Below are 144,179 nucleotides of genomic sequence, written 5' to 3'. Positions count from 1 at the left end.
TCCCTATTAAACACAGTAAACCCCTGAGCACATCACTATGGGCCCAACATTTATACTTAAATGATCATTGAATTCAGCCATCCTATGAAGATCTAAGATAATGGACTTAAGTAAGATAAAACCTATTAGGTAATCATCCCTATAATGGTCTCTTACACTTAACCTCTCGACTCATAATGATCATAACATTGCCTGATAGGGAAAGATCCCTCCCATGGCTGCAAGGTACAATGTCACACTCTCTACTCGGATGGATCCTGATAATTAAAACATTTTGCAAACTTTTAGGTTTCCATCAAAGAGTGTAAACCCTATCATTCACTTTGTTTGACAAATGGGCCGATCTTATTACTATGATCACCCACTTAGGTGAATTCTCAGACTGCCCCAACATACCTAGGTTTTGACTCTTGATGAATCTCACTAATCGACATATAAAAAACAATCCAATCAAACACATAGTGTAGTACCATAATTAAGTTCGGATTATGTGTAACATTTCAGTTTTGCCCATCAATCTCTAAGGTGCAGGGCATAACTAGAAAATGCTCCGGGTTTAGTGTTTCAACCAAACACACACTGCATAAGTGTCTAGATTAAGAGGCGAATACATAGAAACATATCAATATCAACATTAAACAATAATGTGCTTTTTATTTATTTACAATAAATGTATGTATACATTAATCTGATTGAAGATAAGGGCATACACTATCTAACAAAGTGTTATTAATAGGTAAACATGTAGATCGAGATACAAGTTTGTGTCTGAAATAAACTAATATTGACAATACCTAAACATGTAGATCTCACAAGTCGCATAACAAAAGAAGCAAATCACATGTAGAAAACAATGGAAAAAACATAAAACAAAACACATACAATCACTATAGAAGAAACATGAAACATTGGTTTCTCCAATTCGATTAATAGGAGATCAAACATGTTCAAATAAACATAAAACAAAGTAGAAAAAAATAATATTGTAGCAAACAAATGTAGAAACTCTTACCCGATGACGATAGCCAGTGTAGTGGCGCAATGGTGAGTTTCCTATCAACAACAAAGTAGCAGTGGCAAGCCTTGAAAACCAAAGAGTTATGTGGTATTAGTAAAACAATATGATAAAAAGTCTTAAAATAAAACAAAGAAAGAAAACTTACCATTGACGGTCCAGTGCAGTGGTGAGTGGTGTGAGATCAATTAACAACAGCGAATAGATTAACAGTAGTAGCATCGAGCCCTAAGAGAAAACATATACATTGCAATGGTTGAAATATGGGATAGATTTTTAGGTAAAACACACCATGCAAAGCTCATGCCAATAAATACCACAATAGCATGGATTAATCCAAGATAAAAAAAACTCATGGATGAAAAATTGGCTTGTGGTGTGGACCGATCTACAATTAGGAGCTAACCTAACACCCTAACATGTCGCGGTGCGTTTGTAAATGAAATATAACATGATTAGACGACAATATGAAACTTTAGAAAAAAAAATCTTTGGTCATTTTATACTCACACAGTTCATACAACACTTTTCAATTGTGCTGAAAAGTAGGGGTATCCACGATTCGGTTAACCAAACCATGGGAAATTTTTACAAACCAAACCGATACCACCAGTTAATCGGCCCATCGGTTTCAGTTTTTCGGTTTTTATATTTATAATATATATTATATAAATATATGTATAATATTATATTATAAATAATAAATGATATATAATATATTATAAATGTTACAAAAAAAATATATAATATATATAATATATAAAAAATATGTGACATATATTAAAAAAAATATATAAAAAGTACATATAAATATATATACCAATCGATTTGATTAACTGCATTTTTCAGTTCGGTCTAATTTTTCGGTTTTTTTCGGTTCGGTCTAGTTTTTCGATTGTTCGTGGACACCCGAAAAGGGCTATGAGAATGGTGTAAGCGCAAATTTTGTTCCTCACTTTGGCATAGTGTTTGGGTTTCGCGCCGAAGTGGTGGAGCATCCGAATACCCGGTGATTCTCAACCATTTAAAATGACGAAGCATCAAAGCGTGAAAATTATAAACAAAAACGAAAATCAGCAAATATCTACGTCCTCTGCCTCCTCCTCTGATTCTCTCAGTCCGTGTGGGGAGATGAAGTCGGTGTCCGCCCTTTCCTTTCCCTTTTCTGCTCCAATAAAGATTCCTCTTCGTCGGCACTTCCTGTCATCTGCTGCTCTGCCTCGCCCTCGCTGCTTCCCTTCGGTATGTAACGTATTCTTATTATCGATTTCGTTACTTTTGTTTGTTACATTTCTTGAACACTGTACTGGAAGTGGCGTCTCTTCAGCCACTTCAAAGAATACACAAGAAAGCCTTTTGGTAGATTGCATTTGCTGGGATAGATATTGTGGTTATGTGTCTGAGGCTTTTATTCATACACAAGTTTTGCTTTAAGTCAAGTTTGTTTGATGCCCAAACATCTCAACAGTAGTTTTTTAGGTCGTATCTTTGGTTTTGTTGTAAAAGTTGCAGCTTTTGACTGTAACGCTTCAGTTCTTGTCCAGAGAAAATGCAAAAACAGACACCGGAGATGCTCTTATTATATAAAGGGTTTGACCTACAGAGTGTACTGCAGTAGTCAAGTGAAACTAGAAAACGGGATAGATGATGAATCCTGTGAATTGGTTAATGGGGTGGAGCTTATCTTAGGTGAGGGTGCAGACAGCATCCGTGCTTATCTGCTCAAGGCAGTGAAGAATAATAATGGAAACGGCATACTTCTCTTGTCCGATGTTTATGGTTTCGAAGACTCATCTACAAGGGATTTTGCATACCGTGTTGCCTGCAACGGTTACAAGTATGTACTTGTACTCTTACCTTTGAGCAGTGATGTTACATTTCTTCTTTATGATGACCTGTTGTTTCTGATTGAATGCCAAAGATGCAATTGCTTAGGAAGAGTTCAAGATATTCACAATGCATGGAAGATAAAGAAATGGCTAAAGGTGATCTGTTGTAGTGTGCCATCACTCAGAACTGAATGTTTGGAATGTTATTAATCTAGGAACTTATTCTGACCAAGGACCATTTGAGCTATCAATATATTTAGAGGATTTTGGGGTAAAAACACTTGGAAGGGCCATTTTCAATTTCATGATCAACCCGTGTTGGTTCTCAATACAAAAAACCAAATGTTTCACTATCTATACAGAAAATAATTCCCTTACAAAGAAGGGAAGGCATAGGAAAACACCTGATAATCCAATTAGCAATCATATCATTGGTAGCAATATGCCACTATTTTTTCTACACCTTCCTCCTTCCTTTCATGTTTCTACCTTTTACTTTGCAACCTGAGAATCACCTGATCAACAGAAACATTTTGACACAAATTTTCTGCAAACGGAACTACAGTCAATTCTGTTTACTTATCCTATTAATAATACAATATGTCCTTGCAATCGCAGAAACTATTGTCAATTCAGTTTACTTACCCTACTAATAATAGGCTAAGCTCTTGCAATCACACAACCCCAGCCAAAGGCTAGTACACCCTTATTAATTTAAAATCCTTTTCAACTTATACCAAAAGAAATCCATTTAACCTCCTCATCTAGAAAGATTCTAGACCAAGCAGTTTCAATAAGATCCTTAAAAAGTAGATCCTACAAAGAATTTAACCAGAGTTAGAGTCCTCATTTCAGAGTCCATATGGGATACTGATGGGTTTGTCTTAGTTTTAAAGCAATTAGAAGTTGATTTGGGTCAGTTTCCTAATCCAAATTGGAGTTTGTAATGGGGCATCCAAGTTGATAAGTTGAATCTATAAATAGAGTCGTTATAATTACAATTACAAAAGGATTGATTAGATGAAATAAAGTATGGTTTGGTAAATTCTGGTTATTGCTATGAAAATTTCTCTTTTTTCTCCATTCTCCCACTTCTTTTAAGCAATCTATCTGCTTGCTGATTACTGTAACAACAAGAGTTCTTTCCCCTTCTATTTTCTCACTTATTCTTTGATGGAAAGAAAGCTGTTTACTTGCTTCACCACACAAAGCCCTCACCAGATCTGAAATTTGTATGACCCCTATCCTGCCCTACATTACCATCTAGACTTCAATGGTATACCAATTCTCATTAGGATGATACATTGAAAAGTGGATGCCCTAAAAGCATGGTTTCAAATGTCGTGACATTTCGCTAATGTCACCCGACATATGTCGATGTCGAGGCTCACCGACATGGAAATGGATGGTAATATAAAAATTACATTATTTCGGTCGACATTTCCTATATTTCATAAATGTTGACCAAATCGGTCCAAATAATCAAAAAAAAAAGACAGTTTTTCCTATTATGTCGACTGGATGTTGACTAATGTACATTAATAATATAATATATTAGTATATTATATTAATATAATACAATATATTAATATAAATTATTCCATTAATGATTTCCATTTAATATTTCAAATAAAATATTTATTAAAAATAATTAACAAAAAATAAAAACAGAAGAATAAATTAATTACTTCATAATATAAAACATAAAATATTTTTCAAGTAATAAAATATTAACTAGTTAGTATTTTTAAAATATTTATTAAAATCAGAAAATGCTTATTAAATTTTATAATAAATCATATTCTAAATTTAATATATAAAATCAGAATAAATTTATTAAATTTTATTCTAAATCATAATTTATTATAAATTTAGTATTAAAAATAAAAATAAATTCGTTAAGTTTCATAAGAAATCAGAATTTATCATAATCTTAATACTACAAAAAGGAGAATCAGTTTATTAAATTTATAATAAAACATAATGTATTATAACTAATATTTAAAAAATCAGAATAAATGTATTTCTACTTACTAGTGTGAAATAAATATATTAGAATTTATAATAAATAAAAATTAAAAATAAGAAAAGAAAATATCGGATATCCTTGTAAAAACATCAAAATGCATAATAAATCAGTAAATCGTCATTTACTAGTTTGTTATTGATCTTAGTTTCTTAGCTTTATATAATAGTTGGGAATAAGATAATAGTCTAGAAATATGTATTAATGCTTCTTTTATAATTTTACAAAATATCATTGCATATTTCCGCATATTTCATAATATTTCCACAATGTCTCTAGTTTTTACAATATTTCCCCTCGACATTTCCGATATATGTCCTATATTTTGGTAAGCGGCATTTTCATCGACATTGACATTTTAAACCTTGCCTAAAAGTTAGAAATGTAGGAAATAATAGTGGGTAGACCAGCATACTAGAGACATGAATAGAGGATTTCTTTTTTTAATAATCACTACCTTGAACATCATCTCCATATCCCCTTAATGGGATTGACAATTTCAATAGCTCTTGAAAAATAACCTTGATGAATGGTATGGTGTGTGGAAGTTGTGTTTGCTATGTCCTAGTTTATATTTGCTTAGCAACAAGAACATTAGTTAAGGAATGCTTTGAAGTAAGAAATGAACAGATTGTTAGGAATCTTATCTTTAGGCACTGACCATCAGAAAGAGAGATGGAAGAATGCATCCTTTTAAAAGATTGGAGAAGAAAATTTCACTAGTATTACCAGATGTGAAATGGTGGAAAGAGCTAGTGGACTATTAAGATCAATTTTCTGATTCACTGATTAGAAATCAGATTGAATGGTCTGAGATAAAGAGGTTTGGAAAAATTCAATACCTCCAAGAGTTGAAGCATTTGCTTGGCTCCTTTCTCTTGAGAGTATTCTGACATTAGTCATTGGAGAGCATCTGAAAAGAAGGGGTGTGTAATGAAGAGGCTGTTTATCTTTTCTGTGATTGTAGTGTAGCAGATTCTGTTTGGAAATTCTTTGAAGGATTGTGGAAAGATGTTTTTTTCCTTTTTCCCCTTGAAACTGACCAGCGTTTTCAGGCAGTAAAAAGGCAAAATTTCTGTGGGTGTGGATCCATTTGCAATCAGCTGGGGCATTTGGAGGGAGAGGAACAGAAGAACTTTTGAAGGGAAATTTGAAGATGCTAGAAGAGTTGTGGCTTATATCGGGTCTTTCATTATGGTTTGGCTGTTCACTCATCATGAACAATTTTCCTACTATTTATAAATGCATAAAATTCAGAAAATCTCTTGCTTGTTTCATTGATAAATTACCACTTTGATTGATAGTCTGGTTTCTATAACAACTTATTCCTGGATAGGGACTTGGGATGATCTCCTTCCCTATTAGTATACTTCTGCAGTTATTAGGATGAATTGAACTTATTTTATATAATAAGACTTCCCCCTTTGGGTTCTGATGAGAGGGTGTAGACCTCCAGTTCCAATGGTGTGTTTTATTCTTTCCTCAAACAGCTAGAACCAACCAATCAAAGTAAAATGATACAAAACTTCAAGCATGTAAATATGTAATCAATGTAAAGCAAAAAAGGGGGTTCAAGTTCTAAACAAGAAAGGGCATTTAACTTTTTACAAGAGGCATTTTATTGACAAAAACTTGGACAGGATGGCGTGATGTAGTCTTTTGTTTGAAGGTTAATAGAAGCTTTAAAGATGGGAATCCAATAACATCATGGAGCAAACAGAGAATAGAAAATGACCCAATATAAGTCTCATGAAATGCCTAATTATCAGTTCAGCACTTAAACCAATTTTTCATAAAAAAAAAAAGAAATCATATTACCCAGGTTCAACCATTTGGTAGATACTAGTAGTGATAAATTTTTTAAGTAGCCCTCACATTCATCGACTATGATTATTCAAAATCAAATATATTTCATGCTAAATAAATCCCAAAGAACACATAAGCCAGGGAAGAATTTCACATGGCTGGATGCAGTAACTCAGTAGGTAAAAAGGTGAGAATGAAAAAATAAGCAAAATAGTAATAAATTTAACACTAAATGCAAAGGGAACTACATTAATCATCCAAGAGTGGACGATTACTTAAACTAATCTACTTCTGATAAAAACAAGCAGTTTAACCAAGAATTGAGAAATGATTAAACAGATAACACCACTCAAATTGACTAATGCATTACCTATTCTTTAACACAAAGTGATTAGTTGGGGGGTTTTGAAACATTGACCCCTGGATTGTGAACATGACACCGATGCTGTGAATTTTGATTCATCAATGAGAGAAATAGTTGCAGTCTCGGTTCAACTGTGGGTGGAGCCAACCTTTTGCTCGTAAACCGTGGGTGCCGTGATCTGTTATCGAGTACGACAGGGCAATGTTGAGGGCTGCTTTAAACTTACGTCCCTGTCCAGCTACACAAGGGAGAGTGCTTGAAACAGAGTATTATGATTTGATGGAGAAGGAAAATAATAGGGGCAGAAACATAGTCGTCAAAGTGGCAAGGTGCCCTTGGAGGCTCTCGTCACCTAATCGCCAAGTAGTTTTCTATAGCGTGTTATAAAAAACTTTTATATTCTTAATTTTTTGAGGTTATAATGATAAAATATACATTTTTAAACTAAAATATTCATTTTGTGTGTTTATATACTAATTTCATTTTATTATTTTCTTAATCAACACAAACATTTTATTATAAAATAGACATTTTGTGTGTTTATATATTAATCAACACAAACATTGCTAAATACTGTATTGAACCCTCAGAGACTTCGAAACCTGAACCAATAAGCAAGGAAGAACATAAAATGTTGTCCAATCAACACATTTTCTTATTTTTCTTTACTAATTTTGTGTGTTTATATATTAATTTCTTCTTCTTCTTCTTCTTCTACCTTTTCTTTTCTTCTTTTCCTATATCAGAAATAGTGGTTCAGCCCCTATATATATATTTTTTTAATTTTTTCCTTTCTTCTTTTTCTTCTCATGAATATGTAGGAATATGTTGATTTTCTATACTTAAACATGAAGTTTATACTTTTCTTATGAAAATTATGGATATTTATTAAGGAAATATGATTATGGAACCTAGGGAACTACCATATGATACATGTTTTTACTTAAAAAAATCCATCGCCTAGGCGACTAGGTGCCCCCTTGTCACTTAGCCTTGCCTTGGTGCCTTGAAAACTATCGGCAGAAAGGATACCAGGGATGACGATGTGGGGAGGAGAGAAGAACAATTTGGAGAAGAGGAAGATTGGTATAAATAAGAAACAAAGAAAAAAAGTCACAATATAATCAAAAGTTGCTGTGAAACGACCCAAAAGTGCTGAAATAAAGGGGGTGGTCGGCCTCTCCTACCGCCGTTTTGTGAGTTTTTGTAGCCATCTTCGAGGGATTAGGGATGATGAACAACATTTGAGGGATCTGAGTTCAACTTTCTACGCTTGAAGGCGCTGGTTGGATCTTGGAGCCATTGTTATGGTTATTGCCCTTCGATCTACTTTTGAAATCCTTCTCCAATGTATACTTCCGCTGAAAACCTGGATGCTATGCAAATTCCGTCTTAACCTTCATTGATCAGCCATGCATTGACCTCGTACACGAATAAGGAAAATAGCATGTTGGGAATCTGATACTTGGCAATCACAATATTGGAATGGGGCATGAAAAGAGGTCACCAACAAGAAAGAGAATTTTGGTGATGGCAGCGATGTTTGGAGCTTCAAGATGGCAGTGATGGCAGCGATGTTTCACCAACAATATCATGTTTGGAGCTTCGAGATGGCAGCGATGAGATCAAATCTCGTGATTCTGCAATGAAGTAGGTCGTCCATAACCAAGAGGATTTCGGTGATGCCGTTTTAGCTATTGGGAGTTAAAGGACCCAATCGAGAGACTGGAACAGGGTCCCATGAAACTCCACCAAAATTTTCCTTCAATCATGTAGAGAGATTGGGATGAATGGGTCCTAGCCCATTAGTGTCTTTCTTATTAGTTCTTTCATGTTATGTTTTCTTATTGGGCCTTTTCTTTATGGGCCTTTAGTTCTTTTTATGTTTTTGTAAGTTTAGTGCTGATGTGGACGCCTACTTAAGGGCCTCCTTGTAATTTATGTAACTTAAGTATGTTTTATAAAAGATAAGAGTAGGGGAAAGAGGAGACATTCGAACTCCTCCTTTCTTTCTCCTTTCTTCTCCAATCTTCCTCCTTCTTGCTGTTTCCTTCTTCTCTGATTTCTTTATTCTGAAATATTCTACTGATTTTATTAGTTTTGAATCATATCTTGGTATCAGAGCAGGTCTCTCTTCCCTTTCCTTTTTTTTTCTTTTTTTTCCCATACATCTTTTTTCTAATCGAAAGGTGTATGGAGAGATAAATTGCTGATTATCTAGAGATCTTGTTTGCCTAGTTGGTAGAGGGTTTGGAGAGTCAGAATCTGGTTGAAGATTGCCAAGAAAGTGGGACTGCAATTTTTTTTCCCAAAACCCTAGCCGACTAGAGAATTTCCAGTTACGGGTTGAAGAAGCTGTTTGGGTGTGGCGCTCAAGGCTTGGAGGGTTCCTTTTTATCTCCAAAAGTGGGCGGCTACAGTTGGAAGTCGTTTGGATAGCTCTGGTTTGAGTGGCTACATCTTATCTCTTTCTCCCTGGAGGCCAGGTACGGTGAAACCCTAGTTTTGGGGCTTTTGAGTGCTTGGCTAACCTTAGTTAGGTCTATAAAGGTTAAAAACATTGTTTTTTTTTTTTTTATTTTCCTTTGATTGATGGAGCGATCTGGAAGTGAGGTGAAGAAGATCCTGGTGTCGGGGGTTGGTCCTGTAGATTCCTTTTTTATAGGAGTGACTACAATTAAATTTGATGGAACAAATTACCTTGCGTGGGCACAATCATTAAGATCCATGTTTGTAGTAGAGGTAAACCAGGGTTTCTAACGGGTAGTAAGGCGATGCTGGATGAGTTTGACCCTACATATGAAAAATGGATGTAGGATAGCTGCACAGTTATTGGGTGGTTGGTAAATTCTATGCAGCCCCATATAAGTCAACACTATCTGTGGATGACTTCTTTCAAGGAGATTTGGGATAGTGTGACAGAGACATATTCTCAGAAATTAAATGTTGCAAGGGCCTACAAACTAAAGAGTGATGTGAAGAATTTAAGACAGGGGGAGAAGAGTGTGGCTGTCTATTATTCGATGTTGAAGTCACTATGGGCAGGAGTTCGATATTATGGAAACATTTGCATGGGAAAGCACCAAAGATGTCGAAATTTTTAGGAAATTTGTGGAAAGAAACAGGGTGTTTGAGTTCCTTATAGGACTCAATCTTGAATTTGATATTACAAGGCAGAATATCTTGGCCAAGGATGATGTGTCACTTGCATAGGCATACTCTATGGTGAGCAGTGAAGAGTGCAAGCGACAGGTATAGCCACAGACCCCACCTCCTCCAGAACATTTTGCACATGATGGAATAAAACCAACGGGGCTGAATGAGAAAAAGGAATTGATATGTGAATACTACAAGAAGTCGAAACATACTGAGGATTCTTGTTGGAAGCTTCATCCAGATCTTCTTCCTGAGAGGGTCCAGAACAACAACAACTCTAAGAAGGGTGGTCAGTTTGGAAAACCCAAGAATGCAAATGTTGCCACAGTGTCTGAATGTAAAGAAAAATCTATTGTGGAACAGTTGGCAGCAGTGGAGGTAGAATTTGAGGGATATGGGAAATTGATAAATCACTTGGAGTCTACTGTTGCATCTTCATCCTCAGGCACCCCCTCTACATCCTCTTTTGCCCATTCAAGTATTTGTGCTTTTGCAAATCATGCTACAATCTCAGGTAATCGTAGAATTCCTTGGATTATAGATTCGGGTGCATCAGACCATATGACTTGCCTACCCAACCTCTTTTGCTCATACCAGCTCCTCTCGGGTAGAGAGTAAGATTTCTCTTGCTGATGGGTCTCTTGCTCCCATATTTGGCAAGGGGAATATTAAAGCCTCTGATTCACTGGTTTTATCCTCTGTCCTTCATGTTCCCAAACTTAGCACTAACATTTTATTTGTTAGTAGTTTAATCAAATCATTGAACTGTATCATAACTTTCTTTCTTACTTATTGTGTTTTTCAGGACCTGAAGTCTCAGAGGACGATTGGGAGTGGCCGTGAGGTGAATGGGATATACTTGTTGGATGTCTCTGATCAAAGTCTTGGATTACCTAGTGGAGTTGCTTTGGAGTCTATTTTATCAGAGTCAATTAATAGTCATGATATGTCATTTCAGATTTGGTCATTTGTCTTTTTCAGCTTTGAGTCATTTGTTTCTAGAAATGTTTAAGGGAATATCCCTATCAAGTCTTCATTGTGAGTCATGTGAATTTGCTAAACATTGTAAACAATCTTTTTTAGTGAATAATAAAAGATTTGTTTCTCCTTTTCATATTGTGCACTCTAATGTGTGGGGGCCATATCATTTACCTGCTATGGGGGGCTACAAATATTTCATTCTTTTCATTGATGATTTCTCTCTACACATGGATTTACCTTTTGAAATCCCGGGATGAAGTACCAAATATTGTGCAAAAGTTTCATGAACTTATTCTTACCTACTTTGATACCTTTGGAGTTATTCATCAGAGATCCTGTTTCTACACTCCTCAACAAAATGGAGTGGCGGAAAGGAAAAACAAACATGTGGTTGAAGTTGCGAGGAGCCTTCTTTTTGCTTCCCATGTTCCTGTTAAATTTTGGGGTGATGTTGTTCTTACAGCTACATACTTGATAAACCGAATGCCTTCTCAAATTTTAGGGTTTAAAACTCCCTTTAGCTTGCTTTTTCCAAATGAAGATCTTTTTTCTCTTCCTCTTCAGGTGTTTGGGTGCACTTGCTATGTCCTTGTTCACAGTCATCAAAGACATAAGTTTGACTCTAAAGCACACAAGTGTGTCTTTTTGGGATATGCCTCTATATAGAAGGGGTGCTATTGTTTTGATCCAGTTCGTGGCACTCGCTTTGTTTTTAGAGATGTCACATTTGTAGAGTTAGTCCCTTTCTTTGGTACTTCTCTTGAGGGGGAGCATTCAGACGAGTTGTTTGCATTTTCACCATCTATTCCTCTTCCAATTCCCATTGAATCTTTCATAGAGTCTACTCTAGTTGAGTCATCTATCCCTGCACCCCCTCCTCCTACTCATCCCCCTTCTTTTCTTTCCCATCGTATTATCCAGAGGTGGTGCCAGAGACAGACTCAAAGACATGCAAGTTGTTTCCACGCCTTCAAATGTGCCTCTTGCTCCTCCCATCACTACTGAGATAACAGGTCAGCCCTCTTCTACCACTTTGGATACCTTCCCTGACCTTGATCTCCCTATTGCCCTTCGCAAAGGCAAACGGAAATGCACAACTCATTGTATTTCCAAACACCTGTCCTACAACTTTCTTTTCCCTTCCTATTATTCCTTCCTTGCCTCAGTTTTCACACATGTAACTCCCCGGTCTGTCCCAGATGCCTTGTCCAAACCAGAATGGAGAGATGCTATGTTGACTGAACTAGATGCTCTGCATAAGAACAATACCTGGGAAATTGTGGATTTGCCTGAGGGAAAAGAACCGGTTGGCTGTAAGTGGGTGTTCACTATTAAGTATCATTCTGATGGTACTGTTGAGAGATATAATGCCCGTTTTATTGCTAAAGGATATACTCAGATGTATGGTATTGACTACTTAGAAACTTTTGCCCTAGTAGCCAAGATGACTTTAGTTCGGGTTTTGCTATCTTTAGCTATTGCTTTTGACTGACATCTTTATCAGTTTGATGTAAAGAATGCCTTTTTGATTGGGGACCTAAATGAAGAAGTCTATGTCTTTACCTCTAGGGGTGTATGGGAAGGAGATGCAAGGAAAGGTTTGTAAACTGAAGAAGTCTCTTTATGGCCTTAAGCAATCTCCTAGAGCCTGGTTTGACAGATTTCAAGCTGCTCTTGTTGCTTTTGGATACACACAGACTTAGTCGGATCATACTTTGTTTGTTAAGAGGAGAGATTCCTTAGTGACCTTCCTGATTGTCTATGTTGATGATATTGTGGTTACAAGAAATGATATTCAAGAAGTTGTTCATCTCAAGAGTTTTCTTAACATTGAGTTTGAAACTAAAGACTTGGGAGAACTCAGATATTTCTTGGGAATTGAAGTTGTCAGATGTAAGGATGGTATCTTCATTTCTCAACGGAAGAATGTTCTTGATCTCCTTGCAAAGACTGGGAAACTAGGGGCTCAACCTGCTTCTACTCCTATTGATCTAAATCATAGGTTGTCAGCGACTGAAGGTGAACTATTGCCTGATAAGGGGGTGTTTTAGAGACTGGTTGGGAAGTTACTTTACCTTTGCATGACTCGGCCAGATATCTCCCATGCAGTTAGTGTAATCAGCTAGTTTATGCATTCTCCTAGAGATACACATTTAGTAGCTGCTGAGAGAGTTCTGTGCTATCTAAAAGGGACTCCAGGGAAAGGTATCTTGTTTGCTAAGCATGGGGACATGAAGCTGGAAACATACACTGATGCTGATTGGGCCGGATGTATTGATGATAGGAGGTCTACTTCAGGTTACTGTGCTATGGTAGCAGGGAACATTGTATCGTGGAGGAGTAAGAAGCAGTCTGTAGTGGCAAGATCTTCAACTAAAGCGGAATACAGGGCAATGGCACATGGAGTTTCTGAACTTCTATGGTTGAGATCACTTTTACATGAATTGGGTATAGACTGTGATAACCAGGCTGCTATCAACATTGCACACAATCCTGTTCAACGTGACAGAACTAAACACATCGAGGTTGACAGGCATTTTATAGGAGAGAGAGTTGCCTCATGACGAAGTTGATACTTAAGCATGGACCTTATGCTATATTATCTAGAGATCGGAGTCGTCAACCAAAGACTCTAATGCGAGTGCCGTAGAATCTGATCAATTAGTCAAGTCTCCAAAGGTCTAGAGAGAACAGTGAGAGAGAGAGGTGTCTTATGTGGGGATTAGGAGGGTTCTTTTTTCTTATATAGATAAAAGGCTAGGGTTTTTAGAGGAACACTAGGGAGAGACCCAGGAAACTTTCCCATCTTGGGAAGGTATTTAAAATTCGTTAAGTGCTAAATAAGTAAGAGACTCGAGGTTTCACCACGTGTCCATGAGAATTTCTTAGGATTGGGAACTCTTGTCCTTAGAGTCTGCATGTGAGCACATCTGAAGCTACAACCTCTTCTAGAAACTTGCTTGTTGCAATGTGGTCCCTCTTATGGGAATCGTTTTAGTATTTTGAGAGTGGCATCGCAAGGGTGTCTTCCGTAAGTGTGCATTTGGAGTAATATTGTTGCTACTGCAAAGGCAATGTGATGCCGTAAGAGTCACCACAAACTTTGGTGTTACTGCACATTGTGTATTCGTGATTCTGGATCATAGACATACAGTTGTGTTTATGTTATGGCGATGGATGTCTTTCATCACGATGGTTAACTCCATGTACTTACACCTACTTATGCAATGACTCTGAAATTTAACACATAAACAAACTATAAATGTCTATCAAGCCCTATTATTAGACCCTACAGAAAATTTATAAAATGACAAAAATACCCTTGGTGTTTAATTCAGTCCAAATCCCAAGTACCATCACTATGCCATATTAGGACCTGTTGTAAGGCTTCTTTCTAGAATAAGTCTTCAAGGGTGCTGATTGATTCATATCTCTCTCTGGCTTGAAAGAACTCGACCTTGGCAAATTAAAAGCATGGTATCATTCATAAAGATCTGGATTGAGACAAGAAAGTCTTCAGTAGTGATCCAAGAACTCTCAGACATAGGCTTGCCTTTGCACTTGACAAGGAATTTTGATACCCTCCTGTAGCAGTAGATATTATTTTCTCATCTAAAACATCCTCTGGAATGTCATTTGGAGCTGCAATAGTTGGAAACTTAGATATATGAGTCTTAAAAGAATCCACATGTTTTTGATAAGGAGTTAAGTCCTCATCGTTGAAGATATGACTAATTCCCATGTCATCTATCAATTGTAGAACATAGGCATTAGAACTTATCTTCTTGATGATTTTGTAAGGACCTGCACTCTTTGAGTAAAGCTTCTTGTACACACCTTTAGGAAGATGCTCTAGTTGTATACGTGCCATAACCATGTCTCCTTCATAATTTGCCAACCATCGATGAATATCAACTCTAGCCTTGTATAAATCATTGCTTAATGCAATTTTTCTCTTAACATCATCATGCATTAGAACTTCTCTTCTTGATGATTTTATAAGGACCTGCACTCTTTGAGTGAAGCTTCTTGTACACACCTTTAGGAAGATGCTCTAGTTGTATACGTGCCATAACCATGTCTCCATAATTTGCCAACTGTCGATGAATATCAACTCTAGCCTTGTATAAATCATTGCTTAATGCAATTTTTCTCCTAACATCATCATGCATCTCTCTTATGTGCCTAGCAAAAGCTTCTGCTTCAATGCTAGTACATGTATTTGGTGGTAAGGTAACTAAGCCAATTGGCTGCTTAGGCTAAATACCAGTCGCCACTTCAAACGGACTTCTTCCTGTGGATCTATTTACTGAGCTGTTATAAGCAAAATCAGCTATTGGAAGCACTAGATCCCATCTAGAAGTATGATCACCAACTAGACATTGTAAAAGATCTCTCAAGCTTCTATTTACTACTTCAGTCTGCCATATGTTTGGGGGTGAAACGATGTAGAGAATTTCAGCTTAGTATTGAGTAGTTTCCAAAGTGTTCCAAAAATAACTCATAAACTTGGTCTCTTGTTCTGATACGATAGTAGAAGGCACTCCATGAAGTCGAACCACTTCTTTGAAAAATACAGTAGCAATATGTGAAGCATTGTGTGTTTTGTTGCAAGGTAATATATGAGCCATCTTGGAGAAATGGTCCACCACAACTTAGATTGTATTGTGACCCCTAGTAGTCTTGGGCAATCCAAAGACAAAATCCATGGGTAAATCTTGCCATGGTTCATGAGGAATAGGTAGTGGTGTACATAGCCCAGTGTTTTGCTTTTGTCCTTTGGCAAGATGGCATGTCCTGCATGCTTTATTATACGAACAACATCATTCTTCAAACTAGGCCAATAAAACCTATCTTCCACCATAGCAATGATCTTATCTCTACCAAAATGACTTGCTACACCTCCAACATGTAACTGCCCAATAACAAAGTCCCGTAAAGAGGTATTTAGTAGATGTAAGCAAGTATCATAAAACAGATAACCATTATGTTGTGAAAAGGAAGGATACTCATCTTGTTTCCTAGCTGATAAGTCGGTATAGATGATGCTGAAATCCTTACAACCGTCATGGTCTTGCTTTAGTTGATCAAAACCAATGACTTGGATGTTGGTTTTGCTCATCTTGCTTCCAAGCCTAGTGGTAGTTTAGTTGAGTTCGATGTGACCCTCGAGCATAACCCTAGGCGGCACAACTAGGTTGCAAATGCTCTAAGTGGGAAGGCAATAGGTGAGATGGTGGCAGCAATCAGCTGTGGAGAAATTTTTTTTTTTTTGAAGATAACTAAAAAAAATTATTAAAACAAAAAGAAGATACAAGGAAAGGTGATAAGCAATCACTCAAAGAGAAAGAAATAAAACAAGAAAAACACCCAAGAAGATCAAAACAACAGCCATCCATCCCAACCTACCCACACAAAACCAACCCCTTTACACCTAAACTCTTATAACCTACACAAAAATGATACAAAATAGATCGAAAAAACCCCAATCTTCATATCCCAGAAACCAATGTCCTTAACAGTTTCCAATCACCCATACCCAACACCCAGCTAGAAACCAAAACAACAACCCAACCCCTAATTGACTCCAACTCAATCAGTCTTCTTGTTTGAATCTTGGATGCAAGCTTCTTGTTGTCTTCTGACTGCATATGTTTTCTTACTGCCTTGTTAGGCCCAATGCCAAACGGAGCACCTTTTAGCCTTGCAAAAGCCTTTGACATTGCTACCTGCTGATGACTTTTCCTAACCTTCTTCTTAGATCTGTATCTTCTAGCTGTGTTTAAGGTTCCTGTAGCTTCTTTCAACCTTGCGGCAAGTTCCTGGCCTCTATCCGGCCCTTCCTCCTCCTCCAAATCTTCTTCCTTTTCCTTGGTTCCATTCTTGCATCCTCCAATCAGCTCTTTTATCCCTTGAAGGACTAAATTACTTGAGTTACATTCAACCACTGGCTCCTTTCTTCCACTGACTTAAAAGCTTCCCTTGCAAACTCCTCCCGACCTAAAAAACCTTCTTAGATCTGTATCTTCTAGCTGTGTTTAAGGTTCCTGTAGCTTCTTTCAACCTTGCGGCAAGTTCCTGGCCTCTATCCGGCCCTTCCACCTCCTCCAAATCTTCTTCCTTTTCCTTGGTTCCATTCTTGCATCCTCCAATCAGCTCTTTTATCCCTTGAAGGACTAAATTACTTGAGTTACATTCAACCACTGGCTCCTTTCTTCCACTGACTTAAAAGCTTCCCTTGCAAACTCCTCCCGACCTAAAAAACCTTCTTAGATCTGTATCTTCTAGCTGTGTTTAAGGTTCCTGTAGCTTCTTTCAGCTTTGCAGCAAGTTCCTGGCATCTATCCGACCCCTCCTCCAAATCTTCTTCCTTTTCCTTGGCTCCATTCTTGCATCCTCCAATCGTCTCTTTTATCCCTTGAAGGACTAAATTACTTGAGTTACAGTCAACCACTCGCTCCTCTTTATTGTCATTCTCCCCATTTATTTCTTCCACTGACTTAAAAGCTTCCTTTGCAAACTCCTCCCCACCTAAGAAAAAAAAAACCCTAGAATCCTACTGACCTCCACTAGCTTATTTATCACTTTTTCAATGTCCTACTGACTTCCACTGACTTATCTCTTTGGTGAAGCCCATAGGAGTAGATACCACAGAACAGGGATCAAGTCTCATCCTGTGCAACATGGAAAAACCTATGTTCAGATGCTTCGGTTGCTCTCCTTAATCCACACAGGGATCCTTCTAGCAGATCTTGCATGTGGATTTATCCTACTTAGGTTGCACAGTTGAACCTTCACTTCTATTTTATTTGCTCAAAAAAATGAAAAAAAAAACAGAAAAGCTTATCTATTTTTTTCTGTTTGATGTACATTGATCTAGTTGAGACGCCTGTGATATCCTTTTAACATCAAATGGTCTAGTGATCAGATGATTATGATTGTCAGATTGACGTGTTCTCTTAGATTTCTGACTCAAAATAAGAGATTATTTTTTATGGTAAGTTCTGGATCAATGATGGCTGCATACAACAATATATAAAGTTATGAAGCTCTGTTATCCATCATTTTGCTTTGTTACAATTTGGTTCACTTGTGATCTTATAATGTGCCCCTTGATAAAATTCAGGTGGATGAATAGTGTAACAGCATTATAAGTCAAAACTAAGTTGCACAATGGTGCTATGTTGTAAATAGAGGAATGCAAGTAAACAATGGGTTTATGCAACTCTTGGAATCTTCTCTCTGAAGACATGGTGGAACCCATGAAAAGACACTACAAGATAACAAGACAGTTGGACATTCTGAAGTGTGAAGAAATCCAAGAACTGCATAAAACTGAATATACTATCTTATAAATATGACCTGAGGCTATCAGATCCTTGGAACATGTGATTGGATTAATTGCATTTTCCAACAACTAGTTTCAATATATTGATCAATTGAAGCCATTGCTTCCTAAGATATGCCTTCATCCATAATTGCAGTGTTCTAGTGCCAGATTTGTTTCGTGGGAATCCATGGGTAAAAGATAAACCCCGGGATGAATATGAAAATTGGCTATCGATACAGTCACCTGACAGGATATCCAAAGATATTTCTACATCAACAAAATGGATGGCTGATGAATTTGTAGCTGCTGGAATCACAATTAAGTTTGCTATCATTGGGTTTTGCTTTGGAGGTGCCCTACTGATAAAAACGCTAGCTGACGACCATGACAAATATTTTGGGCTTGGTGTTTGCTTCTATGGGACTCGGATGAATCCATCTCTAGCATCTAATATTCAGGTTCCTGTCCTATTTGTTTCTGGAGACGAGGACCCACTTTGCCCAGTCAATACCTTAATGGATATGGAGAAGTGCATCAGTAAAGGTTCTAGGACAGTGATTTTTGAGGGTCGAGGTCATGGATTCGCCCACCGGCCAAAATCTCCAGAAGAAGATTCAGATGCAGAGACGGCATTCGTGGTCATGAGAAATTGGCTGCATGAAGGCTTAGTTGTAAATGCTAATTGAGTTCTTTTGTACGTTGTACTTTTCTCTCATCTATTTCTCAGTAACGTGTTTCTGATGATAATGTCCGTGACTTTTTGTACTTGTCATATTCTTGCTTAATGTTAAGATAGCTCTAAATCCTCTGAGCTTATTATTGTCGTACCATGTGGTGTACAAATAAATACAACATTCACTTAATGTCCTCTTTAAGCTAGAACAATAAGGTTTACCGCACAGTGGCAACTGCAAATTGGGATCAAAAGGTAGAAAATATCTGGATTGAATAGATTATTGTCCTTTCTCTTAGGGCCTATTCGATTTTTGGATTTTCAGAGGGGGAAAAGTTGGTGAATGGGATTTTGGTTCCAATTAATCAAGACACCCATGTTCTTTTTTTCAGATTTATGTGAGGTTCACAGAAACTGGACAAGTGATACTTAAGGCTATGTTTGGTTTGAAGGAAAATGTGGGGAACGGAAGGAAAATGTAAGGAAACCTTTACAAACCTTGTATTGACTTTCCTGTCTTTTCCTTCCTTCTCCTACCTTTTCCTTCAAACCGAACATAGCCTAAGTGGTACCCATCTCCTAGGGGGAAAGCTGCTTGTCTTGTTTATCTGGAAAATAAAAGAACATGAGTAAATAGTTTCCCAAAAACGAATGGGGCATCACAATTTGATTACATCCCCCTCATAAATATAAGCATACTGACAAGAAAGGTGCTTGAGTGTTGATCTCAAAAAGACAGAATAAGGTGATAATTGATTCTAGAAAATTTGTCATGTAAGAGTTTGCTCTAGGCAATGGAGCATTGCGTCCTCTATTGTATTGGGCATGGGTGGGTGGGTGCTTCTTGATAGCTGCTGACCGGGCATTCCAGGCATTGAGGCCCTTGTGCAGCCAGAAGGTGCTACAAAGAGGGCTGATAGGGGTGAACGGAGAGTACCCGAGTATGGTCGCCCTTTCCAGGAGCAACTGCAAAGTACTCATCTTGGTTTACATTTGCTCCAATCAATCGAAGCGTGTTTCAAATTCATAAACCTTATGGGACAGTATTTCTATGTCGACTTGGTCGTTTATCTCCTGAGGAACATTTTCTTCAAGGTCTACATTGGGGTTTTCGGGGTTGGCATGTTTTTCAAGGTCTAAAGTGGAAGTTCACACCCAAATAAGTCCTAAAGCCAACCTCCACTGAATATGACATAGTGTATTCCTAAAGATGGTTCAGCAACATAATTTTCAGTAAAACTGCAATCCAACTTCTTGAATCGAACTAAGGAAATTGAGCTTGTTATTCCCTAAATTTTTCGTGCAAAAATCAGAAGAAAAACTGATCTATATTAGTCCCAGATAGGTAAGGTCGAACTGGGAGAAAAAAAGGGTGTAGAGAGAACCAGAAACTGCAAAATTATGAAGCTATCTTGGATTGGTCTGCCCCCTCATCTTTTATAATCTCTTATGGAGCTATCTCCTAATCTAATTAGGAGATAATCCACATCTAAATCAGATTTGGACTCTAATTAGAGATATACTTTATCTTCTTATAAAATTAAGTGCTCCGTACCTAGATCCAAAACCAGATTCGCCCCATGTCACGTTGTCATGTGAAAACTTAATTAATCATATTAATTATGGACCTTAGGCCCATCAACTATAAGGCTCATGACCCTAGGGTGTTGCATGGCCAACTTAGGCGTGGGACCCAACAATGGCCTCACATAATTCCACATGGGTTTGGCCCAACTTCTATGAAAAGGTTTGGCCGAATTCACTGTTAAACGTAGTGAACCCTTGAGCATGTCACTATGGGCTCAATATGAGCCTAACATTTACACTTAAATGATCATTGAATTCATCCATCTTATGAAGACTCAAGGATAATGAACTTAAGTAAGATAAATCCCATAAGGTAATCAACCCTTAGTAGTCTCTTACACTTAACCTCTCGGTCCATAATGGTCTCCCCTGGTTGTAAGGTACAGTGTCACACTCTCTGCTCAGATGGGTCCAGGAATTAAAACCTTTTGCAAACATTTTTCATATATATATAATATCATATAAATATGTTTTGCAAAACCAAATCTCATGCACAGTTGAAATCCACTACCGATAGTTTAGGTTTCCATCAGAGACTGTAAGCCCTATCATTCACTTTGTCCGACAAAGGGGGCGATCTAATCACTATGATTACCCACTCAAATGAATTCTTAAACTGCCTCAACATACCCAGTTTTGACTTTTAATGGGTCTCACTAGTTGGCTTATCAAAGACAACCCAATCCAACACTTAGTGCAATACCATAATCAAGTCTAGGGGTTATATATAACTTTTCAGTTTTGCCCATCAATTTTCAAGGTCTAGGAAATAATTGGAAAATGGTCTAGGTTCAGTGTTTTAACCAAACACACACTACATGTACTTTGGGTCTGACCCTAGCAGCTGAGACAAGCTGCCCCAACTTCTTTGGCAACATATCAGTGTCAGCCTTAGCAGGATAAATTCCCCAAGTCTATCCAACAGCTGAGAACATTATAAACTAACACGAGTCTCATAAGTGTCTAGTTTAAGCGGTAGTTTCACAGAAACATACCAATATCAACATGAAACAATAATGTACTTTTATTCATTTACAATAAATGTATATGTACATCAATCTGATTGGAACTAAGGGCTTACATTGTCTAATAATAATAACCAGAGATTCTGATGTAAATATGGTGGTAACCTAGATTGGGGTTTGTAGCTAGGCTTAAGCTTCTAAGAAAGGACATATTAAGGAAATTCTTGGATAGTAGGTTCTTAAAGTTCTCATGTCCCCTATGGTTTGCCTCCTCCCCTTTTTATAAAGGCAATCCCGAGGCTATATGGAGAAGAGCCCAAAAGAGGACTTTTCCAATTGAGGAAGGAGATCTTTGTCTTTATGTCAACCATCTGACAAACACCACTGGGGTTTCGCCGCTTGTCTAGTGAGATCCTTTAGGAATAAAGTTTTCTTTCTCTTGAGTTTTCTCACATAGCATGTGCAGGTTACGTCCCTTTATGGGTCCTCTTGTGGCTATATGTCAGAGGCGGGATCTCGGTCCAATTAGTGTATTCGAATGTCTCATTAATTGTTCTTGAGACACCTCATCATAATTTTCTATGACGGGAAGAGGTGTAAGTTGCTTGTAAACAAGCATCACTAGTCTCAGGTTTTATCCATCTCTCGTCTTGGCGTGAGCTGTTGTTCTATGCTCATCATAGGGTGCCAAGAGCATGTTAGGTTTGTCATGGACTTGCAGTGTTGTTTTATGCCCATCACAAGTCTCTGATAACAGTTTGTTCTTATCGTAGGTCTAAAGAGGTGCTTTATGCTCATCGCAAGTCTTGGATGACCTTTTGTGCCCATCGCAAATGCATAGGCCTTACATTACTTCGATGAAGTGTTGTTGTGCTATTGTAGAGGTGTCTCAGTTACTCTAGTACCTCAGACAACGCTTATTGCCTTGTTTAGTCTAATCACCCTACTCTCTTAGGTCGAGATCCCTTTATGTAGTCTTCGTTTAAGGTCCTTATTGTAATTCTAATAATGACGAGCTATATGTACTTACACTGATGATGATGAGCTACATGTACTTACAATAGCCTTGCCAATTACCTCTCCTAAGTGACTGTAAATTGGACAAAAATTTAATTTTTTTTGTCATTTTCAATCATCATCATTAGAACGAGAGGTGAGACACATGTAACTAAAATTTTGAGAAGAAATTCATGTGTCTGTAGTGAGGCAGATCCTTGATGACAACTTTGTAAAAAATTGTTTTAAATTCTTCTCCTCCTCCAAATAAAGATTATAACAATCTCTAGCTACTGTGTAGCATGAAGGAATTAGAAATATAGGTTGCATTTTACCACAGAAGCCACAGAACCCCTCCCATTCCACATGCTTGAAAGGTAATTCATCTATAATAACCATCTTAGCAAGTTATTTTCTGCATTGATCTTAGTCAAATTTGTAAGACACAAGTGATTGTGTAGTTCCCCCCTCTAGCATTTTGAAATGAATTCTCTAGTCTTTTGCCACTTGTCCAAAATATTAATGTTAAGAGGATACTGTTTACATATAGACCAAGTGATTACATATAGACAAGCTAGGTCTTTACCACAATAATTGCACTTTGCTCTTTATTCACTTTGTCCTTACACTCAAGCTTAGTAAAATGATCTCACACCCAAGATTTTTTCCTAGAAGAATAAGTGGCACCAGATTTTGAATCAAATTCCGAAATAATTGGGTTAGATGAATTACCAATATTACTTGAAGGCATAACTGAAGGATTTGTGCTTGTGCTTCTAATTAGAGGATTGCAACTTTGACTCTCTGTCATTGTATGGTTGTCACCCATAATAGACATCTAATAATTATATAAAGCAACAAAACACCTATGTTATTTATGCAAAAAATGGAATTAACCTAATATAATGAAATTATTAAAACATAAAATGGAGTTAACATAAAATATAATAAAGCAACAAAACAAAATAAGATAAACAAAAAACATGGATTTCATGTTAAATCAAGAATCATATCTGTTATGCAAAAAATCTGAAAAAATAGACTATTATTTATGCAAAAAAAAAACAAACACCGTGTAATTTAGCATAAAAGGGCAATTAGAAATGAAAAATAAATTACTGTTTATGCAAAAAAAAATAATCATTCATTCTTTCTAATAATCCAAAAAATGAAAAATATACTACTTTTTATGCAAAAAAAAAAAAAAAGCATTCATTCATACTAACAACCCAAAAAAAATGAAAAATATACTACTTTTTATGCAAAAAAAAAATCATTACATTCATTCTAATAGTCTAAAAAAATGAAAAATAGGATACTATTTGTGCAAAAAAAAAAAAACATTCATAATTCATTCATTCAACAAACATGAATCAACAAACAGTAGTCCAAAAATTGAAAAAAAAAGGATATTATTTATGAAAACAAAAACAACCTACCTGAGAACTTTGACGATAGAGCGATGGCCAACTACAAGCTAGCTGGTGGGCGGTGGCCTGGGAGCACCTGTTGGTGCTTACTAGGGGCAGTGGTGATGAAGCAATGAAGCGCAAAAGCTGGAAGGTTAGCCTGAAGCAAGAAGCAAAGGAGGGAGAAATCAGAAGGCTAATATATGAGAGAGAGAACAGGGAAGGGATAAGTAGGGTGACTGGTGATGACAGTGAAGTGGTAAAGCTGGCCGTGAAGGCTGAACGTTGGTGGAGAAGAAAACAAAATGACTTGAGCTGAGTGAGTGGGTGAGTTTGAGATATGAGAGAGACAGAGAGAGAGAGAGAGAGAGAGAGAGAGAGAGTAGAGAAGAGAAGGGAGAAGTGGAGAACTACCATTGTTGTTGGAATAGGGTTAGAATCCATCATATATTTGGCTGAAATTTCAAAAATTTTTCTAACCTTCTCGGGAATCGATTTCCCGATAAATTGAAATATGAAATTTCAGGATCGTTCTTGCATTGAACCGGACCAGGTTTAAAACAAAACAGAAGGGAGATTATACCTTATACAAAGGCCACAAATCATAGATCCCAAGGAAGTAGTTCACACCCAATATTAAACTCAAAACCATTCTCTAATTGAAGATGGCGCAGTGTAAAGATAACCTCTTCAACAACACTTGTTTTTAGAAAATCTGTTGTCCAACTTGTTTGGATCGAGTGGGGTAATTGAGCTTGGAATTCTTCTGATTTTTTCTTGCAAAAACAAAGAGGAAAGCTAATCAAGATCAGTTCTTGAAAGCCTAGGTCATTCTAGGGTTTCTTGGTAGACAAGAGAGAAAAAAAAGAGAACGAGAGAGAAGTGTTCAAGTCTAGTTCACCCTCTTCTTCTTTTATCTCCTTATGGAACACTATCTTAACCTAATTAGGAGATTATCCAAACCTGATTTGGATCGGGACTCTATTAAGAGATAACCCTTATCCTCTTAAGAGGATAGGTGCTCCATACCCAATACCAAACCCAGATTTGACCCAAATCACATATGACAACTTAATTAATCTTATTAATATTGGGCCTTTGACCCATTTTATTCAAAGGCTCATGACCCTAGGTGTTGCATGGCTACTTTAGGCCTCATATTGTATAGTGTGGGACCCCACAAAGGTCTCACTCAAATCCTTAAGGCTCTGGCCCCACCTCTATAAGAGGCTAGGCCAAATTTACTATTCAGAGCAGTGAACCCTTGAGCCAATCAGCATGCGCTCAATTTGGGCCCAACATTTACACCTAAATGATCATTGGATTCAGCCACCCTATGAAGACCTAAGGATAATGGAGTGAGATAAAGCCCATTAGGTAATACTTAATCTCTCGGCCCATAATGATTAAAAACACTACCTGACAGGGAAAGACCTCTCCCCCAGCTGCAAGGTGGAGTGCCACACTCTCTACTCAGATGGATCCTGGGATTAAAACCTTTTGCAAACTTTTTTTATAAAATAGTAGTATATATAATGTATAAATACATTTTACAAAACTAGATTTCAAATACAGTTGAAATCCACTACCGATAGTTAGGTTTCCATCAGAGAGAGTGTAAACCCTGATATTCACTTTGTCCGATAAAGGGGGCCGATCCTATCACTATAATCATCCACTCAGGTGAATTCCTAAATTGCCCCAACATGCTCAATTATTAACCCTAGATGGATCTCATTGATTGGGGTTATATGTAACTTTCCAATTTTGCCCATCTATCTCCAAGGTTCACGACATAAGAGGAAATCGATCTGGGTTCATTGTTTCTTCTAAACGCTCATTGCATGTTCTTGGGGTCTAACCCTAGTAGCTGAGACAAGCCGCTCTACCTGTTTGTAGCACACCAGTGTCAGTCTTGGTAGGACAAATTCCCTAACTCTATCCAATAGCTGAGAACATTCTAAACTAAACGAGTCTCATAAGTGTCCAGTTTAAGGGGTAATTAACAAAAAACATATGAATATCAACATGAAACAACAATGTATTGTATTCATTTACAAATAAATGTTTATGTACACCATTCTGATTGGAACAAAGGGCATACACTGTCTAACAATTGTGGTTGCTATTTCTGATGCCGACGCCGTTGATGAACAATGACTATAAGGGAGGACGAGGACCGGTGCCAAAGGAGAGAAGAGATTTAGGGTTTTTCACTTTTTCTCAAATTTTCTTTGAAAGAAAGTGAATAGTGAAAATTTGAAGGGAAGGGGAACAGGTCAAAGTGGCGGTATATTTTGATTTAAAAAAAATAATATATATATATATATATGTGTGTGTGTGTGTGTGTGTGTATAATATTAGTATTAACGTATACATTCTGGTTGGTTTAGTTAATCATTGGTTTTTTAAAGGTTAATTGAAAATTGAACCGGTCCTTCGGTTTTTTTTTTCTAAAATACCAAATCAAAATCAAATCAATTGGTTTAATTTATTGGATTTTCAATTTGGTTCAGTTTTTTTATTTTTCTTGCTCACCCCTGGACCAAGTTATTTGAATTATCACACGTACATTCTCTATATTCCTTGTCCCATCTAAGAATAGGGGCTTCACCCTTTATAATCATTTCATCGGCTACTAATGTTACATTTGCTCTATTTTAGTGCATGATACTTCATATTATATCACTTTCAAGTTTGCTAGTTGCTACTTATGTTTCAACCAAGAAAAGAAGCCATTTTATAAAAGAACTATGGAAACAAGCTAAATTATCCAAATTTTTTGTATAAAAAATATCACCAAGGCAACACCAAAGTAGGGCCAGGCACCTGGATCCAAGACTCACCTTAACCATTGCAGCATACAAACACACAAAACAAGCAAAATTTGAAAGTAATTATTTTATGGAATTTGTGATAATGTTGCCTTTCCTTAGAAAGGAATTCATAATCTATTCCCTTGAGGAAAATTCTGTCCATATGATGCCTTTTATTGGTCATACAATTTACGCTCAGTTTCTGCAAATTTATGGACCAATAATGCAACTACCAATGCTAGATTCTCTTACCCATATACCATAAAATCTGACAACCTTCATTTCAAGTAGATAAAATTTGGTAATCAGTCACGTTTCTAGTTTCTTCCCATCACTTAATTGGTAAGCATGAAAGCTCCAAGGTACAACCAAGAAAACCTATACCTTCTTAGTCTCCATTTGGAACTGGAAGAGAGAGTTCAAGTTCTCCTCTCTAATAAGGTTGTCATCCACTAAAATAGAAGAATTCTGGAACTAATAAGAAATAGTGATTCCATTTGAATGAAACGTTCACTCCAAAAGAGCTAAGACTATAGCTTCTTTGACGTAACCACAAAAGCATAGGGGACCATCTGACTATCATGCATGCACCTTATGAAGTCTACATCCACTGGGAATTTGCCACCTTAAATTGATCATAAGACAAAACTCAACTCTAATAAGACCACCGATGCCTAATAATCCCTCAATAAACCAAGATCCCCTCACCCTTGTACCCTCCCTAGCTAAACTTCAATTTCCAAGGAACAAGATTACTGAGCAACAGTGAGAGTCAACCCGGATTGGGGAGGGGGATCAAATCCTACACAATAACCATGCATGAAGAAGACAATAACATTAGCCAATCCTTTGCCATATCCAATTTGACCATATTTTTTGTTGGAAGGGTTAGGATCCATCATATGGATGGCCAAACCATGCTAAATGGCTCGGAAATTTTTCAAAAATTTCCTAATACTTTTAGGAATCGAATTCTTTATGTTTTGAAAAACTATATTTTTCTGGATCGGCCTTGCACTGAATCAAACCTGATTTGAAACCAAACAAAGAGGGAGATGTGTACCTGATACAGATACCACAAACACAGATTCCAAGGTGGAAGTTAACGCCCAAATTAGTCCTAAAACTATCCTCCAATGAAGATGGCGTAATGTATAGGTGAAGCTAATTCAGCAACATAGTTTTCAACAAAACTACAAACCAACTACTAGGATCGAACTAGGGAAGGTGAGCCTGAAATTCCTCTGAATTTTTCTTGCAAAAATCAGAAGGAAAACTGATCTCTATCAATCTTTAAAAGCCTAGGTCATGATAGGGTTTCTTGGAAGACAAAAGAGAAGAAGAGAGAACAAGAAATAGTGGTTTTCTAGTCTGGTTTACCCTCTTCTTTTATCTCCTTATGGAGCACTCTTCTAATCAAATTAGGAGATTATCCAAATCTAATTTGGACCTGGACTGTATTAAGAGATAAGCCTTAACCTCTAAAGAGGATGGGTGCTCCATACCCATTTCCAAATCCAAATTTGACCCATAGCACATGACAACTTACTTAATCTTATTAATTATGGGCCTTAGTCCTATTTCCTTCAAAGGCTCATGACCCAAGATGTTGCATGGCCAATTTAGCCATGATTTGTATGGCGTCGGACTCCACAATGATCATTGAGCACATCACAATGGGTTCAATATGGGCCCAACATTTACACCTAAACTCGATTAATTGAATCTTTGAACTGGACCAGATTTCCAATATTGCCCTAGACCTTGGAGATTGATGGGCAAAACTGGAAAGTTACACCCGACCCCTAGACTCGATTATGATACTGCACTAGGTGTCTGATCGGGCTGTCTTTGATGTACCAATCAGTGAGATCCTTAGCAGGGGTCAAAACCTAGGTATGTTGGGACAATCCGAGAATTCATCTGAGTGGGTGATCATAGTGACAGGATCAGCCCCTTTGTCGAACAAAGGTAATGATCGGGGATGCACTCTCACTGTTGGAAACCAAGACTGCTGGCAGCCAATTTCAACCGTTGAGATTTGTTTTGCAAAGTATATTTTATATGAGATATAAAAGTATATATATTATGGTTTCTAAAATGTTTGCAAAAGGGTTTTAATTCCCGGGATCCATATAAGTGGAGAGTGCAACACTGTTCCTTGCAGCCGAGGGAGAGGTCCTCTCTTGTCGGGCAGTGTATGATCATTATGGGCTGAGAGGTTAAGTGTAAGACCATTGAGGTTAATACCTGATGGGCTAATCTTGCATCTGCCCACAGTCCCTGGGTGTTACAAAGTGGCTTGGCCCAGGGACCACTTAGGGTAAGTGTTGGGCCCATAGAGCCCATTCGATGGGTTTCAGGGGGTGCACTGTCTTAACAGTGTATTCGACCAGGCCTTGTAACAAAGGCTGGGCCGAACCCATGTAGCTGATGTGTAGATCAATGCTTGGGTCCCACGCCATACAAGAAAGCCCAACTGGGCAGCAGTTGGGAAGGTTAAGTGAGCACATAAGCTTAATGGGACTAAAGCCCATTTCGAACTGGGCTATTAATTTAGTTAATTAAAGGGGCGAATTCTGAGATGGATTAGCAGTTAGGATAGGGTCTTCATCCTATCCACTCTGAGAGTCCAGATCTGAATGTGATTCAGATCTAGAAACCTCCTAATAAGATTAGGATAAAGTTAATCTAATCTGCAGATAAGATAAGGGTTTATCCTTATCACTAGAAGAGAAGGCTGATCCAAATATGATTTGGATAAGCACCTCCTAATGGGATTAGGAGCTGATCTTTTCAAGTTAACAAAAGGAAGGAGGGGGCAGCATCCTTGAGAGAGAACAAGAAATACATCAGATCCTCTTTAGTGCTGAAATCAAGAAGAGAGAATTCTGCACCCTGCGAATACTCTCTTGCCGCCTCCCTGCTCTTGCCGCCCTGTTTCCCAGTTCGATCTCTAGTTGTGGGAAAAGTCAAGATTGGATCTTGACATCAATTCTTTGAGAAATGATTGAAAAGGAAGCTGTGCTCACGTTCCATCCTGCTGTTTCTTGAGAAGGACAGAGTTCTTGGGGAAGAACACTACTGATTTTGCTCCATCCTGCACTGCGCCATCTTCAGTGGGAGCAGTCTTTGGATCCTTCCTTGGGCGTGAACACCTTCGTTGGGAGATATTGCTTCTTCGTATCAGGTATCATTCTCTCTCATTCCTTTTGGTTCAGATCTGGTTCAGTTTAAGGTTCAAGATTTATCTTTGAAAATGTGATTTTCTAAATAGGGAATGTGATTCCCAGTTGAAGGGAGAGAAAAAATTTTGAAATTCGCCCCTTATTCCACAATATTTGGGCGTCCATGTGATGGATCTATTAACCCTTCAATGATATACTATGATCACCCACTTAGGTGAATTCTCAGACTGTCCCAACATACACAAGTTTTGACCCTTGATGGATCTCACTATTATCATATCAAAGACAGTCCAATTCAATACCTAGTGTAGTACTATAATAAAGTCTAGGGGTAATGTGTAACTTTCTAGTTTTATGCGTCAATCTCCAATGTCTAGGGCATAACTGGAAAATGGTCCTAGTTCAGTGTTTCATCCAAATACACATTGCATGTGATTTAGGTCTAACCCTAATAGCTGGGACAAGCTGCCACAACTTCTTTAACAGTACATCAGTGTCAGCCTTGGCAGGATAAACCCCCTAAGTCTATCCAACGGCTGAGAACATTCTAAACTAACATGAGTCTCATAAGTGTCCAATTTAAGGGGTAATTTCATAGAAACATACCAATATCAACATGAAACAATAATATACTATTTTTTCACTTACAAGAAATGCATTTGTACATTAATCTAATTGGAGTTAAGTGTATACACTGTCTAACAACTCCCACTTGCACTTAGGTCCAATCGAGTACAAACCTTTGTCCCATATTGTCTACGTGTTTCTTAAACACTTTGTATGTCAATGGCTTAGTCAATGGGCCTGCCACATTTTCGCTGATGCTACCATTTGTATCTGGATGTCTCTTCTACCAACAATTTCCCAAAGAACCAATGTTGTCATACAATAGTGGAATGGGTTATATGGTATGACTCCAAATTCTTAGACGAATTTTCTCATCCATACTATTTATTTGGTAGCCTCACTTACGGCAATGAGTTTGGCCTTGGTCATGGACTAGTTTTCTACTACTCAAGATCCCAAGTGTATTCAGATGTCGACTTTCTATCATTTAGATCAAACTATAAATTGGCCTCTATATACCCAACAATTTGTAGTGAACTATCATCGAATACAAGACAATAGTCTTTAGTCCTCTATAAGTACTTTAGTATATTTTTCACAACAACGCAATGCTCTTGTCCTGGGTTAGATTGGTATTTACTTACAACATGATGGCCCAAGTAATGTCTAACTGAGTACACAACATAGCATACATGATGCTCCATACGGATGAGGCATAGGTAACCTCTCTCATGTCCTCAATCTCCTTAGGGGTCTTAGGTGACGTTCCTTTGGAGAGAATGACTCCATGCCTAAAAGGAACAAATCACTTCTTAGAGTTCTGCATGTTGTATCTGTTGACAATCTTATCAATGTAAATAGATTGGGATAATCCAATTATCCTCTTTGATCTATCTATAGAATCGAAGTCCCAAGATATAAGAAGTTTCTCCAAGATCTTTCATTGAGAATTGCTACAAAATCCATACCTTCACCATAGTCAACATTCCTACATTATTCCCAACAAGTAGAGTGTCATCTATATACAAAATCATAAATGTAACCTTATCTCACATTATCTTTCTATAATTACAGGGTTCATCTGGATTATGCTCAAAATTAAATTGTTTAATTATTGAGTCAAATCGGATGTTCCAGCTTCTAGAATCTTGCTTCAACCCATAAATGGATGTATTCAGCTTACACATCATGTGCTCCTGACCCTTAGCAACAAAGCCTTATGGTTATTGCATATAGATATCTTTAGTAAGATCTCCATTTAGGAACGCAGTTTTGATATCCATATGCCAAATATCATAGTCATAGTGTGCACCTATAGGTAATAGTATCTTTATGGATTTAAGCATGGCCACTAATGAAAATGTCTCCTCATAATCAACTCTTTTCTTTGTGTACCCTTTCGCTACAAATCGAGCTTTATAGGTCTCAACTTATTCATCAAGGCCATACTTCCTCTTGTGGATCCACTTGCAACCGATTGCTTTCACCTTAGGGGGCGGGTCTATGAGAGTCTAGACTCCATTGGTTTTCATCGAGTCCATCTCGACTTCATTGCATCTACCCACTTCAAGGAGTCTATGTCCAATATAACTTCCGTATAAGTCATGAGATCTTCCTCACTATCAATAGCTTTCATCAAGTAACTTTCTTGATCATAGCCATAATGTATTAGAGGTCTAGAAACCCATGTAGATCTTTTAAACTAGATATTATTATCTAGAATTTGTGGGTTATCTCCCATTACTCTTGAGCTCTCTTCGTAAAAAGAAAATTCCTGATGATGATTGTTTAGGATGTAGTTCTTCTCCAAGAAGTAGACATTTCGACAAACAAGCACTTTTGGTTCTTGTGGGTTATAGTAGAGATACCCTACGGAGTCCTTGGGTTAGCTTATAAATGGGCAATGGATAGTTTTGGATTCTAATTTTTCTGCACTTATCTTTTTGATGTGTGTTGGACAACCTCATATTTTAAGTGTCTTACACTTGATTTTCTTACTAGCCCATAGTTCGAAAGGAGTCTTAGGAATCGATTTGGTTGGAACCCCATTTAACACGTAAATTGTAGTCTCCAATGCATGCCTCCAAAAGAATATGGGTAACTTTGAAAGGATGAGGAGTGATTGGACCATATCTAATAGAGTTCAATTTCTTCTCTCTGATAGACCATTTAATTGTAGTGTAATAGGAGGAGACAACTGTGATATAATCCCATTGTTTTTTAAGTAGTCCCGAATTCATCAGAAAGATATTCACCTCCTTGATCTAATCAAAGAGTTTTGATTTGTTTCCCTAACTATTTCTCAAACTCTTATCTAAATTCTTTGAACTTTTCAAAGGAGTTAGACTTATGTCTCATTAGGTACACGTAACCATACTAAGAATAATCATCAGTAAAAATTATAAAATAAAAGTATTAGTTTTGTGTCCTAACATTCATGAGACCACATGCATCAGTATGTATAAGGTTAAGTGCACTCATGCTTCTTTTAGGCTTACTTGTAAATGACCTTTTCGCCATCTTGTCTTGAAGGCAATGGTTTACAAGTTGGTAGATCTTCCCTAGTTAGAAAATCTAGAGGACCAAATTTTACCAATCTTGCGATACGTTCTTTATTAATATGGCCAAATTGGTAATGCCACAGGCACGTTAGATTAATTGTATCACATGTTCTTTTCTTGAGGATGTGCTTCGATATGGTTTCAATCACATTTGTTTCTAGAAAAGGATGGAGAACATAAAGATCATTCTCAAGTTTTCTGTGAGTAAGGAATTTATTATTCAATTTAATTATAATCTTATTACTGAATAAAATAGAATAAACACAACTTAGAAACTGAAATCAAATTTTAGTACATAAAGATAATCTTTTAATGTAACAATTCCTTCTCTAAAAATTAAATCTATTGTTCCTATAATAGTTGAAACAGTTGAAGTCGTCCCCAAGTAAAACACACATCATCATCATTCAGCATTCAGCTGTTGTTGAACTCCTGCAATGTGTTACATGCATGAGTGGAAGCCCCAAAGTCAATACACCTAGATGTAGAAGTGACCAACATATTGGTCTCTATGACAAGAGATTCAAAATTATCTTCTTTGTTCTTATAAGATTCCAAATACTGAGGAAAATTCCTCTTCCAATGCTCAATTTGCTTGTAGAAGTGGTGTTCATCAGATGACTTGCCTCTCTTCTACTTCTTTGATTTGCCTCCCTTTTTTTGAGGCTTTTTCTTACCCTTCCTTTTCTTCCCACCAGATTTGCCACCATCAACAAGCATGGCTACTAGCTTATCATTCTTAATTAATTCTTTAGCACTTTGTAATATATTGTTAAGCTCCTACAAGATAACTTTTAGCTTGTTCATGTTGTAGTTTATGACAAACTGATTAAAGGACGAGAGTAGAGAGTTCAGCATGACATCAGTCTTGGTGTCATCATCAAGTTGGAAGAGCATTCAATTTATTTATATAACCTATCATCTGCATGACACGGTCATGAACTGGTTGTGTCTCCGTCATCCTTGTGGGACCACCAATAGTTTGAGGACATTTTGTCTTATAAAACGATTCTGCTCCTCATACATTGTTTTAAGACTATCTAGGATATATTTGCAGATATCAATTTTGTCAAACTATTTCTGGATAGAATTATCCAAGGAGGCTATGACAAAACACTGGACAAGAGAATTTTTCTCTTCATATTCCTGATATTCCCTCATTACCTTAGAAGCCCTATCACCTGGACGTTTCGATGTTGGGTTTTTAGCAACTTTGTCCAATTTCTAAAACGTGAGCACCAGGTTTAGGTTATGAAACCAGTCTGCATAGTTGGGTCCTTTCAATTTGTTGTCATCTAATAGTTTAACAAATTATGTGTGCCATTTTTTATAAAAAAGGCACGATTAATTAGTCCACGACCTTAATATAGTTTCATGCTATGTTTCATAGAATGAACTTTTATTTATGTTCCATTTTCATTTATTAATCTTTGAGATTTCCCTCATATTTCAGTGATGAAGACAGTTCATGCCCCTGAAAATTTAGGAAATCACATAGGTGCATGGGGCCAATTGTTTTAGCTACATAACTTCATCACTTTTTGTGAAGGATCACATATTCATCCATCCAATGACCTTTCCCTTTGGCCTCCATTAGACAAAGTTCATTACCATTTTATGTTAAACATTTCTAATTGGTAAGGGCAAACCCATTATATCGGGAGCCCCAGGGTACCATGGAAGAGTCTTATATTTTAGGATAGGTCCCTCCCACTAGTCTATGACACTCCTATCATCTCATGAAACAATCCCATTGACTATCTCAGTGAAATGGATAACCCGATTTTATAGTTCATTTCCACCCACCAATTCAGCTTGTTTTCATGTTAATGACGAAAGGCCTTTAGAGATATCATCTTATGATATTCCCTATCTCATTGCATTTATATTAATTATGAGGGAACGTGCATATTAATCCCTAGTTCAGATTGCATAATGTTTGAAACTTTGTCCACCACAAAAAGCCTAAATGTGAAATAAATCCTAATGGAAGGTTAAAAACCACAATGTTTGAAACTTTTTACCACCATATTTCAATGGATAGATTGCATTTTGTGAAGATATATCTTAATGTACATTACTAGAGTAGCCCTTGTTCTACAATATCATAGTTCTTACTATTTTATTTGTTCTTTTTATCTTTCAGCCCTGTAAGGGCATTCTTGTATCTGTACATACTTTTTATCTCTTTAATATAAAAGAGGCTCTTTGGGGTGGGGGTTGATTATTCTTGACACCCCTAGATCTGTTTTCTTCTAGATCTGAATTCAATTCACATGGTATCAAAGCAGGTTGCTCTTTGATTTGAACTCAATCCACAATAGAATGGTGTAGCTGAATAGAAGAATGGACACATTCTCAGTGTTGTGTAGACATTACTACAGGAGTTTCATATTCCAACTTCATTTTGGGTAGAAGTAGCCAGTACAGCCGTGTATTTGAACAATTTTCTTCCATCATCTGTTCTAGGCAACACCTCTCCCTTCCAAAAACTTTTTGGTTATCCCCCATATTTCTCTAGCCTCCATGTTTTTGGATGTCTTTGTTTTGTTCATCTTTCTGTTTGTGAACGATCTAAATTAACTGCTCAGTCTACTATGTGTGCCTTTGTGGGATATAGCCCTGACCACAAATGATTTTTGTGTTACGATCCTACTATTCATCATATTCGGATTTCTCGGAATGTTGTGTTTCTTGAACATATCTCCTTTGCTAAGGTTGCTAGATTGTTTGCTCATTCCATCTCTGTTTTGTAAGACTTTGATTCAAATGACACTACTACTTCTTCAACCGAGAGAGATCTTCTTGTCCTCACCTGCAAGCGACTACATGTCTTCGCTCCTACGCTTACAACCCCCCTTCCACCCGGTCCAGAGCATTCATCTCAGATATCCTCTATAAGTGATACCTTGACCCAAGATCCTCCTATTTCATATAGTAGTTCAGTTATTCCAATTCATCGTTCTACCCATATCTTTCGACCTCCTAACCGTTGTGGTTTTCCTTCAAACTATAGTTCCTTTTCTGCTATACTTTCTTCCACGGATATCCATAGATCTTATCAGCAAGAAATTAGAAGTTCTCAATGGAAAGAAGCTATGGATGCTGAAATTCAAACCCTCCATGAGAATGACACTTGGGATCTTGTGCCAGCTCCTCCAGATGCTTCTATTATTGGAAGTCGTTGGGTCTATATGATCAAACTGAAATCGGATGACTCTCTTGATTGATATAAGGTCTGGTTAGTTGCCCAAGGACATAGTCAGGAATATGAGATTGATTATGAAGAAACATTTGCCCCGGTCGCTAAGATCACTACAGTTCAGACTCTTATGGCCATTTCTTTTGTTTATTCCTAGACTATTTATCTATTAGATGTGAAGAATGTGTTCCTTCATGGTAAATTAAAGGAGACAGTGTACATGAAACCTCCGCTTGGATATTGCAGTGATCCTTCACATGTTTGTCGCCCGAAGAAGTCTTGTCTTTATATGGCCTGAAGTAAGAACCCAAGGCTTGGTTTGAGTGCTTCTGGGATGTTGTTGTTGCAGTTGGGTATAATCAAAGTTCCTCTGACTACTCCCTCTTTGTTAAGAAAAGACCCCAGGGTATTATTATTCTTCTATTATATGTTGATGATATGCTCTTAACGGGGGATGACCATGACAACATTTGTGAGTTGAAGTCCTTCATAACTCATTTCATATGAAGAACTTGGGTCCTCTCACTTACTTCTTGGGTTTAGAGGTTCATTGTAGCAGTCGAGGGTATTTTATTTGTTAACAAAAATATGCCTCTGATCTCGTCAAACTAGCTGGAATCATTGATGAGAAATATGTTGATACCCCCTGGAGCTAAATGTCAAGCTATCCAAATCCAAAGGCCTCATCCATCTTGATGCCACCCTGTACTGTCATCTTGTTGGCTCTTTGATCTATCTTACTATGACCAGGCCTGATGTTTCACATGTTGTTCAGGTGGTCAGTCAATCTGTCTCTGCCCCAAGGCAACCTCATATGATTGTAGTTCGTTGCATCATCCGTTATGTTTGAGACAACCTCTCAGGGACTGTTTTTCTCTTCCTCATCATCCATACAATTGAGGGTTTATGCTGATGTTGATTGCCTCTCACGTGTAGATTGCCGACATCTTCACCAAGGCCATGACTAAGAGTCGACATCTCATTCTTGTGGGCAAACTATCAACATCAGTTTGAGGGGGAGTGTGAAGATATATCTTGATGTACATTATTAGAGTAGTCCTTGTTGTACAGTATCATAGTTCTTATTATTTTATTTGTTCTTTTTTATCTTTCAGCCCTATAAGGGCATTCTTGTAACTATACATACTTTTTATCTCTTTAATATAAAAGAGGCTATTTGGGGTGGGGGTCAACTATTCTTAACACCCCTAGATCTGTTTTTTCCTAGATCTGAATTCAGTTCACACATTTCATTTAGCCTACTCCAGCCATTAGATCTCATTTATAAGATTTATAAAATAGCACTAGTAATTTTCTCTTTTCCATTAATGGGTACCACCATGCTTGAAAATCACATATTAAAAGATCTCTTACTAATGAATTTTTAATTTCTTGAAGTTTAATTCTTGCCTTATACTAACTTATTCTATGTTCTTATTTTTCTATGATTTGTTTTAATTAAACCAGTAAATATCAATGGATATACGACGAAGTCTACGAAATCGTGTAGTGGCCAAGAGTTAGGAACTTCTAATTAATCGCAACAGATAGGAGAAGATCATAGCCAATCCCAACCACATCAAGAGGTTGAGGGTCATCAACGCTTACTAGTACATTCAAATGTAGAACATTTAGATGCTCCAAGAAAGAGGACTCAAGGGCCCACACATCGTAGTGATTTATGGGGAATGGATCCAAATAAAAGAATTGAAATTCAAATTAATGATAGAGGACAAGGTTATGGCGATGGGGATAGAAAGGTTGTTGATCTCATGGTAACCTTTGCAAGAAATTGCCATAAGGTGCCAATTGATATCTTTGATTGGCGAAAAATGCCACAAGAGATTAAAGATGAGGCATGACAGCATGTTAAGGTATATATATTAAGTAAATTATTTCTTGTATCATGTTACATTACTTAATATAAATGACTATAAAATTGTATGCTTTTATATGTCATTTAGGAGCGATTCATAATAGAGGATAGAGCAAAAGAAAAGGGTTATGGACACCCTCTCTAAAGCTTGGAGGGAATGGAAGCATGCATTAAAAGCTGAGCATTATGATATTGACCCAATAAACATAAAAAGAAAGCAAATTGATGATTCACAGGTCAATCTTAATCAATGGAGGAAGTTGGTTAGATTTTGGAATTTAGAAGAAGGCAAGGTAATTACTTAACTTTTTTAGAAAGTATAATATGTGTATGACTTCCTCTTTGTAATTAATAACACATTTTAGCCCAACATGCATTGTCTTACCTTGTTTACTAATTGCAATTTATAGTATTTGAGAATACATTTATCTTTATTAATGTTATATTATAGGCACGTATAATAACAAATAAATCCAATCGTACAAAACAAAAAATGGGTCATAGCACATGTTTTAAGAGCTTTGTAAGGATTCAGGAAGATGGGGTAATTTTATTAAATTTGTGCCTTTAATTTAGTAAAATATTTTGACCTTTATATCTAAATATTAATGAGGCCATATATGCAAGTATAACAGGAAAAAAGGGATCAAAATGAAATATCACAAGCAGAGTTATTTTTTATAACTAATACCAAAAAGGATGTGTCTCGCCCATAATTATTACCCTTGGCTAAGCGGTCGTTGAACCGTAACTTTAGGTTTCTAATCCATAGAGAAGCTTATTAAACCAACAAAAGGAGTTATAGTTAAGAGTGAATAACCTAGAAAAAAATGATTTGCTAAAAATAAAAAGAAGAGCAAAAATATTTGAATAAAAGTAACGATGATTAAAGGGTGAAAAATAATATTGTTATGAACAATGTTTTGAAATTCACTTGATTGATTTGCTTAATTGGTATCGACTTTGATTCCTATTTATTACTCAATTGCAAGTTTCACATCTCAAACAAACAATCAAAAAATATAACTTTGAAACCAATGACAAGAACAAAAGTATTTGTTCTAAGAGAATTAATTTTTGATGAAAAATAGAATGATCTATTCTTACAAGCTATCCAAGAATGATAATACATCAGATTGACATTATTGTAGTCAATGATCAAATCATAAAATAAATCTATCCAATCAATTATTTTCTAAAAAATTACACATAAAAAGAGCATGACTAATTTTATATGGAAATTGAAGAATATAACTTCAGGGTTTATCAAAATAATAAAAGAAATCTCTCAAGAACAAAATTAAACATTGAAATCTCTCAAGGAATCAAAGTAAAATAACAAGTAAAACTCATCAATCAAGATATTCCCTAGCCTTGTTGAAGCTTTAGCCGTGCTTGGACATCATTCTCCCCTCTTCTCCTCTGTGAAAGACTGAGAAAATAATGCCAAAATAACCTCTGCAAGTCATCCCCCTTTTTGGTCAGATTTTTCCTTTTTATTGTGCTACCAGGCTCCTCAATCTTCTTAGCCCGGATCCGCCTCTTATCACATAATTCTCGCCTAGATAGATATTGATTTAGAGAAAATTATCAACAAATTAATTGTAGCTCTATCTCTTAGCTATCCATAGTCTCAAGAATCATCGAATTTTGACATTTGTAGATAAATATATTCCCAAAATACCAGACCCTGTTCAGAGTAAAGTGGGAAACGAATCAACACTCATACTTGGGTCATGGAACTTGGGTTTGGGTTTATTGGACCTATGTTTGGGCTTTTCTCCATTCAATTATTAATTCATTCAGCATAAAAATTGCACAAATAATAAAATTGACATTTGTAAAATTATTACTTTTAAGCTCTTTATTTTACAAATGTCAATGGCTGAACACACTTTAGATTTACATTTTCATGCTTTCGTTAGGATGGACAACTTGTAGATACAACATCAGCTGAGGTGACGATATGTATAATATTATTTGTATTTTGTGTTATAGAAAGTTTTTTCTTTTTAATATAGCAATTGCTTATAAATTTTGTTTTTTCTATTCTTTAACTTTGTTTTTTTTATTATAGACACAACTCAAGAATTTGATATTTGAGCACCAAGAAGAATCATTGAACAATACTACCAAGGGTGGTATCTTTTCCCAAGTAATAGGAGAAGAGAAATGTGGCCATGTACGTGGTTGTGGATTAGGTGTTACTCCATCTCTTTGGGGTTCAACACCCAGCCATATAGAATCGGCTACAACTATTGAGCAAGTACAAAAAAACGAAGAAGAGATTGATGCATTAAAGGAGAGCCAACAAAAAAAATGGAAGAAAATATTAAAACTATACAAACTGAGATAAGAGAGATTAGAGGAATGATGATAAAGTTAAATGACAAATTGGTATTGTCCTCTTAATTGCACATATATTTTTGTTACTTGAATTTCAATATATATTATATTTTATAGTATGTAATTATTCTTTTTAGGATGACACTGGCTCTAGAACTCCTAATGCATCAAGGCCGCAAGTTCTATCTTCAAGTGCTAATTATGCAGTTCCATCTAATGAGGTGATGATATTTATTATATGTTTATTTATTTACATGAAAATTTTTATTACATAATTAGAAATTTTAAAAAACTAAAATTATTGTGGCAGGGTTTAAAAACATCGGGCATAGATATCAATGTCCCCATTCCTAATATGTCCCAACAATCTTAGGTACTATCATAAATTAACTTGATAATGCATGTATACATATTTGGTTTATTTTTTATTAATAATCCACATATTAATAATTTGTAGGAATTAAATGGATGTAATTTGTTGAGTTATTCTAGTTGGTCTAAAAAAGTTATAGCAAAAGGAATAATTATTACTGAGGACCTACATAAAAAAGTTGGTATATTATTGGGACGTGGGTGGAGTAAAGTATTAATTATTGTTTCAATTGCTAAAGATGAACCTTTAATGCGACCTTATGGGCGTTTTAAAGATATTGGAAGTTCAATTTGAGCACATGTCGCTTGGATCTCCATATTTGTAAGTGTTTTAAATTATAAAAGTTTTTTACATTTAAAAATGATGTTTAATTATTGTCATTAAATCAATTTTTTATAATTTTTTATTGCAGGTTGAATGAATATTGAGTTGAGGACCAACCTTCTCAGAGGAAGATGAGGATATGCCCCATTTTTGGATATAGAAGGTTGTGTTGCTACTACTAACAAAGATAGAGTAACTACATGCAATATCTTGGAAGACGTTGTTTCAGGGGGGAAAAGTCACAAAAATCAAAATCTAAGACAATATAAACAGAAACCCATTTCTCTTATAGTTTCTATTGTGACAATTAGGAATGTTTTGTTCATAAAGGGAAAAACTTATGGATGATTTGTACAAGGATTAATTTTTGTTTGAAAGTGTACGTTCCAATATTAATATTAGACACAAAACTATTGCGTACCAAAGGAAACCAAGGAATAGATGGGACATTCAAGCAATATGAAAAAAAAATGAAAATGGAGTGTAAATTTGAACATATACTAAAAAATATCTTATCAATGGCAATCTTTGAAAGTTCAACTATTAAAAATAGGGTAGATACCCATAAAAAATGTCACATATTTTAACTTATATCGACAAATTTCATTAAATTTTATAGAAATTTTAATCATCGCTTAATACCTATTACCGACGGTCATGATTGTCGTTAAAATCACAATGTGTTTCATCTATTTCATGTTTTTTTGGCAAATTTTTAAATTGTATTGTCAGTTTTAATTATTGTTAAAAAAACTTCTCGATGAATAAATTTGTCGCTAAAAGTATTAAAGGTGTCATTTATTTCAATCCTTTTTTGGCAAAAATTGTTACTTTAAATGGCGGTTTTGATTGTCGGCCTAAGACCACTAGCCAAATCTACCACGACATTGGATTATACAACGCTCACATGACTGTTGTCCATCTGTCGGGATTTTCTTATCGCGATGGTTTTGTTCACTTTAGCCGACAGTTCAAACCACTGGATAAAAGCCTATTTCTTGTAGTGGTTGAAAACACTTTGACAAGAGATATATCACTTAGAGACTGTTGTTTGGGAGAGTATGAAAGATGCAACAACTTATCAGAAGTTGGTAGAAAAGAATAAGGTCTTTTAGTTCTTGGCTAGATTGAACCTTGAATTTAATATTGCTACACAACACATCCTTTCCATAGAGAATGTGACTCTTTCTCAAGCTTATGCCTTTGTGCCTAGAGAAAAGAGTAGGAGGAATGTCATGTTAAGACAGTTTGGAGGTGACTAGTCAGTTATGGTTAGTATAGTCAAACTTAAGCCAAATGGAAACAAGGGGAGTAGTGAGATCAGGAGGGAGGATAAGGACTTAATGTGTGATTATTACAAGAAGCCTAGGCATACCAGAGACACCTATTAGAATCCCCATCCACACCTCATACCAGCTCAGGTCAAGAACAATAAGGGAAATGCAAATGTGGTAATTACTAGAGACTCTCTAGGACCTCTTACACAAGTCGATTTGGAGTCCATTGCAATAGTAGTAGTCAAAACTAAACTGGAAAAGTATGGACAACTTATGAGTAAAAAGGATTTAAGTGGCTCTAGTTCTTTTAAGTAGCAGAGTGCAGGCACCAATCACACTACTTCCTTTGCTAATACAGGCAATTCACATGGTAAGCATTATGCCTCAACCTTAGTAGACTTAAGAGCTTTTAAGCATATGACCAGTATGTCTACCCTTTCCAGTTCTTATCAATTATGTTTTGGTAGAGATTAAGTCTCTATAGTAGACAATTTTCATGTTCCCATTGCTGGGAAAGGAACAATTAGGGTGATTGATGGGATTACTATCTTCTGTCTTACATGTTCCTAGACTTCATACTAACCTTCTTTTTTGCAAGTAGTTTGACAAAGAATTTGAATTATTCAATGGTTTTTTTTTCTTAGTAATTGTTTTTTGTAGAATTTGGAGTCAAAGAGGATGATTTGGAGTGTTCGTGAGGTAAATAGAGTCTAATAAACTTCTAAGACATCAGGGCCATCATGTTAGCTTCAACAATAGTGGGTCAGAGTCAGTGAATCAGATTATGCTTTGACATAATTCTTTAGGTCATCTTTCCTTTAGTTTTTGAAATTTATGTTTCCAAAGTTGTTTGAGTCTATTCAATCATTTATTCTGGAGTGTGAGAGCTGTTAAGTAGGAAAGCATTATAGACATTCTTTTAAACCAAGTAATAAAAGAAGTTCTTCTGCTTTTGATATTGTTCACATTGATGTATGAGAACCTTATCATATTTCTTGCATGGGTGGTTACTGGTATTTTCTTTTATTTGTAGATGATTATACTCAATATTCTTGGATATATCTGATGAAATCTCGTGATGAGGTACTTATTCTAGTGTAGCAGTTCTACTAGATGGCTCTCACATAGATTGGAGTGAGAACTAAGGTACCACTACTTGACCCACTACGACCTGCCTCAGTTCTTTCAATGTTAGTGCAAGAGGGTTGACTCCACACATGCTTTAGTAGAAGAACCTACACCACTCTTCGTTTGAGATTCCAGATTTGGCTGATATAGTTCCAAGTATTTCCCTTGAGCCTATTATTGCCTATGATCCTATTAATGATGATGTTGCAACTGATCTTGATCTTTCCATTACACTCCACAAGAGAAGAGGAAGTGTACGACCTATTGCATTTCACACCATATTTCCTATTATGCCCTTTCACCCTCCTACTATGCCTTATTTTCTTCGCTAGATTATGTGTCTATACCTAAGAATGTTAGTGAGACTCTTTCAAAACTTGAGTGGAGAACAACGATGATAGAAGAGATTAGGGCTTTGTTTAAGAATTAAACATGGAAGATAGTTGATTTTCCTACAAAAAAAAGGAGACAATTGGTTGTAAATGGGTGTTTATTGTGAAGTACAAAGCAATCGCAACATTGAGAGGTATAAGGCAAGGTTGGTTGCAAAAGGGTATACTCAGACCCATGCTATAGATTATTTAAAAACATTTGCACCAGTGTCTAAGATGAGCTCAGTTTGGATTCTCTTGTCTTTAACAATTATTTACTCATGGCCGCTCTTCTAGCTTGATGTTAAAAATGCATTTCTTAATGGTGATCTATAGGAGGAGGTATATATGGATATTCTAACCGACTTTTATAAGAATGTTGGTGAGGGAAAAGCCTGGCTGAAATTTTTATTATATGTTTTGAAACAGTCACCTAAAGCATGGTTTAAAGCATGGTTCAATAGGTTTAGAGAAGCATTAATCTATCTTGAATATACACAAAAATCACTACAATAAGAATTTGAGATTAAGGATCTAGGAGAACTGAATTATTTTATGGGGATTGAGGTTGCAAGATCCAGGCATAGGATATTCATCTCTTAGAAGAAGTATGTATTGGACCTATTACAGGAAACTAAGAAGTTAGGAATTAAATCGATTGATACTCCTATTGATCTAAACCACAAGATTAATGCTTTGGATGGTGAGTTGGTTAAAGATATGGGTAGATATTAGAGGATGGTAGGTCAACTACTATACCTATGCATGACATGCCTAGACATTTCCTATGTTGTGAGTGTTGTGAGTCAGTATATGTATGCTCCTCAGGTTCAACACTGGGAAGCCATTAATAGGATACTTGCATACTTGAAGAAACATCTATGCAGAGGTATTTTATTCTTGATCATGAGAATTTGAAGTTGGAATCTTATATAGATGCAAATTTGGTAGGATGTCTAGATGACAAGAGATCTACATTAGGGTTATGTACCTTTGTAGAAGGAAATCTAGTCTTATACAAAAGGAAAAAAACAATCAGTGGTTACAAGGTCAAGGGTAGAAACTGAATATATATATATATATATATATATATGGCCCATAGTGTCTCAGAACTATTTTAGGTTAGATCCTTGTTGAATGAGATTGTGATAGATGTAGAGGAGCCCATGATGTTGTATTGTGATAATCAAGCTGCAATCAATATTGCCCATAATTTAGTTTAGCATGATAGGACAAAGCACATTGAAATTGATAGACACTTCAAAAGAGAAATGGTGACAGCCAGAGAAGTTTGCCTACCATATATCTCATTTGAATTACAATTGGTTAATGTCTTCACCAAAGGGGTTGCAAAAAAGAACAAGTTTGAACATGATCTATGCAAGTTGGGAATGTGTGGCATTTACTCCCAACTTGTGGGGGAGTGTCGAGGATTCTGTGCAGATTTATGAGTTAATTTTATTAATTATTTGTTTAGATAGGTAGTGGGAATCACAACACACTTGTTGGGACCCTTTGGAGTCTTTTAGAGCACATCTTTTAAGTTCTTTATTGAGTTTTATGTTCAACCGCCATATAAGGGCATACTTGTCATTGTATTTGTTTTTACCTTAAGTATAAACAGTAATGAGAGGGGCGGCTAGAACTGATTGCTCTCTCATTCTTTTCTCTACTCTTCTTCTTTCTCTCAAGAACACTTCCTTTCTTTATCTTTTTTATAGGTTTTTTGTTTTTGTAGATTTGTACTCCTAGGTTTGAATTTGTTATTACAATGAATTGTAGCAAGAGGAGTGACAGGGGACAAGGTTGGGGATGATGCAGAGAAGGGGCAAGATAGAGAGAAAAGAAGTGGATAAAAAGAGATAGAGAATGAGAGAAAGATAAGAAATGATGGAGAACCACCACTATTGGAAGTTGCAACAATAGGTAGGATTAGAGGATGGTGAAACCGAAGAAGAAGAAGAAGAAAAAGAAGGAGAGAGAGAGGGGTAGTTTTCCACCAATTTTTTAGAAGATGGAGTTTTATATCGATGTTATTGGTGGTGACTTTCCACTGATTTTTTATGTAAAACTTGCCTAGAGTGGAGTTTTACACTCATTTGTGATGTAAAACAACAGCCCATCCAAACACTAGCAACCCAGATCTCTATTTACACCTCAAACAAACGTGATCTTGATGTTTTCAATATTTTGTTGGATTTTACTAGACACATTTATACTCAATGGAACAAAAAAATACGTAATCTCTCTTATTATTATTATTTTTGTTAATAAAAACCCTTGCATATGAGTCATATATGCTCATTTTTTTTCACAAAATTCTTTCAACCACAACACACATTACATAACATTGTTCAAGGGTGTCGTGAATTTCAGCAAAATGTGATTTAAAATCACATCATGGTGGGGCCTATAATTTAAAATAGATCACACCCATTAAGATCATGGCACAAAAAACCTACATTGGTGAACTCTTGGACTATAAGCTTGTTTTTTTTTTTTTTTTTATCTTCTAGAATTTGTGTTTGGATTAGCCGAAGCATTCCTTTAGACCATTGCATAATTCAATGTTAAAAAAAAAGGGAAAAATTTGCTTAAACCTTTCCTATGATTTTTGACAATTACTTAGACCTCTCCTATATTTTGACCCTTGTAAAAACCTAATTTCACGTTTCAAATAAATATGCAAATACACAACTTCCATGAATGGTCTTGATAGCAAACATTGATGTTATGTTTTAAAGTGTTTTAAAATCTCATTTTTGCCCATGAAAAACCTTTACTGGAATAAAGATTTATTGAATAACCCCAAGAAAGGTGATTCACTTTTGTTTAAGTGGGTTTTATTGCTCAATTCATCAAATGACATTCATTTGAATAGAGAGCAACCATGTTTTCTTTTTTTACACATTCATAACAATGAGGACATGATCATGATTTCAATGTCTCCATTACATGGTATTAAGCACAAGGGGTGCATTTGCATATTTAATTGAAGGCCTGTTTGGGAGGGCTTAAGCTTTGATTAAGTTGCTTTGCAAAAGTTGATTTATCGGCTGAATGAAATCAAAAGTTATCAAAGGTTTTTCACAAAACTAGAAGCTGCTGTGTTTTAAGTATTATTGTGAGAAAACAGGGGGGGGGGGGGAGCACAATGTAATTTTCTTTAAAAAAAAGAGTGGTGATCCAATAAGTGTGATCTTTGAATATGTAAAACGTATTTGTTTTTAATTGGGCCGAAAATTGAATAAAAATGATAAAGCAACTAACAAACGCTCATTGACAACAAAAATGTTGTAATTATTATTTTCTTGCTAGAATGTTGCATCCAATTCGTGATAATTGCTTTGAGCGCTCATGATTACAGGCGCTCTGATAGAGTTAGCACTCAATTACAAAAGCTCACAAATTTTTGTTGTCCTATTTCGATTCGTCCCAATGAGTTATGAACACGGAAGGGTGATTCTGACTTTCTCGGTGAGAAAACGCTCATGGAATCATCACTCCAATAAACAAGCGGATGGACGCTCGTAGAGCAGAATCTTAACATAATTGAGTTAATTAACAAAAAAATGAACAGAGAATGGGGTGAGATGGTGAGAGGGTGGTGTTTCAACTTCTGGTATTGTTACAGGACGAGGACCAGAAAGAGATAGGGACCCTTGTGGTAGAAAAGGAAAAAAATTAATAATAAAAATAAAGAACAGAAAAAGAAAAAGAAAAGAAATCGGATGCCATGCACCTTCTGCGCATTTTGCAAACCCTGCAGCGCCATTGCCCAATTCAATAAGGCAGGTCCAGACTCCAGATTTATCATTTTTTTTTTCTCTCTAGAATAAAACTTGTCCGAGAGAAGGAGAAGGAGAAGAAGAAGAAGGGTTTGAGCCTCTTTTATATGTAACCCTTCAAATCCAATCGACCATTTGTAGGATGTGCTCTTGAAATTTCAGGAGGGATTTCGCTGTGTCTTCTCGCTAGCGCGGTAAATATGCTTCTCTTTGTTTTAATTGAAGTTTCTGCTGTTTCAATTCACGACCGTCTGCTTGTCCTGTTTGTTGATTCAATATCTTAAAACTTCAGTTCGATTCGGTTGCTAACCTTTGCTTTTGTGTAATTTTCTTTGGTATCTGAGTGAGGAGATTGATCTGTTGGTTCTCTTGATCTGATTCTCTTTAAACAACGCCTATAAGGATGGGGGGCTTTGGGATCAGAAGAGTACCCCCCTCTCAAGACGTATGCTTCTCTCAAATTGTTTGATGTTGTTGTTTTGATGCTTCCGTGAATTCTGAATTTCTGTTTTACTTATTTTTTTGGTTGTAATTTGTTGATCTTTTCTTTCTGGACGATATTCTGTCAATGTTAATTCTGAGGGACCTTATTGTTATTTAATCCCTTTCTGCAATTTCCGTGTATAAATTCCCTCTTATATGTTTAGGGGCTGTGGAAAAGGGTGGGATTTGGATATGTACCATGAGTTTGCTTACGGGAAGTTAATGCATTTTTTTTTTTTTTTTGAAGAAGGTAAAGTATATTCATTCAATCAAAAAGAGAACCCATGTGCACCAAGGATCTGTACAATGGGAATTTACATGAAGACCTTTGGTTTACAAAAAGAGATTATTCATAATAAAAAAAATATATAAACAGTCTATGCACACCAACCTAAGACAAAATTCTACCCTTAGAATAGCTTTTAGCTTATCTTCAGATTCGAACTTATTTAAAATTCTTGAATTTCTCTCTGATCAAATAATCCACATTACAGCATTAACAGTGGTCTTCCACACATTATAGCCTTCTTTACTCAATCCTTTCAGTTGTCAGCTCCTGAAAAAATTAATGACAGATTTTGGATTGCAGTCATTCATTCCAAACAGCTTTTTATCCCAGATCAACAGTACTTCTCAAGAGGAATGCCCCCTCCTCCGAAAAAGAAAAGCCTGAACAGCATGGACAAAGTATACAACTTATGCAATGTAGAAAATCTCATTAAAATTTGTTCTTCAAAGGCACAATCCCAATCTAGCACATTGGCTACTGAGTATGCTGACCATGCAATCCAATTGCATGAGATATTTATCCCCTTCTCGTATGCTGTCTAAATTTTTATGAATCGTCACAATCATCCCCTATCCATCTGATGACCACTTGAGAGTCTCCATTCACCTCAATCTCTTCAAATCTCACTGTCCATTGACTTCATCAATCTTAGGCTTTAGAGACATACCATAATCTTCACTCTGGAACAGCTTTTGATTAGGTTCGTGGTACTACTACATTGATGTTCCTATCAACAGCACAAAAAAGATGACCAGGGAGAAGCCATCAAAATTTAGTTTAATAGTGTTATGGGCAGAATAAAATTTGCAAAACCTTTATTCTTGGATGGGTAAAACCCTAACGATCTCTCCACGGAAATTTCTTTTGAATTCTTCTAGCATCAGTTGAAGGATCTTAGGGTATTAGTGTAATCATGACACATATCTGGGGATGATATTGTAATTTCTGGGTAATATTTGTAATTCTGGATTTATGTGGGGTCTACATCTCATTTCTGATTATCATGTTTTCGAGGATTGTATGTCATTTTTTGCATTTGATCAAATAAGAGAAATGAGCTTACCATGAGATAGAATGGGCGTATGTTGGAAATTGGTTATAGTTCCAAAATCTCCTTTTTACCATCTTGTACGGTAGCCTCTTTGTCCTGTGGATGTAGGCTATCAAACTGAACCATATAAATCTTGTGTTCCTTTAACCCATTATTTTTTCATTCTGATTTTTGTATTTTGATGTTATAGCTCCTTCACTTCTCAAGTAACATGACTATCTTGATTAGCCTAGGTTGAGATAGTATCACAGTCAATGATTAAAGGGGTTCAAGTCTGACTCAGTCTTGGTTAGTGATTGATCAAATTTATGACATCTATGGAGGAGGATAACACTTTCTGGCTTTCTACCAGACCAATTTAATATTTGTAGTATAGCGTTCTTTGTTCTCCTTGACTGTTCAACAAACTTGTATATGTGTATTACAATGATCTAGCATCATATTCATTAGAGGTCTTTGACAAAGTTTCCAATACTAGGCATATGTGTTTATGTTGTTTGTTGTCACCAAGTTGGTGATATGTGAGTTTGCACTCATTTCCATGGGTTGTTTCTGTATGTTGTTGTGAGAATATGTTTTGAGGGAATATTGTTCTACCTCAAGTGTATTGCTACTGTTGTATTTGGTGGCTGCTATTCTCTTTGGACTATAATGTCAGTATGTGAATTGAAGATGTTTGTGGAAATACTTGTTCAAGTCTGGGCAAGGTTTTAGCTAGTCAATTGTCGCTGTTTGAAGAAATGCCCATCGTTTCTGTAATCCAACTTTGTGATCTAAGTTAAAAAAAATGTCTCTCAATTATCCAGCTGTTGATTTATGATGTGACTTAAATCAACAACCCAAATTTGATGTGAAATGACTTTTTTTTTATAAGCAACAGAAATATTCATTCTTTAATGAAAGAAAATCCACCCTGCTTCCAAGCAGCATCAGACCAGGAATACACAACTAACTCCAAACTTGGAGCATAAGTCAAATGAGCAGAGGATTACAAGTAGATATCAAATGCTTGCTTTTTTACATACTGCTCCCTGGCCCAGGGCATCCCCAATCTAATTGATTTTTTGGCACCTCAGCCCTTGATAAAGAATCTGCTAGTTCATTGACACTCCTAGGCACCCAGTTGAATGAGCTATTCAAAGTGGCGGCCATAGATTGTGCCTGTCTTGCCATTGGCCTAAACTCCCAAGGGATTATGTTTTGTGATCTCACCCAACATATTATAGCTTGCCAGTCTCCTTCCACCTCTACTTCCCTCACACCCTGTGCAATTATCAATTTTAAACCCTGAAGATGAGCATGCAGTTCAGCTGTAAGAGAGTTACCTAAAGGTCCAAAACCTATAGGACCAGAAAATCCAAGCAGAAATGTAGAATCTGCCCATCGTGGTCGGTGGTCCTGAATTATTCCCCAAAGTGCCTGAATCTCCAGGGTTCCCGAGACTGCATCCATCAAAGTTGAATTTACTCTTGCCCACTACTGGTGCACACCACCTGGCTATCCTTTCAGATTTTCCGATTTCGAAAATCTGCAACAGCTTTCCATTCTCTTCAAAGATCATTTAGAGTGATGCCTCTGAAACCTTCATAAATCAAAGCCCAATGAGCTACTCTTATCATGGTGAGCTCAATCACCTCCTCCACTTTACTCTCCTTTTCCTTGAACAATCTAGCATTTCTTTCATTCCACAACCCCCATAAAACAGTCCATGAGAGCATTGCCATAAATTCTTTTTGTCTCTTTGTTGTGCATCTTAGGCTATTAGAGCTGAAAAGATCCTTGACTTCTATTGATGCCATCTACATGTATACAAAGAGAAAAAGATACCTGGGCAGCAAAGGCACATTGCAACAGAATGTATTTGGTGCTTTCCCCCCTCTTCAAACAGAGGACACACACATGAGGAGAGAGACACCAGTTCTTCCGCTTCCTTTGGAGTCTATCCAAGGTGTTAATAACTTGACTAGCCCCTTCCCAACCAAAAATCTTTATTTTGGGAGGGATAGGGTCACCACAACTCTTTTACTGTGAACAGGTTTGTGTCACTGGGTTAAGGGTGCAAAAAAAAGAAGCACAAGTAAAAATACCATTAACATTGGGTGTCTACACTCTCCCATCTACTCTAGGACATAAGTTCACCTCTTGAACTGTATTCAGTAAGGTGGTCATCTCACTCATTTCTAGATCCCTCAAAGCTTTCCTCAATCCCAAGTTCCACACTAACCCACTCCCATCAAAGGACACCAACTCAACAATAGGTTTATTTTTGAAGATAGAAATGTTGTAGATTTTGGGAAGTGTTTGGAGAAAGGTGGAATTTCCCCACCAAATATCTTCCCAAAACTTCACCTTAGAGCCGGAGATGGTATCTACCTTATGTTGCATGAAGGTGGGGAGGATGGTCAAAATTGCTTTCCAAGGGCTCCTCAACGTAGTACTTCTAGCAAGGCCTGTGTCTCACCCATTTGAGTGTAGCCCATGGGTGTTTTTGATTACTAAATGCCACGATTTTCCTCCTGAAGGAACCTCCACAACTATTTATCCAATATAGCCATTTTTTTTTTCATAACCCTCCCAATTCCTAAACCACCCCCTCTTTAACTTTACACGCCTCCTCCCAATTCCTGAGATGATCCTTTTCATCACTTCCCAGGTCCAACAAAAAGTCCCTAAGGCTGTGTTGGGTTGCAGTGCAATTTTATTTGCACTAGGTCCAACAAAATTAAACCAGAAGTTTCTCATGATCTTTGAGATTCTAGATGACGCCATATTTTTCTCAGCACAAAACATGTGGTATTTGTCCACACTCTTGGCTAGGTGTGCATGTGGTTCGGTTAACCGGACCGTGGGCTATCTTTTGAAATTGAACCGGTCCTACCAGTTTTTGCAATTCTCTAAGCTGAAACTGAACCAGTACCACCGGTTAACTGGTTTCAGTTTTTAAGTAGTTTGGTTCTTTGGTTTTTTTGGTTTTTTATATTTATAACATATATTATATTACAAATAATAATGATATATAATATATTATATATTATAAATAGATCATTATAAATATAATATATGTATATATTTACATATATAATGCACATATATTTATATATAATATAGATCATTTGTGCCATATATAATATACATATAAATAGATATACTGGTTGGTTCGGTTTTGTTTTTCAGGTTTTTATGAGAACTCCTACTCTTGGCCAAATAGAGGAGAACAAGAATAATCTTAGAAGTGTCCAGAAATAGTTGACCCTCACCTCAAAGAGTCTCTTATGTATTAAAAGATATGTACAGTTACAAGAATGAAGAATGCCCATCTAGGGCTGAAAGAGAAAAAAGAATACAAGTAATGTAGTGTACAACAAGGACTATACTAATAAGATACATTAAGTCACAGAATCTCCATGGTATTAAAGTCTTCAGCAACACAACGTTCCCCATCACACACTCTACTTACGTTGTACAATTCCACTTCCACCCAAAGATTCTCCCTTTCTCTACAAGAAGTAGGACCCATACACATTAGTTAACCATCATTCAAAATCATCTCCTTTATCTTTGAACTTCATTGTCACTAAATAAGTTCCTACAATTTCTTCCATACAATCTCTCTTATTATCCTCCCACACAATCAAATCTCCCTCCGATGAACCCATTGTAGGTAAATAAACCCACTTCTTTTTCCTTCCCCCAAACACTTCTCTTTTTTCTTTTTTGATCAGCAATAGAGAAAAGATTTCATTAAATAGAGGAAATATAGATTACAACAAGTTGTGAAACCCCAAGTACTTCTCATGCACCTATCATTCTCTATTTCTAATTTAATTTCTTGTAAAAAAATCATTGATGGTCTTATTCTCCTCAAAAAATCTTTTTATATTCTCCTCTTCTTGGCACTCCCTAAGGCTCTTACAATCCATCTAATCATCTTCTTTGGCAATCTTTTGGCCCCTTGTTCCCTTCCCTGTGGATCTCTTTTTTCCTCTTCTTCTCTTATACAATTTTCTCATTCTAATTCCTAAGGAAGTAAGCATTTCCACTTTTAATCTTTTCCTTTTTAACATTTTCTCCCCCTCCCTTTGTTTGATAACTCTAATTCCCATTAAGGGTGGATTTGAGCCGAGCTGAGCCGAATACTTGGCTATTCGAGCTCAGCTCGCTGAAATTGTGTTAGGCTCGAGCTCGAGCTCGGCTCGGTTCAAAGCTCGCAAGTTCGAGCTCGACCACAAGCCAACTTTTTTTCTAAAAAGTAAAATTTATACATATAAAAAATCTATTTTTTTTATTTTACATACAAAAAATTAAGAATTATAAAATTTATTTATTATTATACATATAAAAAATAAAAAATACATATAAAAATGTTTTTATTTTACACAAAAAACTAAGAATTATAAAAATTATTTACTATTATACATAAAAATAAAAATATTATTATATATAACAAAAATTATTTATTATATATATGTATATGTATATGCATGTATGTATATATTTATGCATCTATGCATGCAATAAAAAAATATTGATTTATTATACTAGGCTCAATTAGGTTCGCGAGCCTCATAAGCTGAGCTTCACTAGGCTTGAGCTTGGCTCGAATAGAAAATGAGCCTATATATCAGGCTCGAGCTCGACTAAAATGTCAAATCTCGGTTTAAACCGAGCCGAGCTCAAATAGCTCGTGAGAAGCTCGACTCGTGGCCACCCCTAATTCCCATTCCATTAGTGAAATTTTGAATTTCTCTTCTCTCCTCCTTTTCCTCCTTGTCCTTAGCCCTACAATTCTCATTCTCACTCTTCTTCTTCTTTGTTCTTTGACCGTCTTCTCTTTCCATTTTACCTAACTGCTCCTGTCCCCCCATTCCTTCCTCTAAATATTCTACCATTAATCTCCAAATCCTTTCCCCAAACTCCCTCAGTTGTTCAGTTTCATCTGACCTTTGACCCAATCCTTCCCCCGTCAACCTTGCCTACAGTACTGTGACATTTTTGAACAATTTTGGCCATCTCCCTATCTTTGAAGTTCACACAAACTAGAACAAACATGAGAAGTAATAGGAAATACTATATGGGAAACATTTGTACCTGCCTTAGTTTTTCTTTTTCAACCACAAGTCATAGGTGATGACAAGCCATTGCTTGTAATTCCAATGTAAAAGGCAAACAGCCTAGGTCTTGAATGGGCTTTTTTTTTTAATCAGTAACAATTGGTAAAAATGTTGTACCATGCAGAAGAGATGGTTGAAGGTTGAATCAAAGAACTTCTTACTCGAAGAGATTTGGACTAAATAGGAAAAGGGTTTGAAAGTAAAGGAAGGACAGAAAATGATTGTATTGCTAGTAGGTGATGCAGTTGAATGGGTTAAAAACTTCATTGAGGAGGCTATCACAAGAAGAAGAGAAATACAGCCGGAAAGATTCGAAAGCAAAAGAAGATAGAAGATTTTATACAAAAAGGAAAAGGAACGGAAATGGTTATTTCATACACTTCATGAGTATTTTGGACCAATGTTTTAAAACATGGAGGCGTGACGCGAGGCATTCCACTACCTAGAGGTGTGTGGCATAGTTCAGAATGTAAGAGGCGTAAGCCTCCCGAATACAAGGAGGCTTACGCCTCCTTAAGAGGAGGGAGGGGGATGAGGAGGAAGAAGAGGAAGAAAATTTTCATTTTTCTTTATTTTAAATAAAAATTTTTTATATTAAGAAAAATGAAGATGCATGGCACTAGTTGAAGGGAGGGCAAAGCCCCCCCAGCCAAGGCCCAAGGGGTTCTAGGGCTTAGCCCCCAACCCACTTTCTTTCCCCTTATCTTCCCTTCCCTTCCCTTTCCTTTTCTTTATTTTTCTCCTTCTTTTTCTTCTCCTTTCCTTTCCTTTTTTTTCTCTTTTCTTCTTTCTTTTTTCTTGTTTTTCTTGTCTTTTTACATGAGGTGTGCATGAGGCGTACGCCTCTAGCATGCTTCATGAAAAAAGCATATGAGGTGTACACTTCAGAGGTGTCAACTCCTCTAGCATATGCCTCAGGGCGTTTTGGGGGCGCCTTGTATGCCTCCTCCCATGCTTTTTAAAACACTGTTTTGGGCTGGGTAGAAAATAGCTAGTTTGCTTTCCTGAAAAAAGAAAAAGCGAAGGGTGGATAAAACTGGTAATGGTGCTTCAAGATTTTTTGGGAAAGGAGGATAAAACACATTTAGTTACTACAAAAGATGAAAGGAAGGAATTAAATAATATAATGAGAGAGGGATTTACTTATAGAGAGGAGATGGGTATGGCTGAAGATCTCTCACTAGTGGTAGGTTTTGTTAATAAAGGTAAGACATAAGATGATAATTAACCAAGGGAAGGAGTGTTGAGAGCAAAGGTTAGTTATTGTTACCAAGCAATAGGTGGAAGATTGGAGTGGAGTAGTTATTTCAATTCAAAAAAGCTTAGGTGTTAAAGGGATGATGATCATTACCCTGTTTGAGGAATGTAAGGCTTTTTTTGATTTTTTAGATGAGATAAAACTAGAAATTGAAGCAGTATCTGTTCAAGCAAAGGAGAGTCAACAAACGATATTAAGATGGTGTCCAACCTCCAATGCAAGGAATTTTCACTTGGAGGATGGAGTGATGGTGGGCATTTTAGGTCTTCCTTTTCAGGTTTGGGTAAAAGAAACATTCAATTCCTATGCTATGATTTGTGGCGGTAGGTTAGTGGGTGTCTTTCTTCATGATCTTCATTCGGCCACTATCAGACTGAATGAGGTAAGGCCGGAAAATATTCCAAGGAAAGTTGAGTTTGTTGCTGGGAGTTTGAGTTTTCTAGTTTGGTTTTTGACCTCCATTGGGGTAGAGCTCTGGAAGGAGGGTCATAGAGGAGGAGACGAGAAGGTGGAAGATGAGGTCTTACATGGCAAAGAATGGTTGGAGAGTTTAAATGGTAAAGAGTAATTTCACAGAATTGGAAAAACAACTTTTTGGAAGAGCAAAAGTTGGGGAACCTTGTATCAAGGATAGGGGTTTAAGGAAAGAAGTGGAAGGGAGAGAAAGAGAAGATGATCATTACCCTGTTTGAGGAATGTAAGGCTTTTTTTTATTTTTTAGATGAGATAAAACTAGAAATTGAAGCAGTATCTGTTCAAGCAAAGGAGAGTCAACAAACGATATTAAGATGGTGTCCAACCTCCAATGCAAAGAATTTTCACTTGGAGGATGGAGTGATGGTGGGCATTTTAGGTCTTCCTCTTCAGGTTTGGGTAAAAGAAACATTCAATTCCTATGCTATGATTTGTGGCGGTAGGTTAGTGGGTGTCTTTCTTCATGATCTTCATTCGGCCACTATCAGACTGAATGAGGTAAGGCCGGAAAATATTCCAAGGAAAGTTGAGTTTGTTGCTGGGAGTTTGAGTTTTCTAGTTTGGTTTTTGACCTCCATTGGGGTAGAGCTCTGGAAGGAGGGTCATAGAGGAGGAGACGAGAAGGTGGAAGATGAGGTCTTACATGGCAAAGAATGGTTGGAGAGTTTAAATGGTAAAGAGTAATTTCACAGAATTGGAAAAACAACTTTTTGGAAGAGCAAAAGTTGGGGAACCTTGTATCAAGGATAGGGGTTTAAGGAAAGAAGTGGAAGGGAGAGAAAGAGAAGAAATGGAGAGAGATCTGATCTTTGAAGAGGCTACAAGATGGAGAAAGGCCGTGAAAGTGGAGGCTAAAGACTTCATCTTTGAGGAAATAAGAATCAGAGGGTGTTACAGCATAAAGATAAGGGAATCTAAGAAGGCTACAGTTCTGGTGGAAGGCTTAGAGACGGCAGAATGGATTAAGAATTTCTTGAATGAAGCAGCAACAAAAGGAAAACAAAGTCAGGTAGAAGATATGTAGTAGAAAGTAAACAGAATGCAAAAGGGTTGTTCATCTCCCTAACTGAGCTCTTCGACAAAGGAATGAAACAAATGGTCGGTTTCACTGCTGGGAAAAACAGTCAAGGGTGGTGAGGAGTGGTTGAGATTTTAACTGCATTCATAGGTTGAAGGAGTCTACAGCAGGAGAAAAAAAGAAACTGTAGAAGAAGGCAAGGGATTATTTGCTGCAAACTCATCAGTATTGGAGGATGAGAGTATCACCCAGGGTTTTATAGCCATGGCATACATCAACAGTAACTCTTTATTAAATGCAAGCTTCAGTATAGATCACTGGAATAAAATGTTAGTGGTTGAATCTAAGAATCTGATTAAGGATTGGAGGTCGGTTGCTGATATCTTGATGTGCAAGTTGGGATCAAGGAAGACTTTCATATTAACTCCCTTCAACAGTAAGAAGGCAGTATTGGATCCTCTTGAAGACTTGGTGGAAATTGAGGCTTTGAGTTTTCAAGAGGATATGGGATCCTTTACTCTGTATAAATGGTCTCCTTCTAATTAAATCTTATGCCATTGAAGATGGAGTGATAGTCAGGTTAATTGAGCTGCCTTTCCATCTTTGGAAACATGATGTGGCCTTCTTTATTGCTTCATTATGTGGGGCTCGGCTTGGTGGGGAGTTTTGGGGAGATTTGCGCTCTGCTGCCCTGTTACTGAATGGAGTTAAACCAGAAGTCACATGCTCCCTAAAAGACATACATGACTAAAGCTGGCCAGTTGATAGACGATGTAATTCATCCAGCATTGTCCCCATTCGAGCTCCTCCAAGTCTGTGAAGACTTCGAACCAGAAAACATGATCATTACAATGGGTTCCTTCGAAAAAACTCCCTCGTCCCTCTCAAGGTCGTTGCAATCCCATGTTTGTTTGACATAGTGATCTTGACAACGAAGATGATATGTCAACACAAGCTGAGGGCGATTCAGATTCAGACTCAAAAGACACTCTAAGCCTTGGAAGCGTGAATCTACAAGGCAAGCCACAAAGGAGTTGTGGGAAGATGAAAGTTTAAACACAGCTCCTCTTTTCCTAGAGGAGGAAGTTTCTGTTTCGGAAGGCCTTGGAAATGTGAATAAGGGGAATCTAGCAGCAACTATAGAGGACGGTCAGGATACAAATACTCTAGCAACCAAATCTATTCCAGGAAAGCAACTATGAAAAAGTTTCAGTATGGTGGGCAGGAACCTTCTTTGCAGGTTTATAAAGAAGCACACACAGAGGATAACCCAGGAAAGGTTTCCTTAAATACAGAGGTTGACAAGGTTACGATCGAACCAAGCTTAAACCCACAACTGATTCAGTCAGAGGGAATGATGTTTGTCCAGAATTCTAATACTGATACCCCAACACATTCTGTAGCCCATTCACTCCCTGATAGGCCAGGTACGTTTGTCCATTTGGGTTTTGATACTAACTTGGGTTCTGTGCCTGAAGCAGGTGCCTTGGCATCCCAGTTAGACAGAACAGCTGGAAGTGAGGGAGTGGAGGTGGAGGGGGTTGGATGTGATATAGGGGAAGAAAGCTCTTTATCGAGTAAAAGGCAGGTGGAGGAACTAGAGAGCATCTGGGAGCAAATTTGTGCCTTGCTGGAAGAATATAAACAGAAAGAGCATGTGGAGGCAATGCCAAAAAAGTCAGAATGCATTGGGACCACCTGTAGTGAGAAGAAAGGAAGAGGAAAAGTCAAGAGTGCAAAGGAAAAACATTCTAATAAAAGCAGAAAGAAAAAGAAAAGATCAGAAGTAGAAAGGTTATTCTCAGACATTGAAGGGGATTTAGAATTCAGTGGAAGAGGGAAAGGAGGAAGGCTCCTAAGTGAGGGACAGAGGGTGTCAGGAGGGTGTTTTTTTACAACTGTGGTGATGAAGATCATTAGCTGGAATGTGAGAGGTTTAGGAAGTGCAAGGAAAAGAAGGTTGATAAAGGATTTGCTAAGGAGGGAAAAGCTAGATATTGTATTAATATAGGAAACCAAACTAACAGATTTAGATAGAAGATGGGTTAGAAGTGTGTGGAAAGCAAGAGGTGTGAATTGGTGCTCAACTCCCTCCTGGGGACCCTCTGGGGGTATAGTTATGCATTGGAGAGAGGATGTGGTAGAACCATTAGAGGAACTGATAGGTAGTTTTTCTGTCTCTTTGAAGTTCAAGATGGTGGAGGATGGTTTTACTTAGGTGTTAACCAATGTGTATGGGCCAAATAATTATAGAGAAAGAAATGAATTGTAGGAAGAGCTTCACGGGATTCAAGGGTTATGGGAAGGTCCTTGGTGTTTAGGTGGAGATTTCAATGTAATAAGGTTCCTAAATGAGTCAAACAATCCCTAACAAGCTATCACTACTAGCATGAGCAGGTTCAATGATTTTATCAATAATTGTGATTTAAAGGAATTTCCTTTGCTACAAGCCAGCTTTACTTGCTCCAACTTTTAGGAGAACCCATCTTGCTCAAAATTAGATAGATTCCTTTTCAATGAAAGTTGGGAAGCACACTGGAGGAGTTTGGTGGCTAAGGCTTTGCCTAGAGTTACCTCAGACCATTGCCTTACCGAGCTAGGCCAAGAAACTTTTGGTGGTGGACCTAAACCTTTTACGTTTGAGAACATGTGGCTAAGACATCCAGACTTTATGCCAAAGGTTGAGGAATGGTGGAAAGAAGAGATTAGGGGAGTGAAGTGGAAAGGGGTGAGGTTACACAAGAAATTAAACAGTTTGAGATCTAAACTAAAAGATTGGAATAGGGAGGAATTTGGTAGGGTGGAAGAGCTCAAAGCTAAATTGTCAACTCAAATTGAGGATTTAGACTCAAAGGAGTATCAAAGGATCATGAGTGTACAAGAAAGAGAGTTGAGATGGAAGTTGAAGAAAGAACTAGAAGAGGTCCTTTTGAGGGAGGATATCTCTTGGAGGCAAAAATCTAGGCATAAGTGGATTAAGGGGATGGGAATACCAAGTTTTTTCATAATATGGTCAATAGGAGGAGGAGGAAAAATCTTTGTGGCTAAGCTTGAGGTCGAGGGAGTGAAAATTGAGTCTCAAGAGGAGATAACTAACTGTTTTGTAGCCCACCTTAAATCCATTTTGAGTAGACCTTTGGGGAGTTGGGTGAGAGTGGTGGATTTGGATTGGCCAAGTTTATCTACCTTAGAGATGGACTGGTTGGAAAGAAACTTTGAAGAAGAGGAGATAAAGAAAGCTGCCTTCTCAATGGATAGATCCAAGGCGCTTGGACCTGATGGATTTACTATGGCCTTTAATCAAGACTGTTGGAACATTATCAAAGAAGACTTGTTTGAGGTTTTTAGGGAGTTTGAAAACAACCATGTTATTAGTTGGGGGATAAATGCTACCTTCCTAGCTATTATCCCTAAGAGACTAGATGCAAAACATCCTAAAGATTTCAAGCCGATCAGTTTGGTGACCAAGATATACAAGATTGTGGCAAAAGTGCTATCGTTGAAACTCAAAAAGGCTTCCCTCTCTCATTACTCAAGCTCAAGGATCCTTTATACAGGGTAGACAAATTATAGATCAGGTCCTCATAGCAAATGAATGTGTGGAGGAGATCAAGTAATCAAGGCTTTGTTTGTAAGTTGGATATTGAGAAAGCCTACGACTTGGTGGACTGGAACTTTTTATTAGAAGTGTCAAGGAAATGTGGATTTGGGGATAGGTGGTGTAGTTGGGTGAGTGGTTGTATAACCTCTTGTTATTTTTCAGTTCTAGTTAATGGAGGGGTCAAGGATTTTTTCCCATCTTGTAGAGGGTTAAGACAAGGTGATCCACTTTCACCTTTCTTGTTTACACTCTTGGCAGCTGTATTTAGCAGAATGATTTCTAAAGTAGACAGGGAGAAGCTAATAAGTGGTTGGAGGATAGGTAGAAATAATGTCCCAGTGACCCACCTTTAGTTTGTGGATGATATTATCATTTTCTGTGAGGGGAGAGACTTAAGGAGAGTGAGGAACCTGAAATCTCTTATTAAATCCTTTGAGTTTGCCTCCAACTTGTCAATCAACCTTGATAAAAGTTGCATGGTGGGAATCAATTTGGAGGGGGAGATAGAGGATATTGTAGATTGTTGAGGATGTTCTATGTCCCATTGGCCTTTGACCTATTTGGGGCTTCCTCTAGGAGCTAACCCTAAAGAAAGTCGATTTTGGTATCCAATTGTGGAAAAGTTTGAAAAGAGGTTGGCATCCTGGAAGAAGAGTTATATTTCTATAGTGGGTAGAGTGACATTGATTAGGACTACACTTGCTAGTCTACCGATTTATTTTCTATCGGTATTCAGGATACCCCTCAAGGGAAGCTAAGAAGTTAGAATAATTGATGAGGGATTTTTTGTGGGAGCCAGGGGAAGTGAAGAAAGACCATTTGATTAGGTGGGAGATAGTTAGCAGAAGCAAGGAGGAAGGGGGACTAGGACTAGGTAACCTAATTCATAAGAATGAAGCTCTGCTAGGGAAGTGGTTATGGAGATGGCCTTTGGAGAGGGAGAGACTGTGGCACAAGGTGGTGACTAGCATTCATGGCTGTTTGGAGAATGGATGAGATGCTGGGATATCTTGACGGGCGATCCTTACAATACCGTGGAAGGCTATACCAGGGGAAGTGGTTATGGAGATGGCCTTTGGAGAGGGAGAGACTGTGGCACAAGGTGGTGACTAGCATTCATGGCTGTTTGGAGAATGGATGAGATGCTGGGATATCTCGACGGGTGATCCTTACAATACCATGGAAGGCTATACATGGGATTCTTCCCATTTTCTCAGTCTGGTCAGGTATTATGTCTACTCTAGAAGTAATGTTCTTTTTTGGGAAGAACTTTGGATGGGAAACCAACCCCTTAAAGACCTTTTTCCATCTCTTTACTCTCCGTCCCATTACAAGAAAGAGCCAATTTCCAAGTTTACCTCTTCCTCAATTTTTCCTTTGGCATTGAACTGGGATTTTGGTTTTCGAAGAGGGTTAAGTGATGATGATATTCTTGTATTTTAGAACTTTTGTCATCACTCGAGTCCACTTGTTTGGATCCCCCCAATTCCGATTTAAGAATTTGGATCCCTAACCCAAGAGGCTGTTTTACTTGCTCCTCCTTTTTCAAATTCCTTTGCTCTTCTTCTGCACCCTTGGCTTTCCTAGTTAAAGAAGTCTGTATCAGACCTATTCCCCCAAAGATTGCTGTTTTCTGTTGGGAAGTCTACTATGGTAAGGTTAATACCTTTGAAAACCTGCAGAGGAAGAGACCAAATTGGCGTGTCCTTTGTAAAACTCAAAGTGAGGACTGCTACCACTTACTGATCCCTTGTTCCTTTGTTGCAGCTCTATGGGATTGGATTTTTGGGCTGTTTGAGAGTAGGTGGAACCTACCATCTGATATTAGCTTGTTGTATAGTCCGTCTACTTTCGAGTGGCACACAAAGAGAGGGAGAATTATGTGGAAGGGTATTAGAGCAGCAATCTTGTGGACTGTCTGGGAAGAAACACCAGAAATTTTTCTGAAAAGGAAAGGAGCGTGTCAGAAGTTAAGGACTGTGTTTTGACAAGGGAAATTCAGTGGTTGAAAACATTAAACTTGTTTGATAGTTATTACTTCGATGACCTATGGAGGAACTTGTTAGCAGGAGCCAATGCTTCTACTAGGAATAATAGACTTTTAGTACAATGGGAGCCACCTGGGGAGAAGTTCATTAAGCTGAATTTTTATGGGAGTAGTAGAGTTAACCCTGGACTCTCGGGTATTGGAGGAGTTCTGAGAAATAAAGACAGTATGACCATATCCTTATATTCAAGGCCTGTGGGTCTGGGATACTCTATAAGGGCTGAACTGCTTGCTGCGGTACAAGGTATCCAGCTTGCAAACCAGTTAGGGATAGAGCACTTACTTATTGAAGGGGACTCTCAAGTGGTGGTGGGATGGCTGCTGAATCCGAATTCCGTGATTTGGGGCTATAAAGACCTCTTTAAAAAAGGCAAATGGCTAACAAGAAATATGACCGTCAGATTCCAGTGGGTAGGCAGATCAGCAAACTCTATGGCTGATTCACTTGCTAAACAGGGGGTTTCTCGGGACTCTTTATTTGGGGCTACCTTGTAATCATGTTCATCTGATCTTGTAATGCTATAATCAATCTTAAAGGAAAGCTCACATTTCATGCTTTTCCTTGGGTTGCCTGTAACACTTATTTTCTGGATTAATAAATTACTTATTCATTGATAAAAAAAAAAAAAGAAGGGGAAGCAGAGTGTGGCAAGACTTTTAAACAAATTTTGACAGGTGGGAGTGGGTTAGATGATCAAGGGAAAAGACAGTTTGTTGTAGAAGATAGAGGATTATGATGAAGGGCTCAACAAGATGCGAGTGTTTATTTTGAGCAGGCAAACCTGATCACCACACGCCAGAACTTAATGGGTCACATGGGCGGATCAGAAGCTGGGACCTCAATTGAAGGGTTTAGGGTGTGTAAACTTGAATCAAATTGGTGGGCTGGCTAATATTTTGAAGCCCAGAAGGGAAGGATCACATGACCCCTTCTATAATACAAGCATGTGAGCTCAAGTTTGTTTGGGCTTCTAATACACCACAGTAATGGTCTATTGTTGTCTTTATCAGACATGGTAAAGAAAACTGCAGCAGACTTGAAAGCTTATTGGTCTTTGTGGAAAGTTGTAGAGAATTCACTATGGGACAAAGAAGGGTATGTTTGGCATATAACTAAATACTTTTATGGAGGAAAGGAGATGCAATTGAAAGAAACTAGACACTACTAGTGATTGCCCAAGTAAGAAGGGTGTGCTTGACTAATCTAAGGAGGGGACTGTTTTGGCTGTGGAAGAAGTGGTTGACAAGGATGAGAGAGAAGGAGATGGGGCTTCCTTTTCAAAAGATTTTAAAAGTGAAAGGAAATATAGAACAAAATCATTGGTTCAAGATAAGGAGGTTGGAAATGAAAGTAATGAAGTATTGGAATCAAGTGATGATGAAATTGTTATGGATGAAGTCCATCAAGTTGGTAGCTCAACTGATTTGGAATTGGTGGTGAACGAAAGGTGGAAGTGAGCAAGATTCTAGGTGTTCGATTTGTAGGGGTCAAGGAGTTAGCAAGGAGAAACTTTTAGGAAATTGGAAGAAAAATATCCAATGCCTAAGGAGGGGATGGATCAAGAAGCTGGAAGACATTGCTTAAAAGATGGTGAAAGTTTTAGTGACTAGGATTTGGTTGGAATGGATGAGGATGCTGCTGGAGATATTTGGGAGGAGATTGTAGGTTAGAGTTTTGAGAAGAATGTGGTGTTGGAGCCTTGTGGAAGAGAATTTTTTTGGAAATCGGTGGGGGTTAATCCAAAATTTGAAAGCTTTTGGAAATTGGCGATAGAAAGATTTGCTAAAGAAAATTAGCTTTGTGGAAGAGAAGCTACATCTTTATGGGAGCCTGGGAGGAAGAGTTACTTTGATCAAGTCCACCTTAGCCAACCTGCCTACCTATTACCTATCCACCTTTAGAATATCGGGTAAAATAGCAAGGCAATTAGAAAAATTTATGAGAGACTTGTTGTGGGAACTAGGTGATGGAAAAAAAGACCACTTGATAAATTGGGAACAAGTTTGCAAGCCAAAAGAGTAGGAAGGACTTGGCATTGGAATTTGATTAAGAGAAATATAACTCTCCTAGGAAAGTGGCTTTGGAGATTTCCTCTAGGAGATAGGTTGTGGCATAGGGTCATCGGAAGCATTCTTGGTGTGGCCGAAAATGATTGGGATGCAAGACTGGCATTTCATGCTTCTTCAAGATCCCCTTGGAAAGCAATGATAGAGGTATTACCAACCTTTCTTAACTTCACTCATTTTGATGTGGGATGTGAGGAGAGAATCTTATTTTGAGTGTATCTATGGATTTGGGACATGCCCCTTAAGTTCCAATTTCCTATACTCTACTCTTTGTCCAACTACAAGGTTGATCTTGTTTCTAAATTTGATTTGCTCTTGAAACATGGGTTGAACTAGGATTTTGGTTTTAGAAGAGGTTTGGGGAATAGTTAGTATGATTCCCTTGTTCTCCTACTCACAAAACTGGAAAATGTCTTTTTGGATCAAAGCACTTTAGATGGTAGAATTTGGTTTCAAGATCAACACCCGTGACTTGTTTTAGAAAGGAAGGCCAAATAAGTGTCTCTCTCCTCACATGTGTTTCCTTTGCAAGGATAGCAGTGTGACCCTTCCTCATTTATTAATCTCCTGCTCCTTTGTGTCTTGCACTTGGGAATACTTTTGTTCTATTTTTGGCTGCAGATGGGTTCCCCCACAGGATGTGGTAGGTTTATTCAACGCCAGTTTCTTGAGGCAACAGAAAAAGAGAGGATGACTTATGTAGAGAGTAGTAAGAGTAGTGGTGGTTTGGACTGTTTGGGAAGAAAGAAATCAAAGGATCTTTAATGAGAAGAGTAAATGAAAGGAAGAACCGATTGAAGCCATAACAGTTAAGACTACACATTGGATAAAAACTTTGGACCTTTTTGGAGAATTCTCAACCAATAACATAATAAGGTCTTGGACTTAAGTGGCGAAAATAATTAGGCACATAGAAAGTATAAGATTGGAATGGAAACCTCCAGCTATATAAATAAGCTGAAGTTTTACTTTAATGGCAGCTCATTGGGCAATCCAGGAAGAGCAGGCACAAGGGGAGTATTTAGAAACAACCAAGGAGTGGTAGTGGCCTTGTTTTTGGCACCAATTGGCTTTGGAGACTCGGTTCAGGCCGAAATATTGTCTCTCTTACAGGGAATGAGACTTGCAGTACAGATCGGAGTTAGGAATTGGAAATTGAAGGAGATTCGCAATTAGTCATTTCATGGACCAAGAAAATCAATTCAACCCCTTGGAAATACAGACATGCTTCCAGGGAAATTGATCTCCTAGCAAAGAGGTTTAATTCTAATTTCAGCTGGGTAAGCAGGACTGCAAATGGGATGGCAGATGTGTTAGCAAAACAAAGAGTTGACAGGCCTTCTTTGTTTTGGGAAAAATTGTAATATGGTGTAATTTGGGCTGGGGATTGCTTTTATAAATGTACTAAGTTTCTGATTTATTAATGAAATCCTTTCGCTGATAAAAAAAGCTTGGGAAGCTTTATTTGAACATTAAAGCTGCAGGACCATGGAAGTATTGGGGAGGCATTCTTTTCCTTGTTCTGGGCTCAGTTTGCTTTCTTTGGTTGTTGGATTCTATTGCGAGACCTTGTGGATGTGGTATACTTTTCTTTCTTTTTTAATAAATTGCATACTTTACCTTTTCTTAAAAAAAAAAAAGAAAAAAAGAAGAATATTGCAAACTGTTTTAGAAGGTTTAAGCCCTGAGGCAAGGCGCACAAATTTTGCCTCAAGGCTTAAGCCTTTGTCAGAATGAGGTGTAAGCCTCAAGTATGATGATCATTAATGATTTAATTCTCTCTCTCTCTCTCTCTCTCTATATATATATATATATATATATATATAATGCATTTTTGTAATTCAAGATATATGGAAGAAGCACTTCAATAATTCTGAGGCAAGTAAATAAAAAAGAGTAAAAATGAAAAACCAATAGGAGAAATCAAGTTCTATTAGTTTCTCTTAGTGTTTTAGGAGAGTTCAACGCAAAAAAGGCCAATTAAGTTCTTAGTTTCTCTTGGATACATGGAGCGATTTTTCTTATTATTCTAAATCCAGCATCCCAAGTTTGTTATTTTTCTCATTTCTTTTCCTAGTCGACTTATTTTCTTTTTATTGATTTATTTTGTATAGACAAATTAGCTAAGTTATATTCTTTCTTCTGAACTATTGAATGACCATAAAGCTAATATCCAATTATATGGATGATTCTTCATATGTTTCCTTTCTTCTAAGTTGGTCATTTGAATTATTTGAGAACTTTTTATCTTAAAAAAATATTTTAGAACTTTACATTTTGAAACATGAAATGTAAAATGTTTATAATCGTTAGTTGATTTGTTATTATTTTATTTAACGCTTAACTGCTGAAACTTATTGCTTATAAACTTTTATTTTATGGATATTTATACCTTCTATCATTCTAACTTGGCATATTATATATTATTTGTATGAACTTATAATCTTTAATTAATTTTATTCTTAAGCCTTGAGGCTTACACCCCGCAACGCCTTGGGGCTTGCGCCTCACCTTTTTGGGCCATTACACCTAAACTATGCCTTCAACCTTTTAAAACCTTGATTGAAAATCCTCCAAAGGATAAGAATGGCCTTCTACTAGAAGGGCATGAAGTGACAAGATGGGGAGTACATCAAGCAATGCAACTTGTGCCAATGCCACAAAGGAAGTACATCATTAGTGAGGAATACGACAGAGAACTGCTACAAGATATGCATGAAATTTCATCTTACGACTACGTATTCGCACACCTTTCGAGAGGCCAACCATGCAGCGGATTGGCTGGCGGAGTTCATCCACCAGAACGAAATATCATCCCCTTCGTTTTGTAATTCTTTGTTTTTTTTTTTTATTTGCTTTGCTGATGCATGGGGTGTAGCTTCCCCTCATGGTTTGTAAGTTCTTCCGGTATTAACAAAAAAAAAAAGAACTAATAAGTAGAGTTTGTTTTGCTGTGAAATGGTTCTGGTCAATTCAATCAGTCAGTATTGCTTACAAGTTTGTAGGAAAGAAGGAAAAGACATCCACAACTCAACATTAGATCAGTTTCAATCAACTGTTGCAGCAAAGCTGTATAAAAATGGGTATGCGTCAATGTAAATATTTTCTTTTTAATTCAGTAGTCTATAATTAGAGATCAGGTTTCCCTTGATATAATCCAGCATTCTCTCATCTCTGATCTCAACTAACTACATGCAATACCACATCTTCTTCCTCACATTGCGAAGATAGGCAGGTCAGGCAAAGGGTGCATCCATGAGAAAAAGGGCCTTGCCCAGCTCATAACGTTGATTTCTTCGGAATGAGCATCAACTTGTCTCACTAGATCTATGGTTGCATTTAACATGCACTTAATTTTTGAATTTTCTATTTTCTCATGTTCTTTCAGAGGAGTATGCAATTCTAAACAATTTGGCCTAAAGCCTAACCCTTACCAATCCTTACCTCAGGTCATAAAATCCTAAACCTTTCTTAACCAATTGTGTGTTTTGGTAGTAAATAAAAAAAATCCATTAAGATAACAGAATAAAGTTACACCAAAATTGGTGCTGAGCAATCGCCAAGTTGTTAACTCTCCTAGTCTCATTATTTGGTCATAGCCATCTTACATCAATTTGGTGTTAGAGCCATTGGTCCTGCATTAATTTGGTATCAGAGCAGTAGGTCTTACATCACCTAAGTTCCTATGATTGCAGTTGTTCTATCCCTTCTACTTATCCCACTCAACATCCTTACCTTAGCTGTGCTTCTTTTTTGAATATGCTGTCTCTTGTTTGTTTGACACTTCATTCTTGATGCCAGCACTGCTAGACTTGTAAATCACCTTTTCTTTTCATTTATAATTGAAATGTGTTCATAAAGCACTACATTTTTCTCAGTCAAATTTATGAACTGCATTAATTACCAAAAAAGCAATCATGTACAAGTTAAGCCCATGTGTTACTTGAAGTTGTTCAGAAGGGCCACTAAACACCACCCCAAAAAATAATTTTATATATTCTTGGGCTTATTGAATGCCGCTGTGTAATTTCTACAAGGTGTATCATGCTTTTCTTATGCTTCTGATAACTTATTCTCCATTTTTTTTTTTTTGCTGTACTGCAGGCATTTTCCACGAGCTTCCTGGATCTCAGATTGATAGTTTCAAATCATTGTTTAACTAGATAGTCTACTTGGTCCTTTCTGTGCTTATGGGACTTGTGAAGACTGTGGATCATATGGGAAAGGGGGGTAACCATTTGGGAAATATCTGTTACTTCCCAAATGAAGATGGCCTAGAGAGAGATGAGAGCAATGTTGTGGGTTTAGACTCAGGGGATGATTCTGATGATTGTGCAACGGAGGAAATGGGTTTTGAGTTTGGAATGCTTGGAGGTCAGATGTGCAGTATTCCTTATGAGCTTTATGATCTGCCAGATCTTAAGGAAATTCTATCCTTGGAAACATGGAATTCATGCTTAACAGATGAAGAGAGGTTCTCACTCTCCGCATACCTCCCAGATATGGACCAGCAGACCTTTTGGCTGACTATGATGGAGCTTCTTAGTGGTAATAATATGTTCTTTGGCAGTCCCTTGGTGGAACTTTTTGAGAGATTGAAAGGTGGTTTCTATCCTCCAAAAGTGACTCGTTTCAGAGAGTCTCTTCAGTTTTTGCAGAGAAGAGCATATTATCATTCACTAAGATTATACCATGAAAATATGGCCCAGACCTTCTCCAACATGAAAAGGATGTGGGATAAATGCCGGCCAAGTAGCAGTATTGAAGAAAGGATCTTTATATGGAAGGTGAGGAAGAGCCACACAGGCAAGGATCCGCTTGATCTTAATGCATATCCGGTAGATGAGGATCTGACTAGCAAGAATCTCAACTTAAAAACAGCTTTGCTCCCTTCGGCAAAGACAACAAAATACATAGATCCAAAAGGAGAAACAACCAAACTTTTGCCTCCTGTTGCCGGTGGAATGAAATTGGTCAGTTCCAATACCAGTGGAAAGGGGGTTCTGAAAATAAAGCCTGCTGGAATGGGCTCACAACAAACATGTTTCTTGAAAACAGGTTCCAATTATAATTGGGCACAAAGCCAACCTACACCAAAAGGGGTACTGAAAATAGTCCCTAAACGTTCTACACGGCAGGAACATTCAAGGACAATGTCAATATATTCAGAACCAACAAAATTGACTGAAGCTCCAGTTCTGCAGACATCTAGGTTCTCTCCTTCGCCAGCATCTCTATATAATTGGGATGTAGGGGATTATGTTGGGGAATCATCCATTCCACATAAAGTTCGTGGTAGAAAAGCTTACAGAAGTCCTGAGGTTCCTGATTACATGGATCGGCAGAGAGTGGACCTTCTAAATAGTACCATTGGACCAAGCAGAAACTTACAGAATTCTATCAGAAAGGTGAGGCGAGCAAAGAATCGATCATTTGATGCCATCAGAGATTTACAAGAACACAGCTTGTTTGGAAGTGAACCTGGAGAATGGAACAGAGATGAAAATAGTGCAAAAGGAGGCCATCTGTCATCAAGGAATTCCCTTGATGGAAGGAAGTTGGCATGTGAAAGTGAAAATCTTCGGCAGAATTTGAGAAGTAGAGAACTGTCCCAAAGTTCCCTGGAATCATTCCAATTTGGTACTGAATATTACCAAGGGGAGAAGCTTATAACACCCAAGCAAGAAAAGTATATCACCAAGCATCCAAGAATTTCAGAAGTAGCTTCAAGAATCTCAGGTGCTGGTATTGAGGAGCATGAAACAGTGAAGATATCTTCAGATCGAACAAAGAGGCATAGAGATGTCAGTAGTGCAGAAGGATCACATAAATTATGCAATCAACTTTCTATTTCTGAGGGCCTTCGAGATGGTGTGGCGTTTCCTATAACATACAAGCGAAGGAAAACCCAAACGAAGCCTGACTCGTTAGATTTTATTAAACCACTGGCTACAGGGTCTGATTATGGAGCTAAAAAATTGAAGGAAGAAAATCACCGTTTGGGGGAGAGTGTGAAGGCTGTGAAGATTAAGTTCAAGAACTGGGATGAAAAATCTCTAAACAAGCAAGGGATTGTAAATGGGTTGCAATATGGTTCTCCACCTGCCTAAAGAACAGAGAAAAAGTGGGGTTATCATTGATTGAACGTGACAATGCTTGGCTGATCTGACTGGTGCTTCTGTGGATTGCAAATTGGATTGGAAGTTCGAGTTTTGTTATATTTTCCCTGATATAAACGAGGCTTACCTGAAGGCTTCATCTAAGTCTTCCCTCATGCCAATATTTGGAACAACTTCAATGCAACATTTCCATCATGTGACTAAGGCCTTCTCATCAGGCTTCTGGAAAGGTTGCACCATGCAGCATAGTTAAAAAGGCCATAAAGCCAAGCCTGCCATGCTTATACAAGAACATGGACATGGAATTGTGTTCTGATGCATTTCTTTTCATCTTGTTCTTAAGATGAACCTGTAATGCAACGGATTTCTTCCACTTCATATGTAGAACATCATGACCAGTAGATGTTCCTTTCTTGTTTGATCTCTTGCAAGGTTATATGAGGTAACACCTGTGATTCTTGGCTCGTTCTATCTGTAAATCAATGTATATTGATTAAGTTCAGAACACCCTCTATTTTTCTTGCTTCTGAGTGATCTCTATGCGTATATTTGTAGGTAAAGATACTCATTGTTTGATTTGGTTAACGGTGTGAATTCTACTGTCTGGCGAACGCCATACCATAAGACACTGAGGTGATTCGAAGTCGTGTAAATTGAACAGAAAATGGCCTAGAAACAAGGGTTTTTCATATTAGCTCTGTATCACCATCTGCACATTGCACTTACCACCACCCCATCCTCTACTTGGATTCTCGGTCTAAGAAGTAATCAGTTTTCTACCTATTAAAAAAATGCTAATCAGTTTTCTACCCATAAAAAAAAGGATGCTTATCAGTTCTCGTTCTTTAATTTCTTTTTCTATTTCCTTTTCTTTTTGATGTTTCTGTGTAGGAGCATTAATAGACTAAATAATTATATATTATCACTTTAGCTTTTGTATCTGTCACATTTTTTTGTTTCTCCAATATACGGGCCCAGGTGCAGGCGGGTTCCATCCCAAGTCTCCGCTACAACCAATCGGCTGGCACCTTGCCTTTCTCACAATTAATTGGAACATCATAAAACAATCGTTGCATGATATTTTAAGACTTATCTTGAAATTTTCAATAATCATTGAACAATTTTATATTGGTTTCCCATGTACATAAAATCTATTTTCAGGGTCTCTTATCAAATTACCATTCAACCACATGCATGGATTCACTTGCTAGTATCCCTAATAAATATGAATGGGACATACCCTGCCATCAGGCCCCATGACTATGCTCCGACATGTGGGTAGATGATCATGATATTTATGTCCACAAATTGGAACTGACATGACACCCCACGTAATGTTATTATCGTCAAAAGAGGGATATATTTTACTCTGCCCCAGTTTTTCCACTTTGTTTGTAGTGTAAAATTGTCCTCAAATTTGTTTACGATGCAAATGCCGGTTCGATGTAAATATTTACTCTGACCCAATTTTTTCACTGTTTGTTTATGCTGTAAAAATATTGTCAAAATCGATGTAAATCTGTGGATGACAGAATATCCGTCGATACAAGCGTAAAAGTTAAGTTTGCTTCGATTTTTTCAAATTAAACTTTTACACTCATTCTTATCGGTGTAAACAAGCCATGTCATTCGTATACTTTGAAGACCACCTCGAAGAACTCCACCGGAAAAGCAACTACAATGGTAAAATCCGATCTCAGTTGATTCTTCTTTTTTTTTTTTTTTTGAAGAAATCAAGATCATAAATATTAGAAGCTCCAACAAGTGAACGGTTGAACTCTCTTCTTCAACAATTGAGCTCTGCTTCTGGAGAGAGAAAAGGCAAGAGAAAGGATAATAAAATCCAATGGCTCAGCTGGCAGGACTGAGTGGGTTTCTGAGAATTTCATTCAACAGTCAACACCAATCGTAATGATTCATTTAGATTGCAATTGGAGTCGCTGATCAATTTCAATCTGTCACACAGAAGACTACTGAAACTCATGAAGGTTCTTTCGTTGTTGAAGTCGTAACATGTGAATTAGTTAGGTTTTGGTTTGGGTGTTCATGTTGAAATCACCAAATTTGATGAGTGCTATTTACTTGTGAGCTCTGCTTCTCGGTAAAAATCAAATGCTAACCGGTTTGAGAAGTGAAACTCTCTTTTTGGTTCTTTCCAATAAACCCATTTGTCTAAATCAGAACAAAGCTAAGACACACTGGCCAGAACTAAAATTGGAAATGTATATTTCCGGCAACGCAGTCACTCTTCCAATTGTTTTCATATTATAAAACAAACGCTCACAAAGCTGCATCATACTCTGTATCGTTAAATGCCAAACAAAAAGAGCACTAAAGAAAATCTAAATCCTCTTTCATTTTGTATTCACTTGAACCAGACAAGACATCATTTACAGTGTGCAAAATTGTAGTTTGCTCCACAACCAAACGTAGCCTTAAACTCAGTTTGGAAGGAGTACAAAAACAAATGTATACAGTGCATTTATATACAAAATAATATAAAATATAAGATTTTATACTCTACATATTTGTACACCTTCCTAACTGAGCCTTAGGTTCAAAAAAATATAACGGCAATTATGAATAGGTTTTACCTTTAGATTGGTCCCACATGAAAAATCTTATACTGAGACTGGAGACCGATGTGAAAGGGGGATCTCTAACCATCTGCTCTGTCGTTTGGTTTATATGAATCACTGTCATAAATCATAATGTTTTTTGTCTCAAAGGTTTTGTGGTTCTCATCCACTGACACTTGTTTTCTGTTATGTGGGCTTTACCCTTTTATCATCCACTTGATTTTCAATCTTTGACTCTTTGTGGTGGGCACTAGACACTACTCATTACTTCTAAGTGATCGAAGTTTACCATCCAGTCTATCATCTGTATGGTGAATAAGGTAATAAGATTAAATGGTGAGGAAAACAGTACCATAACCATGGCAAATGGATTTATCTAGCCAAAGAATCTGATCTTCTGGATATAGTATACTATATGTAGGGTATGGAGAACTATGTGTATAGTGTAGAAATGGTGGTCATGGATGGTATAACACTAATGATGGATTTTAGATGTATTCTGTATATAATAATCATCCATAAGGTTGCATTTGAAAGTGATACAAATAAGTATGAATGTAAATATGTCGATCTGATCAAATTGTCAAGTCATTTGATTAGGTTTGGGTTAATTTGGTTTGGTATGGCTGAACCAATAAACTAGTCTAAACTGGACTAGAATGTGGAACCATCTTATTAGGTTTGGTTCATCTTAGGTCGGGAATGGCTGAACTGCACTAACCCAAATCGAGTTAGGCTAGACCAAAACACCAAACCATCTGATTAGGTCTTGGCTCAATTTGGGTTGAGTATGGCTGAACCACATGGCCCAAATTAGATCGAATTGGCTTAGATCAGAAAAAAAAAATACTAAACTATATAAATAGGTTTTGGTTAATTTGGGGCAGATATGGCTGAACCGAACTGAATTGGGTCGAATCAACTAGAGAACTAAACCATCTGATTAGGTTTGGGTTAATTCAAGCCAGGTATGGCTGAAGCGCACTAACCTCAACCAGATCAAAACACCAAACCATCTAGCTGGGTTTGGGTTAATTTAGGCCAGGTCATGTGAACCGTGCTAACTTAAACTGAATCAGATCCTGAGACCATTTGGCTGAGTTTGGGTTTTGGTGAATTTGGGTCTATTATGGTTGAATGGTGCCTACAATACAACGTTAGGTATTAATAGTTTTAGTTAATAATTATTTCCAATAATTATAAAAAATTAATGTATTAATTATGAAATATAATTATCAACTAAGATAAATGAAGAAACATGGAAATTAACGAGAAAATGGCTATGTAATTAACACTTGTATTATTAGCTGTCCACCCAACCTAACTAACTTTACTCAATAGGTGAGTCAACCCATTTCCATCATGCTAAGTAAATGGGCGGATTATAAATGAATGGGTTGGGTGTGGTTAGTAGGTTGGATATGAAATTGCCACCAGAAGTTTAATGTGGGTTGTTCCGGGGAAGCATGGCCCACTATTTTGGGTTGCCCACACTGTAGTGTGTCGAGCCATGCTGGCATGCAGGTCTTAGTAGGTCGTGCCTGCTTGGCATGAATCCTCCAAGAGGGGAGCCTGGCATGGTCCACGGTCCTTTTATTTTTTATTTTTTTAGTTTTTTTTATGAGTAAAAAATGGTAGAAAATTTGAAACCAGACAACAAATTTAGAAGAAAAATCTAAAAATGTTATTCCCCTTGGATTTAATGTGTACAATTGATCATATATGAAAAAATTACAATGGACTTCAGGATTGCAATAAAATAGTTTAATAAAACTGAAAATAAAATTTATAATGGGATTGAAAAAATCACAAATAATGAAATAGGTTCCAACTAAAATTCAAAATAAAAATTTACAATAATATTAAAAATATTTTACAAGTATTGAATATTCAAAAAACATTGGCTTCAATATTTTCTTCAAGTTCCACCTACAACTGCTTGATCTATATCATCCAATGGTTCATCGATTGAAGTATAGTCTCCTCCTTGATCTTGCAACTTGTCATTTGTATCTCATCAATCCCTTAGGCATATTGATGGAGGACCAGTTCACCAACCGACGACAGCTCACGCCTCTCACGTCTAGAGACCTTACGTGATCCCACAACCATAGGATAAGGGTGACAGCTCCATGCATTGGATAAGCATTGGAGGATGGTGGCTATCAGACAGTGGATATCAAAGGCAGCTTGAGGAAGATTTTGAAGATGTCTAGAAGTCCAGTTCCCAGTTGTTTTAGTTGTTTTAATTGTTTTACAAGTTTAACTCTCCTAGTTATTCTACAAGTCTATCAGGTGTATTATAAATAAGCTTGTTCTGAGTCAATAGAAGACACACACAAGAATTTTCTTTCACCATCTTTTCTCTCTCTACCAAGGCATATGCCTAGTCTTTACGTAAGGCTTCACGGACGAAGCCGCTCGATCGTCTGGTGCTTGTGTCGTCGCTCGGTCGAGTGCGCCAGGTGGTATCAGAGCGGGAGTTCACCCAGTCAGATGGCCAATCAAGACGGTAGTAGTCACAACCAACCTTGTGACGGAGATCAGGGGTTACAAGCTATTTGGAGAGCAATCGAAGAACAGCGTACAACCACTCATAACATTGAGCAACAGTTGGCAGAGATCGCTGGACAACTAAGGACTTGGTTACGAGAGGATGTTCCAAGGAATAGGGATAACGCATTGCACCAAGCCGGAGGAGACGACCACGGTAGACCAATCATCGATCCTATACCCAGGAACCCTATTCTTGATGATGATAGCGACGATGAGCTAGAATTCGGCGTTGCTCCAGTTATTCCCGGTGATGGCAAAACCGGTAGGAATTGGAAAAATCCCGACAATTTTAATCACTGCCGGAATAATGATGAATTTAAACTCAAGGTGGATATTCCTACTTTTAGTGGAGATCTAGATATAGAGGGCCTACTAGATTGGATCACCGATGTCGACCATTTCTTCGAGTACATGGAGATCCCGGAAGAAAGAAGGGTGAAATTAGTAGCTTTTTGATTGAAGGGAGGAGCATCTGTCTGGTGGGAACGAATGAGGGAGAATTGGATCAGAGAAGGAAGAGGTCCAGTTCGAACATGGAGGCATATGAAACAATTAATAAGAGGTAGGTCTTTACCTCCTGATTATGAGCAGTATATGTTTGAGTCATATCAACGGTATGCGCAGGGAACAAGAAGTGTGAACGAGTACACCTCAGAATTTCTGAGATTGGCTGAACGGAACCAGTTTTCAGAAAGTGACAATCAATAGGCAGCCCGTTATTTGAGTGGCTTGAAACCTACTATCCGAGACAGGATTGGTGTCCAGATGGTTCTAAGCATGCAGGAAGCAAGGAACTTAGCTTTGAAGGCTGAGTTAATGTTCCAAGAGAGGACCCGAACTGATAACTATCGACGGTATAGTGGGAGCAACAGCAAGCCGGCAACAGTCAACAAGAGCAAGCCAACCCAAGGAGCACCACCCTCCTACCTGCCGAGTGTAGCTAACGCCAGTAAGACCGCCATAGGAGGAAACACTCGAGGTAATACTTCAAACCCTCCTAAAGCCGTTAATCCCTATGCAAAACCTGCTCCTTTTAAGTGCTTCAAGTGCAATGAAGTTGGGCACATGTCTAGTGACTGTCCTAGAAGAAAGGCAATTAACATGGTGGAGAGGGATGAGGAAGAAGTTGATGACGACGAAGTATATTGTGGACTCGATGGAGAAGACGAAGAAGGTACCTATGATCATGAAGGGTACACGTGCGTTGTGAGGAAGCTAATGCTATATCAGAGAAGCAAAGATACCACACAACGACACCGGCTGTTTTGCACTAGGTGCATGGTACAGGGCCAGTTATTTGAATTAATTATTGATAAAGGCAGTCAGGAAAATATTATCGACAGGGATGTGGTACGAAAACTGCAACTAATTCCTGAGAAACACCCAAACCCTTACACGATTGGTTGGATCAAGGAAGTTGGGGGCATACGCGTGGAGGAACGCCGTAAGGTTCCATTCTCTATTGGTAAGTATACTGATGATGTTTATTGTGATATCATGGATATAGATGCTTGCCATATTTTGCTTGGTAGGCCTTGGCAGTTTGTTGCAGATGCCAAACACCTGGGTAGAAAGAACACATACCAGCTCGAGAAAGAGGGTGTGCGCTATACACTATTGCCCATGGTAGAAAAGAACCCAACCAAGGCTTCAAAGGCAGAAAAGAGGAATTTTTTTACCATAACACACCGCCACTCTAAGTTTGTAAGAGAATGTAAGGATACCTGTGAGGTCCACTTACAGGTGATAAAGGGGGAACACTATTTGATTGCTAAAGAATTTTTCCTCTACACCGACCATCAAGCACTTAAGTATTTAAGTAAGCGAAAGCAGTTGAAGAGTGATCTGCATGCAAGGTGGTCCGCTTTTATTGATAAATTCCCCTACAAATTTGTGTATAAGGCTGGGCAATAGAACAAAGTGGTCGATGCTTTGAGTAGGCGTGTGGCCCTCATCAAGACTCTTAGTATTGAAATTGTGGGCTTTGAATTTTTGAAGGATCTGTACGCCCAGGATGAAGACTTCAAGCAGGTTTGGGAAAAGTGCAAGAATCGGCAACCAGCGGGTGATTTCTACGTACATGATGGATTTCTTATGAAGGGGGACCAACTGTGCATTCCTTGCATCTCCCTCCGCTAGAAAATTATCAGAGATTTGCATGGAGGTGGCTTAGTAGGACACCTCGGGAGGGACAAGACGATCAGGGCTGTCAAGGGGCATTACTACTGGCCTAAATTGAGAAGAGATGTGACCACTATTGTGAATAGGTGCTATATATGTCAGACGGCTAAGGGACAGACCCATAATACTAGCCTCTACATGCCTTTACCTGTTCCTACGATGATTTGGGAAGACTTGTCTATGGATTTCATGCTAGGCTTACCGGAGACTCCAAGAAACATGGACTCCGTCTTTGTGGTAGTTGACCGGTTCTCCAAGATGGCACATTTCCTTCCATGCAAGAAGACCGCGGATGCAACAACGACAACCAAACTATTTTTCAGAGAGATTGTCCGTTTACATGGGGTACCTAAGACCATCACGTCAGACTGAGATACGAGGTTCCTAAGTCACTTTTGGATGACCTTGTGGAGACTATTTGACTCATCATTAAATTTCAGCAGTACAAATCATCCGCAGACAGATGGACAGACAAAAGTGGTAAATCAAACTTTAGGTAACTTGATCCGTAGTATTTGCAAAAAGAGGCCGAAGCAGTGAGACTTTGCCATAGTGCAAGCAAAGTTTGCCTACAACAACGTAGTTCATAGATCTACAGGTAGATCCCCGTTTTCTATTGTTTATATGAAGGTACCTAACCATGCGTTGGACTTGGTAAAGCTACCCATGGTACCTGGCCTTAGTACTTCAGCAGAGCAGTTAGCAGGACAGATCCAATCAGTACAGGAGGAAGTACAACAGAAATTTCAAAGGACCAATGCAAATTATAAGCTTGCAGTTGACAGGCATCGCAGGTACCAGGTGTTTGACGTCGGTGATGAAGTCAAGGTGTTCTTAAGGAAGGAATGCATACCTGTTAGGAAGCACAACAAGTTACAGCCTCGGAAATACGGCCCATACAAGATCCTTAAGAAGATCAATGACAATGCTTACGTAGTGGACTTGCCAGATCACATGGGCATTTCCAAAACATTTAATGTTGCGGATCTTCATCGTTATTTACCGGAAGTGACACTTGCATATCCCGATCATGACTCGGGGTCGAGTTCTTTCCAAGTGGGGGAGAATGATGGAGGACCAGCTCACCAATCGACGACAGTTCACACCTCTCACGTCTAGAGACCTTACGTGATCCCACAACCATAGGATAAGGGTGACAGCTCCATGCATTGGATAAGAATTGGAGGATGGTGGCTATCGAACGGTGGATATCAAAGGCAGCCTGAGGAAGATTTCGAAGATGTCTAGAAGTCCAGCTCCCAGTTGTTTTAGTTGTTTTAATTGTTTTATAAGTTTAACTCTCCTAGTTATTCTACAAGTCTACCAGGTGTATTATAAATAAGCCGGTTCTAAGTCAATAGAAGACACACACAAGAATTTTCTTTCGCCATCTTTTCTCTTTCATCCAAGGCATATGCCTAGTCTTTATGTATGGCTTCACGGACGAAGCCGCTCGATCGTCCGGTGCTTGTGTCATCGCCCGGTCGAGTGTGTCATGCAGCGTCACATATGTACATCTCTAGACTTTTATCATTCATGATATAGTTTCTCTTCTTGTCCAATACCTTATTGTTTCCCTTAGGCATGGAATTGTGGACATTTGAGGGATTATAACTTTTTTTAATGCTCTTTCCTCCTAGCTAAAATATCAAACCTAATTCCTCGTATGTGAGAAAATTTGTTAAATTTGCTTGCAAATAAAAGTGAAGTTCAGTAAATGAACTTGATGATGAAGAGTTAACTAACTATTTCATGCTTTTATTTATTAATGACTAAAACTTTTTTTATTGCACTACCATCACTAGTACTATATGATGACGTGCCTCTACAAGTTTTTTTATTTCCTAATATCTGTGATTAATATAAATTATAAATTTAAAGTAATAAAGAATTAATTCTTCTTTTTTTAATCCAATATCACTTTGCATATTTTCATAATAAGAATCAAGTAAAACATCTAGACAGTGTTTTTTAATCCTAGGGTCTAATATTACAACTAAGCAATACAAAGGATAAATGTTTTTCTAATATTTTTCTAATGCAAAATTTGTTTTTACAAATTATTGGGCTAAAACAAATGCAAAATTTGTTTTTTCTAATATTTTTTAAATTTAATTTTCACTAATTATATACAATTGATTAAATAATATACAAGATGTTGGGTCAGAAATACACAAAATTAATTAGTTGTATCATAAATTGCTGTAAAAAAATCTTTTATACAAATCATAACTTTTCAATCATCACCAATTATAAAGTCATGTGGCATTTAATGATTATAAAAATTGGTAAGAGTTTTCCTATATGAGATGCACTAATTAACATACAAAATGTGAAATTTCACTTGTCTTGACCATCTAATATAAATATTTTATATTTTTTCCAATATTGATGACATAAATTTTTAAATTTTTGTTTTCTTATACAAGAAGTTCTAATATACATGAGACAACTTATAATTTTAGAATTATGTGGTGAAATAATATTTAAGCTTCCCATACACAAATTTAAAATATGACATACACATATGAAATAGTTTTCCATTAAAAATGGTTTTAATTGAGATTTTAAAATTATTACTAGTATTATCAAAACTAATAGAAAAATTTTATTTTCAATGCCATAAATATATAAAGTATTTAAATTATTTACAACAATTATTGGGCAAAAATGTGGCCATTCAATGCTTATAAAATGCAAAATTTGTTTTTACAAATGCCATGATTCATCAATAAAACACCCCATGACACAAATATAACTAATATTATATTTGGATGTCCAAATATCAAAATTAAGTGCAATTCTAGAATTACAATTTGAAAAAATAGAAATTAAATTTTATTTGTAAGAGCATACTCTCTTATAGTATTTCTAGAAACTCTTTTAAATTGAGGATTTACATATTGTTGTAATTTTTTTCAAGCCTGGGATCTTTAATTAACAAAAGGGTTATTCAGCATGTACAATATATTTTGCTAATTTGTCTCATTTTTCATGTAAATATAGAAATTTACCAAAAAACCCACATGCAACTTGTGTTTAGTTTGAATAATTATTTTTCTTAAATGTGAAACCATGTGTCTTTGTAAATGGTCAGTGCTACCTTTGCTAGTCTTAGGTCCACTAGAAGAACCTTATTTGTAGTACCACTGACACCAATGACAATTTCAATGCTATCATATTGTGATTGGACCTCCTAGAAGTACAGAGAAAGGGAGTTTCAGAAGAACCAACCATTTTAATAAATGTGAAATAATAAATCCTAAAATTTAGAAAAAATGAAAATTAATTACCGCTAACTAGTCTACTGGTCTAGTATCCTAACATGATTAATTTCTATTGATCAAAGTTCTAAGCCTCTAAAATTGCTAACTTTAGATACTTGAGTGAGTCTTTTCCGTGCTAAAACTTAAAATAAAGTTGAGAATTGAGGAATAAGGGGTAAGAGAAGAGACTAATAAAGTATGAGAGAGTATGAAAGTTGGTGTGAAGAGAATGAAGGAGGGTAATGGTATTTATATGAGTTGAGAATTATTCAATTAACCAAAATACCCTCATAAGCTAACCATTTTATAGTTGTTAGATGGGATATTTTGGTCTTTCACAAAGTTATTTATCACTTTACCAAGATGGCCCCAAATTATTTATTAAATAGCTGTTAGGGGAGTATTTAACTCATTTTTGCCCTCCACGGCAAAATATACAAATATTCCCCCAAACTAGTTGTTTATGGCTATCTGGAGGTATTTCTTTAAAGTTTTCCCCCTAAAAAAGAGCTGAAACTAGCCATTGGTGGGTCGGTCCCCAATGGTTATATTCTTTGGGCAAGCCGACGTGTGCTGGTTCCATGTTAGCCTGTCATTCGAGTTGTGTCATGATGGGTTGTGGACCTGGCCTGCACAAGCCAATTTGGTGGGCCATGTCATGCCAACCCATGGGCTTCAAAACCATTGTTTTAAAAGGCTTCTAAGGTGAGGCCAATGGCCTATGCCTCAAGGCGAGGTTAGAGAAAAAAAGGCTTGGCCTCATTAGCCTTGGAACCCACAAGCAAAGGCTTAGGCCTTGAGTTGTTTATGGCATATTTCTTTGGTCCTTTCGCCTCGTGATGTCCAAATCTTGAGCCCTAAAAGTTTGGCATGCTAATGTTGATTATGAAGGTTTATATAGGGATAAAATAGAAATTTATTAAGATAAAAAGAATGTCTTATTTTGTATTGGCATATTGCACAATTAAATACATATAAAATTAACAAATAAATGCATATGAATGTATTGTTCATGCTTTGTTCTTACCCACTTGCCTATCTACCCCATAGTTTGATAATTAATCTATTTTTTTTCTAAAGCACATGCACCACATAGGTGGTTACTTTTCACTGATGCATATAGGTTCAAGGAACAAAACAAGAATGCATTGCTCTTAAAACATTGTCGGTTTATATCCTTGAGCTGAACAATTAGATTTATATGGTATTTAGATCTTAAGGATAAATAAACCCTGTATTGACAAGATTTGAACCGATGGTTCATGATTATATTTTTAAGTCAACAAGAGGTCTCCATCTATCAAGGATCCACTCTCACTGCTTCTTTTCATTACCACTAAAGAGGCTCTAAGGGATGGCTTGTCCAATCAATTTTCTAATTTTCATGCTATTGCTTTTCATGGTCCTTGGAGCATATCTATTATTTCTCATAGTTTGATGATGCAATTATTTTTGTTACCGGTGTCAAATCAGCTGTTGAGAAACTCATGTCTCAACTACATTATTATGAGATTACTTTAGGTTAGAAGATTAGTCTTCAAAGGCATCAAGTTTTATACATCTAATTATCGGCTGGCCAGGATATAATGGATATATCCATTATTGCACAAATAACAGGTTGCGAACATGGTAAACTCCCTTTCAAATATTTGGGAGTCCTTATCTATTAGTGGTGAGCAAATGGGTAGGTTCTAACTAGAACCAATCTCCAATTGGCCTTGAATTGACCCTACCCAATTTGTTACAAGATAGGGTTTGGTTCCAAATTGTTAGAACCGACCCCCACTTAGGCCGGTTATAGGGTCTAAGGGTTTACCCTACCCAAACCAGCCCACTAAGCTGACCTTGATTGGCCTTTAGTGGAGCCGGCCTTAGAACCGCACTTGCCTTGAAATAAACCCCCCAAAAAAACTTTTGAGGATGTGAAGATTTAAACCTAAACACTCATGGTTACAAAGGCCATGGTCTCACTTGACCATTGAGTTAAGTGATGTGATCATTTGTTTTCATTTTAATATTTGAATGTGCATGAAAATCAATGTAAAAGTTAATATTTACAAAATTTAAATTATAATGATAAGTTTTGAACAATGCATTAATATATCATGATAATCTACATATATTAAATTACTCAATTTCATCAATAAAGTTAATGTAAGTTTTAAATTATATATTATATTTATTGAAAGTCAAGTTTTTATAAGAATATGTTTCAGTTTTTTGAAGGGGGATGGTAAAGAAAGAATAAGTTCCATAAGTAGACCTTGGAACCGACCCCAGAACCACTAAGACTGGAACCGACCTTGGAATCAACCTTCATAGGGTAGGTTCTGGTTCCAAAAACATGGAACCAACCCCTATAGGGTAGGTCCCAGGTTCTGAAATGGAACCAAATTGAACCAACCCATGCACACCCTATTGTAGGTGGGGTGGTAAGGCTAAGTACAGTGGTCTCCTTGAAGGGCGAAGAAAGGCTAGGAATCTTGGGTAGCAAAGGTAGGCAATGATCTTCTATTGATAGAATTGTGTGTTTGTCATGGTCTACACCCGTTTTTATAAGGGGGGTCTGAGGCCCTGAAGGGAAGGAGCCAAAAGAGATTTGACTCCTATTTGGAAAGGGAATCTTTGATTCAGTGTCGGTTGTCAAGGGAACACTGGGTTTTCTACGTGTCTCATGAGGTCTTTCTAAGACGAAGTTTCCTTTTGTCTGAGGATTCTCATAATACACATGTGTTACTTCCCTTCACAGGTTGCCTGTATTGACATGGCGTGGGTGACGTTAAGACTAGTCTGACGTGTTCTTGTTTGGTCCTACTAGATGTCCTGCTATGAGCGACTTTGGTTGGTGGGGTTTTCATCCATCGCAAGTCTGCGATAACTTTAAGCTCATCACAGGTCCGTGACGAGTTATGGACTCATTGCGGATCCACATTGGATTGCGCGTCACCATGGGTGTTTCAGTGATTCCAGTTTGGTACCTTAATTGCAATCGCAATCGTGGACAACACAACACGTACTTACAATTATCCCCCCCTACTTATTGGTAAGGGTAAGCTTATTAATAAGCATTTGTGTCGTCAATACATTTTGAAAGGCTATAGTATGGCAAGAGATTTGTTTTAAATTCGGGAGTTTTTGGTAGGGTGCAATTGCAAGTTCAGGGGATTTCTAGCATTGGTTCGATTGGTTTGTTTTTGATTTGAGGTCTGACTCGGCTCTTCTGCTATTTGCTCCCCTGTTTCTTGACCAGAAGGCTTCTGTTGAAAGTCATAGGTGTCGTTATTTCTAGTTTTGCAGCCCCCCATGAGTTTCGACAGAGGGTTTCTTGGCAAGAAACATGTATTGACTAGTGTTCCAGATTTTAGAAATGGAGCATTGCGATGATATATTCTAATTGGCGGGATGTTTGGTAGTGGGATGCCCGTGTCGATGTTATTCTTAATGTAGTACCGGGTAGTGTGAGTTATCTCCCATGTTTTGTTTACATTGTAAATATTTTGTTGCGCATGATGTTGAATTCTACTGTCAGCTTGAGTTCTGGTGATAGAACGTTGAATGGCTTGTGAGCGCGTCGGATGATGTGGTGTGTAGCTATCGTTTAGGCTATGGGTACGAACGTTTGGTGGTTACATTTTGAATTTAACAATTTTAATTCATTTCCTTTTCCTTTTTATTTGGGACACAGACGTGTCGGTACGTCTCCCAATGGGAAGGTGATGGGTAATCCGGGCAATCGTCAATTTTTTGTAGCACCATTTTGGTTGCTAGATGGTTTTTGAATCATCTTTAAAAGTGGAACAGGAGGTGGTCTATTCTCATTCATTTTCATTTGAGTTGTTGTAATGCCGGTGTTAAAACTGCTTCGTGATCCCATTCCCTTCTATTTCTTGTGCTTTCTATTTGAGATTGCTACAATTCTTTTGTTCAATGGCACCATGCAAACAGTCCTAGGGCTCTCATAAAGGTCAGAAGTCCAACATACGAGAAAGAGTGGCAAAGGAGGTGTGTCCATTCCTGGACTTCGTCCGAGGAGTAGATACGATGGAGTTGCTTTTTGACTACGAGTTTGCAAAGGAAGCTAACTCATGGAGGGGGTTCTAGCCTCCGGTGCCTATGGTGATGGGGAAGGATAATACTTTCGGCTTTGTTGAAGGCAAAGAGCTCCTCTATTTGTATGGGCAATAAGCATGCAAAGTCGTCTACTACTACACAGAGCCTAGGACCGTGAGCGCTAATGGTTCTACCAGCTATACTTCGTGGGCGTCATTTATCTTGGTGAGTGCAGGATACTACGTGATACGGGTTTGTTGAGGTTTGTTAACTATTTCATGGGTCTTCGAGGAGGTGATAGTGTAGATTTCATGGAACCGTTGGTGGCACATTGGTGTTGCCATACCCACACCTTTGTTGGTGCGATCGGGGAATTTTATGTCACTGTAGAGGATGTCATGGTTTTATTAGTGTTGCCATTGGTTGGTACTGTATCTGCACGTCATCTTTAGCACCCGGAGAGCATTCCTAGGAATTGGTTCCAATGTATGAAGAGTTGGTGGTTGAGATAGACTGCTTTAAGTTCGCGGCAGCGGCCCGGACTTCAGTTCGCGAAGCGGCCCTCGAGGAACGGAATCCCCCAAAGAGACCAAAGACCAAAAAACAAATCTTCTTCATGGAGGACGACGCGCGAGGGGTCCGCTACCCCCATGATGACGCGCTTGTCATTAAACTAAGGATCAGCGACTTCGAGGTCAGACGCGTACTCGTAGATTCGGGCAGCTCAGCGGACATCCTCTTCAAATCAGCGTTTGACCAGATACAGTTACAGAGGAGCGAGCTGAAGCCCGCGAACACTCCCCTGGTGGGTTTCAGCGGAGAGGAAGTCAGGCCCCTCGGAAAAATAACAGTACCTGTGGAAGTCGGCACATGGCCTTGTGCGGTCAAACTCAACCATGATTTCCTATTTGTCGCGACCCCCTCCCCATACAATGCCATAATAGGGCGGCCGATCACGCATATCCTACGGGCGGTGGTCTCCACCTACTATTTGGCCATGAAGTTCCCTACGGACTTCGGTGTGGGGGTAGCACGGGGCGACCAGCTCGAGTCCTGCAAGTGTTATGTTGCCGCCCTAAAGGGAAAAACCAAGGCGGCCGACGACCTCGAACTAGAGCGGCCTGCGGAGCAAGGTGAGGAACGAGCTTCGCCCACAGAGGAAACGGTCGCAATCCCGACTTCGGCTACGGACCCAGCTCGCACACTTCAGATCGGAGCTTCTGTCGAGGAACCCCTACGAACCGAACTGGTGAGTTTTTTACTTCAAAATTTAGATATTTTTGCTTGGTCCGCGGCTGACATGCTCGGCATTAGCCCCGGCCTGATAACTCACAAACTTAATACTGACCCTGTAGTCAGACCCGTTAGACAGAAGAAACGCAACTTAGCCCCAGAACGCTAGAGGGCGGTCGACGAGGAAGTCGAGAAGCTCCTCACAGCAAACTTCATAAGGGAAGTCCATTATCCGAGCTGGGTGGCCAACCTGGTGTTGGTAAAAAAGGCAAACGACAAGTGGCGCATGTGCGTCGACTACACCGACCTGAACCGAGCTTGCCCGAAAGATTGCTTCCCCTTCCCCAGAATTGACCGCCTAGTGGACGTGACCTCGGGACATGAGTCGCTAAGCTTCCTGGACGCCTACTCGGGCTACAACCAAATCCGGATGGACCCACCCGATGAGGAAAAAATCAGCTTCATAACCGAGTTCGGCCTATATTGCTACAAGGTCATGCCCTTCGGATAAAAAAATGCCGGGGCGACTTTCCAAAGACTTGTAAATAGGCTGTTTTGGCCCCTGATTGGCACGAATATAGAGTGCTAGTAGACGACATGGTCGTCAAGACTCAGTTTTCACAAGAATTAATACAAGACTTAGATTCTGTCTTCCAAATCCTGCGTCAGTTTAGCATGAAATTGAACCCCAACAAATGTGTCTTCGGCGTCACCTCGGGCAAATTCCTAGGGTACATTGTCAATCAGCGCGGTATTGAGGCCAACCCAGATAAGATAAAAGCCATTCTAGATATGAGACCACCTCAGAAAGTAAAAGAAGTTCAGAGGCTAAACGGCCGCATAGCCGCTCTAAGCCGCTTCATGTCCAAATCAACAGACCACTGCCTACCTTTCTTCAAAGCAATCAAAGGCAAAGGGTTCGAGTGGACCCAGGACTGCCAGCTTGCGTTTGACGAGCTAAAAGGTTACCTCGCTAGTTTGCCGACCTTAGCCCAGCCCGAGGAGGGCAAGGTCTTAGAATTGTACCTCTCGGCAAGCGACGAGGTGGTCAGTTCGGTACTAATAAAAGAAACAGATCGAGTCCAGCGACCCATCTATTATGTTAGTAAAATTTTGCAGGGAGCAGAGACAAGGTACCCGCAGATAGAAAAGCTAGCATACGCACTGGTGACAGCAGCTCGGAAACTCCGCCCATACTTCCAGGCTCACACCGTCATCGTCCTGACTGACAAACCTCTGAGACAAGTTTTACTCAAACCCGAGGTTTCCGGTCGACTAACGAAATGAGCCATCGAACTCAGTGTGTACGACCTCCAATACAAGCCAAGAATTGCTATTAAGGCCCAAGCTTTGGCAGATTTTATCGCCGAGTGCACTTTCAGCCATGAAGCACTACAGGTCAAGCCCGAGGTCCCTAGTTCGGGCGAACCCGAAGCTCCCGAGCCAATAGAGTCTGAACCCCGTGAAGTAGCAGCCAGTGTGGCATCTCTCCTAGTCAGGCGAAACACGAACTGGGATGAGGAGCCCTGGATCCTTCATGTGGATGGTTCCTCGAACCGGCAAGGCAGCGGAGCTAGAATAGTCTTATGCGGCCCAGGCGGCACAAAATTAGAATACGCACTACGCTTTGAGTTCGCGGCATCCAACAACGAGGCAGAGTATGAAGCACTGATAGCTGGGCTGGACCTAGCGCGAAAGGTAAAGGCAAAACAGTTGGTCATCTGCAGCGATTCCCAGCTCGTGGTCAACCAAGTTACGGGCGAGTATGAAGCACGCGAGCTCTCCATGATCGCATATTTGGCGAAAGTAAAAGAGGCCCTGCTCAACTTCCAGTCACACTTCATCAGGCAAATCCCGAGGTCAGAGAACACTGAGGCCGACGCTCTGTCCCGGTTAGCCAGCACAAGTCACAACAACATGAGAACTGTGTACATAGAGGACTTACCTTGGCCTAGTATTCTCGGGGGGACAGAGGAGGTCGCTCCCGTCCTGGAAACAGAGCCGAGCTAGATCGACCCACTCGCGAGCTTCTTGATAGACGGAACCCTCCCTGCAGAATGCAATGCGGCCAAGAGGGCGCAGCGCCAGGCAGCCAAATACGTCATAATAGACGAACGGTTATACCGACGGTCCTACACGCTCCCCTACTTGCGTTGCCTGCGACCTGCCGAAGCCGAGTTTGTACTCCGCAACAGTCATGAAGGCCTATGCGGCGGACACTTGGGGGGCAGAGCACTCGCCCAAAAAGCACTTCGACAAGGATACTACTGGCCAACGATGAAGGCAGAAGCTGTCGAGCTCGTCAGAAAATGCGACAAGTGTCAGAAGCACGCCAATATCCACCATCAACCTGCCTCCGACTTCAAATACCTCGCCAGCCCATGGTCCTTTGCACAATGGGGCATCAACCTCCTAGGGTCATTCCCACCAGCAACAGGTGGAAGAAAATTCCTAGTCATCGCAGTAGATTACTTTACAAAGTGGATAGAAGCCGAACCTCTGGCAACTGTTACGGCCCGAAACATACAGACCTTCTTTTGGAAGAACATAGTATGTCGCTTCGGGTTACCTCGGGTACTAATTTCCAACAACGGCAAGCAGTTCGAGGATATCAAGTTCCAAGAGTGGTGCCAGAACATGGGGATTCGGCAAAACTTCACATCAGTCGCGCACTCACAGGCAAATGGTCAGACGGAAGTAATGAGCAGAGCCATCCTGCGCGGACTGAAAGCACATCTGGATCGAGCTAAGGGATTGTGGGCTGAAGAGCTACCAAGTGTCTTGTGGGCTCACCGAACTACAGAAAAAACCGCCATGGGAGAAACCCCCTTCAACCTCACCTACGGCACTGAAGCAGTGATCCCGACGGAAATCGATGTACCAACATTGCGACTAGAAACATACGACGATTGGACAAACGGAGATGAGTTACGTACCAACCTTGACCTATTGGACGAGGTAAGGGACCTCGCGCACATCCAAACAGCGGCATACCAGCAGCAGGTAGCTCGCTACTACAATGCCAGAGTAAAGCAACGAAGCTTCCGAGTCGGCGACCTGGTCCTTCGTAAGATTTTGGTGCCCGAACCCGGCGTGGGCAAACTTGGACCAAACTGGGAAGGGCCCTATAAAGTAAAGAGAGCGCTCGGGGGGGCATACGAACTCGAAACCTTGGAAGGCAAACAAGTACCTCGAGCGTGGAACATCGTGAACTTAAGGCGATACTACCTATAAACTGCCAAGCGAAGTGGACGAAATCAGGTCTTATGGGCCATGATGCAGAGCCAAGAGGAACCTCGGCGTAAACAAGCAAAGAAAAGTCGGGCATATTATCAGCTCGGCAAAAAATCAGTTCGCTGCAAAAGCCTTCACGGCAAAACAGGTCGCGGTAGTATAATAACCCAGACAAGAAAGTGGCGTATTCAATTCGACAAAGAATCAGTTCTTGGAAAAGGAACACGGGCAAAAAGATTATCTATTCCGTTGCAAGAAACAGGAGTACATTGGCCATCAAAATATATATATATATCTATCTATATATATATAAATACATGCTCGGAGCTACTTCTTCGCCATCAGAAGACACTTCAACAACACCCAAAGGCCCTGCCTCTCCTTCAGAGTCCGGCTCGCCATCGGCAGCATTGGCCATCTCCTGAGTTATACGCAAAGTGGATATGGCACTAACATCGAGGTCGAGGTACATGTTTCGGATCATCCACCTGCTCAGTTTGAACCCCCTTCTGTAAGAATCCACCATCAGATCGTCAAAACGCGGAGAGGCAATGTAGTCTTCAACGGCCTTCTTCTTGGTGTCTTCAATGCCTTGGGAAAAAATCTGTGTTCTCTCCCTGATGTCCTCCTGAAGATATTCGACTTGATGCTGCAAATCCAACTTCAAGTCCGCCATGTGCTTGACAACTACCCCCATGGCCTCAGCGTCACGCTGAGACCTTGCCTGCCTGGCCATTGCGACGCGAGTAGCCTCTTCGGCAGCATAAGCGACCGCCTCAGCAGCTCGGGTATTCGCCTTTGCAGCATAGAAAGCTTCTTCAGCAGCATGAGCGGCAGCCTCAGCAGCTCGCGCCTGTCGCGAGCTCCTCTCCACTTGGGCTGCTAAGGCATGAATCAAAGAATTCACCTACCAAAAGAAACAAGTGAGCAATAATAGCAAAAGCGACAGAAAATGAAAAAGGCAGACGAAATCTAACTTACCACCACAGCATGTGTTACGGCATGGCAGGCGACCTGATTCAAAGGAAGATCGGTCCACGCCACGATCTCCTCAGGGAAAGTAGCCTCCCTACTCTTCTGAAGAGCATGGTTCGGCGTCAACACGCTCCTGAACTCCCCTTGAGCTCCCAAACCCGAGGGCCCAACCCGCGTATGAGCGGACCCAGAGTGAGCAGGAGCACTTGAGTATGCAGGAGCGCCCGTATGAGTGGTCTCAGCGTAAGGTGCCCCGGCAGTTTCATGCATCGGTGGAGTCACCTCGGGCTCCCTGGGCAGATCCTCTAGCGTGTGGTCTGGAACTTGGGGCTCCTCATCCAGGGGCAGCTCGGTACGAGTTCGCTTGGCGACCCACTTCCTCCTCTTCATACCTTGGAACAGACGCCCCCCATGAGTTCTCTCCGTGTCCATCACACCTATAGAAACGAGTTTGACATCAGAAAAAATGAAGGAACAAAGCAAGCAAGAAACTGCATAGCTAGAAACCTACCCGAACTCAGGTCGGCCGCAATAAGATTGGCCTCTGTCAAGTAGTGATGGCACTTTAAACCTTGCCGTGCCCATTGCCGGAGGCCCTTCACCGTCTCTTTATCGAGAGTAACACCTGAATCAGGAGCGGCCTCACCCCACCCGGTATGAAAGGGCCATCCTTGTGCACTTCGCACACCGAAGTAGTCCCGCTTCCACACCGGGACCTTATTAGGAAGATTGTACAGAAGCTTAAAGCCCTGGCGAGGAGAAAGGTAATACGCCCGTCTTCCCCCAGGAAGAGAACCCGCCTGTCTCTTGAGCATCAAGATGGAGGAGAATATCTCTAAGTCTAAGGGGAAATTCTGCTCGCAAAAAAGGGAAATTGTCCCCACCAGGTTCCGAATAGAGTTCAGATGAAGTTGGCCAATAGTGACACTGAAGTGGTTTATGACATCGACGAGAAGGGGGTGGAAAGGAAGTCGCAACCCCGCAGCGAGCTGCTCTCAAAAAATCACGATCTCATCAGGACCGTGTTCCCAAGGAAAGCTACCCGAAGGAATAAAATATGTATACCCCCCAGGAAGGTTGTAAGACATAAGTATAGATTGAAGCCCCTCAGGCGTCATGGTCGAGGGACCAAACCTGTCTAGCATCCGACCTCGGCGAGACGTAGACGCCAAACTGCCCAAAGTGGCTCGGCCTACTGGTTCATAGTCCTCGAGTTCCACCTTAGGATCACTGAGGCAGTCGGGGGATACGGCTCGGTTTGTAGAACCTACGTCAGCCCTACTTGAAGAGTCGTCTGATCTATCAAAGCTAGACATTGAGGAAAAGAGGTGGATTCAGGAAGGTACTCACTGGAAGAAAGTTTTGAAGGCTCTGGAGACGAGAACATGCCAAAAAAAAAAACCTTGGAGGCTATGTAACCAGCCTAGACGCGAGCTGAAAAAACTTGGATGCGAGCTGAAAAGTTGGACGCGAGCTCAGTAGGCAAACCGCAAAAGTGACAAATCGACTGGGGTCCCCCACCATTTATAGTTACAGTAACCAAGAACCGACCGTGCAGATCAAAGATGATCTGACGGCCCACATTTGCGCTGACCGCATGTCCCATGAGGTCGAGACGTGATTGGCGCACGTCTTTCCGAAAAGAGTGAAACGTCAGTGCACGTCTTCTTGAAACCGACGTCGCGCCGACTGCACCGCACGTCTCGCTGACAGCCGCCCGTGCACGTACAGCAGTGGCACGCTTTTTTCAAGTTTGAATGACCCGCTGTCATGTCCCAGCGGTGTGAATTTTTGAAATTCAAAACGCGCGGTCACAACTATCAACATTTATGAGTAGTAGGCACGTTTCCCGCCTTCTCGGAAACTGAAGAACCCTGGCAAAAGCAACTCGCGCAGTCAAGATTCGAAGAATGGGACAAATCCACTTACCACCTTGCGAAACTCCCCGCACCAAGGCAAGACCCTTGGCGTGAGGAGTGGGGGGCAATTGATGAAGGAAGATTTGGCCCGACCTTACAGTTATGCGACATGTGGCAAAAACAACAGCTCGACAAAAAAGCAAGCCTATGGCGTGAACACCAAGGGGACACCAGCGGACCGAACTCCCTACTGGGGGCCCGAACTCACCCTTGGCCCAAAACCAGAAAGTAATCCGAACTGGCCTACCTTCAGTTCGGGGTATACCTCGCCAAACTAGCCAACCTTGTAACAGCTCGGGGTATACCTCGCCGAACTGGCCAACCTTGTAACAGCTCTGGGTATACCTCACCGAACTGGCCAACCTCGCAACAGCTCGGGATATACCTCGCCGAACTGGCCAACCTTGTAACAGTTCGGGATACACCTCGTCGAACTGACCTGCCCTATAGATACCTCCGAACTCAAGACTTTGCCTCACTCACCACTCCGCATCACCTTCTGTGCACCAAAACCAAACAAGTCGTACCATGCCTGACACTGAGGAAGTCCGTGCCCGAGGGCGCCGCACTTGACTGACTTGGGATTTGACGCTTGGCGGCCGCACTCTAAACGGCCACCTACCACCGCCACTGACACCGCCATCTCCAGTTAGAGAGACGGTTAGGCTGTGATGGTTCTATCCCAGCAGAAAGGACGATGGCCGAATTGACAAGCGCAAGGGTAATCATACCCGACCTGACAAGGGCCTCGGAGCGAGTGTGCGAAGTGATTATAAGAGCCCCCTGCACCCAACAAACAAGGTATGCAAACTTTGCGCTATTTGGTTTTATCTTGCTTTTGAAGGATTCTAACTTAAGCTTCGGAGCCGCTACACCGGGTTCCCCCCGGAGCTTCCTCATCTCCTCCGTTTTAGGTTCCCTGCTACCCAATTTAGAAGCAAGGTTGTTGACAGCTAAGACCGGCCGGATCGCGCATCATCAGACTCTACCTCTACTTGCGGTAAGATGACGCTTGATAGGTGGATGAAATACTGGTTTGAGTACCATGGAGGTAATAACTTCATGGTGCGGAAGATGAACAGTCGATGTCATTTGGCTACTTAAATTCTTTATGTGGCTTTCCTATTCCTCTTCCCCGGTGCCCAAACTATGGATTGTGCACTCAGTTACCATTGGTGTCGATGTTTCTCAGTTATTTGAACGAGCAGATGGATGACACTGTCCATCAGATTATGGGCCCTGTTTTTGTTTATGTACCTTCGTGAATGTTTTGATTTGGATGTTGCGCCTCGCAAGTTATCTCCCCTCCATGTGCATGTGGCCACACTAGATGAAGTAGTCTCGGCAAGTTTCACTTGATGTCTGTCGAGGGAAGCATTGGCTAAATGCAAAGAGGGGAAGGGTTTTTGGTGTCAACGAGATAGAAGCTCAATTTGCTAATTTGGACAGATTTATGTCTCATCCCTATGTTGATTCCATGCCTTATTCCATGCCATTCTGTATGGGAATGAACATTGTCGAAGGGGGTGATCAGCAACTCACTGTCAGTGTTGATAATCTTGTGTCAGGGCCATTCGTCTAGTGCGATGACCTGGGGTCCTCTGTTAACTGGATAGGTCAGGGGAGGCCCAATCTAGTGTTTATCGTCTAGACCGCCTCCTACACCAATTTGGTTATGACAATCTGGGTTCGCAGTTCCTCATACATGGTTGTTAGCACCCAATTTTTGCCTGGTCCCTTCACCCTACCTCTTTGTACCTACCTCTTAGACCCCAAAATCTTGGAAATACAACTAGATCAACTTGAAACTTTCCAAACCCAAAATGCCCTCATTTGACACAATCCACAAGACAAATAACAACCTTAAGATCAACATCAACATCCGATTAGACACCATCCCTAGACTTGGAAAACTATAACTTAGTTATACATCAAATCTCATGACTAAACTCCAAAGATCCACCATTCATCATGCCAACTCCCTTTCTAATGACCCTGATCTATGCAATATTCAAACTCTAATTTCTCAAAATCAAATTCAATACACTCGTCACCTCAAGATCATTATGAAGCAATCAACTAGAGAATTTCATCACAAATCTATGATGATTAACTGCAAAAATATCAAGATCCCATTCTGATGGCCCTGAATGACTACCAAGATCGACCATATCTTTCTCATATCAGAACCATTAACTTGATTCTTCACCCTAATCCCTGCTTACCTACCAAATTATAGCTCAAAATTCACTTGTTTGACCTACCATCAAGCTTAGGTCCTATTTAAGCAAATAGGACATCACCACTATGTTCAAACCCAGAAAACCCCACCATGTCAAATTTCATGACCAAACACCTCAATTTGACCATTGATAAAGTAAAATTCCATCTCGGGCCTTCTTGTTGATTGGAAAACCTTAAGCTAAGACCATGATCTGAACTAAATCAATCAATCTATACCTCTAATCAAAGATCCATCATTGTCATTATATTCAGGACGTTCAAAAGTTCCAACCCACCAAATTTATCCCAAAATTCCCCGGTTTGACTCTTCATCAAACAAAGATTCTATTTCAAGAAATCATTTTGATGCACCAGATTAAATTGCCATGTCATTTGTCCCAACCTAAAGTCTCAAAAGGGTGATGGCTAATGTCAGACCCATTCTTGACCCATTAAAACACTTGAACCAATGAATTTGAGCCTAATAGGCTTAAAAAGATCAAAATACCAAACAAACCCCTACTTAAAGCTAAGAAAAGACATAACCACATTTAAAAGTTCATCAAATTTATATTTTCTGCCACTAATAACCCCAAATACGAGATTGTCATGACAAGCACACCCTAAGCTTCCATTGGACGCACAAAACCTATGAAAACCAGCCCAAAATCAAAGAAAATGTTTCACCAAATAGGAAAGCTTGATTGTCTATCTTTTTCTTTGAAGAATCTTTGCCTATTTGTGTAAAAAACCTTCATTGAATTACAGGCACTGTAGTTGAGCGAATTCAGACTTGACCCTCCTCCCTTTCTTTATAAATACTGATATAATTCAAGCTCAAAGGAGGAGACCAAGAAAAGAAGGGAGAAAAGAAGGAGGAAACCTAAGGGAGGCCCTAGAGAGAAAGAGAGAGACAAAGAGAGAAGAGAGCTTTCTCCTAGCTCATATGTTGCCTCTTGTTCACCCGAAATTCGGAGGTACTCTGAACCTCAAATTCCAAACTCACCTCTTCCATTTTCAAGTGGACATTTTTGCAACCAAAAGCACCCCCTATCTTAAGAATCCATTTAAACTTCATTCTATCTCATCCTAACTACTGGAAAACTTTTGACAAGGTACATACGAAAGGTAAGTCCTTTTTAGTTTTTTTGAGTTGCCTGAGATTCTAAAATGTTGGAGAACCTTCATTTTCAATTTCTTCTTGACTAAGAATAGAGGCAAAGAGACGAGGGTCTTAAGAAAATCAATACCTAAGACCCGATAACATCACCTCAAAATCATTCTTAAGAGAAGTTGAAAGCATGTTCCTCCATATTTAAGAAATTTTTGCAACCATTTCTGTTTTTCTCCAAAAGAAATCAAGCCCGAATAACTCCCCTATTAGGCTTCTACAGTAGCTTAGAGAGAGGGGTACCTAATAGCTTCCCTCTCCCAATCCTTGGGACCTAAAATCTCTCGGCCGTGTGCCTTTTCCATGGAGGATAAAGTCACTATCAAAGACTTAAATTGAATTTTTTCAAATCTAAAAATGAGGGCCCATTTTCTCTAAAATATAGGTGGTGACTTCATCTCTTTGAGCCGGCCATGAGCTTCCCAAAGCTCACAATGGCAATAAGGATGTATTCTGGCAGTGGTATAATGACCTTGCATTTGCCGGTGTTTCTTGTTTTTCATTGGCAGGTATAAGCGCATTGAAGTTTGTAGCTCACTCCTTCGTGGCTATCTTTGTGTGTTGTTTGATGGATTCTAGATGTTCATGGTGGTGGAGCCTCGTCTATGGCATGTAATGGCTCCCCAACTGAGTAATAATGTTATGGAACAGTTGAGGTGGGCTTGTCTAGTGTGCAAGGTCCACTACGTACATCTTTTCTAGATTCCCTGCTTGACATATATGTGTGATTGCACAAAGGGAAGTGGGTCGTGGCTGAGGAAGGAGAGAGTATCCTGCCTCTTGTCACCAAGAAGCCTCATTTGGTTAGGCAAACCCGTCCTGCTTTTCTTTAAAGGGCAACGGATAAAAACATTTCGGTGGCAGGCATTGACGATGTTCCTATCCATGTTCCAGTTGATGTGCCTCTCGAAGATGACATTCCACCCCAAGCTGAAGTGGGATCTAGGAAATCAATAGGGGATTCTCTACCACTTGTTTCCAATATAGCTGTCCCGGTCACTGGTGGTCGTGTCAAGAAGATAGCCCCTAGTGTCTATGAAAAGGGGACGAAGTCATCTTCATTGGTAAGCGTACTAACAATTGGCTTAGTTTTATCATTCAAATTTTTGTTTCTTTTTGTCAAGACTAAATGTGTATTCGCAATCATTTGTTTTCAAATAGGGAGGGGTAAGAGGAGGTCATCCCGAGCCTATTGTCATGCGAGCACCAAGTGAGGGTGCTATGAATGAAGAGGTATGTATAGCTGCATTGAATGGGTAATATTTTCTTATACTATTGCTCCGTCTCTATTTGTGATGCCATGCTCTTTTATTTGCTATCACAGGGAGTGTCTGGTGTCATCCTAGCTAGTGTGCCTATGACAACCATTATCAAGCAATTGTTGGAGGATTTGAAATCTCTTTGCCTAGTGATTAGGAAAGAAGAATCGCCACAGGAGGAGACCGGTGACGTGAGTGTTCTAGTCAAGGGGATAATGTTCCAAATGGGGGTGGTGTGACTTCCGGAGTTGATGGAATCGTGGGGGCCCCTATTGTAGAGTCAAAGCATCCCCCCATGGGCCTTGTTGCAGATCCTATCGATGGAGATGAACACACATATGCACCCACTGTACACAACTCAGGACACGAGCAGGAGCGCTCTTTCATTGATCATGTGATAACTTCCATTAACGAGGATGTCTTAGGGGTTTAACTTCCATCAGTAGATGCTCAATTCGAGTGCCCTAACCATCCCAAATTTATAGTTGAGCCAACACAAGTGGACGCCGATGAGCTGGACTCATAGGTTGGCAACTTGGACCTTACTACTGAACTAAAGATAGTACACCGAAAGCTGGTAGATTATTACGAGAGGGAAGATATGGTGTCTATTGGGTTCGCATTGTCTGATCTAGTCGTGGTTCAAGGAGTTCATAGTCGGGAGCAGTATGTCGTGTCCCGCATTGTTGCTGATGTTGTGCCATTGGTTATTCAGAAGGGGTTTTTGCCTTCTGTTGAATTTCCGCTTGTGGTGATGAGTGCCTCCTTAAACACGGTGGTGGGTTTAATGAATTCCATTATGTCATAGTCAATGGACTCGCTATCATGGTCTCTACTTTCTTTGTGGTTGAAGACGTGTTTCTTGTTCGTCGCGATGGGTTTTAGGATGAAGCATATCGAATAGTGGGTGATTCGTATGGCTCACGTGTTCTGGAAGACTGATAATAAGGACTCCAACCCGATTTCTTCCAAGGGCCTAGATGAACTTTGCCAGAGGTTGAAGGTTGTTGACACCTGTATTTTGAAGACAGAGAAGAAGATAGTGTATCTTTTTTACGAGGTTGCAACAAAAGGTTCTATCATAGTTGTGGAAGGAGAATAAAAAAATTGTCACCATTTAGGAACAAAGGGCGAGGTTAGAGAAGATCACCAAAATGCGCAACAACTAGTTTAGTGAATAGAGATTTGTATCTTTGTAATTTTTTGTTGTTTTGTAATTATCCAACTATTAATACGATTCGACAAAAGCCACTTTTCCTTATGTGCACTGTGTTTTTTTTTGCCAATCAATTTTTTTCTATCTCCATTAGTTGAGTCTGTTATTTTGCCGAGAACCTATCATTATCTTGAGATGATATTAATGCGTTTAGGTGGTGTATTATGAGTGAAAAGGCAGTCTCAATCTTGGGCTATGACTTAGCCCCCCCCCCAATGATTAGGTCATGGCATGTGTGTTATTATTATCACTTACGGAGTTGTCGGGGTAGTGAGGTACTGTGCTTGGGATTTCCAAGGTTTTCCTGGGGCTGCCTGGGCTTCGTAAGATCGCTCGTAGGGGTTACAAGGGTAGTAAGGTACTGCACTTGGGATCGCCAAGGTCTCCTTGGGGTTGCCAGGGTGACTTGAAATTGTGCTCAGGGCTTCCGGGGCTTCATAAGATCATTTACGAGGTTACCAAGGCCTTCCTAGGGTTGCTAGGGTATATCATCTCACTTGGGATTGCTAGGGTATGTTATTACAATTGGGGATGCCAGAGTATGTCATCACACTTGAGGTTGCCAAGGCCTTCCTAGGGTTGTCAAGGTATGTCTTCACACTTGGGGTTGCCAAGGCCTTTCTGGGGTTGCTAGGGTATGTCATAACACTTGGGGTTGCCAGGGTATATCATTGCACTGTTGGTTTAGTCGCACAACAGAGTTAGTAAATCAATATAATCCGTAGTGAAAATCGCGTAATTAGCATACAAGAATTAAATAATTGCTAAAATGAAACATAATAGACACATGTGTTTGAAACTAAAAAGGGATTCTTATTGACATATACCTATCAGATACAAATATCATTATCATTCATTGTACAGTTTTAGCCAGTGTTCATTAATCGTTCATCCTGTTCATTTGTGTTTGTCTCTCTCAATACATAGTATCAGGTCGGGTATGCCTCTTTGACAATGTATGGTCTGACCCAATTAGGAGTGAATTTGCCAGCTGATTTCCTTTGCTGCACATGTAGTGTTGTCTTCAACACCTTGTCCCCTTCTTTGAATTTGCAAGGCTTTACCAGTTTGTTGAAGTTAGAGGCCATGAGTTGTTTGTATTTTACTTATTTTTGTAGTGATTTCTCCCTAGATTCTTCTATACATTCTAATTTGTCACTAAGCAGTTGATTCGTGTCTTCTATCTAGAAACACTTTCCCATCGCGTAAGCTATCTCAACAAACATCGTTTATATTTCTATTGGTAAGAATGCTTCTTGGCCATAGATTAAGAATATGGAGTTGATTGTGTACTCTTCCTAATCATTGTGTGATAAGCCCAGAGTGTCTCGGATAACTTCTCAGCCTAGTCCCTTTGATTTTTGGCCACCAAAAATCTTTTATTAAACCACACTTAGGTGGCATTCGGTAGTGTTGAATTGACCTCCGAACACAAAAAATATTGCTTTTTCGAAGGTCAAAGGTCATCCGGATGCACCTCTATACCGCTTGTTTGAACAACAAAAATACCTCCGAATCATTCTACCTCCAAGTGCATCTGGAGGTTGCGGACGAAATGTTGATTTCATCTATACCCCCCTCTCTCTCTCTCTCTCAAAAGATAGTCTTCTCTCCTCCTTCACAATAGTGAACAGAGGAGTCGACAGGCCAGATCACCGACTATTCTCAATATCAGGATGGAGAAAGGAAACTCTTTGGGGGCGTTCTTTTTTTTGGATTTTGAGAGGGGGGAAAGTTGGTCAGTGGGATTTTGGTTCCCATTGACCGAGAATCCCATGTTCATTTTTCAAATTAATGGGATTTTTGGTTCCCATTGACCGGCTCCTAGGTGGGTAAATAACTTTCCCACCTAGGAGGAAAATTGCTAACACTTGAACGGGACAAAAATGCCCCTTTTAATAACGAATTTTTATGACTAAAATGGTCATTACCTTATTTACTTGAGAAATAAAAGAACATGGGTAAATGCACTTACCCAAGTAAGTGTTTCCCAGGAAAAACTTACCTAGGTAATTGCATTTACCCGAGTAAGTAACTTACTGAAAGGTTAACGAGGCCTTTATATTCCTTCTTCTCAGCTCCCCCTTTTTGCTTGACGAGAAGAGGCATAGCAATCGATATGAGGATGGTGACGGGAATGTACTACGGTGATGCGAAGAGGGTCGGTCCAAAGATCTGGTTAAGGAGAGTAAGGTAACGGAACTTGAAAGACCAACTTGGATTGGTCAGGTCGGTCTACGATTGTGGTGATGATGGCTTTGGAGATGACAAAGAAGTCAATGATGATGATCTTCTCAACAACACTACCCCTCTTTTGCAATGATTGGAAAAAGTAGAGATCAATGAAGAGCTTCAATTTCTTTTGATATTTTTTTGTCAAATCTGAACTTCTCTACCACTAGCTTTTCCATTGCATTTTTCCTTGCAAGATTGAATTGGGATTTCAATTTTGTTTTTTTAGTAGGAATATTCAATCATAATTTGCTATAGAAGTTGGAAACAAGTTGAGATAGTTATAGAATTCTCTGTATCACCAACCAACCAGATCACTAACTCTTCTTCTTCTTCTTCTTCTTCTTCTTCTTCTTCTTCTTCTTCACTATGGTGAATAGATGAGTCAACTAACAGGATCACTAACTTTTGGAGAAGGAACCAACTTTTAGATAAGGAAAATTAAAAAAAAAAGAAAATGAATAAAAAGGAGAAAGAGATAATGAAAAAGAAGGGAAACAAGAGGAGAGATGGAAGATAGGGAGAAGGAGCAACAACGCTACTCTAATCGCTATTGCTAGTGAAAAAGAGTAGGTGTGCCCTTGTGAAAATGAAAACAAAACATTTTTGAGGGAAAAAAATTCTCTCTTAAGGCCCCGTTCACTTTTTGGTAAAGCTCAGTTTGGAAGGAGTGCAAATTAAATTATGTAGAGTGCAAAATCTTGTATTTTGTATTATTTTGTATGTATTTGCACTGTACATATTTGTATTTGCACTCTATCCAAACTGAGCCTAAGTTACTTACCTGGGTAATGCAATTACCCGGGTAAGTTTTTCCTGAGAAACACTTACACTTACCCGGGTAAGTGCATTTACCCATGTTCTTTTATTCCCCAAGTAAATAAGGTACATGACCATTTGATCCATAAAAATCCATTATTAAAAGGGGCATTTTTGTCCCATTCAAGTGTTGGCAACTTTACCCCTAAGTAGGAAAGTTATTTACCTAGGTAAGTGGTACCAAGGAAAATAAACTTTTCCTGGTCCCCACAAAAATCTGAAAAAGAACATGGGATTCTTGGTCAATGGGAACCAAAATCCAAATCCCATTAACCAACTTTCCCCCCTTTCTAAATTCAAAAAAAAGAATGCCCCCTATGTGTGCCCCCTTTAAAAATTAATAAAAAATTATTGATCTACCCATCCCCTGTTTTTTCATTTTCACGTTGATGACTAGAGATTTGACCCCATTTGAAGTTTTTATATTTACATTTCCCTTTTCTCTCTTTCTCCAAAATTCAAATATTAAGATGATTTATTTATTAATTTATTTTACTATTTTAAATTTTTTATTATTTTCATTTGTTGGTTAATATTTTGTGTTTATTTTACAATATTTAATTATTTAATTGAAATAGTTGCAATATTAAATCATCCTTAATAGTATATTTAATATTTTTTATGTATTAGTTAAGAATGTTTTGGTATTCTAAGATTTTTAAATAATAAAGGCAAAAGCCATAAAATTTTTATTTTACATTACATTTGATAATATTAATTTTTATTGATATCATTATGTTTTACACTTTGATATTATTTTTTATAATAACTTATAGTATTTTTTTCATTTTTATTATTTTTATAATATTAATCTTTTTATTACTCTTTTAAATATTATTTATTAGTTTTATTTATTATTTGTTTAATATTTTATTATCTTAGTCATTTTCATCTATCTTTGTTTAAAAAAACTTAAGGGGTAAATTTGTAAATGCACAATTTTTAGATGTTACAACATCCATATTACCGAACAACTCTACTATATTCAAATGTCTGCAAAAACAAAAAAACAAATTTTCCACTAAATGCTTTCAGAGCGTTTTCGAAGGATTTTTTTATTTTTTATTTTTGCTTTCAGACTTCAGATTTACCGAATGCCACCTTACACTTGTTTGGTTTACTAGTGGAGCATTTATTTGCTAGTTGTGAAGAAGATTGAGACATTGCTAATAAATGGAATAAATTTTGCTGTTTTCTCAGAAAACATTTTTTCTCTATTTTTTTTTTCTTTGTATTTTTTGTTTGTGATCCTTGCTGGTTATTGCCACATAGGAAGGGCGGTTTATATTGAGAAGAGCCTACACCAGTCATTACAGAAGTGGCTGCTATAATGGAAGGCTTGCACCTGGCTAAGTTATTGTCATTGGCCTCAATTATAATTGAGACGGATGCTAAAGCTGTACTTAAAGCCATATCTGCTGATCATGACCCTTTATGAGGATTCATCACATTATTCCACAGTGTCGCAGTGTGATGGCAAAATTTACTTCCTCTATGCACTCACTCACACATCTTACACTTGTAATGGGTTGGCTCATAGCCTCATAGGCTACCTATGTTTGCCATTTACACAATTGTTCAATGACCAGGTCCCTCACTCTAAACTCTGTGAGAACTTTGATTTCTGCTGAGGAGACTGGATTGATTGGAGACAAAATCATGCACACTGGTTTGGGCTATCTATCAGGATGAACAATCAGTGTTCAATACAGATGGCCTCAGATGAGATATAACTTTGATAATATGTTGAATGGATTTGCTTTTAGGCTTCAAATAAAAAGTAAATCTTTTGAAGAATGTGAACTCGGCATTAGAAGCCCAAGGTTGTGTTTGTTTTCGGTGGAAAATTCGTCGCTGTAAAACTCAATCGATGGGTACCGTTCGAGTTTGTTTTATGAGATAATCAATGTAAATGTACATCGATTATCGATGAAAAAGTCAACCCATGTGTTTCGATGTAAACCTTACACTGAATTGAATTTTACACAAAAAAACAAACGCAGCCTAAAAGAATTGAACACTGTTTTCTGCATCAAAAGTTTGTGGCAGGTTTTGAACTCAAATTCTCTTTGGTCAAAATATTTGGAGGCAAAATTCCTAATGAATCAACACCATTATTTCATTAATGGAGGGTCTAGTTCAAGAACTTGGAGAACTAATGTTAACTCCAACAACTTATAAATATGTTTATTTGCTCCTTCAACAACTTAAATTTATGCCTATTTGGCATATTCAGCAAGGGCAAATTTTCTTTTGGTTTGACAAGTGGTTTGATGAATGTCTTCATCTAGACTCTAGATGCTCATGGAAAATTCATAACCAAAAATTCACATGGCATTCTAAGGGATAAATTATAAATCGGAAAATCTATGATGCGGAAAATATATGGTATGGGAAGAGTTTTGACCAATTAAAAGCCATCCATGAATTTTGATAAATAATACCTGATTGGCTACTACGTTTATAATTCTAATTGATTGGTCAGAAGTTTTTCAGATATTGTATCTTTTTCATATATCATAGTCAAATCCCATCATAAATCTCCAAAATATGAGCTAGCAAAATGGATCTATAATCCACTTATTCCTCCAAAAATCTCTTTCTACATTTGGTAAGTTCTTCGTAGGAGCGTTCCTATTGATGATAGTTTAAGGAGAGGGTGGGGGTCCAATTTGCTTCCACATACAATTGTTGTGGTGTTAGGCATCTTGAAACTACAGATCATTTGCCCATTCAGTGTCTTGGCTTCTAAAATCTGGGCATACTTACAAATTCAATGCCACATAACCAATCATTCAAAGCACCGCTATTGCACTGGATACAGTGTTAAAGGCACTCAAATTCTGAGGTCAGCCAGATTTTAAAACTCACTCCCGTCTTTGTTGCCTAAGAAGTTCGGAAAGAGAGGTATAATAGACAAATGGATGGATAACGTTTCTCCACTCAATCTGTCACTTGTAAGGTGAGTGGTTGGCTTAGAGAGCTGCAACTAAAGACCACCACCAAATGTGCTTCTTTTGGCTGAGTTTGGAAGGAGTACAAATGCAAATATGAAGCATGATTTTCAAAATCGGACCAGACCGGAAAAACTGGGAACCAGTCACTTAATCAGTCGCATTTTCACCAAAACCATTGATTTTGGTCAGTAAATCGCTGAACTGACCGGTTAATCGTTCGAACAATTTTGACTATTTTTTGATTTTTTTTAACTTTTTTATTTTTTTGTCAGAACGGGCCAGCCATCAGGTCAAACGGTCGGACCGTTCAAACTGGTAACCGAATCCCTGACCAGTTCGGTCACCGGTTTAGTTTTAAAGACCATGATATGTAGAGTGCAAAACCTTATATTTTGTATGTATTTACGCTGTACATATTTGCATTTGTACTTATTTCAAACTGAGCCATAGTGAAAATTTGTTGCTTGAAGCTCTTGGCATCTAAACTCCCCCACTTCCTAATATTCTTAATTTTAATGTTGATGCTACAGCTAAAGGCAACCTAGGTACTAGTGGTGGTGGTGTTCTATGAGACCACAATGGATGAGTTGTTTATTCATTCTAGTCATTCTATAAGATGGGCACTAATGTTGGGAAAATAGTTACAGAAATTTGGAGGAAAATGTTTGAAAAATGTCTAAAGATACTATCTTTAGAACGTTATTTATTTCCATTCAGTTTTCTAAGTTTTTTGTTGAGTTATTGACAAATTCATTCTCAGTCCTCCATTAAAATCCTAGATGCATTCAAAATCTATGAACTGTTTGGCATTATGAACATCATCGTCGAAAGTGATTATCTGTTGGTAGTTCATTTTCTTATGGATAACTCCACATTCCCGTGGCAGCTTACTAAATTGATGGACGAAATTATGGAGACAATGGAGGACCTCACTACTTGGTTTCAACATTGCGAGAAGGAAATAAGGTTACAGACCTTCTTGCTAACCTGGCCCGAAGAAGCTTTGTCTCGACACCCTTTTCGTTTAGATTTAATCTCCATTGTGATATGTATTCATCTGTTAATAGTCCATGAGAATTAACTTCAGCTTCCCACCATTAGAGTTGGCTATGTTAAGGGATGTGTTGAGATTTGTAAGGAAGAGATTTCATTTCCTTGGGTTTGGGGCAAGGCGAATTATGTCCTCCCCTCTATATTTTTTAACTTTTGATACTTGATAATAAAATTTCACAGTGGTCGCCTCTCCACTTTTTCTTTTTCTTTTGATGCCAAAAGGCAATTTTCATTGAAAATGCTTAGATTACAAGAAATAGACACAAGAACCCAAGACTCAAACCTATAAAATCGACAAAAACAAACCAATTCCAACTAGACAACATTACAAAGATAAAAACAACAACCTAGGACAGCTAAGCACCAAGAGTGTTGTCAAGCAAGGCCTTTGCAATCAACATCAATGAAGAAATCAACTGCAAACAAAGGTCATAATCCTTCAACAGAGATCACAAAGCCACCAAAGACTCCTAAAACAATGAAGCACAACCAAAAACCTGAAACACCTACTGACAACCACAAAAGAAAAAACAAAAAAAAAAAAGAGAAGCTAAATCTAAACACACCAAAGACCCTTGACAAAACAATAAAAGAAAAAATAAACTTCAGTTGTTTGGAGTTAATTAAAAAACATACAACCTAAATGTTTTTCCCCTAACTAAGTAGTTTGCAGCTTCTATTTTGCACTACCACAGTGCCACTACCAAGCCTCAAGCCTAAATAAATGAGGGTCCCAACTCTTCAAATAAGTTAGGTTGTCTTTAGAAGAGCTGAACTCAAGAATTCTGCTACTTCAAAGCACTAGTAATTAAGCACATGCGTTGCATGTGAGAAATTTTTTTAAATATTAATTAGTTTAATTTTAGATTATATCATAGTTAAGATAGAAATTGAAAATTAATAAAAGTAATAATATGATTAAAAATAAACTTAAATGCTTATACCAAATAACAATTATTATTATTATTATTGTTATTATTATTATTATTATTATTATTATTATTATTATTATTATTATTATTATTAAATTTTGTGTTCCATTTCTATCATAAATAAAAATAATTTTTATTTTAATAATTATTTTTATTTAATATGATGAATATATAACATTAGAAATGTTCTAAAATGTTTTTGACAAAATTCTGTATATTTTCATTTTTGATATTCTATCTTTTTTAAATATTTATTATTCAATTATGACATCATGGGTTTCTTAGAAAAGTTTGATCATTGACCCACCATCTAGATAAGAAAATAGCTTTGCTTTCAGTTTAGTTTTAAATTAGGAAAAATTATAATCAGAACTGGCTCTACATTTCAAATTATAAAAACCCCTTCCATGTCATCGGAGGTTTATGTGGCTATTGCCAACATGGGACTCTTAATCCATGTTGGACACAACAAAAAGCTTATATTGAAATTGCCCTTTAATGCTGGATGATTGGAAAATAAGAAAATGGTTTTTAGCCTCTCTCTCTCTCTCTCTCTCTCTCAACGACTATGTGATTTCTCTGTCTACCTATTGTTCTCCCTCAATCTCTCTCATTCTTTTTCTTAGTCAATCTCTCATTTTTCTCGTTATTTTTATCATTCCCCCTCAGTTTCTCTCACACTCCTCTTGTTTTTTTTTTTTTTTGTATTTTCTTACACACTTGTATGGTATTAATCATACAGTATAAAAGAACATGAGACCAACTTGGTATAATTAAAAAAATCATTACACCAATTTGATAAAAATTCACAAGAAACTCTTGGCGTTGAAATTTACACCAACTTGATAGAAATTTATAACTTGATTGTATACAGGTGGTTGGTCCCTTTAGTTCTTTTATATGGTCTAATTAATATTATAAAATTTTGTAAGAAAAAAAAAGGAATGTGAGAGGTAGAGGGAGAATGATAGAAACTGAGGGAGAATGAGATATTAACCAAGAGGGAAAGTAAGGAAGAAGAATGAGAGAGAATAGGAAAATATTTTTATTTCCGATTGGTTTTAAATTTTACATTCAATTTCTATCATTAATAAAAACATTTCTTATTTATCATACTTATAATTGTTTAATATGTATGTTAAAAACACTTCTAATTTTTTTATTTTTTTTATTTCATCTATTTTTTGAACTTTATTATTTAATCGTGACAACATGGATTAGCCCATTTGACCCAAATAGTTTAATTTCTTACCACCACGTAGATGAAAACTCTATTTTTTCTAGGTAGATTTTAAAAGTATAAGCTTTTATGTTATTGTAATTATTAATTTATTAAGTATGGATTTAATTAATAGAATTTAATGATATGATAAGAAACAAAAATGACTTAAATATAAGACTCATTGAACATAAATGCAAGTTAATAAATTAAACATTCAATTTATTGAGAGGGAATTGAGTGCATTGAATATCATACCTCTTTTCAACTCATTTAATATAAAAAACCGATTACCCTATTTGCCCTTCACTTTTTATCAATAAATGTAAATGTAGAGGGGTAAATTTTGTCCTAAAAAAATTCCAAGAATATTCTAGAGGCCATTCGTGCTTTTTAAAATAGTATAGATATAGATATAATGAAATTCTATAAAAGTAGTATGATGAATAATAATTATTTTTATTAATAATAAAGTTGGAACAAAATATAAAAAAGAAAAAGAAAATTAATAGCTAACCCTTGACCCATTACATGAGTCAAATGACTTAATAGTTCAATTGGCCAGGTTATTGGGTTGTTAACTGAGTCAATAGTTTTTTATAAAGTAATTTGGTGGTGAAATTAATAACCTGAATTTTCTAGCGGGGTGACTTGTTAGCCGATCCAATCATAGATTTAAAACAATGTTTGTTATTGGAATTGATGTTTTGCAACAAAAAGTGGAACATGAAATTTTTGAACCTAATTTTCCTTTGTCAATACATCCCAATCCACCAAAATTTTCTTGTAAAAATAAAATCATCCCTAGGAATCTGTATACATCACTAGGGAGTTGTAGCTTGTCCAATTAGGGGTGTAAGTTTGGCCGGATTTGGTTGGGTTGAGCTCAACCCTAACCTAATCAAAGTTGTTGAAACCCCAACCGTAACCCTAGCTAAACCCTAAAATTTCGGATTGGGTTCAGGTCAGGCTTGGGTTGGTCTTAGATTGGCCCAATTTTTCTAATTCCTTTTCGTCAAATGTACTTATTCTTAAATTGTAAAGATCGTTCATATTAATTTAGCATTATCATGTGTAGAAGAACATAGTTATCTTGTTTTAGAAAAAAAATGCCTTTAAACTAAAATTGTTGACATACAATATAAATACATATATGTATATATAGATAAATACATAAATACTTATAGCTGAAAAAATACATAATATAGATGCATAATTGCATGAATAATAAATCTGCATATACACAAGTAATTACATGCATATATACATATTTATATAATATTTGTACATGCAAATAAGAATTAATTTAATTCAGGTTCCTGTTTTTCAACTCTAACCCAAACCTGAACTTCAACCCAACCCAACCCAATCATAGTTTTTTGGGGGCCTGGTTCGGGGTTGGTTTAGGCAAACCCAGCCCCAAGTTGCAGCCCTATGTCTAATATCTAGAAACTTGCTTAATTGTCAAGTACCTGAAGTTGGGTTGGAAAATTTTGGCTGTCTACGTTTTTATGATCTTTGTGCCATCCTCGTTACTCTCCTTGAGTGACACATCAGTTCATAGAGAAGGCCTTTTGACAGGCTGTCAAAGGTGGATTGACAAAATTTTCTCATTTGGGTTAAAGAGTCATAAGATAATTAACTAATGGGGACAGCCAACTGAATGTATAATCACCAAATTTTCTAGTTCTTATAAAAGGTTCCATTTTCATTACATTATTGGAAAATAAAAATAAAAATCTATATTATACTAATGTATTAAATTCAACTTTTATCAGTTTCCAAACAATCACCCAAATATTTTAATCTTTAAATCCAGTGGATGGGTCAAGACATTCAAATTAAGAAGTAAAAAAAAAAAAAAAAAAAATCAAAATATAAAAGAATGACAATAAAATCCTCTCAAGCCAAAAATCTCTCAAATATAATTTTTTCGTTCTCTCTTTTCAATGGTCAATCTTTGTAACCTCTTTACCAAAAGAAAAAAAACATTTGTAACCTCCCCCCTTTGGCCCCTTATTAAATCCCTCTTTCCCTTCTTTCAGATCTCTTAGGACTTCTCTTAGCTCTTTTTAATGAAATACTGTATAAATTGGATTAATTGGGTTGGCTTTAGGGCTAATCGTCCAAGCCCAAACCTAGACATGGACTGTGGGCTTTGACCTAGATTGGGTATTTGCCAACCTAGACCCCACCTAACCCAAATCCAACACCACTTGGGATGGGGTCGGGTGGATTCGTCTTGGTTTGGGTGGGTTGTTTAGGGTTGAATCTTCTCATGTTTTGCTTTTTATCTTTATTTCAAAATAACTGCTGGGATACCACCATAGTACTGCAACAGGAAGGATGAAATGTACCATCCCCATTGTTTCTCGTTCTCGTAATTATTTAAGCGCTATAAAACAATTGTTAAATAACATTGTATGACTTTATCTTTAAGTTTTTTTCTAAACGCTTCATTATCAATTGATAAAACCTTTTTCTATAAAAATCTTTCAAATTCTTATTCATTGGATTCACCTGACTATTAACATATCCATAATCCATATCTATCTATTTATCTATATAAAGCATATATAAATTAATACATAAAGCACACCTAATGTACAAGAATAATAAATTAGGTTTGGGTTAGGTCAAGTTGTTCAAAGAATCACCTAATCTTTTGTTAAAATGAGGTTGAATAAATTTTTTTGGTTTGGGTTTGGCTAATGTGTATGTGTGTGTAAAACCCATCATGCGGGCTATGTGGCTTGTGGGCCTTACGTGCCCCTTATTAAAACATCAAACCTACCCCCAATTTTTCCTATACTCTTAGGATCTATTTGGTTCATGGAAATAGGTTATTTCAATTCAAACTATTTCATTGGTGGGACCCATTCTCATTCCAGGAGGAATGGGATTTTCCCATATTGGAGAATGACTGTTCTAACCCCGTAGAAATGTGATTCTCATTCTGCCTTCCTATTTTTATATTTTTGACAAAAAATCCCATTTCGACCCTAAGTCATCATCGATTCATCCTCTCATATTTCTTCATCCAAGTTAGCCATTGACGACCACCATCTTCGACGAAGTAAGATCGGTCACCAGTCGGTCGTCCTTCTCTTATTCTTCATTTTCTCTCTCCCTCTTTCTCCTCCCTTTTATCGCTGCCGCTGCCATTAACACCGTTGGACATACCCTCTTTTTTTCCTCCCCTCTCATTTCTTCTTTGTTCTCCTCTTTTTCAAAATCTTTGTCCGGTCAGCTAGAGCCCAGAATCTAGGGGTGTCAATTAGACTGGATTTGGTCCAATCTGATTTAGTTCAATATAAATCCATTATAAATGGACAAGATCCAATTCAATCCAATGAATGTTTTGGACCAATTTGGACCAGTCCAATTTAATGCTTGGACCGTCCAATCTGTTCAAATTCATTTTGATTTAGATTGGTTTGAACCCAAACCTAGTCTATTGGCACATATATTTTTACCTTATATCAATGGATTAGATATTGGCTTAATCCAACCCAATCCAATATCAATTTGTCACAGACAAACAAGGTCCAATCCAATCTAATAAATATTTTGGACTGAATTGGTCCAATCCAATATACCTTGTTGTTCCGTCCAAATTGATTTTGGATTGAATGGGGTCCAATCCAAAACTGGTCCATCAACCCCCTTATCGGAGTCCATCTTCTTTCTTTTTCTTCATCTAAATATCATGTTACCATTGTGACAACAACTGAATAAAGCCTGAAACCTGCCCTTCTTCTTCTTCTTCTTCCTCCAAATCTTTTCCATTATCACTGTAAATAAGGGCAAAACTGAAAAGCTTGATCAATTTTAATTTCAACTTCCGATTGAACCAAATAACAATAATCTAATTCCAATTCCAATTCTTATTTAAACCAAATAAGTGATTCTGATTCTAGTTCCTAGTAATTCCTATTTCAATCCTGACCACTAACCAAATGGACCCTCCGTATGTACTATAATACCCAAAAAATGAGCACGTACATAGTTTCTACGGGTTAGCTCGTCCTCACGTATATAATCCACGATATTAGCTTTTTGGGAAGCTCGTGTACTGAATGGATAACTGTTTTTGATATTCTATCTAACAGTGGAGTAAAAAAAAAAGGGAAAATCCATTCGATCATCCTTAAAAGAAAGTAAAAAAAAAAAAGTGAAGAAGTATTTACTATTATCATTTTCCAAAGTTCCAACAACAAAAGCTGTTTATCTTTCCATCTCCCCCACTTTGCGGAGAAATACATTTGTAATAGTTTTCAGCTCCTTGATGTCCTTTGTATAAAACCATCCATTTTGTTCTTTCTTCGTATGCGAAGTAATTAATGCAAGGAAAACCCAAGAATAACACATTTAAGCAACCTCCATTCGATCCTTCTGTTTTCTTGACCAATTCGATCTCTTTTGTTCTCCCTCTCTCTCTCTCTCTCTCTCTCTCTCTCTCTCCCCCTTTTGTTTTCCGGATCTTTGATTTGATTTCATTTGTTTTGTCATTGGCGTTGAATGGGTTCGTGTTATTCATTGTTAGAGGGGTCAGTAGACTCTATGGACTACAATCAGAGTAAGATAAGGAAGAAGAAGAAGAAGAACAGCAGCTGTAGAAACAAGGATGCATTTAAGAGTTCTAGCTCCTTTGCGTCTTCAGCAGCAGAGCAGGAGCTCCATAGAATTCCCGGGAGGATGTTCTTGAATGGCTCCAGCGATATCGCGTGCTTGTATACGCAGCAGGGGAAGAAAGGCACAAATCAAGATGCCATGCTGGTCTGGGAGGTCAGTTTAGTTCGGTTTCTGCTTTTCAGTGTTATTCTCTCTGTTATTAGATGTTCAGTATCAGAGGCCCAAATGTTAAAATGGGCAATAATTTAGCTAAACTGCACTGATTTTACTATTTTTATGGTTTTGAACTTTAGATTACACGTTTATTAATTCCTTTATGGGTTCTGAAAACCCAGTCTGGGCTTCAATTTGTTAATGGTTTTGGTGTCTATAACCTTCCAGAAACCCATAAATAATAAAGGATATAGATTCTTAAGTTGCATATGTTACTACTTGAATCGTTTAGTTTAGTTTAGTTTCAATCTTTCAGCCTTTTCTCCTTTTTAGGTTCTTAATATCCACTTGCTGGGTTTATCATTCTTAATGGTTTAGGCCTTTAGGGTGAATGAGCTTGAAGATTCGCAAATGATAATGAGAGGCAAAAATCAATAGGGCACTACTGTTACTATTTCTGATCTCTACATGCAATTAAGCACAGAACTATTCCAACAAGTCAAGCACTCAATTTCACCAGGGGAAGGACATGTTTTGTTTGATTTTTGATGTTTAGATTTTTTTTTGGATATTTAAGCACCTAGTCTACGGAGCAGTTCGGCAGGCGCAGGACAGTAACAAACTAGTGGGAATTGCAGTGGCAGATCAAGGAAGAGAAGTTTGGTGGGATGGAGGTGATGCCCCCCTGGTCCCTCTGTTCTAATTTTCTTGATATTACTTCTATTATTTTTTTATAGTAAAATAGAATTTATTAAATAAAAAAAAAATACAAGAGAAGGTGATAAAGAATCACCGGAAAGAGAAAGTAACACCATGCAATAACAAAGACCCAACATCTGCTCAAACAAATAAAAAATCAGTACACCCACCCCAGAGGGCAAAATAACTCCAAACCAAAATAGAACCTCCTTTCGTCACCAATCAGTATCAAAGGTAGCAGCAACCTCATCCACTCCCAATCTTCGGCTCCAATCTTTCACTCACCTAACAATCTACATACTATTCTCAGAATCAGTAACCCCAATCCAACTCTCATACAACTAAGACACTAATGACGGAAACTGGACTCCATATCATTGCCAATCACCTCTTTATCCATTGAGCCTCCTTTATTGGCTTAATTAGAATCCAACACTATCCTCCTCTTATTAACCTTCTTAATCTTCTTCACCTCTTATGAGGACCAGCCTCAAATAAACCCCTTTCAGCCTGGCAAATACTTTCAAAACTTGGATAGCTCTTTGATTTCTTTAACATTTAAAGTGTTACAGCATTAGAAAATTTCTCAACCTTCCTCTGATCTTTGTCCTCAGATCTATCACTCAAAGAAAGCCCTTGTGATTCCATGATCATATTTCACTATCTCCTTTCTCCTCCCTCTGATACTCCCCTCTTCTTTCTCTCCCTGATAGAACCTAAACTGTCCTCTTCAATAAAGTTGTCTCGACCCTTATCTTTTTCAATAATGTTTTCATATTGTTGTTTCTCTTTTTCTTTGTTTTCTGACTCTTGAAAAGCCTTCTTCGCAAACTCTTTCCCACCCGAAAAAGAATAATCTCAATGTTTTTCTCACTTCAACCTCCTTATTCATCACTTTCTCCATCTCCTCCCTCTTCGTCACCATCTCCATTGTCCTCTAATGGTCTCATCCCATAGCTCCTTTTTTTTCTGATAAATAACTGAAATTTATTAATCACTTAAAACAATAATGTGTACAATGTGTTATACATCAATTAGAGAACAAAATGTTTCTCAAATCCATGAAAAATAACATTACAAATTCAGCCTAATCGATTCTTGCCCACCCTTTGTCTTGCCAATACATCAGCGAAAGGGTTGGCTGATCTTTGTACCCATTACAATTGCACATGCATCCCTACTGTTAGCCACTTGGACTTTTTTATTTCATTTCTATAGAGCCGTAGAACATCCTCCTTTTTCTATAACCAGCTGACCACCACCTTAGTGACACTCTTAATCACTAGCTTCTTGATCTTCATTTCATGTGCCTTTTGTACCCCATGTATCACAGCCAAAATTTAGGCTCTTAGAGAGTTGCCTACCCCTATTGGTCCTGAAAACAAGGCCCTTATTTTTCCCTTTTCATCTATGAACACACCTCCTATCCCTTAAGGTCCCAATTTTACTGTTCCTCTATTTTAGTGAATTGATACTTTACCTCTTCTCAAGAAAAGGTCCTGAGTTCCACATTCTGCCCTCATCAAAGTTTGGCTTGATGAAGCCCTCCTTCAGTGGTGTCCCACTCTTGTGATTTTTTTTTTCTTTCTTTTGTGTTGTGATCCATTTCCTTACTATGCCTTTGTAAAGAAAGGATAGAAAAGTTCCAGTGATTTGATCCAATGCCACCTTAACAGTGATGAATTCAATGACAACCTCCCAAGATCTTTCTTTCTCCTTGAATCTGGCATTCCTTTCCTCCCAAATTGTCCACTCGATTGCCTCCACAACACCATTCCTCTTTTCTTCCGACATTTGAAAGATTAAAGGGAAAAAATGTTGGAAGGGTTTAGAATCCATCATATGGATGGCCGAACCATACTAGATGGCTGGGTGAAATTTCAAAATTTTTTCTAACCCTTGTAGGAACCGATTTTTCGGTGAATTTTAAAACTGAGTTTTCCGAATCGATCTCGCACTGAACCAGACTAGATATGAAACCAAATTAAAAGGGGAAATTATACTTGATACGGATACCACAAGTGCAAATCCCAAGGTGGAAGTTCACGCCCAAATCACTCCTAAAACCAGCCTCCACTGAAGATGGCGTAGTGTGTAGGTGAAGTCGGTTCAAAAACACTATTTTCAGCAAAACTGTGATCCAACTTGCTTGAATCGAATGAGGGTAAGTGAGCCTGATTTTCTTCAATGTTTTTATTGTAAAAACTAAAAGAATAACTGATTAAAAATCAATTCTAGAAAGCCTAGGTTGTGATAGGGTTTTTGGAAGACAAAAGAGAAGAAAAGAGAACAAGAGAGAGTGGTGTTCTAGTCTGGTTCACCCTCTTCTTTTATCTCCTTATGAAGCACTCTCCTAATCAAAATAGGAGATTATCCAAACCTAATTTGGATCTAGACTCTATTAAGAGATAAACCTTATCATCTAAAGTGGATGGGTGCTCCATACCCATTTCCAAACCCAGATTCGACCTAGAGCATTGTCATGTGACAACTTACTTAATCTTATTAATTATGGGCCATAGGCCCATTTACTTCAAAGGCTCACAACTCAAGATGTTGCATGGCCACTTTAGTCTAATATCAAGATTAAACTTAGTGATTAGCAGAATAGAACAGATCTGAATAACTGTATAAGAGAGGAAGATGGCAAAGAGAAGAGGTAAGAGAAGAAGAAGTCAAAATTAATCACCCTTCTCCTCTAACCCTATTTTATTAATCTCTAAAAATTGATGATGACAAGTATACCCTTAAGTGGGCGGCCAGCTTGGCAATTACATAAAGAAAATAAAATAAGAACAAATAACAGGCCCATTAAGTGAGGCCCATCAACATAAAATAAAAGATAAAATAAAGGATATCACACGAAAGGCTGTTAGGGCCCATTCGGCCCAGTCTCTTTACACTCCCCCTCAAGCTGAGCATAGATGTCAATCATGCCCATCTTGCTTATATAGTGTGTCAATTTCCCCCTGGGAACTCCCTTGGTCAAGATATCAACCAGTTGCTCTTCTGATGTGATAAATGGTAAACAAACTTCTCCTGAAGAGACTCTTTCCCTTATTAAATGCCTATCAACCTCAATGTGCTTAGTTTTGTAATGTTGAACAGGATTATGTGCAATGTTGATAGCAGCTTGGTTGTCACAATAGAACATCATTGGTTTCTCGTAGTCCACCCCCAATTCCTCTAGAAGGGATCGTAGCCATAGTAATTCTGACACACCATGAGCCATTGCCCTGTATTCCGCTTCAATTGAGGATCTAGCAACTACAGATTGTTTCTTACTCCTCCAAGACACAATATTCCCAGCAACCAGAGCACAATAACCAGAGGTGGACCTTCTGTCATCAATACATCCTGCCCAATTTGCATTAGTAAAGGCTTCCAGCTTCATGTGACCATGCTTAGCAAATAGAATACCTTTCCCTTGAGTACCTTTTAAGTAGCACAGAACCCTTTCTGCAACAGCTAGATGAGTATCTCTAGGAGAATGCATAAACTGACTGATAACACTGGTTGCATAGGAAATATCTGGCCGAGTCATGCAAAGGTATAACAACTTCCCAAGCAGTCTCTGAAACACTCCCTTATCAGACAAAAGTTCACCATCTGTGGCAGAAAGCTTATGATTAGGATCAATGGGAGTGGAGATGGGTTTAGCTCCAAGTTTACCAGTTTCGGCAAGAAGATCAAGGACATATTTGCGCTGAGATATGAATATACCATCCTTAGATCGAGCAACTTCAATGCCTAGGAAATACCAAAGATCTCCCAAATCTTTAATTTCAAATTCAGAGTTGAGAAATGCTTTTAGTTTACTGGCCTTTTCAATGTCATTACCCGTGACCACTATCATCAACATAAACAATCAAGAAGGTCACCAGAGAGTCATTTCTCTTCAAGAACAGTGTATGATCAGATTGTGTTTGAATGTAGCCAAAAGAGACAAGAGCAGCCCGAAATCTCTCAAACCAAGCCCGAGGAGATTGTTTGAGACCATAAATAGATTTGTGTAGTTTACACACCTTGCCTTTCATTTCTTTTCCATACACTCCTGGAGGTAGAGACATATAGACTTCTTCATGCAGTTCTCCATTCAAGAAGGCATTTTTAACATCGAACTGGTGTAGGGGCCAGTCAAAAGTAGCAACTACTAGAGAAAGTAAAACCCTAACTGAAGTCATCTTATCTATAGGAGCAAATGTCTCAAGATAGTCAATGCCATACATTTGGGTGTAACCCTTAGCAACCAACCAAGCCTTAAACCTCTCAACAGAGCCATCAAAGTGATATTTAATAGTAAACACCCATTTACAACCCACTGGTTTCTTCCCTTCCGGCAAGTCCACAATATCCCAAGTATGATTCTTATGCAATGCATCAAGTTCGGTCATCATAGCTTTCCTCCATTCAGCTTGAGATAAAGCTTCCGGTACAGACCTGGGTATCACATGGGAAGAAATAGAGGCAAGAAAAGAGTAGTAGGAAAGGGAGAGAAGGGTGTAAGATAAGTGTTTGGAGATACAATGGGCTGTACACTTTTGCTTGCCCTTGCGAAGAGCAATTGAAAGGTCAAGGTCTGGAACAGTCTGAGATGGGTCAGTAGAGGGCTGACCTGTTTCCTCAGGAATGATGGGAGTGACAAGATGCTCTTCTGAAGGAGTGGAAACAACCTGCACATGTTTGAATGTCTGCCTTTGGTACCACCTTTGGAGAGCAGGAGCAGAAGTAGGAGGGGGAGCAAGGACATCAGGGGTAGGTTCAGTGGAAGAAGTGGACACCCCATGATCAGACTCACAAGGGATGGGAAGAGGAACAGCTGAAGACATAGCAAAGTACTCATCAGATTTCTCCCCCTCAGGAGGAATACTAAAGAAGGGAGTCAACTTTGCTCCAAAATCTTCTTTCTTGAGGCCTTCAAACTCAACTGATTATCTTTGAATTGATGGCTGCCCTTACTTCTTCATTGATTTTCATCTTCCCTTCAAAAATTCTTTTGAAAGCATACATGGGGTGTTGGACAATGGTTGGGATGCAAAGGCAACTCCTCACTTGACTTTAGCTCTCCTTGGAAGTCAATACATAAGGTATACCCAATCTTCCTTAATCTAACCTGTTTTGATGTGGGAAAGGGAATGTGGTTTGGTTTTGGGAAGACCTATGGCTAGATGAAGCCCCTCTCAAATTGTAGTTCCTTCTGTTTTATGCTCTCTCTAGCTATGAACTTGAACCTTTTTCAAAGCTTGGGATACCATCTCCTCTTGGGAGAAACTAGGATTTTGGTTTTAGGAGGGACTTAATGGAGAATGAGTGTTAATCCCTTGTTCAGCTATTGACCAAATTGGAATCAATTTCTTAGATCAAAATATGGAGACACTAGAATTTGGACAATCTCCACTGGTGGTCTTTTGACTTGTGCTACTTTCTTTAATAACCTTACTCTGTCTAGCCCTATGGGGGTGAATCTCCCAGTGAAGAGATTAGGAGTAAGCCTCTTACACCTAAGGTTCAAGCTTTGTGTTGGGAAATATTCCTTGGAAAGTGTTGAGAATATGTTTGTAAGGGCTGTTTAGTCTTTTTATTATTTTGTATTTGGGTGGCCATTTAAGGGCCTTCGTGTAATTTTATCTATTAATATACATATATCTTTATGAGGGTGTGAACAAGACACAGACACATACACACTCGACTCATGACTCTCTTCTTCTTCTTCTTATAGGTGGATGTGCCTTGATTTTAGGAAGATTTTGATATGGTTATTTCATCCATTTCAAACTTATATGATTTTTCTTGGATTTTTCAATCAGAAATTCACAGAAATTTCAGATTTGATGTCGAAGTTCTTTTTGTGCATCTGAAGGTTTTTTTCTCAGAAAAATCTGGTCCTCCTAGTCCATTTTAAATTTTTGGGATAACGGGAAATGGTTTCATAGTTTTTTGAGCCATTTTAAATCTTTGGGAATGGTCTCATAATTTTCTGAGCCCTAGATTTTTATTTTGGGAGATTTTTCTCTCCTATATTGCTAGTTTCTACTAGCCTGCTTTTTTGGTCTCCTGTTGTGTAACAAGTCACAACTGAGATTGGGCCTATTTATTGTGTCTCTTGTATTCTTGTTGAGTCATTGGAGTGCTATTGGGTTATTGAGAGGTTCCTTGGTAAGATATTGAGCAGTCCAAGGATGTGTAGATTACTTCCATTGTGCTTTTTGGAAATGTTGACACTTCTAGTGGAATGATAACCATTGTAAAATTTGACGGGACCAATTTTCTAGAGTGGTCCCAATTGTCTAAGCTTACTACCACAAGAAGAGGTAAGTTGGGATTCATTATAGGCCAAGAGGCCAATCCTGTTTAAGTTGGGATTTATCATAGAATAAGGTAGGAAGTTGTGAGTAAGAAATTTGGTGGGCTAGGGTTGGGGGATATACAAGAAAGAAATAGGGCCTTGCTGGCCAAATGGTTGTGGAGATTGCCTATTGAATGAAAAGGATAAGCCAAGCTGAAGGTAATTGTCAGTATTCATGGTCTTGTGGTGGATGGTTGCAATGCTGGTTTGCTGGCTAGGGCTACAAGAGCTTCTCCTTGGAAGTCTGCCCATGCTATCTTGCCTTTATTCCTTAACAATATTAGGTATATTCCTTGCTCTGGTAATTTTGATAAATTTTGGGAACATGTATGGTTGGGTAATTCATCCCTAAAAGACTTATTCCCTTCCATCTATTTGATCTCTAACAAAAGGGATGAGCCTATTGCTTCTTTTGTGTCTCCTTCCAACTCCACCTCCGGGCTTGTTTGGGATCTGGGCCTTACAAGAGGACTTCGTGATTGTAAAGTTGACAGAGCTATGACCTTGCTTCAAGATCTTGAAGGCATTTACTTAGATCCTTCTCGTAATGACTGTTGAATTTGGACCATCTCCCCTTCGGGCACCTTCACTAGTGCTTCCTTTTTTTTGTCCTTAACTAGGATAATTGATAGTGGGGGCCATCCTTTTTTGGGAAAGATGTTTGGGGCAAGCCTATTCTGCATAAGATGGGGTTTCTATTGGGAAGTATTTTTGGATAGAATTAGCACATGTTTTATGAGTTGTTTTGTTGGGATGACTCTTGGTCACCTATGTTAGATGTATCTTTTATTCATAGTAATAAAATTTTCTTTTTTATTTATTTTCAAAAGAATCTTTTGCAAATGGAAAGACATAATTGGTGTTTGTCCCTTCATTGGTGCATCCTTTGTTAGGCTAACGACAAGTCTTCTCATCACTTATTAATCTCCTATCCTCTTGTGTTGTCAATTTGGGAATGGTTTTCTTCCTTTTTTGGGTGGAGGTGGAACCCCACCAAACGCACAAAGAGTGTTTGACCCTACCTTTGTTAGTTGGCATAAGAAGAGGGGAATAGCCCTATGGAAATGTACAAGGGATGCAATTTGCTGGACTTTATGGGAAGAGAGAAACAAGAGGTTGTTTGAAGGCAAAGAAAGAAGTAGGGATGCCCTAATTGAAGCCTTTGTAGTTAGGGTGATCCATCGGGTGAAAACTTTGAATCCCTTTGATGGAATTCTTGCTTCTGATTTGATGAGGAATGGAGAGAAGTGGTCAACTTTGATCCAATGAACGAATTAGCAATGCCAACATGGACTCCCCCAACCAATGGATTCATTAAATTGAATTTTGATGGTAGCAGTGAAGGTAATCCTGGACCTTCAGGTATAGGAGGTGTTTTCAGGGATGAGGAAGGCAAATTAGTGGTTCTATACTCTGCTCCCATTGGTGTTGGGGATTCCTTGAGAGCGGAAATCCTAGTTGTGATGGAAGGCAAAGAACTAAGCCTCACTAAGTTGATAATTGAAGGGGATTTAAAGTTGGTTATTGATTGGCTCCAAAATGATGAGGAGCGGGGGTGGTGGGGGATACACTAATGAGAAAAGGAAATTTAAACATTTGACACAAGGAGTGGAAGTCAAGTTGAACTGGGTTAAGAGGGATGCCAGTTGAAAAATTGAAGATTGACATTGAAGGTGATAAGGAGTTTAGTGCAAGAGGGGAAAGGACAAAAGAGAGGAAGTAGGAAGGGGAACAATATGAGGGGAGCAAAAAGAAAAATAATTATGAAGATCCTAGTTGGAATATCCGTGGTCTAGGTATTGCTTAAAAAGAGGGCAATCATTAAAGAGGTGGTAAGAAAAGAAAATCCCGATATAATTGTCCTTTAGGAAACCAAATTGGTAGAGTTTGATAGTAGATGGGCAAGAAGTGTACGGAGGGCTAGGGGAATAATCTGGACTATGACTCCATCCTAGGGGAGCAAAGAGAAAAATAATTATGATGATCCTAGTTGGAATGTTTGTGGTCTAGGTAGTGCTAAAAAGAGGGCATTCATTAAAGAAGTGGTAAGAAGAGAGAATCCTAATGTAATTGTCCTTCATGAAACCAAATTGGCAGTGTTTGATAGTGGATGACCGAGGAGTGGAGAGTGGAGAAGATTGGAATTGAAGAACTTGTAGGCAAATTTATAGTATCTATAAAGTTTAGGCAAGTAGGGGATGGTTTTGAATGAGTTTTAACAAATCAGTATGATTTGAACAGATATAGGGAGAGGAATGAAATGGGGGAGGAATTGGGAGATATATATTTTTTTTATCAATAACTTTGAAACTTTTATTGATTAAAATACTTTAGGATACAACAATAAGTTACAAAAGAAATCAGCATAGTAAGTTGACCCAGTACTGAATTACAAATGTGCCCAAAACATATATGTTCTTTGAACCCCTTGCTTTGCTAAGCTATCTGCCAAACTGTTGGCAGATCTCCTTACCCATCCCACCTGAATTGTCATGTTCCTTGATATCCATTTAAATCTTCTGAAATCATTCTTCAACTGCCATGTTACCCCTTCCCCTTTCTGCAACCATTTTATCACAGTTTTTGAATCTCCCTCGATGATCAGTCTATTGATTCCCAACTCTTTAGCCTTCTCAACTCCATTTACTGCAGCTAGAAACTCTGCCCTTGTCACATCACCTACCTCCACAGGACCGGAGTATAGGGCAATGATGGAACCGTCTCTAATGCCCCCCCCCCCAATACCTGAAGGGCATGGGTTACCCACACAACTCCCATCAAAGTTTAGCTTCTTCCAACCATCTATTGGAGGGGACCAAGTCTCAACAAACTGTCATCTCGTAGATGATGAAGCAGCAATAAGTCCCCAAACCCTGAAGAATTCTTCGACCTAAAGGCTTAAAACAACTTCAAACTTTTTACCCAATGAGCCACCCTCAATGTTATTGTTTCAACTAAAGCTTCCTTGCATTTTTCTTTACTTTCAAATATCCTATCGTTTTTTTCCTCCCAGATGGTCCATAGTATTGCTGCTCTAGTACACCTCAAAAAAATCCTTCCCCTGGATTGGTAGGAGCATTGGGGTGGTTTAATGTCTAGAGCATTTCCTAGATTAACTTCAGACCATTGGTCTATGTCTATCTATAGGGAGTTTGAAGGAAGAGGACCTACTCCCTTTTGCTTTGAGAATATGTGGTTGTGCCACCCGGGTTTTGTACAAAGATTAGAAATTGGGGGGAGAGGGAGAGAGAGAGAGAGAGAACCAAGACTTGATTGGAAAGGGATGAGATTTCATAGGAAGCTGAAAGACTTAAAACCCAAGATCAAGGAATGGAACATTTTGGAGTTTGGGAGGATTGAATAGAGGAAGAAAATGATGATTAATCAAATTGAGGAATTAGATAAAACAGAGGAGAGGGTACTTTTGAGGAAGGAGATAAAGAAACCAAGTGGTCCCTAAGGAAACAATTGGAAGATGTACTTCATAAAGAGGAAATATGTTGGAGACAGAAGTGACACCTCTTATTTGGGGTTTCAGAGGGATACCAATATGATATGATACGATACGCTTGATACGGGGCATATCGTATCAAAATTTTGAACCTTGGGTGTAGGACCTGTCCTCCCTTCAGGGGGCTAGAAGTGCCTGAGACTCAACTGAGAATGGGGCATGACTTGGCCTTTGCCTTTGGTACCCACCTCTACACAATAGGGTGAGTAGTGAAAATTGGGGGATGAGCAGGTGGAGGGGGAGTAGGAATAGGTGAGCTAGGAGGACAAGGTTCAACAGGAACAAAAGAAACCACAGAGGGCTTAGCATAGGACTCATTAGGAACTACCAAAGGAAGTGGAAAAACAAACAACTCAGTGGAACATCCCCCTTAGAAGAATGTCCATAAAAGGGAATTGATTCAGAAAAAGTGACATCCGTAGAAACAAACTAGGTGGCACTGATGGGATTGAAGCAATAGTAACCCTTCTTTGTAGAGGCATAACCAAGGAAAATACACATCTGAGCTTTGGGTTCAAATTTGTGTCTCTGAGAGCTAGGAATGTGAACATAATAGGTACAACCAAAGACACACTGGGCTCAACTAGCAATAGACAAGAGGCTGGAATCTGTGAACAAGGCATTGGAAGGGCAGTTTGTAACCATAATCGAATTCACATTTTCCATACCTTGGTTCTGGATTGTAACTGAAACAGAATCCAAAGGACATAAATTGATGACCTCTATTGAAGCCTGGGAGGGTTCACATTCCTTGGTTAACCCTGAGAGAAACATTAAATATATGACAAAGGTCTTCTTCTTGGCTTTCTGTAGTTGGGTATTCCTTATTTGGCACCAGAACTGATCCTTCCACTAGACCTAAGCTGTGTTGAGGAAGACAATGATAGACCCAGGTTAAAGTCTAACAACACCATCCCTAGTCACATGTTCATTTAAGCTGCTGCCTGACCTGTCCAGTTTACCAAATGAAAGACCTAGTTTGCTTGGGTGGGGTTGAACCAACTCACATAAAAATGCCTTTCCATCTTCCTTGGAGTCCATGCCACCCCCTAACACCCTAAATGACTTAGACCTTGCCCTTTGAGCTGATGACTCGAAATGCTAAAATTAGGCTATTTGATCAAACTTTAATGGCCCTAGATTATGACCTCCTTTAGAATTCTGTCCTTTAGCTTTCTCTTCCAACTTTACAGCTTCCATATATGTCTAAGTGTTGTTGCCTTCCTTACATGCAACTCTTGCCTTGCCACATCATCATTGTCTACCTCGTGACTTTCTCTCCAAAGATCTGCTTCAATGGACAACACTAACCACATGGTGATCCATATTTCCCCTGTGGAAAGATCTATTTTATGGGTATCATCTTTGGCTTGGCTTTGATCACCATTAGTATTGTCGAGTGGAGATCTATGGATTGGTATCTCTCCACAACCTTGCCACACAAGATTGCAATCTTCTTCATGGTATCTTACTTCATAGGTGAAATAGTAGACCTAAAATCCTTTTATCTTCCTTTCAATGCCTACAACCTTGGAAATGCTCGTCAAGCACCACCTCTCAACTTTAAAATGTTGGTGTTGGTGGAAATGTTGGTCATCCAAATATAGGAAACATGTCAGAAATGTTGGAAACAAGGATTGAAATTTCACAACATATCGGCCCATATTGGTCGATACGTGTCGTATTAGTGACCCACCAATACGCCACTTTAAGCTTGTTTTGAGGGTTGACCTGTTTCAGGGGGTAGATAGGCCTTATACCACCCCCCTGAACAGGTTTGAAAAATGATACTAACCAATACGCCCCATCTGGTGTATTGGTCTGTACCGATAAAAAGATATTCAGAACCTTGGTCAGAAATATTGTAAAAGTTGTAGACATGGTGGGGACATCGTAAAATATGCAAAAACATAGAATGATATTTTATGAAATGATAAAAGAAGCATAAGCACATCTTTATAACTCATTATCTTGTTCAAAATCATTAAACAAAACTAAGGAACTAAGATTATAGACAAAATAATACGTTGTTAATTTATCTTGGAAACTAGGGGTGCAACTGGGGTTGACCCAATTAGCATTGTACACTGCTTTGGGCTTGGACCTTTGGAGCAGGTCCATTCAAATTTTGACAAAAGCCCAACCCAAGCCCACCCAAGTTGCACCCTATTGCAATCCATAAGATTCAAAACTACATGATAGAATGAGTTAAATCAAAATTTAAACTCATAGAAAATGCAAATGATTCTAATAGATCAACAAAATAATCTATTGCACAAACAAAAACTAATATTTAACTTCATGTTTGAAAGGAATACCGAGTTGGCTCAAAGTGGTAATCATGTTTTTTTTTTTTTGTTTAATAAATGAAGGTAATTATGTAAATTAGTCAGGAACGATAAGAAAATGTAAATTAGGAAGGCAATAAAATTGCTACTCCATGTATCTAAAATATTATCACTGGCTTATGTTACAATACTCTCTTGTACACCACATAGTGCTGGTAGTGTTCATTGGGGAATATGTCGAGTCCAGTAAAATTTCATGTTGCCACCCACAGAAATGGAAATATGTTGTGGAAATATTAGGGAATTTATGGACATTTTAAACCATCCAGTCCAAACTTCATATTAACCATAACTGCTGCAGTCTCCAGCACATTTTCCAACATGTCTAACATTGCTTTCTTTCTTCTTTTTTTTTTTATCAGCAAAAAAGACTTTTATTAATAACAGAAAAATATTGAATTACAATAGTTATAGGTTGCAGTAATGCATTAACCTAATCTACAAACGCATGCAAACAGTTACAGTTATAGTTATAGGTTGCAGAGAAATATTGCTTTCTTTCTTTCGAATGGTGTTATCATACTGGTTCCCTTCAGGTTGAAATGATCCTTACATCATCACCAACCTTTCCCAATCTTCAATATTTTATTTTGCCAATGACACCAATCTCTGTTCCCATTCCTCCTTAAGACCTCTTAGCCATTATTTTTGGAAAGGCATCCATTTGCTGCCATTTCCACCTTCAGTTCTCTGCACATTCCCCCTTTTCTTCCTTTTTTATCCATTTCCTCCTTTTTTGTCCTTTTCGTTCACTTTCATTTTGCCATTCTCCTCTTCCTCTCATACCATAAATTGCTGCGAAGTGTCTGCTATCAAACTCCAGCCTAGGGATGCAAACAGATCGGATCAGATTCAAATCAGGGTATATCCGAATCTGATCCAACACTGTTAAGAGCCGATCCAATCCAATCTGACCGGATCTCATAAGTATGCATTCGGATTCAAATCCAATGAAGAAGTCGGATTTACGGATCTGATCCGGTCCAATTTAAATTTCTTGAAAAATTAATAAATTATTAAAAGAAAAATAAAATGTAATAATTAAAAAAAAACAAAAACAAAAAATATAAGTATCTTTTCAACTATTTTCATCATATATATACATGTTTTTTATAAAATAATAATATAAAAATTTACAAAATGCAATATAAATAATATATTTATAAATAAATAAATAACATATGCATATATATATATATATATATATATATATATATATATATATATATATCGGATCGGATAGGGGTGATCTGAATTCAATCCAATTTCTGATCTTATCCTATTTTCTGATCTGGTCCGATCCAAAGATCCAAACATGGGAGATCCAAATCCAACAAAATAGGATCGGATTAGAATCCGATCCATTTGCACCCCTACTCCAGCCTGAGATCTTCCATAGCTTGTTGACATAATGTGATGTCATGCAGATATCAACATGAATATTTGAGTGAGATGGGCAAGAAAAGAATCCTATAAATCTTCCATGAGGGCTTTGGTACCAACTAGTAAACACCATGAAGAGAAAATGATTGGAAGAGAAGGAAGAAAAAAAAAATTGGGAGGGAGAGGTATTGATTGGCTGTGAATCTGTCTAGCATCAACTGACTATTGTATCATTAGCTTATTTGCTAATGCATTACAATTATAATTAGACCCCTATAAGCATCGTGTAATTACAATACCTAAAATACCCTTTAATACATTTTTTTTTCTTTTTTTCTGAAGACGCCAAATATCAATATGCACAATTTAAAAAGTAGTTTTCTGAAGACGCAAAATTTCTCAGGTGGGTCCCAGGTTCTAGATATTTTCCTTTTTGAAGATGAAGAAGCTGCAACTTTGCCCCACTCCCTACTTATATCATCCAATGTAAAGTCTAAGAATTGTTGTAAGGCTTACTTAATAGCTGCTGTTACAGTTACAGTTACTTGTTTTTTCTTCTTTCTTTTCTCTTATTATTTTGATTCTAGGATATGCCGCCAAGGGCATACTTGTAATTTCAGATTCTTTTATGAAGTTAATATAAATAGAAAACTGGTGGCTGCCAATAGAAGCTTTTCTCTCTCAACCGTACCTCTCTCTTCCTCTCTCTCTCTCTCTCTCCCAATCCCCATGAATCACCACATGGTATCAGAGCAGGTTCTCTGGGTTGAAAAAGACCTACGATCCTTCCTGCTCAGTTCTTTAAAAGTGTTTGGACGTGGCTGCTTCTGCAGAAACCCTAGCAGGTGTTTGGCGGCTGTTTCTGTAGAAGCCCTAGCAGTTTCTGGTGGCTGTTTCTACAGAAACCCTAGCAGTGTTTAGCGGCAGTTTTCTGGGAAACCCTAGCAGTTTCTGGCGGCAGCTTTTGTGATCTCTTTTTCCTGGACGTAATAGCAAGAAAACCCTAATTGGAGAAGGGTGATGCTGGTGCAGACTCCTCTGTTCGATGCTGTGAAGTCAAGTTCAGATTAGCACTTCGTACAAGTGCTAAACAGGTGTGGTTTTTTTGTTTCAGTTTGTCCCAGCCTTCTTTGGCCAATGGTGCGTAGGGCTCATGCCTTGATTATATAGTTATTTGTTTGGATGTTGGATGATTAGAGTGTAGGAACTACAATCAGACTGATTGTAATGTCTGTATTGGTGGTGTTGAACCAATTACCGGACTGATTTATTGTTCTGTTTGGACGTTGTGTTGACTGAACCCCTTGTTCTTAGCAGTATTCCCAGTGTTCTCAGCAATATTTAGTGTTCTTTTGCTCACATTCTAGGAGTAAACCCTGAGTTGTTCACATTCTGATTGTGGCAGCTGTGCTGTTGGGTGATATTTGAACTGGTTTTCAGTAGTATTCAATGGCAAGTCATGAGTTAACTTCATCGGGGGCTACACCAACCCGCAGCACAGCGGGTATGGGAGGTGAAAACATGGTTTTTCCCATGCCAATTACCCCTTTAAACGGTCTGAATTACCTGGAGTGGGCTGAGTGTAAAACTCTATGTAACGGCAAGGGGTAAAGCTGGTTACATCAATGGAAGGGTGAAAGAACCCAAGGGTGTGAGACGGCTGAACACGATGGGTGGGACCAAGAAAACAGTATGGTGATGTCTTGGCTCCTCGCAGCCATGGAACCTGATGTGAAAAAGAATTTTATGTGGGCAGACACCGCCAGTGAGATCTGGGAACAGGCCAGAACTACCTATTCTGAGCAAAGGCATTACGCCAAGGTTTACCAGTTGCAAGCTAAATCCTCAACATGTAAACAGGGAAACCGTAGCTTGTCCTCATACTATTCAGCCCTTACCTCCATATGGAAGGAGTTGGACCATTATTAGGCCATAGAGTGGAAGCACGATGATGATGCTAAGGCCTACAGGAAGTTGGTCTCTCAGCAACGGGTGTTTGCTTTTTTGTTGGGACTGAACCCTGCATATGAACCGTTGAGGGTGTAGATCCTAGGAAGCAAAGAGTTGCCTACAGTTCACAAGGTATACTCCTTTGTCCAATCTGAAGAAAGCAGGCGGAATGTGATGGTTACAGCCGAGGAGAAGTAGGTTCAGGTATCTCTTCCTTCTATTCCGGACCTTACTCCCTTCCGTGTCTTCCAACGTACACGTCAAAGAGATCAGCGGGGTGATAAAAAATGTGGAGCAGCCAAACACTGAGCAACCGACACCATCAGACTCCCAGGAGGTAAGTCCATCCCCTAACCCTACTCCTACTGTGGATGACCTTGACATCCCTATTGCCCAACGAAAGGGAGTCAGGTATTGCACTACTAAACACCCCATTACCCACTTTATCTCCTATGACCACATTTCTCCCTCATACCGAGCCTTCCTATCGATAGTTGATTGCATCCCTGTTCCCAAAAATGTTGCAGAAGCCTTAAAAAATCAGACTTGGGAATTGGTGGATCCTCCAAAGGGGAAAGACCCCGTGGGGTGTAGATGGGTGTTCACAATTAAGCACAAGGCAGATGGAACAGTTGAAAGGTACAAAGCAAGACTAGTAGCCAAAGAGTACACACAGGTACATGGGGTTGACTATGATGAGACTTTTGCCCCGGTGGCTAAGATGAACTCGATTAGGGTTCTCCTGTCCTTAGCTACTAATTTTGACTGGGAATTGCATCAACTGGACATAAAGAATGCTTTCTTGAATGGTGACTTAGAAGAAGAGGTATACATGGTTCAACCTCCTGGATTCTGTGTCAAGGGGAGTGAAAATAAGGTATGCAAACTACGAAAGTCTCTCTATGGCTTAAAACAGTCTCCCAGAGCCTAGTTCATTAAGTTTCACATGGCAGTTCAAGAGATGGGATTCAAACAATGTCAGTCTGATCATACACTCTTTGTGAAGAGATGCCAGGAGCAGATTGCTGTATTGATAGTGTATGTAGACAATATCATCATTACAGGAAGTTGGATCTCAAAAATACAGAACTTTAAACAATTCCTTGCATCGAAATTTGAAATGAAAAATCTAGGACTCCTGAAGTATTTCCTTGGGATTGAAGTTGCCCACTCAGAAAAGGGTATCTTTGTCTCTCAAAGGAAATACACCCTTGATCTATTACATGATACAGGTAAAGTAGGTGTAAGGCCGGTAGATACTCCTATGGATGTGGACCACAAGCTAGGTGACTGTGTTGGTGAACCTCTGAAAGATGTGAAGCAGTTCCAAAAGTTAGTGGGAAAGCTGATTTATCTATCCACGACCTGTCCAGACATTGCCTATTCTGTTGGGGTCCTGAGCCAGTTTATGCACTCTCCTAAGAAGCCACACATGGAGGCAGCAGAGAGAGTCTTTAGATACTTGAAGAAACACAATCACCTAAAGGTGGAAGTCTTTACAGATGCTGATTGTGTAGGAGTTGTGGATGATAGAAAGTCCACTAGTGGGTATTGCACATTTGTGGGAGGAAATCTGGTGACCTGGAAGAGCAAGAAGCAAAGTGTGGCAGCAAGGTCAAGTGTTGAAGCTGAATATAGAGCTATGGCACATGGGGTGGCTGAAGTCCTTTGGCTAAAGAACTTTCTAGGGGAGCTTGGAGTTGTTGTTCATAGTCCTATGTCCCTTTATTGTGACAACAAGACTGCAATAAACATTGCCAGCAACCCAGTCCTACATGATAGGACCAAGCATATTGAGGTGGATAAACACTTCATAAGGAAGAAATTGGAAAAAAGGGAATTTGCATCCCCTATGTCAACTCCAAGGAACAACTTGCTGATGTCCTTACAAAGGGGCTTCCGTGCTCGCGGCACAATGAGTCATGTGACAAGCTGGGCATGATAGACATCTTCAGCCCAACTTGAGGGGGAGTGTTGTAAGGCTTACTTAATAGCTGCTATTACAGTTACAGTTACTTGTTTTTTCTTCTTTCTTTTCTCTTATTATTTTGATTCTAGGATATGCCGCCAGGGGCATACTTGTAATTTCAGATTCTTTTATGAAGTTAATATAAATAGAAAACTAGCGGCTGCCAGTAGAAGCTTTTCTCTCTCAACTGTACCTCTCTCTTTCTCTCTCTCTCTCTCTCTCTTTCTCTCTCTCAACATGAATATTTGAGCGAGATGGGTAAGAAAAGAATCCTATAAATCTTCCATGAGGGCTTTGGTACCAACTAGTAAACACCATGAAGAGAAAATGATTGGAAGAGAAGGAAGAAAAAAAAAATTGGGAGGGAGAGATATTGATTGGCTGTGAATCTGTCTAGCATCAACTGATTATTGTATCATGAGCTTATTTTCTAATGCATTACAATTATAATTAGACCCCTATAAGCATCGTGTAATTATAATACCTAAAATACCCTTTAATACATCTTTTTTTTTCTTTTTTTCTGAAGACGCCAATTATCAATATGCACAATTTAAAAAGAAGCAGTTTTCTGAAGACGCCAAATTTCTCAGGTGGGTCCCAGGTTCTAGACATTTTCCTTTTTGAAGATGAAGAAGCTGCAACTTTGCCCCATTCCCTACTTATATCATCCAATGTAAAGTCTGAGAATAATTTCATTGACTTTACCCAATGAACCCACCTTCACCATAATACCTTCTATCAGCATTTCTTTGCTTCTCCTCTTCTCCTCAAAGAGTCTTAGGGTCCGTTTGGTTCACAGTCGGAATTGAAATCCTTCAGAATCGGAATCGGAATGTGGCCTATTCCCATAGTCTGTTTGGTTCAGACAGGAATGGGAATAGGAATTGGAATCATCAGGAATGATATTTCATTCCCAAAGGAGGGGCAGGGAATGGCCATTCCCTCAAATGGGGGAATGCCATTCCAGCAGGAATGGGAATGGGATTCCGATTCTGCCCAACCAAAGAGCTGGAATCGGATAGCCCATTCCGATTCGGATTCCAGACCCCTATTCCTGCAAACCAAACAGGGCCTTAGATTTCTTTCTTCCCATATTGTCCAGATCACTGCTGCCTCTGTGCACTTCCACAATAATTTCCCCCTTCTTTTTGGCATCTGAAAGTAGTAGAGTCGAACAACCTGTCCAGACTGCTTAGTATTCCACCTGCACTCAAAAAGAGAAAAAAAAAACAATCCCAAATACAGCAAGCAAAAGGACGGGAGATTAGAAGATGATAAACACTTTTGCCTCTAGAATTGCATAAATACACCAGTTTGGGGAAAGGCACCAGCCAGGTCTCTTCCTCTGTAACAAATCACAAGTATTAATGGCACCATGGAAGACCTCCCAGCAAAATGCACCCACCTTGGGAGGGATAGGGCGACCCCAAACCTCTTTAACAGGAAATGACAAAGGAGAAGATGAAGAAGACAGATTTAAAGGAAGAGGCACACCTGACAATTTGTTGGTGTTGTTCTTATATGGTTTTGTAGAAATAGTTAGTAAGCCACGAGAGTGGGGTTCCATACCCACACTCAGGCTCTAGTGTTATGGAACCCCATAACCTAGATCTTTTTAATTCTTTTTAAGTTGGGCCAGCTGGCCTTATCTATATTATGTTTATCCTGTTATGTTTTATTAGGACTAGGACTTCATGTTTTATCTCCTATTCTTGTAAGGAATCAAAGCTATAAATAATGAAGTGTATGGGGCGGCAGATATCAATCAACCGAACCCCTTCTTTCTTTCTCTCATCTTCTTCCTTCCTCTCTTCTTTTCTCTCTCTTCCTTCTCTTCGAACCTGTGTTTCTCTTCTTAGATTACACAACAGCAGTTTTGTTTTATTCAAGTTGGTATTAGAGCCTGATCTAGGGCTTCTCATGTGAAGTTTAACTCAGCCAACCACATGAGAGTTATCTAAGGCTGGAAGAATAGAAAGGAGCTATCTTTGCCTGATTCTTGGAGGTTACCAGAGATCTTTAGCAGCTGTCCAAAGATTGGAGAGTGTTTTTTGGTAATCTGGAAGAATCAGAGAAGGCTAGAGGAATCAAGCTTGGATTTTTATCAAGACTGAAGGTGGAAATCAGAGTTTTCTGGGTAAGTTCTCATCTCTTCTTGAACCAGCAGTAGTAAGAAATAAGGTAGACTTATTTAAAAGGTACAGCTGAGAAAATCTGAATTTTCTAGGGTTTGTTCTTAACCCTACAAACCTTTTTTTACTGTGATCCTTTCTTGGAGGAATCAGCTGGAAAAGATCTGATCTTGACCTTTTTTTATTGGACTGATTACAGTCCAGGTTTGTCTACCAGTGAGTTAATCCTTGACTGAGATTGCATTCTTGGAAAGTATTTGACTGTGTTTGCACCCTTGGCTGAGATTAAATTCTGGACTGTTATTCTCTGATTAAAGTTACAGTTCTGGTTCTTGTTCTTTGCTGAAATCAGTTTCTGGACTGTTAATATCTGGTGTTTTTGATAGTTTTGAGAAGGAACTATCGACTAAAATTAAGTTCTGGTTCCTATTCCTTGCTGACATCAGATTGTTCTCTGTTTTCTTGGAAAATTAGTCTCTTTCTTCTTGGAGCTTTGTGATCTAGTTAGTTTGGAAAAGGTTGGAAGTGAGGTAAAAACTCAAGGGGAAGTTTTGGGACTGCTAACATGACTGAAAATACGTTCCAGATTACCACTGTTAGATTTGATGGAACAAACAACTACTTGGAATGGGCCTAATCAGCAATGATGGCCATTGGGGGCAGAGGAAAATTAGGGTATGTAACCGGAGACAAAAAAGAACCAGCCAATGAGGATATATCTCATCCAAGATGGGTTCAAGAGAACTACTTGGTAATGATCTGGCTATGCAACTCTATACAGACCCACATCAGCAGAAACTATCTTTGGGCAAAAACAGCCAAGGAGATTTAGGACAGCATGAAGGAGACCTATTCCCAACCCCTCAATGTTGCTAGAGCTTATGAGCTGAAATGTGAGGCGAAAAACCTCAAGCAGGGAGAGAAGCCAATCTTAGTATACTTTGCTACTCTAAAATCCCTTTGGCATGAAATTGATCACTTGGAAACTATTGAATGGGAAAGCCAGAAGGATGCAGCAACATATAGAAAACCGATTGAAACAAATAGGGCTTTTGAGTTCTTAGCCGGTCTAAACTCAGAGTTTGATATTACAAGACAGCAACTTCTCACTAGGGAGAGTGTGACTCTATCTCAGGCTTACTCATTAATCCATAGTGAAGAAAGTAGGAGGAAGGTAATGCTATCTTTTCAGCCCACAGAAGCAGCCTTTTCAGCAACAAAATTCAAGGCTGGAGGGGAAAAGTAAAGGGAAGTTAAGAAGGAAGACAAAAGACAAAAGAGAAGTTTGTGATCATTGCAAGAAGCCCAAACACACTAGAGACACCTGTTGGAAATTGCATCCTCACCTAATGCCAGCTAGACTTAGAAACAAGAAGGGAAGTGCTAATACAGCAACTACTACTAACAATACATCCTCTTCCAGCACAAGGACCACATCCTTGGATGCCTTAGCAGCTGTCCGGGTTACACTGACACAGCTAGAGAAAGAAGCTAGTATTTCTGGATCTACATCTCAGTCTTCAACTACTACACCTACTCAGCCTACTTCAGCCCTTGCTCATACAGGTACAAGAGCTACTGCATGTCATGCTTCTGTCCCAAGTAATACTAGACCTTTTTGGGTAATAGATTCATGTGCTTCAGACCATATGACCAGCTTATCTACTTTATTTAGCACCTATTGTTTATCCTTTGGGAGAGACAAAGTTTCTATTGTTGATGGCTCCCTTGTACCAATTTTTGGAAAGGGAGACATTAGATTGTCTGATGCCATCACCCTATCCTCAGTTTTGCATGTTCCCAAGCTTAGTGCTAACTTACTTTCAAATGGTAGTAGTACTAAAAGTCAAAACTGTTTAGTAACCTTTTTCCCTGATTGGTGTGTTTTTTAGGATCTGGAAACAAAGAAGGTGATTGGGATTGGCCATGAGATGAATGGAGTCTACCTGTTTGAACATTCACATGGGGAGCAAAGTAAAGTGGGGAATTTGTTTGTCTCTCAGTCTTGTAGTAAGATTATGCTTTGGCACAACTGCTTAGGTCATTTATCTTTTGGGTTTTTAAAGAGTCTTTTTCCAAACTTATTTGAGTCAGTAGAAGTGTTTAGTTTAAAATGTGAAAGTTGTGAGCTTGCAAAACATAGTAGATCTTCTTATCCTTTGAGTAATAAAAGAAGCAACCTTCCTTTTGAAATTGTGCATACCGATGTTTGGGGGCTATATCATACCCCCGCCATGGGAGCATACAGATATTTCTTATTATTTGTTAATGATTATACCCGTTTTTCATGGGTCTACCTTATGAAATCTCGAGATGAAGTCCCTTCTCTGACCCAGGCTTCCCATCAGATGGTTCTAACCCAATTTGAAACCAAGATCAAAATTCTTAGGTCTAATAATGCCAAGGAATACTTTGCAAAACCCTTGGCATCCTATCTCCTTGATCTTGGGGTCATTCATCAGAGCACCTATCCTCGTACACCTCAGCAAAACGGAGTTGCTGAGAGAAAAAATAAACATATCTTAGAGGTAGCCAGAAGCATCATGCTCAACTATAATGTTCCCATACGCTTCTAAGGGGATGCAATCTGTACAGTTGTGTACCTTATTAATAGGGTTCCTTCACGGGTTCTAAACATGCAAACCCTGTTCAGTCTTCTGTATCCAGATAAGAACCTATTCACTATTCCCCTCAAAACTTTTTGGTGTACTTGTTTTGTTCAAATCCTTGGACTTCATCGCTCAAAGTTTTATCCCAAAGCTACTATAAATGTATTTTCCTTGGGTATGCACAAAATCAAAAGGGATATTGCTATTAAGAGACTGTTTTAGGGAAGCATTTTGTGTCCATGGATGTCACCTTTTTTGAGGATATGCCCTACTATTATAGGGTTTCTCCTTAGGGGGAGAGTAGCGAGGAAGGGATTTCAGTTTCAGACCCAAAAGTTCCTTTACCTGTCCCAATCACTGAAGGAGAGAGATGTGAAGAGGGTGAGGGTTGTCGAAAATGCAGAGAATTGAGAGTGTATCACAGAAAGTGGTAGAGGTAGGTTGATTCTCGTGCTCAACAACAATCCAGGTCAATTCCAACATCTTCTACAGCCCCAGGTCCAGACACTACTACTGCTCTCACAGTTGATCCCACTATTACAGATGTTCAGCCCTCACCATCAGATGACTTTGATCTTTCCATTGCAATTCGTAAAGGAAAGCGTCATTGCACCTCATCCACTACCCATATTGCATCTCCAAGTTCCTTTACTATAATTGTCTCTCAAAATCCTATAGATCTTACTTGACATCTATTGCTGCTATTCCTTTACTCAAAAAAGTGCAAGAAGCCCTTTTGATACATGAATGGAAGGAAGCAATGCAAGTAGAGATGGATGCTCTTGTTAAGAACAACACATGGGAACTAGTTAATCACCCTGGAGGAAAGAAACTTGTTGGATGCCGATGGGTGTTTACTATGAAATATAATGTTGATGGTACTGTAGAGAGGTATAAGGCCAAATTGGTTGCAAAGGGATTCACACAAACTTATGGCATAGACTATACAGGAACTTTTGCACCTGTTGCAAAAATGAACACTATCAGAGTTCTACTATCCATTGCTGCGAACTTCTCATGGCCACTATTTCAGTTGGATGTTAAGAATGCCTTCCTCAATGGAGACTTGCAAGAGGAAGTCTACATGGAGTTACCCCGTGGTTTTTATAGTACAGAAGCAGAAAAGAAAGTTTGCCTTTTGAAGAAGGCCTTGGTTTGATAGGTTTAGACTGGCTTTGGACAAATTCGGATACATACAGGCTCAGTCATATCACACTCTCTTCTTTAAGAAGACAGGTCATTCCCTGACTCTACTTGCAGTCTATGTAGATGGCATTGTGATAACAGGGAGTGACATTAGTGAAATTGAAACTATTAAACAGCATCTTCACAAGGAATTTGAAGTGAAAGACCTAGGGGAATTGCACTATTTCCTAGGAATTGAGGTAGCTCGATCTAAGCATGGCACTTTTACCTCTCAAAGGAAGTATGTTCTGGACTTATTGGAAGAAACTAGAAAGTTAGGAGTGAAACCTGCTAGCACACCTATTGAGCTTAACCATAAAATAAGTGCAGAAAATGGAGAACTTCTTGAGGACAGGGCTATGTACCAGAGGCTGGTTGGGAAACTTCTTTATCTCTGCCTAACTCAGCCAGATATTTCCTATGCTATCAATGTTGTTAGTCAATACATGCATTCTTCTAGGACCACCCACCTCCTTGCAATAGAAATGATTCTTGCCTACTTGAAGAGATGTCCAGGGAGAGGTATATTCTTCAAGAATAATGGTCACATGAAAATAGAAGTGTATACAGATGTGGATTGGGCTGGATGTGTTGATGGCAGGAGGTCCACCTCTGGATATTGTGCATTTGTGGGGGGAAATCTTGTTTCTTGGAGAAGCAAGAAACAGAATGTTGTTGCTCGCTCCGGTGCAAAAGTAGAATACGGATCCATGGCCAATGGTGTTGCAGAAGTGTTATGGCTAAGATCCTTGCTTAATGAATTGGAAATTGATTATGAGAAGCCTCTGATGCTGTATTGTGATAATCAAGCTGCAATTAATATTGCCCACAACCCAATACAGCATGATAGGACGAAGCATATCGAGGTTGACAGACATTTTATCCAAGAACAAGCCGCATCTCAAGAAATATGCCTTCCTTACATTGCCTCAGACATGCAGTTAGTTGATCTCTTTACCAAAGCAGTCACAATAATCAAATTGGAGACAGATTTGCGCAAGTTGGGCATGACAAATATCTACTCCCAACTTGAGAGGGAGTATAGAAATAGTTAGTTAGCCACTAGTGTGGGGTTCCATACCCACACTCAGGCTCTGGTGTGTGTGTGGTTCCATGACCACACCTAGATCTTTTTAATTCTTTTTAAGTTGGGCCGGCTGGCCTTATCTATGTTATGTTTATCCTGTTATGTTTTATTAGGACTAGGACTTTATGTTTTATCGTCTATTCTTGTAAGGAATCAAAGCTATAAATAATGAAGTGTATGGGGCAGCAGATATCAATCAACCGGACCCCTTCTTTCTTTCTCTCTTCTCCTTCCTTTCTCTCTTCTTTTCTATCTCTTCCTTCTCTTCAAACCTGTGTTTCTCTTCTTAGATTACACAGCAGCATTTTTGTTGAAAAGAACATACTGTTATAGACTATATCATTGCATCATGCTAGGATAGTGACTGAATTCTATGTACAGTGATTGATAAATTACTGATTGATATTCATCAGGCTAACTCTGTGTCTCTGTCAGTTATGTTAGTGAATCAATATCAAAAGCATCATGCACATCTAATAATAACAAAAATACAATGGTGACTTGTGTTTGTGTGTTTTCATAATTAGATCCTTCTGTTCTAGATATGTCAACCACTGTCAAGAGCCCATTGTTGTTCTGACTAGTTATCTCCATGTTCACGAGATGTTTGGTTCCCAAAGACCCCATTAGCTTTACAGGGTATATGATGTCTAATGTGTTGTTTAGCTGCAGTAGTTTAGTGAATCAATTGCACTGAACTGATATTTCGATGCATCTTTCTCATTTCACCTCAATGTAGTTTTAGAAAGTCCAGGTCTAGTGAAGGCACAAACCCTGATACACAAGTATTATAATTATTGTTTACTAACAATTGCTAAGCTGGGGACACCTGATTGGACCCATGTATTTTCCATTGGATCACACATTTTTCAAATTTGTACCATTTCAAATTTAAAACTGAGCCACTGACCTAGGAACCAGTGCTCTAAGGCTGGTCCTTAGAAATCAGTCTAGCACATAAGTTTGTTTTTGGTTTCAGAATAACAAGTCAGTCTTGCTTTGATTTACTTCTGAGATGACTTTCTCCATTGAAATGGTTCAAATTGATGCTGCTAAAATTATTAAAATTTCTTAGGCACTGTTTAATATTATCAAACAGTTAGGTCATAGTAGCAAGAGTTGTATAAAAAACATGTAATTTGGCTGTCTTATCTTATACCTGTGCTTTTTCTTCTATATGCATCACTAAATGACATCAATCCATTCAATGCACTAGAATTTTGGCTCAAGGAATGATACAATCTTCTGTGGGGTATTTGACGGTCATGGTCCATATGGTCATATGGTTGCCAAGAAAGTTCGTGATTCACTTCCTCTTAAGCTGTGTACCCAGTGGAATGCTAATTCTAGTGATTGCCAGAATGGCATTGCTCCAGAAAGCATAAATTCTGATGAAACCGGATCCATCAGCATGGATGATGAATGGTGTTGTTCCTTGGATGTTGATGACACTGAAAAACTCCCTGATCTGTATCAGCCACTGAAACAATCTATCTTAAAGACCTTCAAGCTAATGGATAAGGAATTAAAGATGCATCCAACAATTGATTGCTTTTGCAGTGGAACTACTGCTGTTACTTTCGTAAAGCAAGTGAGGATCTTTCTGATGTTCTCATGCTACATTTTAATTTTATCTTGTCACCAATTGACAGACATTTACATAACATGCAACCTGAAAATTACCAGGGCCAGAATCTTGTAATTGGAAATGTTGGAGACTCAAGAGCAGTAATGGGGACAAAAGATAAAGAAAACTCTTTGGTTGCAGTACAGTTGACTGTGGACTTGAAGCCTAATCTCCCAAGTATGTTCCCTGTATACCTCTTCACTAACTAAAGCTTTTCATGCCTCCTTACCTAAAGATACTTCCTTACTAGTTACAACCACTGCAACAGACTTTTACTTGCTGCTTACGTTCCTGGTTGTTACATTTTAGGGGAAGCTGCCAGGATCCAGCAATGCAAAGGAAGGGTCTTCGCTTTGCAAGATGAGCCAGAGGTTGCACGTGTTTGGTTGCCTAATAATGACTCACCTGGCTTAGCCATGGCTAGAGCTTTTGGAGACTTCTGTCTAAAGGATTTTGGTTTGATTTCTGTTCCAGATGTGTCTTATCGTCGTCTCACTGAGAGAGACCAGTTCATTATTCTTGCCACTGATGGGGTATCCTTCTCTCTTTGCATCATGTTTGTTAATTTAGTTTTAATTTCAACTTTTAAGAACAACTTATGGTGTAGGCACAGTCCCTACCTTGTCAAACTATATTTTTATTTTGCTATACTCAAACTCATGGGTGGATCATCATGAATTATCATTGCCATCTTTCTCCCCTTACTTTTCTGTTATATGCAGGTTTGGGATGTTCTCTCAAATAAGGAAGTGGTAGACATAGTGGCTTCAGCCCCAAGTCGTACAACAGCAGCACGGGCTGTTGTAGATTGTGCTGTTCGAGCATGGAGGCTCAAATTTCCTACATCTAAGAGTGATGATTGTGCTGTTGTCTGTCTCTTTCTGGACCATACATCTCAGGCTGGTGAAGAGACAGATAGCAGCACTTTGGAGAGCATGACTGAGGAGTCAGAAAATCCAACGCTTTCAGGCATGAATGACAGCAAAGCAACAGATGGGAATACTCAGCCTTTGAATGGTCCTGTTCTTGAGCAATCCAGCACCGTCCAACCTTCTGGTGAAATTGTTCCTGTTTTGGAATCAGTAGAGGAAAAGCTTCCCCAGAGGTGCCATTCTACAAGGAGCCTAGCTGAGTGCATTTCAACTGCCGATGATGAGGAGTGGTCTGCCCTTGAAGGTGTTACCAGAGTGAACAGTTTGCTAAACCTTCCCAGATTTCTATCTGGTGATAAAAGAGCAACCAGTTGGAGAAAATGGTTGTGAAACATCAACAGCCATGAATTCGATGCTAAGGTGCCAAACACCAAAAAAGGGAAAAAGTGAGTTTTAGACCGATGACGATCATTATTTGCATAACACTGTAATAGCACGATGAAAATACGTAGGTTTAAGGCTGAAGGCTGTAGACGATTGTGTCAAGCAGCTGCACACTGAACGTAGACAAATTTTTTGGTTGAATAAGTTTTGCAAGTACTCTAGTGTTAGGAATGATGAACTAGAGGACTTTGTTGCTTCCGGGCTATATTATAAACTTTAATTATTATTCAATTTTCTGCAGAGGAACTCCAATTTGTCTTCATTTTAAAAGAATTCTCCTCACAATGTTTGCTTGGTTTCATTTCATTCCACACAGTCTGAAAAGGCTTAGAATCTTGAAAAATGCATTGTTAATTTGAAGTCGTGCTAGACAGCTTATGCCTTGCAAATCCAATGGTATCAGTCCTTGCTGCTGAAAAAATCAAGGCTTTTCATTTGCTTCTCGAAGGCCTTGTAGAAACAGTAATTGAAAATATTAGAGATGCTTTTGTACATTGTCTCATTCTTTTTCTGATATAAGAAAATTTAATAGTTACTAATGAAAGAAAAATGTTGAACAAGGTAGGGTATTTATTCTCCATGAAAACCCTTGTGAATGCACTGGGTTATTCCTTGAAGGGGTTTAGTTTTCACTGTTTAGCCCATAGCTTTCTAGTTTTCTTCATTTGTCCGGGTACGCCTCTCATTTAATGCCTCAAACTTTCTTCAATATGAGTGAAAAAGCAGAGTGCCCTAGGCTCAAAAGTATTGGTATCTCAAAGAGTATCTTAATGCAATTTTAAGATGTGTAGCAGGATATGCTTTGGAAATGATAGAGAAAGTCATAAAATCTTACAATTGTATTAGTAACAAATGTGATCTAAAGGCTCAGATATGAGATAAGCATAAATAAGGCAAACTCATAATTGAAGTCTTGACTGCTAAGATGCCCTTGAAAAACTAGAATAGTGGAGGAAATAACAAGATTAGGTTATTAAACATCAAAAAAATACACTGATATCTGGTGGACTTTTTTTGTTCAAGGTGACTTAAAATCTGAATAATTTCAACATATTGTTGTAGTATGATGGTGGGCATTCTAGTATGTCATTTAGAAGAATTGGTTTTGATTCTTGGCAATGGTAATTACTATTTGTTTTATGATATTTTTGAAGGATTTCCAATTTAAACTTTGTAGAGAGATTGGGCCGAATGGGCCCTAGCCCCCAGTGTCTTTCTTATTGGCTCTTTCTTGTTATGTTTTCTTATTGAGCCTTTTTTTTCTTTATCAGCCTTTAGCTCTTGTTTTGTTTTCTAAGTGTATTGTTGATGTTGATGCCTACTTAAGGGCAGTCTTGTAAATTATGTAACTTAAGTAAGTTTAATAAAAGATTAGTGTGGGAGAAAGAGGAGATTATCTAACTCTCTTTTTTTCTCCTTTCTTCTCCATTCTTCTTCCTTCTTGTTGTCTTCCTTTTCTTTTCTACTTTTTGCTTTAATCTAAATTATTCTGCTAATTTTATTGGTCTGAATCACATCTTGGTATCAGATAAGGTCTCTCTTCGCTTTTGTCTTTTTTCCTTCTTTTCCCATACGCTTTTTTCTAATCAAAAGGTGTATGGAGAGATAAATTGCTGATCATTTAGAGAGTTTGTTTGCCTAGTTGGTAGAGGGTTTGAAGAGTTAGAATCTAGCTGAAGATTGCCAAGAAAGTGGGACTGCAGATTTTTTTCCCAAAACCCTAGCCAACTAGAGAGTTCCAATTTATGGGTTGAAGAGATTGTTTGGGTGTGACGCTCAATGCTTGGAGGGTTCCTTTTTATCTCCAAAAGTGGGCGATTGTAGTTGGAATTGGTTTGGACAGCTCTGGTTTGAATGACTATATCTTCTTTCTTTCTCCACGAAAGCCAAGTATAGTGAAACCATAGTTTTGGGACTTTTGAGTGCTTGACTGACATTAGTTAGGTCTATAAAGGTTGAAAACATTGTTTTTTATTTTTGTTTGATTGATGGAGCAATCTAGAAGTGAGATGAAGTAGATCCCGGTGTCGGGGGTTGGTCCTGTAGATTCCATTCTGATAAGAGTGGCTACAATTAAACTTGACAGAATAAATTATCTTACTTGGACACAATCTAATAAGATTAATGTCTGTAGTAGAGGTAAACTAGAGTTTCTCACGAGTAGTAAGGTGATGCTAGAAGAGACTGATCTTGCATATGAGAAATGGATGCAGGATAACTACATAGTTATTGGATGGTTGTTAAATTCTATGCAGCCCCATATAAGTCAACATTGTCTTTGGATGACTTCAGCCAAGGAGATTTAGGATAGTGTTACAGAAATATACTCTCTGAAATTAAATGTTGCAAAGGCCTACAAATTAGAGAATGATGTGAAAATTTTAAAATAGGGGAAAAAGAGTATGTTTGTTTACTATTCAATGTTGAAGTCACTATGGTAGGAGATAGATGTTATGGAAGCAGACGTATGGGAAACAGCAAAGATGTAGAAACTTTCAGGAAATTTGTGTAAAGAAACAGTGTTTGAATTCCTTACAGGACTCAATCCTGAATTTGATATTACAAGGCAGAATATTCTAGCCAAGGATGAAATGTTACTTGCTCAAGCATACTCTATGGTGAGTAGTGAAGAGAATAGGCGACAAGTACAGGTATAGACTCCACTACCCCCAGAACATTT

General features: G+C 38.4%; 4 protein-coding genes and 1 long non-coding RNA gene across 9 annotated transcripts; all 5 read left to right on the top strand.

Moving 5' to 3' along the window:
* The first annotated feature begins 2,070 nt into the window (after positions 1–2,070).
* Positions 2,071–19,334, top strand: LOC148874284 (alpha/beta-Hydrolases superfamily protein). 3 transcript variants are annotated; one of them, XM_088964440.1, is made up of 4 exons: positions 2,072–2,257; positions 2,560–2,852; positions 5,926–6,067; positions 18,662–19,334. In XM_088964440.1, exons 2-4 carry the CDS (start codon positions 2,759–2,761, stop codon positions 19,191–19,193), a joined length of 768 nt encoding a protein of 255 aa, XP_088820566.1. In that variant the 5' UTR covers positions 2,072–2,257; positions 2,560–2,758; the 3' UTR covers positions 19,194–19,334. The 3 variants fall into 3 exon arrangements, with proteins under 3 accessions (XP_088820565.1, XP_088820566.1, XP_088820567.1); XM_088964441.1 differs by having other exon boundaries at positions 2,107–2,257; positions 2,549–2,852; XM_088964439.1 differs by lacking the exon at positions 5,926–6,067 and having other exon boundaries at positions 2,071–2,257.
* Positions 19,335–37,938: 18,604 nt separating this feature from the next.
* LOC148874283 (uncharacterized) lies at positions 37,939–38,717 on the top strand. The gene is made up of 2 exons (XR_016104969.1): positions 37,939–38,345; positions 38,436–38,717. It is a non-coding gene; the product is annotated as an uncharacterized LOC148874283 (long non-coding RNA).
* An 8,815-nt stretch (positions 38,718–47,532) lies between these two features.
* LOC148874281 (uncharacterized) lies at positions 47,533–72,180 on the top strand. 3 transcript variants are annotated; one of them, XR_016099050.1, is made up of 3 exons: positions 47,533–48,148; positions 69,458–71,914; positions 72,028–72,180. XR_016099050.1 is itself a non-coding variant. In XM_088943825.1 (3 exons), exon 3 carries the CDS (start codon positions 69,544–69,546, stop codon positions 71,461–71,463), a length of 1,920 nt encoding a protein of 639 aa, XP_088799951.1. In that variant the 5' UTR covers positions 47,757–48,148; positions 48,299–48,399; positions 69,458–69,543; the 3' UTR covers positions 71,464–71,999. The 3 variants fall into 3 exon arrangements, 2 of the variants coding, with proteins under 2 accessions (XP_088799835.1, XP_088799951.1); XM_088943825.1 differs by lacking the exon at positions 72,028–72,180 and adding an exon at positions 48,299–48,399 and having other exon boundaries at positions 47,757–48,148; positions 69,458–71,999; XM_088943709.1 differs by lacking the exon at positions 72,028–72,180 and having other exon boundaries at positions 69,458–71,999.
* LOC148874282 (uncharacterized) lies at positions 60,286–61,200 on the top strand. The gene has a single exon (XM_088960582.1). It carries the CDS (start codon positions 60,286–60,288, stop codon positions 61,198–61,200), a length of 915 nt encoding a protein of 304 aa, XP_088816708.1.
* A 40,432-nt stretch (positions 72,181–112,612) lies between the features above and the next one.
* Positions 112,613–141,745, top strand: LOC148874280 (Protein phosphatase 2C family protein). The gene is made up of 5 exons (XM_088965000.1): positions 112,613–113,334; positions 139,773–140,147; positions 140,243–140,360; positions 140,493–140,716; positions 140,906–141,745. The coding sequence occupies exons 1-5, from the start codon at positions 113,068–113,070 to the stop codon at positions 141,443–141,445; spliced, it is 1,524 nt and encodes a 507-aa protein (XP_088821126.1). The 5' UTR covers positions 112,613–113,067; the 3' UTR covers positions 141,446–141,745.
* The last annotated feature ends 2,434 nt before the right edge of the window (positions 141,746–144,179 follow it).

Source organism: Nelumbo lutea, chromosome 1 (genome assembly GCF_056320005.1).
Source record: "Nelumbo lutea isolate HS-2025 chromosome 1, American lotus-T2T, whole genome shotgun sequence".
NCBI lineage: Eukaryota > Viridiplantae > Streptophyta > Magnoliopsida > Proteales > Nelumbonaceae > Nelumbo > Nelumbo lutea.
The sequence above is the reverse complement of the archived record's forward strand: the minus strand, read 5'-3'. Positions and strand labels throughout refer to the sequence as shown.

Excerpts from the sequence above, each read along its gene's own strand:
- LOC148874284 (XM_088964439.1), top strand. The coding sequence starts at position 2,147 with ATGAAGTCGGTGTCCGCCCTTTCCTTTCCCTTTTCTGCTCCAATAAAG. Across the intron at positions 2,258-2,559 it reads GCCCTCGCTGCTTCCCTTCG|AGAAAATGCAAAAACAGACA; the intron begins GTATGTAACGTA and ends GTTCTTGTCCAG. Across the intron at positions 2,853-18,661 it reads GTTGCCTGCAACGGTTACAA|TGTTCTAGTGCCAGATTTGT; the intron begins GTATGTACTTGT and ends CCATAATTGCAG.
- LOC148874282 (XM_088960582.1), top strand. The coding sequence starts at position 60,286 with ATGTGGCTAAGACATCCAGACTTTATGCCAAAGGTTGAGGAATGGTGG.
- LOC148874281 (XM_088943709.1), top strand. The coding sequence starts at position 69,544 with ATGGGACTTGTGAAGACTGTGGATCATATGGGAAAGGGGGGTAACCAT.
- LOC148874280 (XM_088965000.1), top strand. The coding sequence starts at position 113,068 with ATGGGTTCGTGTTATTCATTGTTAGAGGGGTCAGTAGACTCTATGGAC. Across the intron at positions 140,361-140,492 it reads CTTGAAGCCTAATCTCCCAA|GGGAAGCTGCCAGGATCCAG; the intron begins GTATGTTCCCTG and ends GTTACATTTTAG. Across the intron at positions 140,717-140,905 it reads TTATTCTTGCCACTGATGGG|GTTTGGGATGTTCTCTCAAA; the intron begins GTATCCTTCTCT and ends TGTTATATGCAG.